General features: G+C 45.0%; 4 protein-coding genes across 12 annotated transcripts in view; 1 reads left to right on the forward strand and 3 right to left on the reverse strand.

Moving 5' to 3' along the window:
* Nucleotides 1-556: 556 nt before the first annotated feature.
* GPR173 (G protein-coupled receptor 173) lies at nt 557-30619 on the reverse strand. Of its 2 annotated transcripts, none has more exons than XM_080987335.1 (2): nt 29860-30619; nt 557-4425 (listed from the first exon to the last, which is right to left on the reverse strand). In XM_080987335.1, exon 2 carries the CDS (start codon nt 4334-4336, stop codon nt 3224-3226), a length of 1113 nt encoding a protein of 370 aa, XP_080843461.1. In that variant the 5' UTR covers nt 4337-4425; nt 29860-30619; the 3' UTR covers nt 557-3223. The 2 variants fall into 2 exon arrangements, with proteins under 2 accessions (XP_080843461.1, XP_080843462.1); XM_080987336.1 differs by lacking the exon at nt 29860-30619 and adding an exon at nt 7465-8658.
* A 9073-nt stretch (nt 30620-39692) lies between these two features.
* On the reverse strand, nt 39693-94389 carry PPP1R3F (protein phosphatase 1 regulatory subunit 3F). Its single transcript, XM_080987310.1, has 4 exons — nt 93284-94389; nt 72577-72632; nt 59248-59324; nt 39693-44821 (listed from the first exon to the last, which is right to left on the reverse strand). The coding sequence occupies exons 1-4, from the start codon at nt 94372-94374 to the stop codon at nt 43718-43720; spliced, it is 2328 nt and encodes a 775-aa protein (XP_080843436.1). The 5' UTR covers nt 94375-94389; the 3' UTR covers nt 39693-43717.
* Nucleotides 94390-107703: 13314 nt separating this feature from the next.
* On the forward strand, nt 107704-131136 carry FOXP3 (forkhead box P3). 5 transcript variants are annotated; one of them, XM_080987338.1, is made up of 11 exons: nt 107705-108015; nt 108727-108801; nt 112231-112402; nt 123009-123144; nt 124439-124547; nt 124632-124758; nt 125517-125583; nt 126353-126527; nt 127419-127495; nt 128919-129017; nt 130716-131136. In XM_080987338.1, the coding sequence occupies exons 4-11, from the start codon at nt 123025-123027 to the stop codon at nt 130971-130973; spliced, it is 1032 nt and encodes a 343-aa protein (XP_080843464.1). In that variant the 5' UTR covers nt 107705-108015; nt 108727-108801; nt 112231-112402; nt 123009-123024; the 3' UTR covers nt 130974-131136. The 5 variants fall into 5 exon arrangements, with proteins under 5 accessions (XP_080843465.1, XP_080843466.1, XP_080843464.1 ...); XM_080987339.1 differs by lacking the exon at nt 112231-112402 and having other exon boundaries at nt 107704-108015; XM_080987340.1 differs by lacking the exons at nt 108727-108801; nt 112231-112402 and having other exon boundaries at nt 107704-108015.
* Nucleotides 131137-131267: 131 nt separating this feature from the next.
* Nucleotides 131268-144179, reverse strand: part of CCDC22 (CCC complex scaffolding subunit CCDC22) — a 178266-nt gene continuing 165354 nt past the window's right edge. For all 4 annotated transcript variants that reach the window (XM_080987316.1, XM_080987313.1, XM_080987315.1 and 1 more), the window contains exons 12-18: nt 140576-140692; nt 140383-140484; nt 139621-139728; nt 133095-133190; nt 132922-132981; nt 132748-132822; nt 131268-131726 (exon numbers count right to left, since the gene is read on the reverse strand). In XM_080987316.1, coding sequence (XP_080843442.1) covers nt 131613-131726; nt 132748-132822; nt 132922-132981; nt 133095-133190; nt 139621-139728; nt 140383-140484; nt 140576-140692 — 672 coding nt within the window. In that variant the 3' untranslated portion in view covers nt 131268-131612. The remainder of the gene's footprint in view (nt 131727-132747; nt 132823-132921; nt 132982-133094; nt 133191-139620; nt 139729-140382; nt 140485-140575; nt 140693-144179) is intronic.

The following is a 144179-nucleotide window of genomic DNA, read 5'->3' on the forward strand; positions in this document are numbered from 1 at the left end:
ACTGTGCACAAAAGAAGACTTTCACTTTGCAGTCTTGAACTTTCACTGTTGGAAAAGGCATTCTGCTCTTTCAAAAGCACCATCTGAACACAGTAAAGGTGGCAACTATAATCCTCGTGCTCTTTAACTTTCCATTGGTCAAAATTGAAGTTTCCAAGAACTGTGATAATTTCCAGGTTCAACTCACATGACATAATTGGGGCCACAGCACAGGGAGAGAGGAATTAAGCATTTTTCCTGTGCATGTCCCCTGAGGGAAATTACACCCACCCACCACCCACCAGTTGTTAGAAGCAGGGGAAGGGAGGGCAAGTACCCACAACATACCTGTCTTTTCTCCCTCCATACCTAATAGTACCTGGGGGGGGGGGGCAATTTCTATCAAAGAAGTAGTGCAATGCAGGGGAAAGTATAACACATGCAGGGCTGCTTTAAGCCTAAAAACACTGCTGGGAATTCTGATCGTGGATCTTCCATGTCATGTTAGCCCTCAGCGGAATGTTGGTATTCACTTTTTTTTTTTTTTGCTTCTGACTCAAAAAGAATCACCCAGGAATTTTGCATTTCATTCCATGTTTTTTATATATTTATATAAAAAAACAAAGGAAAGGAAAAGAAAATGAGAAAATCCCCAGAAAAAGGAGGGAATGGAAACAAATTTGACACAAAAAGGGGGTGGTGGGGCAGGATAGAACAGAGTCCCCACCCCAAAAATCAATTTCCACCCCTCAATCCAGTCATTCCCTACCCACCCCCCCAAGCTGCCCCCATCTGAAAGAAGTTCAGAAGCGTATGTTGCAGGGGACACACATCCATCCATCTGTCCTGTGCCCCCCACCCAACCCTCCCTCTCCCACTAAAGTTGCAATTTCTTTATTCAATTTCCTTTTTAAAAACAAAAACATCTCAACTTCTTTCAAGTCTCTCTCCAGAAAAAGCATCCTGGAAATAATCTGTGTTCATCTCCCATATTTTTTCAAATACAGTTTTCTGCAGAGTGGCCATAATGCTGGCCAGTGATTTAAGGCCATTCAGTGGGTGCAGGACTGGAGGATAAGACGAACAGTCTTGTCTTCAGAGGCAAAAGTCAGCATCTGGGTCCTTTGAAGGGGAACAAGTGGGAGACAGCCCCAATCCCTGCATCCTCACCTGGTTTGCGATGTCCCCACCCTCCCATCCCTACTCCCACCTCCCAAACTGTGCTCTGCTCCTAATACTTTCCCTGACTTATCCCTCCACTCATCCTCCTCCATTTTTCTCTGACATTACTCCCAGCAGTGCTTCTTCTAGGCCTCATTTCTCAACCACCTCTTTCCTCCTGAATCCTTTCTCCCCTCCCCTCCCCATCCCACGAGGAGCACCTCAGCATTAACAATAGTCCCATTGAATTAGGATGTCCCATGTCTCCCCACCTTCACGCCTCAAGCAATATGTCTGGTAATTCATTTTCTTGGATTTTGGGAGTACCTGCCTGAGGGGTAAAGCCAAAATGGGACCGATGGGTATCACAACTAAGGGTGAACCCAGCAAGCTCAGGACTCCCAGATTCTCTAAACTTCAGGCCCCATTCATCTGTTCAGATGAAAAAAGACCCAGGAGTTCCAACCCCCACATTTCCCTTTCTCTTTAATAAATAGATAAATAAACAAGCCAACCACTGCAACCCAGAACTGGAGTCCTCTCTCCCACTCACTCTACCCAGTGTACCCCTCTTCTCTCAGAGACGGCAACACTTCCTCCCACACCCCCTTTTTCGAGGCTTGACTCCCTTCTTAGAGACACTAGAACAACCAGGCCTTTTTCTGAGCCATAGGGCTATTTGTCCTCTTTCTGTCAATGACCCAAAGCACAGACAACTTGTCCACTGGAATAAACCCAGAGGTACGAGACAGCAACTCTGGGAAGGGTGAGCTTTCCATACATGATCTGGTATTGTCTCACAAGAACAGTGCAAACAGTTCTATGATGTGAGATGGCAAGGAGGAAGCAATGTGCAGTGTGATCTGAATGTGTGAGAATAAACGGGTGGCGGGAGCATAGTGGCACATATGCCTTGCAACAGTAGTGTTTTTGCTTTCCATTTTAGCAGGGCATGTGCCATATTGACATCATTGAACATGATTCTCCTGTGGTTACCCTACACTTTCTGCAGCCTTGGATGCTCTCCACTGTCTGCCTTGCATGTTGATGTCTCTGCCTTCTCCTACTCTTCAGGGAATGCGTTAGGATTTCTTGGTGGCTTCCTCCTCCCCCACACCCCACCCACATCTTCCTGCTTGCATTGTTCCAGGGTGACATGGTCTGCAGGGCCTTGGATTGGTTGCTGCCATGGCAACTGAGGTGGGGTTTCCAAGGCTCCCTGGTTACAGCTTCTGACTGACAAGGAGCCAAGTCAAGGCTAGCTCCATGGCATTCCCTTAAACAGCTGTGTCTACTGGCTCCTTTCCTCCCCGCCCCTCTAGCCTTCCTGTCCCTGTGGGGCCCCCCTCAACTTAGCCTCAGACTCTGAGACTGTGTGGAATTGATTTAATTGATGGAATGAATAACTGAATGGGAGAGTTAATCTTCTACAGAAGCAGATTCCATCATCAGAGCCCTGCTTCCATCAACACCCTCCAGCTGTAAAGCCAAATCAGCCCTGCTGAACATGAAGTGGTTTTGCTCCAGTGAGTGGGATGGCTTTGGCTTCACTCTGGGAGATCCAAATACAAAAATTTGGCCTCTTTTCAGTGATGCCAGACACACCTTTAGAGCTGCTAGATCAAACACTTTGAAATAATGGACACAGAAGTTTCTGGTGTTGGTTCTATGGAGTTTTGCAGTGTCTGACTGAAGCAACTGGATAGAGTTTGTGGGCTATAAAAAGAGGAAAACGCCATGATGCACAGGATATTTTGTACCCTTTCTAAGCACTGGCTGGAATACTACTGGGGACCAGTTACTGTCATCGTATAGCTTTGGATTTACCCCAGGGGAGCTGAGACCAGAATCCAGCTCTGATCTCATTGTAGTTAATGAGTGGCTTTGGATATTTGCCCTGGGATAACTGAAGCGCTCATAGTCTATTGTGACACCAAGTACTCTGGGGAACCATGGCCAAAATTGCAGGGGAAGCAGAACGACCCATCTTTTGGCATCTTGTGTGATATATAAATAAGAAAGAAATGAAACTCAAATTCAGTTTGGCACAGGCAGATGCCTTCTAGCCAACCCTTGGCACTCCTCACATCACACAATAAGGCTCTCTGGGCAGTTCAGGCTCTGTCCTCCAGCAGGGAATGTGGGTGATCAAGCCCTTCTTGAGGTCCTTGTTGAGTACAAAGCAAACTATGGGGTTGACAGCAGCTTGGGCAAAGCTCATCCAAACAGCTGTGGAGAGGTAGCGGTGGGGGATGCTACAGGCTTTGACAAATACCCTCCAGTAGCAGGCCACAATGTAGGGTGACCAGAGAACCAAAAAGAGCAAAGTGATGACGTAGAACATCCTGCCTAGCCTCTTCTCAGCCTTGAATTCTTCCATGCCCAGCAAGCGCCGGTTGGCAGCGTGAGCATTCTGCCGGATGCCCAACAAGGTAGGAGGCATGGGGCCACGGCCAAAGCCAGCAATCCAGTTGGCTGCAGCTTGCCCAGTGGCTCCTGGCCCATGGAACGTCCAGTTTTGGCTGATAGCTGGGACCATCTGGACAGGCTTCATCTTGCGATGGCGGTACTCAAAGAGAAGGAGCTTGATGTAAACCACGTGGGTTGCAAAGATCAGCACAGCTAGCATGAGCATGAAGCCCAGGGTGTCATTGGCTTTGAAGTAGCGGTGCTCAAAGATGCACTGGTCCTCCTCACGGATGAACTTGTAGGTCCCAACATCGAAGACGGGTGGGAAGGCCATGGCCACAGACAAAGTCCACACCATGCAGATGACAGCCACGCATGTCCAGAAGGTCATGCGTTTAGCATAGAAGCGGTGATGGGCCACAGCCATGTAGCGTGTGACACTGATGCAGAAGAGGAGGAAGGCAGCATGGAAACAGAAGAGGACAGCCATGAAAGCCACAATCTTGCAGCTCAACACACTGTAAGTCCAAGCAGAGCCGTGGCGGATTGAGACGAGGACAAAGGGGAAGCAGACAGCTGAGCGGATCACATCAGCCAGGCACAGGTCCAGCAGGAAGTAGTAGGGTGCTTTGTGGAGGCCACGCTCTTTCAAGACCAGCAGCGAGAGGGACAGGTTCCCTGCCAGACTCACACAGATGATGAGGCCCAAGAGCAGCAGCTTGGCATAGGTGGAGGCTGCGTGGGGCGCTGAGCCATGGGCTTCTTCAGTCTCGTTGGCACTGGCCATCTTTAGGTGGGGAAAGGAAAGGGGGAACTGGCTCAGCGGCGACGTGCCCGGTGATGGCCCATGACCCCAGTGCTAAAGGGGGGCATTGTCTGTGGGGAAAAGGTTGGAGGAAAGGGGAGTAAGGAAGCATTAGTTCATGGTAGTAACACAAACTTTTTTCCCTTTCCCTTTTTTTCTTTTTAAATACTATGTTCTATATGAGGTCCCAAACCTGTCCCAAATTCTCTGAAATAACTACAGGTGTTTTGAAATTCAAAGGAGAGATTCCCTTGCCCTGCCTCCTGGAAGGAAAGGACAAACATCTATGACTGACACAAGGATTTTTGTCGGGCTAAGTGGAGGGATGTCTACACAAACTAGAGAGCCAGGTGAACTCTAGAACACCCTGTGGTGGATTTGAGGGCTCATGTTGAATTGTTATAGTAAGCAGCTTACTGGTCTGCCTGCTTGGTTATGTATATTATATTCTTGTCCTCCCCTCCTTTTGAGGAGCTTATCATACATGAGCTTCCTCTTTATTGTTACAACACTCCTATGAGGTAGATGAAACAATACTCATTTCTTAACTAGCTAGTTCCTGACAATGTGGCCAAATCAAAATGCCATCACTCAATCTGGAGAAACACATCATCTTAGACAAGAAATAATTAATCCTTTTCCTTTCCCTACTTCACTGAGCCAGCTTTGGACATGTCAGGGATAGCATCCAATTTGATGGTCTTGGGACAAGTCCCTGTCTTCTCAGCCTCCATCTATAAGTTGAGAAGAATTGTGTCTTAACTCACAAGGCTCTTTTGTGAATAATTAAGATAAGAACTATGGCAACTGTTTGCATAGTAATACTGTTATATCAGCTGAAGTTGGTTTGACTGTAGTTAGTGCCCTCTAGGGAAGTGATGGGGAACCTGTGCCCCTCCATCTGTAGCTAGTCCCAACTCCCATCCTCCTTGGCCACTGGAGCTGATGGGAGTTGGAGAGTCTCAAGTCCCATCCACCAGTCTAGAGTGAAATGGCCAACTATTCCAAAGAGCCAAATAGTCCTCAAAACACATAGCTGAGGCTCCCTCAAAAGATGGTAACCTCTCCCTCCTTGTAGGTTTTTAAGAGGTTGGATGGTCATCTGTCATGGATACTTTAGTTGAGATTCCTGCATTGCAGGGGGTTGGACTAGATGACCCCTGGGACCCTTCCAACTCCACAATTCTACAATTCATAAAACACACCCAGTGTCAATCAGTCAGTCAAATATTTTTTAATATTGACCCAAAGTCATGGTCACTTCAATATTCTCTAAGGGCTGGTGGTGATGCAAAATGAAAAGCCTGGGACAAAGGGGGGGGGAGAGAGAGAAATTGCCACCAGTTCTAGCAGGTCCACACACATAGGCCATATCAAGAGGAGACCTGTGTAACTGGGATCCCTAACAGAATTCCCAGGATTCTTTGGAAGAAGCCATGACAGTTAAACTGATATGAAAAAATACACAGATTTGGAAAACATTGCTTAATTTTGACACAGGCCAAGGGAGAGATTGTTTCTACAAAGCTGCTTGGTACATTTTGAGTCACATACAACAGTCAGAGAGTCATAGAAGGAAAGTGCTCTAAGAATGATCTCATGTTTATTGCACTTGCCTGGGAGAGAGTAATCTTTCTAAATTTAGCACTGCAAGTTAAATTTTTATATATATAAATAGTTGATGAGTTTACAATTTGTGGATGAAGACAATTTCAGCTCAAAATGACAAAGCAATTTTGTTAGTCAATAGTAACTACACTCTCAGTGCACCTAAGAATTTTGCTACCTTGTTATCCTACCCAATAAGGTCTTTCACCAGAAGAAGCTCATTTTACAAAGCTAGCAATCCTATGTATACTTAGTGAAATCAGTAAGCAGATTGTGTAGATGCTGAATTTTACACACACACACACACAAATATCACAGAACTGTAGAGTTGGAAGAGACCACGAGGATCATCTAGTCCAACCCCCTGAAGTGCAGCCATGGGCTCGAATCCTTGTTCTTGAGATTAAGAGTCTCATGCTGTAGCCACACACACACTTTCTCCTTAGCCACCCTTCCCCTCCACAGCAGGCATCAAGTAAAAACAGGTGGCTGTGTATTAAGTAGTAACTTACCAGAGTGTGCCTTTAACAGCTTGGTAAACCAGGCATGCACTATTTTCCTGCCAAGGGGCCAATATAAATTTAGCATTCCGCTCCTTCCCCAGTGCTTAAAGCGCTTGACCCCAGTCCTCTGGGGTTGCCCAGATGAGTACAGATGTGTAAAGATGCTCTGAGGACTTCCCCTCCACCAACCCAGCTTTTCAGTGGGAAATTTTTTTTGGGGGGGACGGACACTGGGGGGGAAACTCTTTTAGTTACAGGATGTTTCTGCAACTAGCACAGTTATTTAAACTTAGTGATACAATGAGACTTAGAGATTGTAGAAGAAGAATCTCAGATTTGTGAAAGGGTTAAACCCCTTTACAGTACTGACTATTAGAAAATGGAAGTACAAAGTAAAGATGTAGCTTTCTTATTTCTTAATTTACTTATCCTTAACTTTATTTGTATAAATAAAGAAATTATACATGATTTTTAATGTGAAATATCTGTATGTTCAGCGTTCTCTTGATATTGTGCTAAATATATTGTGATATTTATATTATTATTTTTGAAAAATATGATAAACACTATTACCTGCCACTTGCTACAGCTCAGCTGCTACCTCAGCAACTGAGCAGGTGGAAATCCAACTCTCTCACACACTCATGCAAAAATACCAGGATACAGTCAGCAATCATACTAAGGTACAAATAAGCTATCTCTACACAGCAGACGTAGACTGGTTTGACTGTTGTTTCCTCTCCTTAGTGAACCATGGAAAGTGTGGTTCTGTGGGAGAACGTTCAAGCACTTTTACTAAACTGCAACAAAGCTCTGATACTTAAAACTATTCCAAGGTGCAAAGCCCAGGAGAGCACCTGTGTCTTGAAGGATCCCAGGGAAAGGAGAATGTGATTTCCCTTATCCCTGTCATGCCGTGACAGGTGATACAAATCAGGGTACAGAAGCCCTGTCAGTGAAATGACCTAGCAAAACTTTAGATGCATGTGTACAACTCACCTGTCACCTTGCCCCAAATCTACTCCCTATATGACATCCCTCCACATGTGCTTGGGCGGATGAGGGGTCTGGGCCTGCTCCAATTGCCATGGCCATCAGAAATTGGATTTAGTGGTGATGAGCCCCTGCACAGAGAGGTTTGTCAGTCCCCATACCTGCTTATTTTTAGACACCTGCTTTAGACAACTACATTCTTAAATGGGCTTGAATAGCATGCTTGCACTTTTCTGAAATTATGACACTTCCATGTTTCATTCATATTCCTATGCTTTCATAGAAATTGAAGGCGACCTTTAGTTTTGTTTTCCTTTATTTTGATCCTACAAATTGTCTAGAGAAAATTCCATTTTTAGAATTGCTCCTGCTTTAAGGGTGTGTACACACAGCAGTATCTCCAAATCTGGGCGAGTTTTGTACAGCTATTAATCAAATGAAAAACAACAAAGCCAGCGGACCAGAAAGGGGTACCTGCCGAAGTCTTCAAAGTGGGCGAAATTGAACTTACACAACAACTTCACAAGCTCATCGAAAAAATCTGGGAGAGAGAGGAGATCCCAGCAGATTTTAGGGATGCCAAAATTATCAATCTCTTTTAAAAAAAGGTGACAGAACAGATTGTGGAAATTTTCAAGGCATCTCTTTATTAGCTGCGGCCAGCAAAATTCTTGCAAGGATCTTAGCAAACCATCTCCTAACAATATCCAAGACTACCCTTCCTGAATCCCAAAATGCTTTTTGACCTTCTAGAGTGATAGTGGACATGATTTTCACTGCTCAACTTCAATAAAAATGCAGAGAGCAAAACCAACCCCCTGTATATGGTGTTTATTGACCTGACTAAGGCCTTTGACACAGTAAATTGTAATGCCCTGTGGACTTTGCTTCTGAAAATTGGCTGCCCAGATAAATTTGTGAATATCATTCGGCTCCTCCATGATAATATTACAGCAACAATCGCAGATAACAATGGCTCTCAAAGTGAAACATTCACAGTGGTATCAGGTGTTAAACAAGGTTGTGTTATCACCCCAACTCTATTTATTATTTTCACTGCCATGATCCTACATTTTGTCGAAGTGAAACTCCCCACCAGAGTAGAAATCATATACAGTTGTACCTTGGATTTCGAACAGAATGTGTTCCGGAAGTCCGTTCAACTTCCGAAACGTCCGGAAATCAAGGCGCAGCTTCCAATTGGCTGCAGGAGTGTCCTGCAGCGAATTGGAAGCCGCGGAAGCCGCGCCGGACATTCAGCTTCCAAGGCAAAGTTTGTAAACCAGAACACCTACTTCTGGGTTTGCGGCTTTCGAGTTCCAAGTTGTTTGTGAACTAAACTGTTCGAAAACCAAGGTACGATTGTATCAAACAGAGGGAAAGCTCTTTAGTCCGAGTAGGCTTAAAGCAAAGAGTAAGGTTACCATAACTTCCATCATAGAGCTTCAGTACGCTGATGATAATGTAGTGTGTGCACTCTGAAGATGACCTCCAAATATCTTTGCAGAAGCTTACGAAAAGCTCAACATCCCAAAAAACCACAGTGCTGCACCAACAGGCAGAAAACAACCCCTCTGTAATGCCACAAATCCAACTCAATGGTGTAACGCTGGAAAGTGTTGATCACTTCTCCTACCTGGGCAGTTATCTTTCCACAAGGGCCTCACCTGAGCTCTGCGAGTGCAGCTTTCTCCTGATTGAATTGCAGGTGTTTAAGGACCGGGACATTCACAGGGAAACAAAAATGCTTGTTTACAAAGCTATTGTACTACCAACCTTACTGTATGCTTGTGAATCATGGACCACTGATAAACTCCTCAAAAGATTCCATCAATGGTATCTCAATTTTATTTTACAAATCACTTGGGAAGACAAGCGAACTAATGACAGTATACTGGAAGAAGCAAAGATCACCAGTGTCGAAGCAATTATTGTTCAACATCAGCTTCATTGGACTGGTCATGTTGTGCGGATGCCTGATTATCATCTTCCAAAGCAACTACTCTATTCTGAATTTAAAAATGGAAAGCATAATGTTGGTGGTCAACAAAAGGGGTTTAATGACTCTCTCAAGGCAAATCTAAAAAAATATAGCGTAAAGACCGACAACTGGGAAACACTGGCCTGTAAGTGCTCCATTTGGAGAACAGCCTTTACCAAAGGTGTCATGGACTTTGAAGACACTCAAACTCGGGATGAAAAGAGAAACATGCTAAGAGGAAGGCACGTTTGGCAAATCCTCACCATGATCAACTCCCACTCGGAAACCTATGTCCCCACTGTGGAAGGATGTGTGGATCCAGAATTGGTCTCCACAGCCACTTACGGACTCACTGCTAAGACCATGTTCATGGAAGACAATCTTACTCAGCTACAAGTGATCGCCAAAGAAGACGACGACACACAGCAGTTTAAAGTGGATTTGATGCATCCCTGATCTGCATAGCAGTCAACACTCAACCCCAACCCCATTTAATTCTGATTTCCCCTATCTGCAGATAATGTGCTAAGGAGAGGAATTCCAACATAAAATTGCATAATTGCATGTTGCCTAAGACTGGATACACTGAAGCGCATTATGGGCTGGGTTTATAGGTTTGGTGATGTTTTGCTGGTGCCATCTATCACCACAGCCCTCATCACCTGAGCGCAAAATAGTCATTTTGTTTTCATCAGCCTAAATGAAAGGATGTGGTGTGCCTAGCTCAACCCATTGTTGACGAAGGCAAACTCACCATAATTTGTTTTTATTTAAAAAACAACTGTTTTGTTGCAGAACTGCCTTTGCACAAAACAGCTGTATTAAAAATAAAATGGCCTTTGCAGGTACAAGAGGAAGAAAAGGAAAGAGGAAAGAAATAGAAAAACACTGTATTTAAATCCTTCTCCCCCAAATCAGTCTTCCCATCCCTACTTGACCATGTGTGGAATGTACTTTCATCATCATCATCACTTTTAATTTGTATACCGTCTTTCTATTTTTCTATACCCAAGGCGGTTTACAAGCTGAAGAAACAAAGAATGTACACCTTATAACAATCTAATCCAATACAAAAATGTGATAATAAAACATAACTTTAAAATAAACAACTTATATAAAATAAAGTAATATTCAACAATCCATTGAAATAGTATAGAATAATTGTCATGGGCTCAGGGGCTGAGCCACAGGGGAAGGAGGAGATGGAGAGCGAAGGGGAACAATCTGAGGGGAGCTCAGGAGGGTATGCCAGTGATCAGAGAGATTCCATGAGTCTCTCCAGCGAATCAGAGGATTCCCAGAAGGGGGCCCCCAGAGGCAGGGCAAGGGGGGCCAGTGGGGAGTCTCCAAGCGGCAGCTGGAAATCAGGGGTAGGTTCCCCACCAGAGCGCAGCGGGGGGGAAGAATCCCAAGGATTAAAACAAGAGCCTCCTGCAGGAGGAGAGAGTGAGGCTGGACTGACCACGCCTCCGTCAGAGAGTGGAGGGGCGGAGGGAAGAGCAGGTCCGGCCAGCCTCCCTGAAGGAGAAAGCAGTGAGGGGAGCAGTGTAGCCGTTAGGAGGAAAGTAGGCGGCTGGGCGCGCGCGCCAAGTTCAAATGTGGAGGCGCGCGGGCCAGCAGAAAACCCGGATTGGGAGCCAGGTCCTAAAGCCCGCCGGAAGGGTGGGGAGGAGTCAGAAGAATCCGCCTCCGAAGAAAGTAGGAAGGAGGTAACCCCAGAGGACAGGAGGACCCGGAGGAGAAAGGAGCAGAAGCAGAAGAGGTGGAGCAAAGCTTGGGTCTTGAACTGGTGTAGGGGAGGGGAGGAGTCAGACGGAGCTTCGCCGGTCTAAGGACTCAGACGTAGCGCTGCGCGCCATGGATGTCAAACCAACAATGAACCACAATAAAGACTTTTGTTTATAAAGAGCAACTGGCGTTGGTCCTCTGTGAGCTAGGACCTGAGGCAGCGCTGACAGTAAGCTCCGTCTCTGCGAAAAGTTAACCCTCGCAGCGCGAGTTGGCGCAGCGAGGGGCAAAACTTGGTGTTTTGCGAGCTCACGAAGAGAGACAAAGATGACTTCAGAAGGGAACAGCTGGAAAAAGCAGTTGAGGCGCTTTACGCAGAACTGGCAGTTTCCAGGAAAGGAGAGGAGGAAGCAGCGAAGTTCTGCGAGGATCTGCAGACCAGGTGGGAAAGATTGGGCAAGGAGGGGCTGCCGGGACCCAGATCAACAGAGGGAATTGGCCTCGGAAAGAGGGGGGGCAGCCTAGTAGCCCACTTTGACGGAGACCTGCAGCAGTATCCTAACTTCAGAGCAGATGTAGTTTTTGCGCTCAGGCTGCTTCGGAAGGACTTTAGAGATGAGGAGGAGAAAGTAGGATTTATCATAACGCACTTGCATGGAGAAGCAAGATCCTGGCTGCGCAATTTATGGCGCGACAATGATCCAGCCCTCCAGAATGCGGACGCCTTTATAAAGGCTATGGACGCTTGTTTCCAATCAACCACTGATGTGGACGTGGCTAGAAAGGAGATGCACGGTTTGCGGCAGGGGAAGGCAACAGTAAGACAATACCACGCCCGGTTTTTTGCGTTGGTAAATACGCTGCGCTGGGAAAAGGACTCTGTGGTTGTAAGAGATCTCTTCTGGGAGGGGCTAAACGCTTCCGTGAAAGATGAGCTGGCCAGGGGCGATAGACCTAGCACCACTGCAGAAGTGGTCCAGAGAGCACTCACAATAGGAGTGAGAATGGAGGAACGCCCATGGAACAGAGATGAGGGTCGCTTAGCACGCACACCGGCCAAAGCACCTCCTTTCATGCCCAGGGAGAGTGGACGCGCCCACTCCACGCCTCCCTTGTGGGAGGGAGTAGAACCAATGGAGTTGGGTGTTGCTAAGGCTCAGACAGCGGCCAGAGCCCTAACGCCAGGAGCAGTCAAGCCGAAAAATCCTAGAGGGAACAGGAAGTGTTTCTTATGCGACAGTGCACAACACATGGTCAAAGAGTGTCCCCAGAGTATCCAGAAGCACACTGCAGCCTCCGCAATTATTAAAGGGGGAATTCAGCAGGAGGGGGAGCAGCAGGGAAACGACCAAGCCTGGTTGGAAGCAGAGGCACTGGGGCCCAGCCAGGCAAGGTTTTGAAGCAGTCCCCAGAGATTCTGAAGCCCAAAGACCCCCTCCCGCCCAAACCAGTGGTGCAGCTCACTGCATCACTTCAACTGCCCAATGGATTCATCTTGGAGGTTCCTATTACCATCGATTCTGGCAGCAATGCAGACTTTGTGGGGGTGGAATTTGTCAAGCAGCACAGCATAGCACTCCTACCTGCCACGATGCCCCTGAACGTCGTCACAGTCGATGGCAGGAAGCTGCTGGGGGGGCAAGTGGTACAGCAGACACCACCTATGGTGATGCAAATTGGGAATCACCACGAAGTCATCAGTTTCAATGTCACCCACCTATCCGAAACGCCCATAGTGTTGGGCATGAGTTGGCTGGATAGGCACAGCCCAGCGCTAGCCTGGTACCAGAGGCAACTGACCTTCTGCTCCTCTTACTGCGCGGAACATTGCATCCAGACCAGTCAGGAAGAGGAGGGAAAGGAGGATGCACAACAGCTACATCTCGGCATGGTGCAGGCGGTACCCAACAAGTACAAGGAGTTTTTGGACGTTTTCTGCGAGAAAGAAGCTGACAAGCTACCTCCTCATCGGCCCTACGACTGCACGATTGACCTCCTACTGGGAGCGAAGCTACCAACGGGGAAGCTGTATTCCATGTTTGAGGACGAAATGCAAGAACTCAAGGAGTTCATAGAGCTCAATTTGAAGCGGGGATTCATCCAAGAATCCAAATCAGTAGGGGGCAGTCCCGTGTTCTTCGTGAAGAAAAAAGACACGCCCCAACGGAGACTTGTGGTGGATTTCAGAATTTTAAACTCGAGGACAAAGCCCACTGCATTCCCCATGCCCAAGATAGACGATCTGCTAACGACGGTGAGGAAGGGGAGAATCTTCACCAAGCTGGATCTGCGAGGCGCATACAATCTGATACGCATGCGAGAGGGCGATGAGTGGAAGACGGCCATGTTTACACCCTTAGGCACCTATGAATACAAAGTCATGCCTTTCGGATTACAAAATGGCTCTCACACTTTCCAAAAATTTATGCACCACGTGTTGGCGGGGCTCCTCTACAAGAAGTGCGTCTGCTTCCTAGACGACATCCTGATCTTCTCGGAATCGCAGGGAGCTCACGAGGAGGACGTCAGGGAGGTCCTGCAGAGACTACGGGAGCACAAGCTCTACGCCAAGCTGGAAAAGTGCCAGTTCGACGTGATGGAAGTGGATTTCCTGGGATACAAGCTGTCGGACAAGGGACTCGCCATGGACAGCGCCAAAGTCCGCTCGGTGCTGGACTGGAAGAGCCCACGCAACAGGAAGGAAGTCCAGAAGTTCGTCGGCTTCGCCAATTTCTACCGCAAATTCATCAAGGGGTTTGCGAAGGAGACGGCGGCTATCACGGACACCCTCAGCTCCAAGAAGAAGAAGTTCATCTGGACGGAACAGGCGGAGCAGTCTTTTCAGAGGCTCAAGCGTCTTTTCGCGTCCGAGGAACAGCTGCTGCACGTCAACCCCGGCAACCCGCTGAGGATTGAGACTGACGCATCAGACAGAGCGGTGGGGGCGGTCCTGTTGCAGCAAGATCCGCAAGGGAACTGGAGGCCCTGCGCATTTTACTCCAGGAAGCTCAGCAAGTCGGAGCAGAACTACACAATCTGGGACAGGGAGTTGCTGGCCATTCATGCAGCCTTCAAAGCGTGGCGGCATTTCCTCGTAGGAGCCCGACACACCGTGCAAGTTCGCACAGACCATAAAAACCTGGAGTACTGGCGCACGACGAGGTTCCTGAACCAGAGACACATCCGCTGGGCGGAGTTGTTTGCAGATTTCGACTTCAGGATAGAGTACATCCCGGGAGACAACAACGTCATGGCGGATGCACTTTCCAGGAAACCGCAGTATCTGGAGGAAGCGGCGCCGGCGGCAGCTAAACACATTTTCACACCGGCAGTGTGGACGTGCTCTGCAGCCACCGTCGACCTGGACGCGGTACGTCGAGCGCTACAGACGGATCCATTCGCGCAATCCAAGATGGAGGAGGTGCGACGGGGCACAGCGAAGGACGGCGAGTTCCAGATACGTGACGGACTGCTCACCCGCAAAGGGGCGCTCTACGTGCCGGGAGATGACCTTCGCGCGAAAGTCCTGCAGCAGTTGCACGACGCGCCCAGTGCTGGACACTTTGGCAAGGACAAGACGGCGGAATTGGTGGCCAGAGACTTTTGGTGGCCCCAGATGCGAGGGGAGGTCGCAGATTACGTCGCCAGGTGTGACACGTGCCAAAGAGCCAAACCAGTGCACAGGAAACCGGCGGGACTGCTGGAACCGCTACAGACGCCGTTCGAACCATGGGAGCAGGTGGCCCTGGACTTTGTCACGGATCTGCCCAGCTCGCGAGGCAAGACAGCGGTTCTAGTGGTCGTAGACCTGTTCACCAAGATGGCGCACTTCATCCCATGCGCGAAGGTAGCCACGGCGGAACAAACTGCCAAGCTGTTCATAGACCACGTGTTCAGGGTTCACGGCTTGCCACGGTCCATCCTGTCTGACAGGGGGCGCCAGTTCATCTCGAGTTTCTGGCAGAAGCTCCTGGGCATCCTGAACGTCAAGATCAACTTAGCGTCGGCGCGACACCCGCAGACCAACGGGCAGGCGGAGAGGGTCAACGCCATCATGCAGCAGTATCTACGATGCTACGCCAATCAACAGCCCTCGACCTGGGTGGACTACCTGCCGCTGGCCGAATTTGCCTACAGCAACACGAAGCACGGGTCCACAGGGGTGACACCGTTCTTCGCCAACAATGGGCGGCATCCCAGAACCTTCCCGGGGTTTGAGAAGAAGGGGGAGGGGGAGTCACGAGGGGGAGCTGAGCACTTGGCAGCAGAGTTACTGGAGGTCCAGGAGCAGCTCAGGAGGCACTTGGAACTAGCCAAACACGCCTACAAAGTGCAGGCAGACAAGCACAGGAGGGTAGGGGAAGACATCCAGGTGGGGGACTGGGTATGGCTAGCGGCCCAGGCAGTGCTGGCCAAATCATTAGCCAAGCAGAAGCTAGGACACAAGCAGTTGGGGCCTTACCAAGTGGAGACACAAATCAATCCAGTAGCCTTCAGGTTGGCGCTTCCGGAGGGTTCCAGGATGCACCCGGTCTTTCATAGGTCGGTGCTCACACCCTACAAGGCACCACACAGGTTTCAGGCACAAGGGTCAGCACCAGCCCCAAGCAGAAAATCACCTGCAGGGGGGGAGTCACAGAGGGTGACACCAATCAACGAGGTCACGGAGATTTTGGACTCGAGATGGGGGGAAGAGGGAGTAGAATATTTCCTCGCCAGGGAGGGTACCCCGGCTAGCGCCAACAGATGGGTACCGGACTATGCCCTGGAAGAGCGCTATCTCAAGGACGAGTTTCATGCACTCTTCCCCCAAAAACCCATGCCAGCAGATTTTTTCGACGACTGGCTTTTCACACCCACACTTTCGGCCAGCACGTTCCAGGGGTTCTCATCAGACGAGGAGGCGGAGCCGGGATGGAGCACACCAAGGGGATCTTGTTCGGGGGTCGACACAGACCGCTCCTATTGGTGGGACGATCAACCGGAGGAGCAATGGAGGCGGAAATGGTTGAGGGGACCTTGGCACGCAGAGTCACCCGAGGTATCGGAGGGTGGGACAAACATGGACGAGTGGGGTGAGGAACAGGGGTTTGAGCATGAATGCAAAGAGATGGAAGCGGAGGAGATAGACGTCGATGAACACAGTACGGACTGGCTGGAGCCAGCGGGAGGGCTGCACGACAGGGGCACCAAACAGTATCCAGCTCTTGCCCCCGAAGCACTGGAGCGCCCGGAACCCACGCCCGGAGAGGGGGAGGGGGGAAGGGGGGGCTTCGAGGGGGGGATGGATGTCATGGGCTCAGGGGCTGAGCCACAGGGGAAGGAGGAGATGGAGAGCGAAGGGGAACAATCTGAGGGGAGCTCAGGAGGGTATGCCAGTGATCAGAGAGATTCCATGAGTCTCTCCAGCGAATCAGAGGATTCCCAGAAGGGGGCCCCCAGAGGCAGGGCAAGGGGGGCCAGTGGGGAGTCTCCAAGCGGCAGCTGGAAATCAGGGGTAGGTTCCCCACCAGAGCGTAGCGGGGGGGAAGAATCCCAAGGATTAAAACAAGAGCCTCCCGCAGGAGGAGAGAGTGAGGCTGGACTGACCACGCCTCCGTCAGAGAGTGGAGGGGCGGAGGGAAGAGCAGGTCCGGCCAGCCTCCCTGAAGGAGAAAGCAGTGAGGGGAGCAGTGTAGCCGTTAGGAGGAAAGTAGGCGGCTGGGCGCGCGCGCCAAGTTCAAATGTGGAGGCGCGCGGGCCAGCAGAAAACCCGGATTGGGAGCCAGGTCCTAAAGCCCGCCGGAAGGGTGGGGAGGAGTCAGAAGAATCCGCCTCCGAAGAAAGTAGGAAGGAGGTAACCCCAGAGGACAGGAGGACCCGGAGGAGAAAGGAGCAGAAGCAGGAGAGGAAGAGGTGGAGCAAAGCTCGGGTCTTGAACTGGTGTAGGGGAGGGGAGGAGTCAGACGGAGCTTCGCCGGTCTAAGGACTCAGACGTAGCGCTGCACGCCATGGATGTCAAACCAACAATGAACCACAATAAAGACTTTTGTTTATAAAGAGCAACTGGCGTTGGTCCTCTGTGAGCTAGGACCTGAGGCAGCGCTGACAATAATATTAAATATCAGCATATAAAAATTAAACAGAAATCCACTCTTCACAATTATAATAAATAATTTCTAAACTATAATCAATAAAACAATGGAAAGTCACAGTACATAAAATAATACAATACAAATTGAGAAGCAGAGACTGGAGGGTGGGACAAGGCAGGCTTTTCTCTGAGCTGCCCCACAACTTTTTGTGTTTGGAGATCAGAGGCACCTGTGCCTCCCACCTGCCTGGCCATTGTTTGCCCTACAGAGGCATTCCTTAGAAGGCTGTTGACTCTGGTAAAAAAAATTATTAAAAAAAAAAACTATTTCAAAAGCAGTTGTTTAAAATAGGCTATTTTGCCCACTGTGGAAAATGCTTAAAACTTTGGTGGACATTTGTTATTGTGCTAATCCATGGACAAAACTATTTTTTTTAAAAGGAAATACCTGGGCATGTGCCTATGATGGACCTCAGGTTTCTGGAACTTCTGGAGGTCAGGGAAGTAGTAATTGGGGAGATGGGTCAACAATGCATAGAATGAATGCATCCCCCTAGTGCAGGCGGGAAATATCAAGACCGATTTAAACTGGAAGTGGTCATGTGTGGATGAAAGTGCCCAAAAGCTCACATGGAAAAATCATTTCTGTGCAACCCATGTACACTACTAACACCCAAGTGTGTACACAACCTACAAAACCCCAGTGCCATACAATGGCATGCACCCCGTTATATCCTTGAATTACTAACACAACAGTCAGATCCATACGTGGATGTAAAGCCAATTTTACTCAGTAAACCTATAAAGGATCAAGCTGCAGCACAGATTAGAATAGAGCCAGGAGACCTCTTCCTCACCTGGGGGAAAGATGGAGGATTTCCTGTTTAGAAAAGAGAAGACTGTCAGGCAGACTGGCACACTGGCATACCCATCTGCTCATATCTAGTACTTTGACTGACAAAACTGACTTAGGATCCTAACTAGGCATCCATAAATGGAAGAGTTCTGCCTAGGGACTGGTGAGATTCAGTGGAGGAACCTGACAGCAGAAGGAGAGTGTGCTTCATCTCATACTGCTTCACAAGATCCCTCAATCCCACCCAGAGCAGATTTTTGAAGGGCTCAAGAGGGGAATCTGTGGAAGTCACTTTCCTCTCACTATCCCTGGTGGGAACAGAACTGCTCTAGCGTCTTGTGAAAACCGAGTTAGGCCCCAAGGCCGTGTGTTTTCCAAATGCCATAAATGTGGCTTTGGGGCAATAATACAAACAAACTACCAGCCCAGTAAAGAGAAAAAGAGAAAAAAGTTTCTACTCACGGAAGTGGGAAATCTATGATAGGGCTGTGCCACTTCAGACTATAAGTGGGGACTGGCATGACGGAATGTTCTTCCATACAACATGGATGCTTTAGTTGAGATTCCTGGATTGCAGGGTTGGACTAGAAGACTCTCAGGGTCCCTTCCAACTAGGGCTGAGAAATGCCTGGTTTTTATCCCCAGTTAAGCATCGCGATAAACTGATACAGTCAAACATCGGTTCCTGAATGGCTCCGTTTTCAAACGTTTTGGCTCCCAAACGTCGAAAACCCAGAAGTAAATGCTCCAGGTTTTCAATGTTTTTTGGAAGCTGAATGTCTGATGCAGCTTCCGTTTTGAGGGCAGGAAGCTCTTGAAACCAGTCGGAAGCTGTGCCTTGGTTGTCAAACGTTTCAGAAGCTGAACAGGCTTCCGGAACGGATTACATCCAACAACCGAGGTTTGACTGTATATCATAACTATATACAGTGGTACCTCGAGTTACATACGCTTCAGGTTACACACGCTTCAGGTTACAGACTCCACTAACCCAGAAATAGTACCTTGGGTTAATAATTTTGCTTCAGGATGAGAACAGAAATCGCGTGGCAGCAGCAGGAGGCCCCATTAGCTAAAGTGGTGCTTCAGGTTAAGATCAGTTTCAGGTTAAGAACAGACCTACGGAACGAATTAAGTACTTAACCCAAGGTACCACTGTAGAGGCAAATGGGGGTAATGTCTTGGCAACTGCTGCTACTTAGCAGTCTAAAACTGATACATTTTTACTTACCTTTAATATATTGTTGCAACTGTTATTTTCCAGTACAGAGGAACAGGGGCGGCAGGAATTATGAGAGAAGCGACAACAGGCTTCACGGTTTTAACCACATCACAATTTTTTACATAGCACACATACACATCATGATTTGGAATATATCACCATGTCAAATATTATGAAACCATTACCATGATGTAGACTTGGAGCTGATTTTGTACAATGTCTTGATACGTCGCCCAGCCCTACTTCCAACTCTACAATTCTAGGATTCTATTAAAAGAGGGAAAATGTTGACATAGGAAATGGCTCTTGCCTCTTCCCTGACATGCTGGGGAATTGTTTTTCTGTGGAAGAACATGACATCACATGTTCCCCACCTATAGTCAGAAGTTGCATAATCCGGATACAGGCTTACCATCACCATGAGAACTAGATCAGAACCGGTCCCTTCGCTACAGACAGGTGTGGTGGAGTGAAATTGCCCTCCTCCCACCAGCCTTGCTCCAACTGGGCTCAGTGGGTGCACAGCATTGGCTCCCTTGGTGCCTCTGTTGCACCCCAAGCTCAGCGATGGGGGCACAGGAAGGGCAGCTCCAATCCCCTATCAGGTACAGGACCCATTTAAGTGAAATCATGTATATTGGAAACATCACTGAAAAAGCCTGCAAATACTCCATTCCGCCCCTGCCCCACCTTGCCCCTTTTTTGTAATGTTTTGGGGTCACGTCTGGGTTCGGTGTAATGCACGTGAGCATGGTTACACACATATGAGATGCCCCTAAAACAGTCACTGCCTGTACTGCCTTTAACCGGTCCCCTTCATATATGCCCTAGGGGCCAAACCACATGTGACACCTTTTAAAAAAAGCAAATACTATCAACTGGAAGGAATGGTTAATGGGATCAGATGGGAAAATATAATGCTCCCCACAAACATGTGTTCCTGAGAAAAGTCCCTCTTCCAAAGCTGGTATTTGCTTTGTTGGGAATCCCTTGCCACCACCCTAAGTACATATTAACTTTAAAAGATGAATTCTGTTTGAGACCAGCAAAGGAAGAGAAGGGTTTAAATTTCCCCCTTCTCTGGCCCATTAATTATCAGCCCCTCCCAGTTGGTTCTATCTGCATATTTTTAAATTTAAAAATCCAGGGACATTAGATGCAAAGGACATATTTCATGTCAAATGTAGTTTGTGTACCAGGATTGGTTCCTGCACAAAATGCCAGAGCACAGACTTCCCTTCCAAAACTGCCTGCCCAGATAGTAAATGTTGCTATGCATTTTGAGTCACAGCTATTATATAAGTAAAATATGAGATATTAAACATTAGCAAACTGTTAATAGATGATTTACTAATATATAACCCTCCAGCTCAGGAAAAACCATAGAGCAGCTTTCAGGGATATGTAAAAGTGGGAAGGGGGAGAGGTTCAGGCAGTGATTTTTCCTTGGTGAGAATAGGGGTGTTACAAGCATGTCCTTATTTCCACTTGAAGTCTGCTTTGCCCAAGGAGGTGAGTACCATATTTTTCGCCCTATAGGACGCACCGTCCCATAAGGCGCACCTAGTTTTTTGGGGGGGAAATAAAGGGAAAAAATTTTATTTCCCCCCCAGCCCGAGCTTCCACCGACCCCCGACCCCAGCCACCAGAACAGGCAACTCTCCGCAAGTCATGGGAGCCCAGAGCCGGGCTCCTGCGCTTTTCAGAGAGCTGCGTGAAGCCTGGAGAGCGAGAGGGGTCGGTGCGCACCGACCCCTCTCGCTCTCCAGGCTTCAGTGAAAGCCTGCATTCGCCCCATAGGACGCACACACATTTCTCCTTCATTTTTGGAGGGGAAAAAGTGCGTCCTATAGGGCGAAAAATACGGTAAATACCAGCAGCTTGATCTGGAAGGCTGAGTAGCAGGTGCTGCTGCCGCCAGCTTCATGGCCAGAGTTGGACCACTGGAGAGGGAGTCAAGGTTTGTTGGGGGAAGGAAGAGCAATGGCCTTCCGGTGGTTGTTTTCTGGTAGGGCTCCTGACAGCTGCCTGACATGCAGAAATATACTGGTGAAACTTTTCCTGGCTCACAAAGGGGGAAAGCTTCAGCTGCTACATTTCTGCAGATTTAAGGGCACAAGAGTTCTGCCACGAAAAGAAGTAGTAATCTTAAAAGAAGCAGGGATGCTCTGGGGACACCTGGTGCTGCAGTCTTGCTGAAGATGGGCAGCCACGGTCCTTTATCAGAAATCTGGTGGGAGACTAGAGGAAGTACAATATACATGGAGGATAGGCATGGAGTAAGTCTTGTTTTAAAAACAAAAGCAAAAATTAGAAACAAGCATTTTCTAAGGTTAACAATAAAATATGGTGAGGCACCCACACGGGACTTGGGGCAGATCTAGTGTGCTTCTGCCTTATCTTCAGTGAAGAGAGAAAAGCAGGTCACACACACACAGAGCCAATATGTCCAAACCAAGCCAGTGAAAGGAGCAGCAGCAGCAGCACTTTGGCTATTTCCTCCATTGTCCGTCTAATGCCTGTTTTTTTATCAGGGTCACAAAATTGGCCTGTCCGTGGTTGAAATGATAAGACGGAGCAGAGAGAGCCTGTGAGAGAAGGGGGGCTTCCTGCTTCCTCTTCTAAGCTCACCTGCCGAGTGCCTGAGGGGCCTGGTCCTGCCTCTCTCCCCCTGGCCCAGGGCGGGGCCTGGCGGGCCTCATCAGGGCTGCTGCCCAGCAAGGACTGGGGTATTTTGGGAGAAGTTTTGTTGGAAGTTTTTGCTGTTGTCACTGATATTAACTGATACTACTGATATTAACTTTTTGTATCTTTATTTTTATGTGGAAATTCTTCAGTTTGGTTATGTAGTTTTTAATGTGTTTTATTTATTTTTATGACTAGGTAAAGGTAAAGGGACCCCTGACCATTAGGTCCAGTCGCGGACAACTCTGGGGTTGTGGCGCTCATCTCGCTTTATTGGCCGAGAGAGCCGGCATACGGCTTCCAGTTCGTGTGGCCAGCATGACTTTTATGACTACTTTGCTTTTTTATGACTGCTTTATTTGCAATTATGTAAATCTTTTCATATTGTAAGCCACCTTGAGCATTGCTTTAACTGTGGAAAGGTGGCATAGAAATAAAATGATGATGATGATAAGCTGAGGGTCTGGTGTAGAATCATAGCATTGTGGGGCTGGAAGGGACCACCAGGGTCATCCAGTCCAACCCCTTGCAATGCAGGAATCATTTGCCCATCATGGGGCTTGAACCCACAGCCCCAAATCTCATGCTCTACCAACTGAGCTGGCCCAGAGAATCCACCAGCATCATGCCCAACAGCCACTTGTCCTGGCAGTCAGTCTGCCTCCGGTGGTAGTGGGGGCTGGGAAGAGGAGTGAGAAAGTGCTAGAGGGCAGAGAAGCTGTCAGGAAAGGGGGTTGGAGTAGTGTGGGCTGCATTTGCCTGCTTCTGTAAAGTTGTTGTGAGTGTCCTTATCACTTAGGAACATTGGCTTCCCCCTGACACACAAAAATGCCACATCTGCATACCCTGGAGCATTCAGCCCCATAGTCAGATACGCCTTTGGGGGAATAGCCATAGCTCAGTTGTAGAGCACATGCATGATGCTTGGCATCTCCCGGCTGGGCTGAGAGAGGCTCTTGCCTGAAACCCTGGAGAGCTGCTGCCAGTCAGTGTAGACAATAATGGACTAGATGAGTCACGGATTTGACTTGGTATCAGGCGGCTGCCCTGTTCCTACTCTGATGAAGTCTTCTTAAATTGTAAGACGCTTGTAAAGTGTCTGCCTTTCCAGTGAGAAGAACACACACACCATAACATTTAATTGGTCCCCTGAGTGTTTGTGGGGCACATTTTGAACTCCCACCAGAAAAAGTGAATTGGATCCATTCTTGTTGTTGGCATCAGTCTGTATTGAGACACAATGGAGTGTGCCTCTAGGGGTGAAGTCAAGGCACTGTATTGGCAGCACCAAAGTGACCTGTCCAGGGTGCAAGCCTGGGCAGTGTGTAGGGAGGTCCTGGGCGGCCAAGGCAAGACCTCCTTCTCAGCCTTGCTGATGTGGTCCAAAGGAAAGGAAAGGAAAGCATTTGGCACCAGCCTGGCTGCAGAAGTTGTTGGAAGGAGGCAGAGGTGCCAAGTTGTGCCTAGCATGGGGGGGGGGGGGCTCATCTCGCATGTCACACACGCGATGACAACCTCACACATGTGACTCTTGCACTGGGGGGAGGCGTGGCACACTGCTTGGCTCTTGGCTCCTTGGCCTCACTGCAGCTGGCCCTGCAGAGGAAGTGAGCTCGGCGAACAAGGTGGAGGCAGGATGGGACTCATAGTCCCCACTCACCCTGCTCCTGAGGCTGGATCAGGAGGTGCAGCAGAGGTGGGGACCCATTGGGAGACCCGTTGCTGGGAAGGGGAGTCGTCCTTTTGCCGCCACTCCAGGAGGCTTTGTGGGCCTCCCATTGCCCTGGTGAAAAGCCCCTGGGATGCTCCAGACCATCCTGGCCACTCCATCATGAGAATGGCACTGGGCAAGCAGCAGAGGCACTGATGTGGGTCTTCCCTACAGGGGAAAGCAGCAGCATTGGTTGGGGACGGGCATCGCTTAGGGAATAAGGTGGTGCAGCCGGACCAGAGGCTGCCTGTTGTATCAGGAGGAGGCCAAGCATGGAGCACACCTCTGCGCTCAGCCTCCTCTGACCCCTTAAGATTGGGTGGGCTCAGCCCCATCCCAACAGACAAGGGGGGGGGCTGAAGACACCTCAACCCTATAGAGTTGGCACCTATGGAAGGAGATGTACAAGGCACCATCCAAGCATCTTATCAACTCCATATTTGTGTAGGGTTCACTCCTTAGCCTTTTCTTCTCCCAAAGCTATCTCACAAGGCAGCATGGGTTTAGGACCAGAGTTTTTCTACTCCTAGATGGGCTCCTTTCCCGGGTGGACAAGCCCCATCTGTCTCCCCTTCCCCCTACAGAATGTGCAGAATCACTCATTTGCATGATCCACCAGAGCTTGTCTTCTCATGCAGGGGGACGTTCCTGACTCACTGAGGGTTTGAGACCATTGGCTACCCTCACCTGGTTTAACCGGAACCAAAGAATTTCTGGGGTGTGGCTGCTGCCACATGCTGACAGCTTCAAGGAGCCATAGGCGAGAGCTGAGTGCAGGGTGGAGACCAATGGTGTATAAACTACCCCAGAAGGAGCATGATGTGGCCCCCACCAGAGGTACTACCCCTCCCCTAACACCCCTGGCTCCATTCACTTCTAAAGAAAAAAATAGATTGTGTTGGGAAAGATAGTGAGGTGACTCAGCTGTTGCTATCCTGGGCAGTGGGGAAACCTTTTCCCACCTGTCTACAGTGATGCTACTCTGCCTCAACTACAGGCAATATTCAGGAAGTGGTACTGCTTTTGAAGGGGAGAGGGAGGTGGCGAAACTCCAGCTCAGTCTGGGAGAAGTCTTTTCTTACTTCCCCAGGAGATGTGGCTGGTGCCTTCATTATATATCATTAGGTGCCAGGCAAAAATGTTCCTCTTTAACCAGGCCTTTGGCTGATTGACATCCAACACACTTTTAAAATGGGGGGGGGTTCTTGGGGTTATTTTTATTTTTTCTTTTGTATTTTGTGTTTTTATATTGTGTTTTTATGTTGTAACCACCCTGAGACCTGCAGGTATAGGGCGGTATACAAATGTAATAATAATAACAATAACAATAATAAGAAAATTCCCTCCCTCAGCAACAGCCCTCAGGTCAAGTTACCCCTGCTACTAAGCAAGATAGCTTGGCAAAGGCTTTCTAGATCTTAACAGTAGGTCTGGGTAACCCATTGCTCCAGCCGTCTGCACAGCACCCAACCCAGCCAGTCTGCGTTAAGCCTGTCCATTTTTGTTCATGCTGAAAGGTTTTTCTTCCATGTAATGAAAGATACACACACACATTCCAGCTCTCAATATAATACATTGCAATGAGCAATAATACTGTGTGTGCCCCCACCACAGGAATAAGCACAACAGGTGAAGCAAACCTCCGGCTCTCCAATACAATTGTGGTTCTCTACAAATCCCATGCCATTTGCCATGCTTGCTGGTGCTGATGGGAGATGTAGTTAAGCAACATCTGAAGGGATAAAAGTTCCCCACACCTGACGTACAATGTATTTATGCAATTTTACATACATAAATTTATGAAAATTGTCACTCTGTCAATTCAAAAATTTACGCACATGTTGCACCACAATGAAGTACAGTATGTCGACAAACTGGAATGTGTGCAGAGGACAGCAAGTAAGATAATCAAGAGCCTGGAAACCAAGTTGTATGAGAAACGGTTGAGATTGCTGGATACGTTTAGCCTGGACAAGAGGAGTCTTGGATATGATAGCCATCTTCCAATAGCTCAAGGGCTGCCACATGGAAGATGGAACAAGCTCTGGAGGGGAGGATTTGAACCAATGGCTTCAAGTTACACGAAAGGAGATTCCAACTAAAATCAGGAAGGGAAAGAGTGGATCTGCAGTGGAACTGACTCCCTTGGAAGGTGAGGTACCATCCTTAATTGGAGGTTTTCAAGCAGAGGTTAGAGGGCCGCCTGTTATGGATCATAGAATTGCAGAATTGAAAGGGACCCCAAGTTTCATCTTGTCTATGCATCTGTGACAGATGGCCATCCCACCTCTGCTTAAAACCCTCCAAGGAAGGAGAGTCCACCACCTCCCGAGGGAGTCCAGTAGAGATTCCTGTCCTGCAGGGGGTTGGACTAGATGACCCTTGGGGTCCCTTCCAACTCTACAATTCCAGATTCTATGATTCAGCAGAACATATACAAATTCACACACATGCACTTTCTAAACAAATATACACACAGAAACACACAATGTGTATGTAATGTATACTTGGAAACAAAGCATGTGGGTTATCTTGTGCGCATCCACTGTGGGCTTACACACTCCTGCTTGTAATAGTTGTGAGCACACACAATTTCCACATATGCACGCACAAATACATACACGTGTCAATGATGCTTCTCTCTCCCTCCCCCTCACCTGGCCTACAAACTCTAGCAGTGAATTGCAGAATTGAAAGGGACCCCAATTTATATGAATAAATTGATTTTACATGCTTTGTATCCAACTTGTGGCCCAGAGGGATCAAAAAGATATTCTCCACATGTGACAAATGACTCTTTCTCTGTCTCCACTTGGGTCATTCCAACTAAATTCAAGCTGTTGGGTGGTGGGGACCAACTCCATTTCATATGAACACTTTGTTAAAAAGCAGACCACTGGCCCCTCTTGCCAAGTGCCGCCTGCTCTGACTGGCACTCTTTTTCAGACCTGCTGCCTTAGATCCTTTTAACGGAAATGTCAAGGATCTCACAATCTTTGATATGAATTACATGGGGTTTATGTCAGAGGGGAGATAGATAGTTCTGGCTTGTGGTAAAGGCTTCATTAAACTGCTGCTCAGCAACTCACTTTACATGAGGGCTTTTGAGGGCTATGAAGTGGGCCAGGGACCCTCTTCCTGTAGCCACAGCAACCACTGTCTTCACACCTCTCCTGCCCGTAGGCTGGCTCTGGGGAGCCGAGCAGTTGAAGGGCCTGGATTTTAGGCCAGTTGCTGATCCTTAGGCTATATGCCTCCCCTTTAGCTTCCTGATTTTATATGCCAGAATTCCAGCAGTATATCTGAGGACTCCCTCTACACAGATGACGCCATCAGCCTGAGGCCTGTCAAAGAAGGTGGGGCCAGTGTCAAGCCAAGCAACGGCTGCTCCAGGACTGACACCTGCTGCTTATAATGGGAATTGTGAAGGGAGTTCCTCTCCGCCACTGGTAAGTAGCACATCCTGACACACTCATAATACAATCAATACAATACATGCGCAGCAGATATGCTTGGGGACATACACACTGTCATGAACACACACACATTTTGATAACACGCATGATAGCTCACTGAGTCATACACACAACCACAGGGAACCTGACAAGCCCACAACTGCACGCCTGTAAAAACTTACAGATAAGAATAAGGGAAGGGTCTCATGGCCATCTGTTTCTTAGCACAATGCACTTATATCTTGCCAGACACACAAATTATTTCAATGATGTTCATTATCTGATTTACCTGTGCATACCACTGTCCAATTTAATTGGAAGATATATCACTTTATTGAGAAAACACAAAGTCACATTTACAGTCATGGGATGGTGGCGGGGGGGGGGGGCAAGCAGGAAACAAAGAGTCTTGTGTCATCTAAAGACTAACGTAGTTAGCCCATAGGGTTTATGAGTAAACAAAGAGAAAATAATGGGAAATTAATTATGAATAAGTATACTTATAGACCTAAGCACACACTATCCACGGAATCACATCCATTCACAAAAATATCAAGATCCTGCTATGGTCATGCACATCTGTGTGATTTGAAACACACTTTGACACAGATACCTGTATTCAGTCAGGCCCAGACAAAGCACAAACACATCCTCAGACTCAGATGCTGGCAGGCAAGCATGCACAGAGACTGAACTCCTAAACCTATTTAGTAGAGGGCAAGTCCCATTGCAGTCAGTGGTATTTCTGAATAAACAGTCTTAATAAAGACTGCACAATACAGCCATTCAACACCACAGATAATTATCGCCAAGCCTGCCTCTGTTATATTAGAACTCTCACACACACATTCATTCACACACACAGTGACAAACTAGCACTTCCAATGAAACACACTTGCTACACACAATCCAATGAATACTCATTCAGGTAATATATCACATTAAAACACATATGGATGTTCTGTCACCAATTTTCCACACACATATGTACTGACTCATTATTATTAAAATTAAGTCAACAGTGGGATTAGACACCTTTTAGTTTCAGAAATTTAAGCTGATTCACTCTAGGAAATCACACCAATTGACTCCAGTGAGTTACTATAGCCTTACAATTGATTTACTAAGATTTTACACAAAAGTGTAAAACAAAAATCCTATCATTATTTCAGTTGCTAAACTTTTGATACATACCTGACTCACTGCTTACTTTCAAAAGGAAGAGTGGCAGGGATAGTAAGCAACCTTGACGTCAGTGAAATAACATTTCATTTATATCACCTTCAGCCAGGGTAACTTTATTGTCTCAAGTAATGTCCTCCTAATTTACTAGTAACAATATCTACCTTGCAAACACACCCATTAAAGTTACTAGATCATTTTATTTTATTTTTAGTCTTTGAGGCCTAAATAAGTAACTTGTATAAAGGTTTGCTGTCTGATTTTGCTGTCAAGGTGTCTGTTTATGCATTCACACAAGCACAATTACAGGGATTAGTAAATTGGCTCCAACAGAAATTCAAACCATTCACAACATATTTTCACCTGACCAGCACTAGCACAAAGTTGAATGCAAACAAACCAGACCCATAACCTCAAATGCCATCACCTCTGATTTTATATCTGGCTTCTACTTGGGTGAGAGGAAATATGGTTCTTTTTGTCTAATAGTCAATTCTATTTTACATTAAGTGACAGGGATTTAGAAACAAATGGTTCCAACTGAAATACTTCTGATTTACAATTAGTTTACTACTAATTTACACCAAGGTATCTGCTGTAGGGGGAGGAGAAAAGGAAGTGAGCCCCACATCAAAGTTTTTCTCCAGATTTGGGAATGATGTACTTTTTATTTACAGAACAATCCACCGAAATGAACTAAGAGTTGCCCCTTCACTGCTTGTCAAACTGAGAGAAGGCCTGGTGAGTTGGAACAAAGAGACCCATAATCTCTGCCCATAATCTGCTCCATATTTTTGTATCTCATTGGATACAAACTCGATGCAAATTTCTGTGGTGAAAATTAGTATTAAAAAGCTGATGCTGCGTTGGAGGCTGGGTTGTTACAAAAGTGGTCTCCGTTGACAGAAAGGGTCAACCCTCTCATATATGAATGCTCCCTGAATAACAAATGGGGGGGGGTGCTTGAGCATTACGTCTGCTAAAGATTTTTCTCCACCTCTTCGCCTATCTTCAAAGAGCTCCATATAAGCGGGGGGGGGGGGGAGCTACCGTGGAACGGAGGGGGGGGTTCAGGAGCAACAGGGCGGAGCAGACAAAAGGAACAAACAGGCAAGGAGAAGGTGGGGTGCCTGGAGCTCTTGCAAAATGGAAATAAGACTCCCACACCCAGCTTGGTCATGAGCACATGGGGTGTTAAAGCACCCTCCCTCCACCTCCACACACACAGAGGCAGAAATGAAACAGGTGGCGGCTCCATCTGAAAAGCAAGAGTCAAATTCAGAAGCGGCAGAGGTGGGGTGAGAGGGAGGGTAGGGGCTTGCCATGGTGACTAACAGGCAGCCAGATGAATGAGATAAGCAGGGGATATGTGCTTGTATCTGGAGGGATGGAGAGTTAAGCAGACAAAGCAATGCCAGGAAAGAGGGACTGGACTGGGGGGGGGGCACAGATCCCAGCCCTGCGTCACCAGGGGGAAGCATGCGGGTGCTGGTGGCGGGCCTGCTCACCTCGCTCCTCTGGTCTGAGAAATCAGCGGCGGAGACGAGACCTCGGGCAGCTGGCTGGGGACGCGTCCCACTCCGCCTCCCCGTCCGGGCTGCTCAGGGCTCACGCCCTATCCGGAGAGGCAGGCTGGGATGCCGGAGCTGTTGCCTTGGAGACAGGGCCAGTCCTGCTTCCTCCTGCCAGGCAGGGATGGGGATGGGGAGGCTGTCATCGCGAAGGGATGGCCCCCTCCCGCTCGCTCTCTTCCGGCAGGCCCGGATCCTGGCCCCGCTATTGTCCTCTGTGGTCAGCCGGGGTAGGGATGCCTCTGGAAGAGAGATCGGAGCCTCGGCCGCTCCTCGCCATGGGGATGAAGGCTTAGGAGCAGGGCAGCAGCAGCGGCAGCAGCCCTCGCTGGGGAGGCGGCTTGGGGGAGACGGGGAGCAGCGCCCGCCGCCCGGCGGAAGGAGGCATCCGGCTGGATGGATCCCGATTTGCCATGTCTGGACCAAGGTTACTTCATCTCCCCCGCCGCCCCCCGGAAATCCCAGCCGGTCTCCTTTGCTCTCCAGTCAATCAGGCAGCAGCACAATCCAGGCTGCCGGCTTTCCCTCCCCCCGGACCCCCCCGGATCAGTCCATTTCCACCCCGAAAGGCAGCAAGCAGCTGGAACGCCGCTCAGAAGAAGAAGAAGAAGAAAGAAGAAGAAGAAGAATTATCCGGACGGATCCATTCCGAGCGCAGGAATCAGAGCCTGGCCAGACCTTCTCCCGGAGCGCGGCATCGGGGCAAGCCAAGGCGCCGGATCGCACCACCTCCCGGCCGGCTCTGCCCCGCCAGTCCCGGCGGGTCCGGGTTTCTCCAGCGAGCAGCCCGGCTCCTCCTCCGAGCGCTCCGCGGCAGCCGCGCCACTCAAGCCATCCCGCGCCCATCCGCCGGAAGATGGCTGGGCCTGGGGTCTCCCGGCTCCCCGGGGAGGCAGGGCGGGCGGCGGGCGGGCGGGCGGGCGGCGGAAGCGACGCGGGAGGACAATGGGCAGCGGCGGGAAGCGCGCGCGCGCCCGGGCGCCGAGAGGCGGGCGGGCGGGAGGAGGAGGGAGCGGGCTCGGGGATTTCCGGACGGCTTCGGCCCCGGCCGCGGAGGGAGGGGTTTGGCGGGCGGGCGGGCGGGGGGCTCTTCCCCCCTCACTACATCAGGACCAGCTGACGGGAGAGACCAAGCGCGCCAAGGGCGGGCGGGGGGGGGGAAAGGCAGCGGGCAGCCCCAGCCGGGATCGCCCACTTCTCTTTCCAGGCGGGAGATCATGGGGGGGGCGGCGTGGGAGCGGAGCTGCGCGCGCGCACGAGCCCCCTTCTCCACGGCCACCCCGTGACCCGCGACACGTGGACTGCGCGCCTTCGTGGAAACTTCTGCAATTAAGATCTTCAAACGACACCGCGCCACGCCGAGCGCGCACGAGCGACACGGGGGCTGTGCAGCGGGGGGGGGGGGGTGGTAGGAAGGCCGGCGGGGGCTGGAGAAGCGCGTGGACGAAGGAGAAAGATGGGACTGAGCCGAGCCGCCCCCTCTCGAGCCCGGCCCTCGCCAGCCTCATGCCCTCCAGGACTCGGGGCCAAGCCCCCCTTGAGGCAGAGTCAGGCGACTGGGTGTCGGGAAAGTGCAGCCCATGGTTAAGTGATTTAATTTGTTAATAAATAATAGGGGATGCGGTGAAAGAGGATGGGTGCTTCACATGTGGTGGGAGTGCCCTACAGCTGAAAAATGTTCAAACGTGGTTGGTTTTTTTAATTTGGCGAAATTACCAACCAAACCCTCTGTTTAGATCTTATTCTAGCACTCCATTGAAAGTGGTAATAATAATGGAATTCAATACACACAGGTACCAAGATCCAAACGCTCCTAGTCACTTATCCAAACACAAGAATTAGTACACCAGATAGAAATATCCAAACAGCCAGACTTGTGTGTAGTACAGTAAACAAACAAGCAGCCTTAACTAAGCCTTTATTTTTGTGTTTTGCTGGTCCGCAGCAGCTGTTTCACCAGAAACCATGTTGGTAGAGAGGGGGATCTACCTGACAAATAAGAAAGCATTCCTTCCTTCCTTTTTGCCTTTTGCAAGGTTTCAACAGGATTTCCTAGATGGTTGGTTGGTTGGTTGGTTGGTTGGAGTGGGATTTTGCCATTTTGGGGTCAGAATTCTGTGTTTGGGAATGCATTTGAAATTTCCCCATAGGAACCACTAGAAATCATTGCCCCGTTATGCGAATGCTCACCTAACAAACAATTTCCTGAGAATTCAGAGTTTGGATAGCAGGACCTGAGTATATAGAGAATTATTAGTGATGTTACTGGCTACAGCTAGACATTGGAAGGAGGGGTTTTGTGTCCACAAAGGAGGGATAGTACAAAACATTTGGGACATAGTGTAATTTGAACCCTTGTCCCAACATACACAAGTTATTGAGGGTAAAGCAAAATGGGATAATTTTGATGTTACATGGTTTCCATTCATTAATTATATTACTAAATCTCTTAGTCCCCCTAGGCCACCAGCATCCCAAGCAGCAATGTGGTTACTTCCAATAATGAGAATTAACAACAGTAGATCTCTTTCCATTTATTGACAATTTGTTTTATACAGCCAACATGTTCTTTTCATATTTGTTATGGTTTTATATGTACATTTGTACATGTACCTCTCTAAAAAAAATCAAAGATGTGCTGAAATAATTCAGCTGGCCTTGGGTATTATGCACTTTAGCCATGGGTGTGTAATGGTGGGGAGCCCTTTGCTGACCTGCCTCAGGCAGTGCGATGTCTTTGGCTGGTCCTGCTAGGAATTTTTTTATTTAATAAATGTATATACCACTGTTCAATATAAAATATTCTCTAGGTTACTAACAAGAATAAGTCAGTTAAGGTAAAATGCATTACTACTGTAACATTATGAATAAAATGGGAAGCATCGAATAAAATCTCTCTCAGATTTTAGTAAGATTAATAGAAATGGACTTTCGGGTTAGCGCCTCCGGCAATGGAGGAATTCCTCTGATCGGGAGGAATCCGCTCCGTGGAAATCAGGGTCTGGCCGCCACTGCAAAGGCGGAGACCCACTAAAAACCACAGGCGGGAGAAGCTTGTGGATGTGGGATTCGGCTGGCACCTTTTGCGCCTCCCCTACTCGTGGGGAAACCCGGTTTCGGGGATCCGGAGCGACGTGGGGTGAGTGGCGCGGTGCTTCGAATCGACTGCTTCTTTCACGGAGTGAAGCCGCATTGCTGTTGCAGGAGAGCGCTGACTTTTTCTTGTAGACAATTTGATCTGAAAACAACTACCCGTGAGTAGAACGGAAAATTGGATTTTTAAACGTCTTAATTTGGCACCGAAACGGGGAGGTTTCAAACAGGAAGTCCGCCTCCCCTTTTTGTAAATAGATTGAAGCAAAGAGGCTGCAAGCTAAAGCCTTGGAAAGTCTCACATAAAGGATTAAACTTCCATCGGTTAAACCATCAAACCCCCCTTGGAAGCAGGAGAAGAGGGGGGAAATTTAAGATCGTGTAAGCCTGCAGGAGAGAGTGAAGAAAGTCAAATTACCACCGCTCTGAACCTGGAAACGGGCTGCTAGTAAAGATTGAAGTTTCGGATATGCTCATTGACTGTGAATAGATCGTCTGCTGACAGTAAGTTAAAGAAGAGAAATACATTGTTTCCATTGTCTCCTTCTGCGTTTAAAAAGGAGTAAAAGTAACTGAAAATTGAAACTAACTTTATTGTTTGAACTGTGCTTAAAAGGATTGATACAAATAGAAATTGTTTCCCCCTAGAGGAAGCCTTTGAAATTGTTACAAGAGCTGAGCTGGGGGAATTTTCCACCTGCAAGATAAAGCTGTGAGAATCTGGGATTGACCTTGAATTGTTAAGAATGTTGACAGAAGAAGCCTTAGTGGTTGCGTTTTGTAAGATTAATGATTCACTGGAACAGCTTTATAAGAAGACAGATGCGAGGACTATAAAAATTGATAACTTGGAACAAAAAGTGACTAATTTGGCACAAAAAGTCAACATTAATACAGAAATTATTCAGGAATCGATACAGGGATCTATTTTGACATGGCAAATTGAGGAGAAGGCGGGGGAGAAAGTTTTTGCTGTGGAACCTAAAGCGGCCTAAGTGGTGACGGAGAGAGCTCCAGCCTTACAGTTGCAATTTGATGATTATAAGTTGATGCCTTCCAAGACTGAATTTAGAGAAAGTCAGTTTTTTAGGATTGGAGCCCCGCTTGGACTGGAGATTGACCTTTGGGACCTGGACTTGGGTCAGAAGGAGACTGGAGTTGTGGGGACTGCCAGACTTGGAGGAACTTTGAAACACGACTGGAAATATCTTTTGAATTTCAGTTCTAACTATGGAGATTTGGCTGATTTGTCAAGAAGGAATAAAAACATTGCTAGATGGGAATTTCCCGAAGATCTACTTTTCAGCATCAAAGGAAGGAAAATAAGAACAAGATCAGGAGAAGACAAAGTAAAGTACATGTATAAACATGAAGAAGACTTGCAGAAGGGACTTGGAAAAGAGTTAAGAGCCTCGGACAGAAGATCACCAGGTTGATGGGCTATTTGGAATTGACGGAAATGACTGGCAGAACCCGAGACCAGGGAGAAGAGACGGTGGAAGAATATTGGAAAAAGTTTAAAATCTATATATGGAAATAATGTAAAATTAATGAGTGTTAGAAAAATGTTGGAAGGGAATTATACGGCTTTAGTAGAAATATTTTAAGGAATTAAGTATAAATAAGTATTATAGTATTAATGGAAAATAAGGTTAAAATATGTTAAGATAATTACATGACAGAAAATAGAGAAAGATGGAAAGGATTTGCTGAAACAATTAATAGAAATGGAATACAAAAAGGGAGGTGAGAGGAGGTCGATGAAACAAGGGAATGAAAGAGAGGATATTGAGATGGTATGATATGTGTTTTTTTGAATTGTTCTTGCTTTTGTTTTGTTTAATGTGTTAATGTTAATGTTGCGTTTTATATTGTTTATATATTGTATTGTTTTCTCTTTTGCTTTTTTTTCTTCTTTTCTTTTTTTCTTTTCTTTTTTCTTTTTGTAAGGTATAAAAGCAATAAATATATATATATTTTTAAAAAAAGATTAACAGAAATGATCTTTACCTGGTGTGCAAAGGACAACAAAGCCTCCATAACATCAGGAATAGCAGAGTTAATAAGAGGATCCAGATACTACCATGTTGAATTGTCAGAAAGAATAATTAGTGTCCAATTTCTGGGGAACAACAGTGAAAGACAGCTATTGTGTTTATAGTGTGGGTTTTCCAGAAGCCTTTAGCTGACTACTGTGGGAAAGCGGAAGCTGGAGAGGCCTATGTTCTGACCCAGAAGGGCTTGCTCTGTCTAGATAAGCCAGAGATACTGCACTTCAGTTGACTGGCCCAGATTTAGTTCATTACCAGAACCAGACACGAGTTCAGCACTTAGACTGTGCCATTGGGAATTTTGGGGGGAAGCAGTGGCATCAGTCAGGGAGCAGGATTTGGTCTAAAGAGCTGCTGTTTGCTAATGGCCTATTGCAAAGTAAGAAAATATGCTGGGCTGCAAAGAACCAGGAGACCAGAACAGGTGTCTTCTGTACAATAAAATTGAAGGACCTCCACTCTGATTATACAGCTGTATATTCCCTCGCCCTAAAATTCTCCTATACTTGTAGCTTTTTCTTGAAAACAGATCAAGCAAAAAATCTCACTAAAATGCTAGTTTTAAGATTTCTTCTTTAGTCTCAGTTGGAGTGGATGAAGCCTCTTTCAGAGTGAAATGACAGGTGCCAAAACATGCTATTTGAAAGCCACAGGGACTGACTTGGAAGTTCAAGTTCTACATCATATAAAACTGATAAAAGCACCCTACACATGCTCAAAGGCACTCTTGTCCACATTGTTTCACTTATTCTGTAACTGACTCCTGGTGCTCAAAATAACTTCCAAAGTGCTGAACTTTTATACCACAAGATGTAGCAGTGATGGCTGCCAACATGGGTGGCTTTAAAGCAGGATTATACCATGGAGGATAAAGCTATTGGTGGCTATGCACTACCACCAGTATGAGGCAGAACACTTATGAATGTCACTTGCTGGTGAACACAAGTTGCCCTGATGTCCTGCTTGTGGGTTTCTGCCCACTGTGGGAAACAGGTTTCTAAGCTAATGTATATAGGCAGCTTTTGGTCTGACCCAGCAGGGATCTTCTTATGTTCTTACGGATGTGCATGGAAATCTCTCAGGCAATAGATTGCCATGGCTTTTTGATATCAGTGAGGTTCCCTCCCCCTGTTGATAGAATGGCTTTGTCCTCCCAATTTTGGTGACAATAAGAGGTACAATTCAAAACAGCATCGTGGTACTTTCAGGCACAGATGACTGGGCTGACAGAACATCATTGACTTCAGGAGACATGTTCCTTTATGTCTATGCTAGACTCTCAAACCTTGACTGGGCAGTCTTCCCCAGTGAACTCTAGCCCTGTGAGGGAGGCTGGGAATCTTTAGCAACAAAAAAAGTCTCATGAGAGACTCGTGTTGGTTAAACTGGCATAAATTCAATGCAAATCTATTATCATTCTTGAAGATAATACTTTCTCTCCAACTTGCTAATTGGGTCACTGATGCAAGGAAACAGGGCAGTGAGGGAAACAGGGCAGTGAGGGAAACAGGGCAGTGAGGGAGGCAGCAGCTACAAGTCTGGAGCATTTCTCCTCTACCTGAAGAAGAATGTATGCCTTTCAGTTGACACTGAAGCTTGCATAAGGTCACAGTACGGATGGCAGTTCAGCAAACACCCATACCAACCCAAAAAATTGCCAGGGACACATGCTGTGGTCAGGATGTTTTTATTAGTGCTTTCAATTCAGGCACAGCTCAGTTGATGTACATACAGTACACACACTCTCTCTCTCACACACACACCCCTGAAAAAACATGGTCCATGCTTTCCTTTGCTCCATAGCTAGTGACAAAGGGCAACAGGTACTCAACAGAAAAAACGACGCCCAACCATCCTCCATGTTCTTGGTCTCTACAGAGATCTGCTCCCACAGCAGAAGTTTGTGGTTGAGAAAATACTTGAAAGAAATAAGGCTCTGGGATGGAAAGTTGAGGGAAGAATGCTGGGGTTTTATCAATTAATGTGTGTCACTATGCAGCACTGTTTCGAGGCAATACCATTGCCACTTCTCTTGAGTCTTCTGATAGCTCAAGGACCCATGCACAAGAGTTCATTTCTAAGTCTTAATTCAAACAGTGCAACCATTTTCTCACTGCATGGATTGAATCTGATCACAGCAAATCAGTCCTGTAAGTACCTATTGCTAGCTTTCACACATTGAGTGCAACTCTTCACAATACATTTTACATATGCAACGGGCAATTTACAATAATGGCAGACTGATGTGCAGGACTCATTGCTCCACCATGGGAAGAAGTCAGCACAGACTGACAAACCAGCCACAAGGTGACCAGGAAAGTACCCCCTTACCCTATTAGATCAGACTCTTGGCAGAAAGGTATAACCTAACAACAATTTTAAAACAACCCAGAAGCCAAATGAACACTATCTAACGTGGTAATATTAGTGCCAGTCTTGCTTTGCAATAAAATTTGAGAACCAATAATTACAATTTTATTTATACCTCATCTTAATGTAGTATTTATATAATCATTCAGATGGATGTTTAAAGTAATCCCTTACATATTCTCAGCAATTCTTACAACAACCTTGCAGGGTCAAATTATTATCCCCATATACCAGATAGAGGGCTAAGATTGAGAGGTTATGACTTGCCTAAGGCCATCTAGCAAATTTACAGCTAAAATGAGATTTGGACTAGTCTTCCCAGCATACGCAATTGCTCTAGCTCTTAATACTTAGACCATGATTAAATTCACTAGTTACTTGCAAGCCCCATGGAAATAAATGGGTCAAGTTAGTTGTGGTTCAATTTCAATAAGGGCAACTAGTTTTAAATAGATTGGGACCATAGTTTTAAAATACTGCTTTTTCTGCATGCTCAAAGAACTTCATGTATATAATCTCAGTAATGTGTTTGTGTGTCTGTGTTTTGTTTTATTGTGTTTTTTGTGTTTTTATCTTATATTTTTATATTGTGAACCACCCTGAGATCGATGGATGAAGGGTGGTATATGAATAGTCCACCAGACTAGCAGCTCTCACCGTGCGTAGTGTGAGCCCCATCTCAAAATAAGCACAGCATCCAGGCCCTGACACACTTCCCTGCAATCCTACTGACAGGGGACAACAAATATTATCAGGTCTTCCTAGCTCATCCGATATGGATTGATTATCTTCTTACATTTATACTCCACCTTTCTTCCACCATGGAAGCCAAAAGGGCATAGATGTAATTCCCAGGTGGTCACTCATCCAGCCACTGACCAGACCTAAGATCCGCTTAGCTTCAAGAAGGTGGTAGCTTCATGTGCCTTCAGAAACATGTTGTATGTGTGTACCTTTGTCCATCTCTATGTCACCACATTATTCTCCCTAGTTGGATGAGAAAACATTCTTCTAGCAAAGGGAGCCAAAGCAACAGTAATACTGTTGTCATCCTGAAAAAAAGTGACAAGTGGGGTGCCATAGCGTTCTGTCCTGAGCTGGTTGTTGTTCAATGTCCTTATAAATGACTTGGATAAGGAACTGAAATCTGCAAATTCAAATTTGCAGATAACACCAAACTGGGAGGGGTAGCTAGTGCTGCAGAAGGCAGAATCAGAATTCAAAATGACCTTAACAGACTGGAGAACTGGGTGCAAGCTAACAAAATGAATTTCATTAGGGACAAATGTAAGGTTCTGCACTTAGGCAGGAAGAACCAGATGCACAAATATAGGATGGACTTACTAGCAGTGCATGCAAAAAGGATCTAGAGGTCTTACTGCACCACAAGCTTAACATGAGGCAACAGTGTGATGCAGCAGCAAAAAAAGCTAATGCTATTCTAGGCTGCATCAACAGAAGTATAGTGTCCAAATCAAGGGAAGTAATAGTACCACTCTATTCTGCCTTGGTCAGACCACACCTGGAATACTGTGTCCGATTCTGGGCACCATAATTTAAGAACGATGTTGACAAACTGGAACGTGCAGTCTGGAAACAAAGCCTTATGAGGAATGGTTGAGGGAGTTGGGTATGTTTAGACTGGGCAAGAGGAAACTGAGAGGAGATATGATAGCCATTTCCCAATATCTTAAGGGCTGTCACATGGAAGAGAGTGCATGCTTGATTTCTCGTGCTTTTGTGGGTAGGACTTGAGGCAATGGCTTCAAGTTACAAGAAAGGAGATTGTGACTAACATTTGGAAAAAACTTTATGACAGCAAGAGCTGTTTGGCAGTGGAACAGACTCCCACAAGAGGTGGTGGACTCTCCTTCCTTGGAGGGTTTTAAGCAGAGGTTGGATGGCCATCTGTCATGGATGCTTCAGCTGAGATTCCTGCGTTGCAGGGGGTTGGGGTAGATGACCCTTGGGGTCGTTTCCAAATCTTAAGAATCTATGATTGTTGGATTTCCACTTGAGAAGTCCAAATTAACCCCTACTCACTGGATGGCCTTGGGCGAGTACTGGCCTCTACCCTCAGAGGGTTGTTCTGAGGATGAAATGATCCCTTGAACACACACACAGAAGGAACTGCCTCCCTCAATAATTTGAGGCTTGCTTTTCTGTGCTTGTTGTTTCTAACCTGTACATTTCAGGATCCAGAAGAGGTCAATGCCAGTTACAGCCAGTTCACACATTACAGACAAGGCACAAGGGTGCCAATTAATAACAAGTTAACCTGTTTTAATATGCAAACTTTCCAGGACATTCTTGATATGCATGGTAAAGGTTATCTGAAGCTTTATACAGTTCCTGCTGGGTTGATTATTATTAATGCTGTTCAGAGAGCAGAAACCACTGACTACTTAGTTGGTGAGGGGTTATAGACAGCACATGGGAACTGGCAGGAGCGAAGTGAGGCAGCAGTTCCATGTATGAATGCTGATTCCACGCTTTTTTGCTGTTGTTAACACACTCAGACCCAGGTTCTTACTGAGGTAGTAAACCAGCGCCTAAGCTGCACCTACATCAGGCTGCAAGTGAGAACATTTATAACCAAGCATTTCTTCAAACAAAATTTTAAAAAATCTCTGCACAAGGAAACTGGCATGTAAGGAAAAATGTTATTATGTGCTAGTTTTCTATGTGCAGTTTTAGACAGAGGGGAATTCAATCATGTAAGTCCTACATGTAACTGAAGTCTAAAATGGAACAGCCCAGATGCAGTTCTGAGTAAGAACCTGGCCTAAAAATGGTTTTAAAAAAACGAGGCAGCCCAGCAGGCTTTGCACTGTAACATGAGAACTAGCCTTAGTTTTCACCTAGACAGTTGCAAGACGTTTTGGTGTCTAATACAGAAAAATTCAAAGGTGGTACCTCCCTCACTATAAATTAACATGGGACACATTCCACAGGGAAGTTCTCCTGAAGTGATACCCTTGTGTGGAGTTCTACCTGTTGGATTATACACTATAAGCTCAAATCTGTCTGCCTCCCACTGTACAACCCTCAACGCTGCCCAAAAATCTGCCACCTGAAGCAGCCACCTCACCTTGCCTCATTGCAAGAATGCCTCTGGCTTTACCTAATGCTTCTGCAGATGTGTGGAATGGAAGTGACACATGCATTACAGCCAGGTGGGTGGCTCAAAAGACTTCAAATACTGTTGTGAGGTGGAACTGGAGTCTTCAGACATATTGTAGGTCTCCATTAGGGGAAGCAGACAGATTGGCTAAGGCAGAAGAGAAACCAGTGTTGGAAGGACTAGCGGTGGAGCATATGCCCGCGCTGCCCAGGGTGGGTGTGCTCCTGAGGGGGGCGTGGCGCAGAGGGTGCCCTCCCAGGCGCAGGATAGCCGCTTGGGTGCCCAGAGTGGCGCGTGTGCCCTGCAGCCGGGGACGGAGCAAACCGCTTGTGGGGGCAGAGCGAGCTGCCCATAGCGGACATTTGGCCCGCCGCCCGCCCGCAACTCCCAAGCCTCCCCCAAGCTGTCAAAATGAAGGGGGAAGGGGGGAATGCTGCTGGCAAAGCGGCGCAGCTCCCCGCCTCACCCCAACAGCTTGGGGTAGGCTTGGGACTCGTGGGCAGGCGGGTGGCGCGCCAAGTGTCACCCCCCTCAGTGAGAGCACCTGGGGCGGACCGTCCCCCACCGCCTCCCCTTCCTACACCCCTGGGAAGGACAAAGACCATAACCATGGGACAACTGAACAAAGATATATATGCGCGCGTGCACACACACACACACACACACACACACACACAGAGTGCTGTAGCTGTTAGTTACATTCTGAACTTAGCTTCTGTTTGGTGAATACAGATTTTTCCACTGATGACTGTAAAATCAGGACTGGACTCCAATCTCCATTCACGAAGCACAAGCAACATTCCACCTTCCACCTTCCAAAAATACCTACATTCCCTACATGAGAATATTTGCCATTGGATGAGAAAGCATGGCCAAGTTTGGATCAGCAGAGGGAAGTGGCCTCAGAACCCCCACAAACACCTCCCTCTTCCTCCACAAGGCCTCACAAACTATATCACAGCAGCTGTTGAGAGTACAACATTCAAGAGGAAGTAATGAAGCATGTTTAGCAGCATGAAAGTGGCTTGTCTTTTCATGGCAGGTTCAATGCCAGTTTAGCCTATTGCACATGAAGACAGTGTTTTCAATCTACTGTTTTGCTGCAGAAACATACACTGATATAGAATAATAAATTATTTTCATCTTCAACCCCCAGCACTCTGGACTTGCACTGCTAGCGGTTAATAAATAAACTCTCTATCTTAGGGTTAGTTCTATGGTAGAAAAGGTCAGGATTTCCCACCAGGTACAAAAATAAATAGGGGGCCATTTGTTTAGGGCAGCTTTCCTGTAGTCCTCTATACGGGACCCTGCTGGTGGCAGAGAAGCAAGGGTAGATCCATGAGCAGAAAGGAGTCCTTAAAGCAGAGTCTGGAGGATCTCATTAAGAAACGGGTGTGGCTCAGGCTTGTGGCATGAAGGAAATGTGTCTGACCACCTTTTAGACAAGCCATCTGGAATGGCAGCGGCTGAATTCTGCAGGGGTTTGGTGGACAGAACACTGAAAAGGTTACCATCTTGTTTGAAATGGAAAGCATCTTGATGTTTGCCTTTTTGAAAAAAGGAATGCCAGTTTATGGGAACTGAGGGCTCAGTCCAGGTTCACCTGCAGAAACTTCAGTGAAATGAAAAAGAAGAATACAAAAGCTTTTTTAGATTTCACTGGCATTTGCACATGAGAATGTCCTGCTGGACTATGCTAAGGTATTTTGAAAAATAATATTTACAATTTTCCTCGCTCCCAAGAATACAAATATTCTAGGGTTTTTTTGAGGGCAAGTTTGGACATTTTCTTGTTATTTTTAAACTGAAGTAATAACATTGCTATACTGGGTGCCATAATCTGTCAAAAGTCCAAGCATATATACTTTCTGGAAGAGCTATAAAAACTTCCTCTATGGTTCAGGATTAAGCAGGAGTGGAGTAACTTCAACTCAAATATTTTCTTCATATATTGTATGTTTGTTTTATTTTTAGCCCTTGAAAAAAGCATTCTAGAAACTGAGGCAGCTAGCTTATTTCTGCTCCATTCACCATTTTCTTTTCTCACATATGGGTGGCCAAGGGCAAGTTTAAAGGGACAATATTATTATTATTATTATTATTATTATTAATCTTTTCTACTAAAAGGACTCTGAATGGTACTTAACCAACGATTCCTCCAAGATTTAGCTTGCCCAGAAATCTAGTTGCCATACTCTGCAGTATTATGCTCAGAGGAAGCATACACTGAATTCATTTTAAAAATGATTTAAATAAGAAAAGGCCCTTCAAAAAAATCTGACATGGGTAAATTTAAATTAGACTTTAAAAATGTGAATGCTTGTTCCTTTTTCCAAAGAGTCTAGTTTTATTTCAATAAGTTCCCCCCCCCCAAACAAAACAAGGAACAAGTTGAAACCTGTTCATAGTGCATCTCTTAAGTATAAAAGTGCAATTGTATACTTTCTCCTGTTAAATAATGGGACTTACTCCTGCCAGGTATGTATGCTTAGTATTTCAATCTTTGAAAGCCAAACACCATAAAGGAGAAGGCTTAAAAATTCAGATTAAAGTCTGCCAACCCCAACAAGGAAATTTATTTCCAGGGAAGAAAAATGCAATGCTTTCCTCCTGCAAATAGATGCCTCCTGCAAATTCATATCTGACAAAAATTAGAAACATTACCACACAGAAATGGATCTAGCATTTGACAGGCCTTTGGGCAAGGCAGCCTTAGTTGGTCCCTTTATCTTTCAAGTGGCAGGGGTGGGCAACCCAAGAATTTTCTCACATTACTTTTGCCCTTCTTGGGAGTTTCATGCCAAGGGAAAACAATATGTTGTGGAGATGGGAGGCTCTTTGCTACTCATGGGGTGTCCAGCCATGCTATCTTTTAGAGCTAGCCCTCGGAATTTTCTCATGGGTGGTTGTAAATAATGCATTTAAAAATCATCCTCAAATGATTTCACAAAACAAAAAGAAAGAAAAGTGCACTAAACTTTGGAAAATTATAAGCAGCCGCAACTAAGACATGCCATGATTTCTCAGGAGGACTTGACTTGCCCTCTCTTTCTCTCAATCAAACCATGGTTGTTCAGAAGAAAACAGGAATGGAGCCAAGCTGCAGACAGTCCTCTTATGGGCCTTCCAACACCTCACAGAGAGAGATGCCAAACTATGAGAACCAGTCCAGGAGGAGGTAAAGCATAATGGCTACGAGGGGCATGCAGCTGCTGAAGACCACAGGCAGGAAGACAAAGAGGCTGAGAAACCGCAGGGACCGTGTCAAGATCTTTTCAAGTTCACTATGAGAACCAGGACTGGCTTCAGGAGGCTTGTGGACATTAAGCCCCTCACCCAACCAAAGGCTACCTTGCCCTATCAAGAAGCCCTGACTCTTTTTCTGTCCATGGGCACCAAGAGGGCTGGACAGCAGATCTGTGGACCGCTGTGGAAGGGGCACTAGTGTCCGGGCTGGGACTACCAGAGGCATCACCATGGCCTCCTGACTGGCAGGTCGTGAGGTGTTGGGTGACACCACTCTCAAGCTGACAGGAGAGTCAGAGTCCTTAGATAAGCCACGTTGGACATTTCCCTCTTCCAGGTGGTTTAGAAAGCAGCCTTCTAGTAGGACAGGTGGACTATCACGACCTGGTCCTACCAACTCAGATGGTGCCATTGTTGCATACCCTGGCGTGCATCCTTCCTCCTCACTGTCCCTGGAGTCATCACCACGCTGCTTGGCATAGTGCAGCATGATCTCCTCTGCCAGGGAGCTGTTCAGTGCTCTCTCGGGGCCTGTCCAGTTGACTATCAGGTCACGGTCAGTCAAGACACTCTGCCGCAAGGCAATGAGAGACGGTGCAGGGCTGCTAGGATTGCCTGAACCTTCCTCAGCCCACTCCTCTCTTCCTCCAAGCTCCTCTGCTCGGAGCCGGCTCAAGTGGGACAGATAAAGCTGCTCCAGCTCCCGGTCTATGGCATCTTCCTCCAAGCGGTAGGGCAACTCTTGGTACCTTCTCAATTGCTCCTCCATGCATTCCTCCATGAAAGAGCCCTCTGTAGTGAGGTCACACTTGCTGAACTCAGGCACATCCCACTGCCCTAAGGGAAGGGTTTCGGTTCCCAGTACCAAGCCCCAGGGCACTTTCAGCTCCTCATGAGATGAGGGATGGACCTTGAAAGCAAGTGCCTGTGGGGAATCGGTGAAATCCACAAGATTGTCTTTAGAAGGTTCCTTCTTTTCTGGGGAGTTGGTGGTGATAGTGAGTTCTGGAATCTAGGCAAAGTGAGGAAGAAGAAAAGATACATAGAGAAAATGGCAGAATGTGATTTTATATTCAAAGCAATAAACACAACCATTTGTGGAGCTGCTGGGAAACCTTGCTAACATCAAGGGCCATCATTATGATTGCAAGGGACTTCTCTTTTTTGCTCATACTAAATGTTAAGAAATGCCACCAGTGTATTACACTTTGCAGCGTAGAACACTTTATGCAAGCAGTTGCAGACCAGAAAATGAAAAATAGCCACCTTGTCTACCCTCCATTTTCAACTCCAGACCAATTGTTCCAACAGATACTGTATTAATCAAATCTCAAACAGTTCCAGGGCTAGGGACTCCACGAGTACATTTGCTTGGCAAAATGTTTCATGAACATAGATTGGGAAAAATCTTCATGGCATTTTAGTCTAATGATGCAGTTTACACCTAAAAGAAAGTAAGGGCAAAATGTCTGCCAGGAGCCCTGTGGGTCAGGCGCTACTTCTGCCACCACAGCTGCTCCCTCAGAGGGACACTTGCACCAGACCAGAATCCTCCTGGTCCTGGGCTCAGGTGAGTTGCAGAGTCACCTCATGCCACTCCCCACATTCTCTCACATGTGCAGCTCATCACTGAGGCAAGCTACCAGGCCTTCCGTGGCCGACTTGCTGCTCCCTCTGTTCTGGGTTCCTTGCTGCTTCTCCAACTGGGAGCCTGGACTTTACCAGCACTTGGGACTTGGCCACATTTTCCTTCCAGTTTGTATCTAATGCAAATGGGCAAGTTGTTTTTTAAGGAGGCTATTTTTCTAATTAATTAATTTGTTACTAAATTATCATTTATGTATTATCAATTTCATAAAATTTATACACTGCTTGATTGTAAAAAAGCCCCCTTTGAGTTATTACTGCATTTATTTATTTATTTATTTATTAAATTTACATCCTAACCTCCTTCCAGAAGGAACATGGAGTGGCAGTAATTATGTTGTTGTTGTGGCTGTTGTTGTTTTTAAAATTTGTATACTGCCATTCATCCAAAGATCACAGCGTGGTTCACAACATAAAAATACAAAATTGGAAAGCAAAATACAACAAAAGCATAAACAAACCAATAAACCCTCTCTCACAATCAAATTTAAAAGACCATAGAATGTTTAATCAGCCAAAAGCCTGATTATAGAAAAATGTTTTTGCCTGGCCCCTAAAGATATGTAGTGAAAGCACTAGATGAGCCTTCCTGGAGAAAGCATTCTGCAAACAAGGAGCCACCACAGAAAAGGCCCATTCTTGTGTTGCCACCCTCCAGACCTCACATGGAGGGGGCACACAAAGAAGGGCCTCCGTTGATGGGGAGAGGCAGTCCTTGAGGTACAGTGGTACCTTGGGTTACATACGCTTCAGGTTACAGACTCCGCTAGCCCAGAAATAGTACCTTGGGTTAAGAACTTTGCTTCAGGATGAGAACAGAAATTGGGCAGCGGCGGCGCGGCACCAGCAGGAGGCCCCATTAGCTAAAGTGCTGCTTCAGGTTAAGTACAGTTTGAGGTTAAGAACAGACCTCCAGAACGAATTAAGTTCTTAACCCGAGGTACCACTGTACTGTGATCCAGAGCTGCTGGAAAACCAGCACTTTGAATTGGGCTCAGAAACTATAACATGTTGTAGGAATCCAAACTACTGGAGCATAGCCAACAGTAGTTAGGCTGTCCCTGTCCAGAAAGGGGCACAGCAGGGCCACGATTTGAAGCGGATGGAAAGCACTCCGTTCCACTGAGGCCACCTGGGCCTCAAGCAACAGCAATGGATCCAGAAGTATTTTATTTATTTATTTGATTTATATACAGCCCTTCACCGAACGATCTCAGGGCAGTTCACAAGATAAAAATACAAGTTAAAAACACAAATAAATAGTTAAAACGAAAACAACAAACCAATAGCTCCCCCCCCTCAAAAAAAACCCAACACATTTAAAAGGCTGCAGAATATTAATCAGTCAAAGGCTTGGTTGAAGAGGAACATTTTAGCCTGGTACCTAAAGATATACAATCTTCAGAGGCAGCCCTACCTATAATGCATTGCAGTAATCTAACCTAGAGGTTAACAAAGCAGGCAACAGAGTCATCCCTGTCCAGATAGGGGCATAGCTAGGCCACCAGCTGAAGCTGATGGAAGGCACTCTGCACCACTGAGACTACCTGAGCCTCAAGTGACAGCAAAGGATCCAGCAGAACCCCCAAGCTATGTACCCGCTCTTTCAGAGGGAGTGTAACCCCGTCCAGAGCAGGGGATCTCCCATCCATCCAGTCTAGAGAACCTCTTACTCACAGTGCCTTTGTCTTATCTGGATTGAGTTTCAGTTTATTGGCTCTCAGATAAATATACTAGAAGTGTGTAGTGGATGGAGCATATCCATTGAACTAGCCAAGTTGTGGGCCTCCAGATGTTGCTGAACTAGAACTCCAATGATCCAGTCAGCATGGGCCAGGGATGGTTTCCCAGACGTGGAGCCAGCCACTCAAGTGAAGGACTGTTCGGAGGTATAGAGTGAGACATGTCCAGGTGCATACCACCCTGAGCACTTTGAGTGCTAGTACAAGTGTTATTAAACAATATTTGCCACACAAAAAAGAAAAGTGGAGGAGAATGTGGGGAAGGCAAGAGCAGAAATCCTAGGAGGATGAGAAGTCACTGGCCTTACCAACCGGACTGTTCCAGAGAAAGTGTGGGACAGGCTGGGTTTCCCATTCAAAGCAGGAAGACTGTTGCCTTGCAGAGCAGATTTGTGATTTGCTGCAGTTAAGTCCCTTGCTTCCCCTAGTCCAGCGGTTCTCAACCTGTGGATCCCCAGATGTTGTTGGACTACAACTCCCATCATCCCTGAGCTCTGGCCTTGCTAGCTAGGGGTGATGGGAGTTGTAGTTCAACAACATCTGGGAACCCACAGGTTGAGTAACGCTGCCCTAGTCCATTGTATTTTATTTACCAAATCAATATTTCTAAAATTTAGGAAGAATATTATTTTTCTTTTTGAGGAATTTTGGTTCTAAAATTGTCAGAAAAAGTTCTAAAGAGTGACGTATAAATTGTTTGAATGAATTGTACATGGTGGTATGTTTAAAACCATAGTACTTTAATAATAAATATGACATTTAAGTTTATCTCCTTTTATCAATATCTCCAAATGCAGCATTTATTGAATTCTCAAAAAAGAAGATACAACATTTATAGAAACGTCATTCCCTGAAAAAATTTCAAGGCTGAGGCAAAAATGTGTTCAAAAATCATCTTGCATGGCTTTGAGAGGGTGTTGGGAGAAAGAGTTCATGTATAGAAATGAGAAACATATATGCAATGTAAAATTGAAAGAGGACGTTTGGAATTTTTTATTAATACAGGGATCCCAATTGGTGGATGGTTTGAATTAAGAGAGTGCTACAAAAATAGATATTCAGAGCTATATAACATACTGGACAGTTATAAATCTCTGTAAAACAGGCGTAAGAAAATCTTCTGGTCGCTACAAGAACAACATTTGCAAGCTGCTGGAAAGAAAACTGAACCAACCATGTTGAGAAAATGGCTATGAACGGGTTTCTGAGCAAACTTGTGATAATGTATAAAAAATAATCAAAACTATGTTGGAAATGCCAAAAGATACAGGGGACCTTCATGCATATGTGGTGGTCATGTAAACAAGCTAAAGAATATTGGGAAATGATTTATGTAGAATTTAAAAAGATGTTAAGGCTGACATTTCCCCCCAGAATAGAGATTTTCCTACTGGGTATAACAGATGGTGAAATTCCTAAGAGGGAACTTTGTTTTTTTCTCTACGCAGCTACCGCAGCTAGAATAATCTATGCACAAAAGTGGAAGGACAAAGGAATCCCTACAAAAGAGGACTGGCAAAATAAGTTAATCGAATGTGTGGAGTGAGCAATTATGACAGGGAAGATAAGAAATCAAGATGAGTCACATATAAGTGAGGAGTGGAAACACTTTGGAGAATATTTAAAGAAATATAATAGTCAAATAAACTTCCATGTAGGGCTAGACCTATAAGCAGCAGTTAAAAACAATTAGAATATTGTATAGAATTAAATTGGGTGGTATTAAAGAATATGCAGCTCAACAAGAAACAAATAGGAAGCCATGGAGGGATGGGTGGGGAAGTCAGGGGATATGGGATAATTAAAGATAACTGTAAGTTGTATGTATTGAAATTTTGAAAATGCATAAATAAAATTTTGAAAAAGAGAGAAAATGGCTATGAAATTTAAGCAAAAGCTTCCAAACACCCCCTTGTGGCTGCAATGGTGGAAGAGAGAGAGGAAGGCATGTGGGAGCACAAGGTGCACCAAGGTTTATTCCCAGAATGTTAAACCATGGCTTAGCATGTTGCCCACAGGCGGCCAGTGTGTGTCCATGCACAGCTTTGGTGATGACATCATGGCTTCTTTAAATCAGTTTCCTACTGCATCTAATCATTGTGAACCAAACAATGGAGTCTAGTTATTAAGTATACTGCAGTTAAGAAAAGATAGTTTATGGGATGGATATGCTGTAGCTGTCAAACTTTAAATCGGGGGGGGGGGGTGTTTCTCCCAGCCTAAATGGGTGCTGGATGGCCATAACCTTGAACAGGTAAAATACTTCAGTTACCTAGGGCTCACATTCCATCATACAGGATCTTGGAAGCACCATTGGCAAACCTCCCTTCAAAAGGCGGAGATTACAAAGCTAGCCATATATAGATTCTTCTTCACAAAGGGTGGCAAATATGTTCCAGCGGCCTTAAGGGTTTTCAACGCAAAGCCCGTTTCCCAACTCCTGTATGCAGCAAATGTCTGGCATAATGGGGACCTGCCAAAGCTACATGGCTTTCAGGCAAAATTTATACGATCTCTGCTGCAGGTACCTAACTGCGTCCCCAACTCCGTACTTCTGTTGGAAGCTGGTGAATGCCCAATTTCAGCTAGAGTGTGGTGGGCTGCCCTAAAACATTGGCTCAGGATTTCAGTGTTTAATCTAGGGAAGGGTCTGTACCAACATTTGACCAATGAGGAATTTGTCAGCAAATGGCAGAAAACCATGACTAAAAAAGCCACCTCTATTGGTCTCTCCCCCCCCCCCAACTGTATTACCTGGGTTATGAAGGCGCCCAAAAGGTTTTAAAGCAAAGATTATGGGACAATGCACACAGTGACTTGCGATCTCGATCACACGCAGTCTGTAGTCCGCTGGCAGCAGGAGTTCAATATGGGTATGTCTTTGAGTTAACATCTTACATCAAAAACCTGACAGTACCTAAGTATCGAAGGCTTTTCACCAAAGCCAGACTAAATGTCTTCCCCTCTGCAGTGCTGGATGGTAGGTTGAGAGGAGTTCCCTACCAGGACAGACTTTGCTCGTGTGCTCAAGACATCAATTCCATAAATCATATTTTGTTGCATTGTGCGAAGTATGAGCAGGCCAGGGTTGAACTGATACTACCCTTGCTGGTGACTTTCCCGGGAAAATCAGAGGCTCACTATGTCAGGTTCCTACTGGAAGACCGGACAAAAGCTAGAACGTTGGCAGTGGCAAAGTTTTTATCGGTGGTTGAAAGAACAAATGAGCCCTATATTCTAAACAAAATGTTTGATTAACCTGGAGGTAGGCTGTATGAGCTGTGTATTGATTTGTAATGTTTTGTTGGGTCTCTGGACCGTAATAAAGATTGTTGTTGTTAAATCAGGGGTGGCTAATCTTTTCTCCTCCTCCTCCTCATGGACTGCATGCAAGCCATGGGTGTGGCCACCCCACACCCCAGGCATATCAGGAAATATACAGAGGCCCCTCTCTGCTCAAAGCACTGATCTGATTACTCAAGAGAAGACAATTTGTATTCCCATCAGGGGCTGGACTGGGCAGTTTAATAATCCTGGGCCTCCCCAATGCTGTGATTTATTTCTTTTTGCCACCACTACCAAAAATGGTAGAATCTTGGGGACAAGACATGTCCTTGTGAGTGGCTCATCAGGCCCCCATACTGGGGTTATCCACCCCTGCTGTCAGTTATTGTTTTAAGTATCCCTGTGATCTTCTTCATTTATGTTTCAGGGGAGTGTGTGTTCATACAGGTATGTGCCTTCTGTATTTAATAAAAATGATTAAACCTATTAAAAATAGTGATCTCGATAATGAGAGAACCCTTTCTCTTTAAAAAAATAATTCTATTAAATAAAGGGGAACACAGAGGTCACATTAAAGTAGGATTGCCACCTGTCCCTTATAATTACAGGAGAGTCCCATTTTGGGGACACAGAGTCCCCTGTCCTCTTTGGCCCCCAATTTGTCCCGTTTTTGAAGTCATAAAAATATAAATTCTCCCTGTCCCCATAAAGCTGGGTGACTGTTAAGGCAGAGGGGGGTTGCCTGAAGGGAGAAGTAGAGAAGAAGGGGGGAGGGATGTTGGGGGTAGAAGGAAAGAGAAACACAGAAAACACTCCACACTTTCAGGGTTATTTTTAAATCCCTCCTTATAGAGCACACACACCATCAAGCTACTTAGCTATTTTCTTGCATTTCTCAAGCCTTCCCTGTACAGTGGTGCCTCGCAAGACGAAAAGAATCCGTTCTGGGAGTCTCTTCGTCTAGCGGTTTTTTCGTCTTGCGAAGCAAGCCCATTGACGGGATTAGCGGATTAGCGCTATTAGCGCTATTAGCGCTATTAGCGGCTTTTAGCGGCTTTTAGCAGCTTATCAGCTTATCGGATAAGCAGATAAGCGGCTTAGCGACTTAGAAAAAGAGGGGGGAAAGGGGGGAAAAAACCCAGGAACTCGCAAGACATTTTCGTCTTGCGAAGCAAGCCCATAGCAGATTCGTTTTGCGAGGCACCTCCAAAACGGAAAACTCTTTCGTCTAGCGAGTTTTCCGTCTTGCGAGGCATTCGTCTTGCGGGGCACCACTGTAAAGCTAAGGAACTGTTGGTTACTGAAGCTGGAAGGGTTTTTGGTTTTGGATGGGGGAAGAGATTTTAAGAAGATAAAAAATATGTATGCTTTATTTTATGCTGGTTTGTGACCAAAATAAAGTTTGATACTAAGAAGATAGACAGTCATGCAAAAGTGTTTCCCCACTTTTTTGCTACTGTTTTATTTTGGGAAGATAATGGGCTGGAAGTTAAAGCTGCCAGCTCCCCTGAATGTTCCTCAGAAAGAAAGAGAGGGAGACAATGCAGGAAGAAGGTATGGGTTGCAAGTTAATGAAAGGATGCCCTCCTGGAGATCCCCTGAATGTTCCTCAAGTCACCCCAGGGTGCCATGGCTCACTGGCTGAAAACCATTAATTTAAAAGCATTTTTCTCTCACCCTTCTCTGCAAAATACCAAGGCACCTAATAAAATCAAAACACCTAGATTTTTTTTTAGGTTCTCTATAATACTAAAACACAAGAGAGCAGTGTAACCACCTAAAACAGAAGCAGACAACAGGCAGTTTAACCTGCCATATTATTAAAGGGCTTCTGAAATACAGGCGTCCTTACCATCTGCAAGGGAGGAATGCAGGTGGATCTCTCAGGCAAGAGTATCTAAGCCTGTTGGCAGCCACTGAAAAGGTCCTCTCCCCTCAGAGGCCCTGATGACAATTTGACAGGTCATGAGGCAGTCCTTCAAGTGTCCAGAGCTAAGCACACACTACCAATTTTTTTAAAATAAAACTTACAATGCAGTCTTATGCATGTTTACTCAGACATAAGTCCTGATGAATTCAGTGGTATTTATCCTTAGGTAAGTGTGTGCAGAACTGTAACCTTAGACTTGTTTTATTGAACAGAATAGAGCTAAACCTGAAGAAAATGTCCTGCAACAAGTTTAATATTTCAAATACGGTACTAAATATATTTTAGATATATGGCAAAATACTGAAAAATTGATTATTCTGGATATAAAAATATCATATGTCCTTTTTATGTAATTAATACAAATGTAATTTTTTTTTAAGTCCTAGATGCCCACATCCCATTTCTTGTAGCATAGAAATATACAACAGTATTCCCACAACTGGTTTAGGGACTTTATTTTGGTTTGCTGTTGTGCCTACACATTTTGCCTTGGCAGCAGCCACTGGGACCTTTTGGGGAGCTGTAATTTATTTATATTGTTTTCAGAAACATTAACAACTTACTGTACAAACTCCAACTTATTCAGAATGGGCTAGTTAGCACTGGAATGAGCTAGTTAGGGGCAACTAACCCTTTTCAGCCCAAGGGCTGAAGATGCCCCCCCCCCAAGGCTGCATGCCAAGGTGGTTGGTGGGCAGACACCCAGCCGGGCCAGTTTCCCCCCACTGCTGCGTTGCCTGTGTGATTCCAAGGGAAAAGGGCTCTCCTTCGCCTTGATTTTCCTCTTCTCCTCATACCCCAGCACTGCTGTGCGGATGACAAGCAACATGAGGTAGAAAAACAAGCAGAGGAAAGCTCCAATCTTAGATCTCCTTGCTTTTTCCTGTTGTAATGGCACTGCACCAGAGGGAGAAGAGGACTTCCCCCACAATGGTTTTGGCAGAGGGCCAGCAGATCACTAAAAATAGCTTTATGGGCCACATCTGGCTCAAGAGCTCACCACCCCTAGTTTAGCAAGACTTGCATGAGATGGAATAGGCCAGAGAGCCTTCTCCCATGTCTTCCCTCTTCCGTCCTTCTGTCATACATGTGATTAATCTGTGCCAATTTGTAGGAAAAGTTGGCCTGGAACTCCAGAAACAAGGCTAAGGCCACTATGGGCTCCATCAGCAGCCACAGATAAAAAAGGCTGCTAGGTAATTTTTGTATAATTTTAATGTGTTATAAGCTGTTTTGTAGGTCATTTGATTGAAAGGTAGGATATGAAACTTTCAAACAAACAAAATATAAGATAAGATAAAATGTGAGGTAAAAATAGGTATATAAATAAAATATTACATTATGGAAAAGGAAGGTGTGGATTCCAATGAGGACATCAAAAATTCTTAGCTAGATATGTTAGCACTCTCAAAATACAAAGATAACATCAACATGGCATGAGTGGAACAGTAACTGTTACAAGGCAGGTGGTAGTGCTCTTTAAGAACTAAGCACTGTATCTGGAGAAGCAGGTTCTTAGGAACATCTTAAGAGCTAGCCAACCCGCACTTCTGCTACAAACCTGCTACAAACCAGCCCGTTTCCACCAGGACAGGACCACTGAGGACTCTTCCAAATTGGACTTTTATTTGCCTTCAGCCTCAACTGCAGATCACCACATTGGTTATACAGAAGCATATACAGTGGTACCTCGGGTTAAGTACTTAATTCGTTCCAGAGTCCGTTCTTAACCTGAAACTGTTCTCAACCTAAAGCACCACTTTAGCTAATGGGGCCTCCCACTGCCGCCGCGCCGCCGGAGCACAATTTCTGTTCTCATCCTGAAGCAAAGTTCTTAACCCGAGGTACTATTTCTGGGTTAGCGGAGTCTGTAACCTGAAGCATATGTAACCTCAAGCGTATGTAACCCAAGGTACCACTGTATTGAATTTAGTATTTAAGTACAGTGGTACCTCAGTTTTTTAACATCTCCGTTGACAAACATTTTGGAACTCGAACGCCGTAAACCTAGAAGTAAATGGTTCGGTTTTTGAACGCGCCTCGGAAGTTGAACCGGAAATGTGGCCTTCGTACTGAGTTTTCCGTATTGAGATTTCCGTTTTGAGGCTTCCATTTTGAGTTTTTGGTTTTCGAATGTTTTGAAAACTTGAACGGTCTTCCAGAACAGATTACATTTGGAAAAACCAAGGTACCACTGTATTACTGCATTTACTGGTTTCAACTCACAACACTGTTGCAGTGATGAACAAGTCATGGAGCTTGTTTCTTATCTTGGCAGATAAGTTGGGACAGAGCAAACGGTAAATGAATCTGAATAACTGGACACAAGCTTTAATCATAGAATCATAGAATCATAGAGTTGGAAGAGACCACAAGGGCCATCGAGTCCAACCCCCTGCCAAGCAGGAAACACCATCAGAGCACTCCTGACATATGGTTGTCAAGCCTCTGCTTAAAGACCTCCAAAGAAGGAGACTCCACCACACTCCTTGGCAGCAAATTCCACTGTCAAACAGCTCTTACTGTCAGGAAGTTCTTCCTAATGTTTAGGTGGAATCTTCTTTCTTGTAGTTTGGATCCATTGCTCCGTGTCCGCTTCTCTGGAGCAGCAGAAAACAACCTTTCTCCCTCCTCTATGTGACATCCTTTGATATATTTGAACATGGCTATCATATCACCCCTTAACCTCCTCTTCTCCAGGCTAAACATGCCCAGCTCCCTTAGCCGTTCCTCATAAGGCATCATTTCCAGGCCTTTGACCATTTTGGTTGCCCTCCTCTGGACACGTTCCAGTTTGTCAGTGTCCTTCTTGAACTGTGGTGCCCAGAACTGGACACAGTACTCCAGGTGAGGTCTGACCAGAGCAGAATACAGTGGCACTATTACTTCCCTTGATCTAGATGCTATACTCCTATTGATGCAGCCCAGAATTGCATTGGCTTTTTTAGCTGCTGCGTCGCACTGTTGGCTCATGTCAAGTTTGTGGTCAACCAAGACTCCTAGATCCTTTTCACATGTACTGCTCTCAAGCCAGGTGTCACCCATCTTGTATTTGTGCCTCTCATTTTTTTTGCCCAAGTGCAATACTTTACATTTCTCCCTGTTAAAATTCATCTTGTTTGTTTTGGCCCAGTTCTCTAATCTGTCAAGGTCGTTTTGAAGTGTGATCCTGTCCTCTGGGGTGTTAGCCACCCCTCCCAGTTTGGTGTCATCTGCAAATTTGATCAGGATGCCCTTGAGTCCATCATCCAAGTTGTTGATAAAGATGTTGAATAAGAGCGGGCCCAAGACAGAACCCTGTGGCACCCCACTAGTCACTCTTCTCCAGGATGAAGAGGAACCATTGATGAGCACCCTTTGGGTTCGGTCAGTCAGCCAGTTACAAATCCACTGAGTGGTAGCATAGTCAAGACCACATTTTACCAGCTTCTTTACAAGAATATCATGGGGCACCTTGTCAAATGCCTTGCTGAAATCAAGGTAGGCTACATCCACTGCGTTCCCTTCATCTACCAGGCTTGTAATTCTGTCAAAAAACGAGATCAGGTTAGTCTGACATGACTTATTTTTCAGAAATCCATGCTGACTATTGGTGATCACAGCATTCCTTTCTAGGTGCTCACAGACTGTTTGCTTAATGATCTGCTCCAGAATCTTCCCTGGTATTGATGTCAGACTGACTGGGCGGTAATTATTTGGGTCCTCTCTTTTCCCCTTTTTGAAAATAGGGACAACATTTGCCCTCCTCCAGTCTGCCGGGACTTCGCCTGTTCTCCAGGAATTCTCAAAGATGACTGCCAGTGGTTCTGAGATCACATCTGCCAGTTCTTTTAATACTCTTGGATGCAGTTCATCTGGCCCTGGAGACTTGAATACATCTAAACTAGCCAAGTATTCTTGTACTATCTCCTTAGTTATTCTGGGCTGTGTTTCCTTTGCTGAATCATTTGCTCCAAATTCTTCAGGTCGGGCATTGTTTTCTTTATCGGAGAAGACTGAGGCAAAGAAGGCATTGAGGAGTTCAGCCCTTTCTGTGTCCCCTGTTTGCATTTCACCATCTTCTCCTCTGAGTGACCCCACTGCTTCTTTGTTCTTCCTTTTGCTACGGACATACCCATAAAAGCCTTTTTTGTTGCTTTTAACCTCTCTAGCAAGCCTGAGTTCATTCTGTGCTTTAGCTTTTCTGACTTTGTGTCTACACGTGCTGGCTATTTGTTTGAATTCCTCTTTGGTGGTTTCCCCCCTTTTCCATTTTTTGTACACATCCTTTTTTAATCTTAACTCAGTTAAAAGTTCTTTAGATAGCCACCCTGGCTTCTTTAGGCACCTTTCATGTTTCCGTCTCATTGGTATTGCCTGACGTTGTGCTTTTACTATCTCCCTCTTAACAAACTCCCAGCCATCATGAACTCCCTTTCCTTTTAGTATTACTGTCCATGGGATCTCACCCAGCACTTCCCTAAGTTTTATGAAGTCGGCTTTCTTAAAGTCAAGAAATTGAGTCCTAGTATGCTTGGCTGCTCCTTTCCGCTGTATAGTAAACTTCAGAAGAGCATGATCACTCGAGCCTAATGATCCTTCCACTTCTACCCCACTAACCAGGTCATCAACATTGGTTAGGACCAGATCTACAATGGCTGTTCCTCTTGTTGCTTCTCCCACTTTCTGGACAATGAAGTTGTCTGCAAGGCCAGTGAGGAATCTGTTTGACCTTATGCTCTTGGCTGAGTTTGACATCCAACAAATATCCGGGTAACTGAAGTCCCCCATTACTACTATCTCCCTTCCTTTTGCATGCTTGGCCATCTGTTCCAGGAAGGCATCATCTATGTCCTCCGTTTGGCTTGGGGATCTATAGTAAACTCCCACAATGAGGTCACTGTTATTCTTCTCTCCCTTCATTTTGACCCAAATGCTCTCACTTTGGCTTTGAGGTTCTAAATCTTGGATCTCTTCACAGGTATACACATCCCTGACATATAACGCCATTCCTCCTCCTTTCTTGTCTGGTCTGTTTCTCTGAAATAGATTGTATCCCCCCATTTTTACATTCCAATCGTGGGACTTATCCCACCAGGTTTCAGTGATGCCTATTATGTCATATTTAGTTTGCTGTACCAAGAGCTCACGCTCATCTTGTTTATTTCCCATGCTTTGCGCATTAGTGTACAGACATTGAAGTCCATTAATCATTCCCCTGTGTCTCTTATTTAAGGATTTTTTCCTCCCACCACTAGGTCTGCGTGCTGTTTGCTCCATTTGGTCTATGACATTTGGATGATCATCTTCATCAATTGATAGACTCCTACCTTCAGGAGCACTGTCTCCCTCCCCCACATTAGTCAGTTTAAAGCCCTCCTGATGAGGTTTCTGAGATTTTTGGCAAAAACATTCCTCCCAACCGTTGTGAGGTGCAGCCCATCGTTTGCCAGAAGTCCATCTTCAAGAAACTGCAGTCCGTGATCTAAGAAACCAAACCGTTCCTGTTTACACCATTTGCGAAGCCAGCTGTTCACTTCCACTATTTTTCCCTCTCTCCCTGGGCCACGTCGTTGAACTGGGAGGACAGATGAGATGACAATTTGTGCATTTAATTGCTTCAATTTCCTGCCCAGAGCCTCGTAGTCTCTTTTGATCTTCTGGAGGCTATTGCTTGCAGTGTCATTGGTTCCCACATGAACCAAGAGGAAGGGGTATTTGTCAGTGGGTTTTATGATTCCTTGCAGTCGTTCAGTTACATCTTGGATCTTAGCCCCGGGGAGACAGCACACTTCCCGAGACATCTTGTCAGGCCCACAGATCACTGCTTCTGTTCCCCTCAGTAGGGAATTCCCTATCACCACTACACGCCTCCTCTTTGGTCGGGGTTCTTCCGTGAGCTGTCCGTTCCAAGGTCGCCTGTACATTCCCTGAGGACTGACTTTGCTGCTCGTCTTCATATACCTGATCGACTGTAATGAGGGAGAGATCCTCAAATGGAGTCTGCTCTTCGTCTTCCATGCTAGGGGAGAGGACCTCAAAGCGACTGTGTATTTCTAAACAATCAGAGCGAACCCTGGGCCTCCTACTTCTTTGAGTCACGTTTCTCCATATATCTGGCTCCTGTGTTGGTGTACTAGCCTCCTTCTCAGGGGAGTCCCCTGTCTCCTCCTTGGTGGAGACGTTGTGCTCTGTTGCTTCCAAGAAAAGCTCCAGCTCCCTAATTCTTTGGAGTGTAGCTACACGTTCCTCCAGTTGCTGGACTTTGTCTTTTAAGAGGGCAATCAACATGCAATTGCTGCAGGTAAAGCTGCCTGCAACCTTTGGCAAGATGGCAAACATTGCGCAGGAACCGCAGGCGACTGCAGCTGTTCCCTCCCCCTCCATCTTGAGAACGTGTCGTTGGGGGTGGCTACAGCGGTCCTCCATCATAAAAAGCGTGAAGACAGGACAAATAACTCCCCACACAAAAAAATCTAGGTCTCCCCCAACAAACGTTTGAGACTAGCTCCCCTAAATCTAAAAGTTGGATCAAACTGCGCGCGCCGCTGCCCTGCAAGCTCTGATAAGCTCCTCCCACAGCTAATCACCTCCTCCCACAGCTAATCAAGAGGAGGGAGCAGAAAGGAAGCTCCCCAGGAAGCTCCTCAAATGCTCAGCCCAGTGCTAGAACAGGGAGGGGGAACCTGCAGCCATCCACATGTAGCCTGACCACAAATTCCACAATCCCTGTCCTTTAGCCATGCTGGCTGGGACCAATGGGAACTGAAGTCCAGCAACAACATCTGGAGGGTCACAGGTTCCCCACCCCTGCACTTGAGCACTGGCTCTCCAGAGTGATTTGTGACTCCTTACCTGTGTCATTGAGAGTGGGGGCTGCAGAACAGGAAGGTTTAGGGATTCACTGGCCAAGCCTCTATCAGTTTTCTTTTCTGCAGAGGAGAGGAGAGGAGAGGAGAGGAGAGGAGAGGAGAGGAGAGGAGAGGAGAGGAGAGGCAACATTTTTCAGTAATATGTGCAACTCCCAGCCTCAGAACTGCTGGGCACAATCTGGGTACTTCTACACTTCTGAGAGCATAGAATTTGCTCCTGGGCACAGAGTTCAGTTTCTTGACAATTTCATCTTTTATATTTATATATTTTTAAAACCCATAGGTTTCTGGCCCTTTTGGTTGCAAAGACATACTTAAAGTATAACAATTTACAGAGGCGTAGCTATGTTAGGGCTCATCCACACAGGAGTTTAATATGGATTTGAAGCTACTTGTGTGTATATTATGCATGTAATATCTTCCTCATCCAACTGGCAGCCCCCAGTTTTTCCTCATTAAATTTAGACTATCAGGCTAATCAGATAAGGGAAGTAAATCCAATATAAAACTGCATGTTACCCAGCTAAAGCGCATTGTGCAACCAGGTGGTGGCTTTTTATGTGTATGTAGTGATGTTTCATAAGGTACCATATACTGCTACACCTCTTACTCTGATTTTGTTTCCATCAGTCAAAATGAAAGAAGGAAGGGTGGATTTTTAATTTTTTAACTGCTCTTTTTCTTAGAACTTCTCTAGGGCAGAACAGCTCTATTAAAATGAAAACTGAAAACAAGCAAGAGCAACAGCAGCTTGGAGGGCAGGGGATGAGCCATCACCCTGGCAATGATTATACAGCTTACAATGTTATGATCTATTTTCAATTATTCAGTCTACAAGCTCCTGAGAGAATGCAGGGTCTGCCCTTTGCAGGTCCCAATATTTGGTGTTTCTTCTCACAGAATTTGCCTTTCCCAAGAGCAGAGCCTTTGGTATAAACCGCCAAGTGCTGCTGCTGTATAACCTCACATCATTCTATGTCATCCTGCTCATACCCCATAGGTCATCAAGTGAGGCCCTCTTATGGGTGCAACACACCCCAAAATTTGTTTAGATCTGAGGCAGATCTTTTGCTGTGGTAACTTTGGACTAAGCTCCCCCTGGAAACGAGGGCAGTGCCAGCCACTCGTTCTTTTAAGTACCTCCTTAAGTCATTTTTATTCACCCTGGCTTTTTTAGGGCAGCATTGTTGGAAATTACTCATGCTGGTTTGAATGTATCCTTATTGTCTGAACTTTGTATTTAATGATTTATTGTACACTGCCATGATATTTTTAAATAATGAGTGGCTTATAAATTCTTCAAATAGATTAATTGGTTCAATGGGCCTTGCACAGATGCAATTAATGGGCTGGGCAATAACTTGATTAACAGACTGCACTAGAATCTCATTTCTATTTATTTCATGGTGTAGATTTTTAAAATCTGTACCGTACCAGAAGGTCTTTGAACACAAATGCATATAGGGACTTCCGGGTTGGCGCCATCGGCAATGGCGGAATTCCTCTGACTGGGAGGAATTTGCCCCGTGAGAAATTGGGTCTGGCCGCCACGGCGAAGGCGGAGACCCGCAAAAAATCACAGGCAGGAGAAGCCTGTGAACGTGGGATTCGGCGGGCACCTTCTGCGCCTCCCCTACTCACGGGGAACCCCGATTTCGGGGCTCCGGAGCGACGTGGGGTGAGTGGCGCGGTGCTTCGAATTGTCTGCTTCTTCCACGGACCGAAGCTGCACAGCCGTTGCCGGAGAGCGCTGACTTTTTCCTGTGCACAATTTGACTCTAAAGTAGAGTAGAGCTGTGAGTAGAGCTGAAACGGGAGAATTGGATTTCTAAACGTATAATTTGGTATCGAAGCGGGGAGCTTCAATACAGGAAGTCCGCCTTCCCCTTTTGTAAATAGACTGACGCAATGAAGCTGCAAGCTGAAGCCTTGGAAAGCCTTTGGTAAAAGACTAAACTTTCAACGGTAAAGAACATTTAACCCCCCCTCGGGGGCAGGAGAAGAGGGGGGGAAGTTCTGGACTGAGTATGCCTGCAGGAGAGAGTGAAGAGAGCTAGAATACCACCGCTCTGACCCTGGAAACGGGCTGCTAGTAGGACTGACGTCTTTTGGAATGTCCATTGACAGCGTTTAGAACGTTCACTGACAGCTAGCTAATTAAGAGAATACATTGTTTTTACAGTCTCTGGCTGTTTCTAAAAAGGAGTAAAAAAGTAACAGAAAATTGAAACTAACTTTGGATTGTCTGAACTGTGTTTAAAAGAGGACATTATTGACTAATACAAAATAACATAAATAGAAAATGTTTCCCCCTAGTGGAAGCTTTTGAAACTGGTTGTTTTACAAGAGTTTTACAAGAGTTGGGCTGGGGGAATTTCCAGCTGCAAGATAAAAAAACTGTGAGACTCTGGGATTGACCTTGAATCTTTTAAGTGTTATGGCAAATGGAAAGGAAAAAACAGATCTGTCAACTGCTGAAAAAACATTAAGGTCTGGGAAGATTAGGCAGCAACCTAGGAGAAGTTCAATACCAGATCCTACTCCTCCGGCTGCTGCTGTGTCTATATCAGCACAACCAAAATCAAGAGGAATGTTGCCAGAAGAGGTACTAGCGGTTGCATTAGGTAAGATAAATGATTCATTGGAACAGCTTAATAAGAAAGTGGATGCTGCAACTACTAAAATTGACTTAAATACGGAAAGCATAAACAATCTGGGACTAAAGGTGAATAATAATACAGAAACTATTCAGAAATTGATACAGGAATCCACTCTGATACGGCAGACTGCGGAGGAAGCTAGGGAGAAAGCTGCTGCTGCTGAATGCAAAGTAACACAACTGGAGAGAGAGAGAGTCCCAGCCCTACAGAGGCAACTTGACGAACATAAGTTGACACTTGCTATGATTGAATTTAAAGAAAAACAGACGAATCTAAGGATCAGAGGCCTACCTGAATAGGAGAAGGAAAGTTTGATAGACTTTCTTACACAGGAATTTGCTGACTTTTGGGATTTGGACTTGGGACAAGAAGAGTTTAAAATTGTGAGGGCCTTTAGACTTGGAAGAGGAGGGAAAAAAAGAGAAGAATACACTAAGAGACTGTTTGATTACCCTTCGAACTAAAGAAGAGAGAGATAGAATCTTGGGTTGGCACTACCAGAAGAACCTAGAAGTACAACAGTTAAAAGTGGTAATTTTTAAAGACGTCCCGAAATATCTTTTGGATCTTAGGCCTGACTACGGAGATATTGTTGCCCTGCTGAGAAAGAAAAAAATTATTTTTAGGTGGGAGTTTCCCCAAGGTTTATCTTTCAGGTTCAAAGGTAGGAAAATAAAAATAAGATCAGTAGAGGATAAAGTGAATTTTCTGAACAAATACGAAGAAGATCTGCAGAAGGGACTAGGAAAAGAGCCAAGAGTATCGGACAGAAGATCACCAGATAGAGGACCAGAGCAGAGAGCATCGGACAGGAGATCACCAAACAGGGGAATATTGGATATATCAACATTGTCTTTTGGATTGGACTCCCCAGTGAACGTGCTACCATTACCACCAACAGAAGAAGAGCAAATATTGGGTGCAGTTGGAGGAACATCAGCGTAATTACATGATGGCGTTGCAGGCCTTGAGCTGGAATGTAAATGGACTGAACTCCCCAGAAAAAAAGCGGAGAGTCTTTCATTTATTGAAAAAAGAACATTTGGACTTAATTTGTTTACAAGAAACACGTGATAAGGCTACACAGGAAGATATTGAGTAATAAAAGATTGGGCCAATAATTTATTTCATCAGACAAAGTTAAAAAAAGAGGAGTGGTCCTTTATGCAAAGGAGAGCCTATCACCGAAATTCTTATTTAAAGATGATAAAGGAAGATTCGTAGCAATTGAAATTCAATCACAAGGAGAGAAATTCTTGATTCTAGGTATTTATGCACCAAATGAAGGAAAATCGGAATTCTTTAAGAAGTTACATGAGACTCTGATGGATTATATGGACTATAATATGATTTTGATGGGAGATATGAATGGAGTGGTGTCTACAAATATGGATAAGGCACAGAGACAGGTAGTCACCAAAGATGGTAGACTACCAAAAACTTTTTTTGACATGACTGAAAATATGGACTTAGTTGATATTTGGAGAATGAAGAACCCTCTGGGAAGAGAGGGAACTTTCTTCTCTGAGGCTAAAATGACATGGACAAGAATTGACCAAATCTGGGTAACCAGGGGACTGGCTCTGAAGATCAGCAAAGTGGAGATTCGCCCCAAAACTTGTTCTGACCATAATGCGGTGAAGATGGAAATGAAACTGACGCCAATTGGTTCCTTTAGATGGAGGATGAATGACACTTTGTTTAGGAATGAAGAGGTGACCAAGAAGGCCCAAAAAACTCTAAGAGATTACTTTGAGATAAACATGAATACTACCGTGGAAAAAAGAGTAATTTGGGATGCGAGCAAAGCGGTGATGAGAGGATTCCTAATATAACAGAACGCAATTAAGAAGAGAACTCAGAATGAAAAAAAGGATAAAATCTTGGGAAAGATAGAGGAAGGAGAGAAGAAACTGAGAGCAAAACCAAAGTCACAGGAGATTTTGAAAGAGATAAAGTAATACCAAGTACAATATGTGAAGCTGATGAATCAGGAAAGAGAATGGAAGATTAAACAGATGAGGCAAAAGACATTTGAATCGGCAAATAAATGTGGGAAATTGTTGGCCTGGCAAATAAGAAAAGACAAAAACTCAATACTATTACGAATTTGGAAGTGGAAGGAAAAAATATACAGAACCCAGTGGAGATTAGGAAGTGTTTCCAGAGGTATTTTAAACAACTCTATACACAGGAGAAGCAGAAAGAAATGGACATTGATCGATTTCTGAAAATAAATGGACTACACAAAATCTCTCAGGAGAAACAATTAATGTTGAATTATAAAATAACGGACCAGGAGGTGGAAGGGGCTATCCAGAACATGCAATTAGGTAAATCTCCAGGACCAGATGGTTTAACTTCAAGATATTACAGATCTTTGAAAGAATGGTTAATACAACCATTGAAGGAAGTCTGCAATGAAATATTGGAAGGGAGAAAGGCACCAGAGTCGTGGAAGGAAGCTTACATTACACTTATACCGAAAACAGAGACTGAAAAGACACAGCTCAAGAACTACCGCCCCATATCGCTGCTAAATGTGGATTATAAAATTTTTGCAGATATTTTGGCTAAAAGATTAAAAAAGGTGTTAGTAGAAGAAATTCATAAAGACCAAGTGGGCTTTCTCCTGGGTAGACATTTGTCTGATAATATGAGGAATATAATTAATATTCTAGAAAAACTTCAAGTGAATATCAATACTAAGGCTGTTTTGATATTTGTGGACGCGGAGAAAGCCTTTGACAACATTTCCTGGAGCTTTATGAAGAAGAATCTACAGGGGATGGGGGTAGGTCAAGGTTTTGAAAATGGTATAGGTGCAATTTATTCAGAACAAAAGGCAAAATTAATTGTGAACAATGTAGTGACAGAAGAGTTTAAGATTGAGAAAGGGACACGACAAGGCTGCCCAATTTCTCCACTGCTCTTTATATCGGTCCTTGAGGTTCTGTTAAACATGATAAGAAAGGACCAAGAGGTTAAAGGTATACAAGTGGGAGTTAAACAGTATAAACTAAAAGCATTTGCTGATGATTTAGTATTGACCTTACAGGAGCCAGAATCCAGTACAAAAAGAGTATTGGAACTGATTCAAGAATTTGGACAAGTAGCAGGTTTTAAGCTGAATAAGACGAAAACTAAGGTTTTAGAGAAAAATTTAACTGTGAATGAAAGAGAGAAGTTTCAGGAAGAGACTGGACTAACATTGGTTAAGAAAGTGAAATATTTAGGGGTTAACATGACTGCCAAAAATGTGAATCTATTTAAGGATAATTATGAAAAATGTTGGATAGAAGTGAAAAAGGATTTAGAAATATGGTCAAATTTGAAGTTATCACTGTTAGGCCAAATTGCTGTGATAAAAATGAATGTGCTGCCAAGGATGTTGTTTTTGTTTCAAACATTACAAATTTTGGACAAGATGGATTGTTTCAAGAAGTGGCAGAAAGATATTTCCAGATTTGTTTGGCAGGGCAAGAAGCCTCGAATAAAATTTAAGATATTAACTGATGCTAAAGAAAGAGGTGGATTTGCCCTGCCAGACCTCAAACTTTATTATGAATCAGCAGCTTTTTGCTGGCTGAGAGAATGGCTGCTTCTTGAAAACACTGACGTGTTGGATTTAGAAGGTTTCAATAATGTATTTGGTTGGCATGCATATTTGTGGTATGATAAGGTAAAAGCACATAAAGCGTTCAAAAATCATATTGTTAGAAAAGCACTGTTTAATGTTTGGATAAGATATAAAGATTTGTTAGAAAAGAAAACCCCAAGATGGTTGTCTCCAATGGAAGCGAAGGCACAGAAAAAACTCAATATGGAGGCCAAATGGCCGAAATATTGGGAAATTCTGGATCAAGATGGAGACAGGATAAAATTGCAGAGCTTTGAAAAACTGAAAACTAAAGTGCGAGACTGGCTCCATTGTTATCAAATAATGGAGGCATACAATTTGGACAAAAAAGTTGGTTTCCAGGTGGAAAAATCAAAATTGGAAACAGAATTGTTAGATTCCAAAATTAAGAATTTGTCAAAAATGTATAACTTGCTGTTGAAATGGAATACTCAGGATGAAACGGTGAAATCAACAATGATTAAATGGGCACAAGATGTTGGACATAACATAATGATGGCTGACTGCGAACAGTTATGGACCACAGGTATGAAATTTACGGCATGTAATGCCCTAAGAGAAAACTTAATGAAAATGATTTATAGGTCGTACATGACACCAGTCAAGCTTGCAAAAATCTACCATCTGCCCGATAATAAATGTTGGAAATGTAACGAGACTGAAGGTACATTCTTGCATCTTTGGTGGACATGCCCAAGGATTAAGACATTCTGGGAGATGATATATAACGAAATGAAAAAGGTATTCAAATATACCTTCCTGAAGAAACCAGAGGCCTTTCTCCTGGGCATGGTTGGCCAATTGGTGTTAAAGAAGGATAGAACTTTCTTTATGTATGCAACAACAGCAGCAAGGATACTCATCGCAAAATATTGGAAGACACAAGATTTACCCACCCGGGAAGAATGGCAGATGAAGTTGATGGACTATATGGAATTGGCGGAAATGACTGGCAGAATCCGAGACCAGGGAGAAGAGTTGGTGGAAGAAGACTGGAAAAAATTTAAAGACTATCTACAGAAATACTGTAAAACCAATGAATGTTAGAAAAATGTTGGAATGAAGTTACATGGCTTTAGTAGAAATGTTATAAGGAATTAAGTATAAATAGATTAATAGAGTATTAAAGGAAAAAATAAGGTTAGAATGAGTTAAGATAATTATAGGATAGAAAACAGAGGAAGATGAAAAGGAATTGCTGAAATAATTAATAGAAGTGGAAAACAAAAAGGGAGGTGTGAGGTCGTGGAAATAAGTGAATGAAAGATGGGATAATGAAACTGTTTGATTTATTTTATTTTTCTTTTGTTTTGTTAAGTTGAATGTATTGTATTGTATTGGTTTTTTTTCTTTTAGTGTTTACATTTTTTGGAAAAGTAATAAATATTATTTAAAAAAAACACAAATGCATATAAAAAAATGAAATAAAACATTTAAGTAAAATATTTAAATCAGGGACTGCTGTCCTTTTTGGACCAATGGGCACATTCTGAATGTTGAGAAAATGCAATGGGCACTGCTCACAAAATGGCTGCCACAGGGGTGTGGCTGCCATGAAGGGCATGGCATAACACAAAATCCCTCTACATGTGAGCCTAGAAATAGGAAACCTTAAGTGTTTCCCAGAGGTTCTCCAGTCAGATACTATATCATAGCTACTAGCCTCCAGGCACTCACTTTGGAGGAGTCCCATCAGTGTCCACAGGGCTAGTCTAGTAATAAGATGTTTGAGGGCCACAGCCAACAGTGAATGAAGGATTAAAAATTGCTCTTTAATGAGACAGAATACACAAACCAGAAATTTAAAGGATCACTTGGAGTTCAGAGAAAAAGCTGCTAATGTCATATATGTCTGTTTGGATATACAATAAATATCTCTCATGTATATTAAGCATTTGATTCCTTGGGAATTAGCATAGAATTACCACAAAGATCCCAAATTCAACTCTGAGCTTTTTAAGTAGGCTCAAACTGCTAACTATCTTAGTCTCAGAACAGGAGACTCTAGACATCTCCAGCAGTACCTCTGCATGAATTTCTCTACATGAATTAAGAGCTGTTCAGCAGTGGAACAGATTCACTCAGGAGGTTGTGGACTCTCCTTCCTTGGAGGTTTTTAAGCAGAGATTGGATGGCCATCTGTTACAGATGTTTTAGCTGAGATTCCTGCATAGCAGAGGATTGGACGTGATGACCCTCAAAGTCCCTTCAAACTCCACAATTCTACGATATTATGAATTCTTGTGATAACATCATGTGTTTTCTCACCCCTACTGGGGCAGCCAATGAATTGAAATGATGATGTCAAGACACTACACAATGATCCTGTCAGGGAACTGCCATCGGAAGGAAGGGAAGTGAAAGGGCTCACACAGGTTGGGAGAGACTCAGCAGCTGAAGAGGGAACCAGTAGGGGGAGAGGAGCTGAGCTGAGGGAAAGGGAGCTGGAGGGATGGCTCAGAGACACTTCCAGCGAAAACAGTGGGGAGGTTTCAGGACCTCCTGTAGGGACACCCACTCCTCGCCGGAAACTGTCACGCAGAGAGTCCAGAAGACGTGTTTCCGTTAAGGAGCTTTTATGTTGGAAGCGATTCCGAAAGCAACCACTGTCGGAATCTGCCAGCGACTGACGGAGCCATGTTTAAGGGGCTCCGTTACAGACAGAGGTTTGCAAACTTGACCAAACTCTGAGGGACTTGGATTTTACACACAAGCAGCTCATCGTCCCATCACAGCATTCCGACAGTCTTCGTGAGCAGCTTGTGCAGGAGAAGGCATCATGAGCAACCCAGCCGGAACCGGAGAAGCAGGAGCTGGAGCGGGTCCAAGCCTGGAAGAAAGGTACCGGGTGTTGGAGGTCCAGCTAGCGCTGCAGACGGCGAGGCTTGAGGAGAGGAGGGCTCAGGATGCAGACAAAAAGGGGAAAGACACCCAGCTCGTCAGAAAGGTACCAGGATTGGTGCAGAAGTTTGGGGGGGAGCCCAAAGACTATCATGGCTTTCGGACAGAGATGCAATATGCCCTCAATCTGCAGTTTGATGAATTCCCTGACGAGGAATCACGAGTGGCTTTCGTGATTGGGCATCTTGAAAAGGGGGCGAGAGACTGGGTTAGACCCCTGATGGCAGCGAATAGTGACGTCCTAAAGGACACGATGAAGTTCTTTCGCGCCATGGATCTGATGTTTTCCAGCGATATTGAACAGGGAGTGGTCCGCAGACAGTTAATGGCTTGCAAACAGGGGAGCCGATCTGTCCGTGAGTACTGGACTGAGTTCACCATGTTGATCCATAAATTGGGGTGGGATCTATCGGCGGAACCCATTGAAATGCTCTTTGAAGAAGGGCTTTCTTCGGCTGTGAAAGACGAACTTTCCCGGGCGCCCAGGGCGGAGTCTATGGACCAGCTGACCAAATCAGCGCTGACCATAGGAGCGCGCCAGGAGGCGAGAGCATTGGAGAGGCGGGAAGGGAAGGGGGAACGTTGGAAGGAGTTCCGCATTCCAGACATTCCAGAGCCAACTTTCCCGCCGGCAGAGCCGATGGAAATCGGAACAGCGCGCGCGCGCGCAGTTTCAAAGCCCAGTGAGGGGGGAAAGAAGGAGGGAAAAGGCGCCCGGAAATGCTATCTCTGCCAACAGCCAGGTCACTTTGCCAGAGTCTGCCCCCAGAGGAAGGAATGGCAAGGGATGGTAGGAGCTGTGGAGGGAAGAGAGGAAGAAATACCGAAGCAAGTAAAAGCCAACGCCTGGCTGCCACCGTCGGGGCACAGCAGCCAGGCCAAAGAGCAGTGAAAGTGCCCACGCCAGAACCTCCTAAACCCGCCCTAGTGATAGAAGTGGCGCTAGAGCTGCCAAACGGACACCCTCTAAAGATAAAGGCGCTGTTGGACTCAGGCAGCTCCTGCAATTTCATGAGCAAAGAGTTTGCAGCTGAACACCAGATACAGACGATCCCTTTAAGCAACCCCCTGCAGGTGACCACGATCGATGGCAGGGAGCTGTTGGGAGGAGAAGTCAGCTTGCAGACCGTCCCAATGATAATGAAGGTGGCAAGGCACACCGAACTGATAGCGTTTAATGTGGCCACCTTGGGAGGAGCTCCCATTATATTGGGGATGAGCTGGCTAGCGTTACATGATCCGCTGGTGGGCTGGCATCAGAGAGTGGTTTCTTTTGGTTCAGCACATTGCTTAGAACACTGCAAAGAGGGAAAGGGTTTGGCAGGGGCCCAAGCCACCCTAGCAGGGACTGAAGTAACGGAGAACGTGAAGGTACCACGACAATACGCAGATCTCCGCGACGTCTTCAGCGAAAGGGAAGCTGACCAACTACCCCCGCATAGACCCTTTGACTGTCAAATCAATTTACTCCCTGGGGCACAGCTCCCTGTAGGCAAGCTGTACGCCATGTCAGACAGAGAGATGCAGGAGCTAAGAGAGTTCATTGACAAGAACCTGAAGAGAGGGTTCATCAGAGAGTCCAGGGCGGTGGGGGGCAGCCCAGTGTTTTTTGTGGATAAGAAAAACACGAACAAGCCGAGGCTTGTGTGTGACTTCAGGGCCTTAAATACAGGTCAACCCAGTGGCTTTCAGGCTCCGGTTACCCAACCACATGAAACTGCACCCAGTATTTCACAGGTCGTTACTGTCACCGTATGAGGGGGGACGAGAAGGGATGGCCACTCGGGGACCGGTCATAGAAGAAAGGGAATGCAGCAGCCATGTGGCAGAAATCCTCGACGCCAGATGGAAGGGGGATCAGGTGGAGTATTTGGTAGCGTGGGAAGGAGAACCGGAGTCAGAAAACACTTGGGTAATGGCAGAAGATATCAATGACGAGGTATTGATAGAAACGTTCCATCAAAGGTTCCCAAGGAAACCTCAGCCTGTGGAGAGGTTCCGGAGGGAATACTTTGGGACCACCGATGAGGAGGAGGAGTTGGAAGGATTCTCGGAATCGGAAGGGGAAGGGGAGATGGACTCTGAGGAGGAGGAGTACTTCGAGACCAGGAACCGCAACAGGTGGAGAGAAGTGTTCGGGACATCGGAAGATGAAGGAAGTTCATTCCGGGGTTTTGCCTCCTCACCGCCCGTAGAGGAGGGGGCGAGAGGGGATGAAGGGGGCCCTGGAGGGGAGGTGGATGTCAGGGAACTGCCATCGGAAGGAAGGGAAGTGAAAGGGCTCACACAGGTTGGGAGAGACTCAGCAGCTGAAGAGGGAACCAGTAGGGGGAGAGGAGCTGAGCTGAGGGAAAGGGAGCTGGAGGGATGGCTCAGAGACACTTCCAGCGAAAACAGTGGGGAGGTTTCAGGACCTCCTGTAGGGACACCCACTCCTCGCCGGAAACTGTCACGCAGAGAGTCCAGAAGACGTGTTTCCGTTAAGGAGCTTTTATGTTGGAAGCGATTCCGAAAGCAACCACTGTCGGAATCTGCCAGCGACTGACGGAGCCATGTTTAAGGGGCTCCGTTACAGACAGAGGTTTGCAAACTTGACCAAACTCTGAGGGACTTGGATTTTACACACAAGCAGCTCATCGTCCCATCACAGATCCTATGCTTCATGGAGAACATTGACACAGGGTTGCCATTTTTGGCAGCAGCCCCATGTCAAGTATAAAATACAGTTCAGCTCTATGGAACCATAATACTGGCATACCTTGTGGGATTTTTGTTCCAAGACAGCATATGTGAAGTGTTCTATTTTATTTTATTTTATTTTATTTTAATATCCAATATCAGCAACTCGGACAGTGCAAAGTGCTTTAAATATCCAGAAAGTGGATTGATAAATGCATAACCCCACCACAGAGAAGTCAGGTTGGAGTGAGTAAAGGAGGGCGGGGAACCACACACTAACACTGAAGTAACTGAGGAGAACTGAATGTGTTTGCAAGGAAAGGAAATATTTTCATATGACAGGAAATTAAGTAATTAACCTGCAGGACTGACCACTTCAGAATATTTATACAAACTGAAGAGAAACCAGAGCAATATTGGGTGGTATTAAACTCAGAGTAGAACCACTGAAATTAATGAGCATGAGTAAGTGAGGTCTACTCAGAGTTAAACTTAGTTGAATTATACTGATTATCCGCAGCATTAAAAATAATTACAAGCAGGACAGGCTCACTGGTGGCTACAGGTAATGATGGCCAAAAGAGTAACCTCCATCAAGCCCTGCTTGGGAATGCCCCTGTGGTATCTGGCTGGCCAATGTCTACAGACAGGATGATGAATGAGAGGGATACCTGGGTCTGACCTGGGCTTCTTCTGTTCATGGCCTGCATGCCACCTGTGGCTTCAAGAGAATACAATATTAACTGGAGAAGCAGCAAGATAATGGTGCTTCACCTGATCACATCCATCTCCTTCTCTTATGGGCAGGGGCCTTAGCTCAGAGTAAGAACACATGCCTTCACTGCAGAAGATCCCAGGTCTGGCATCTCTAGTTAAAAAGATAATAGATAGAAGAAAAAGAAAGGACCTGCTTCCAATCAGAGTAGACAGCACTGGGTTAGATGAACCAATACTGTGACTCAGAACAAGGCAATTTTATATATCCTATGGTCTAAACCACTGAGCCTCTTGGGCTTGCTGATCAGCAGTTTGAATCCGCAAGACAGCTCCTGTTGCTCTGTCCCAGCTCCTGCCAACCTAGCAGTTCGAAAGCACACCAGGGGAAGTAGATAAAGAGGTACAGCTGAAGCAGGAAGGTAAACAGCGTTTCTGTGCACTCTGGTTTCTGTCACAGTGTCCCGTTGCACCAGAAGCAGTTTAGTCATACTGGCCACATGACCTGGAAAATTGCCTGTCGACAAACGCCGGCTCCCTCGGCCTGAAGCGAGATGAGCGCTGCACCCCATGGTCACCTTTGACTGGACTTAATCGTCCAGAGGTCCTTTACTTTTTACCTTTACCTTTTATCCTATGGAGTTGCACACCCCATTCCCAGCACCATTTTCTGACCAGCTTTAGATTGCCAGACCAGAAACATCCAAGGAAGACCTACCTTCAGTGCAGACTGTCTGAGCTATGTCCTCTATTCGCAGCTCGTTTTCACTTGACCTGTAACGAGAAAGAAGACAGACAAGTGAGTGCAGTTCTAAGTTACATCCATTGCTAAGTTGGCCCCAAGAACCAGTGGGAACCAACATGACACAAATAACTGCTTTTACTAGAGCAACGTTGGTGCTGCAACCTGAGTTCACTGTAGCTTTAAAAGTTTTCTTGTGAACATACTTTATTAATATACTGGTGGGTAACTTCTGGAACTACCTGGGAATTTTTAGAAACCCAAAATATATTGTGATTTTTAAATGGATTGTGTACAGTGGTACCTCGCAAGACGAATGCCTCGCAAGACGAATGCCTCGCAAGACAAAAGAGTTTTTCGTTTTTTGAGTTGCTTCGCAAGACGAATTTCCCTATGGGCTTGCTTCGCAAGACGAAAAACGAAAAAAACGAAAACGTCTTGCAAGTTTGTTTCCTTTTTCTTAAAACCGTTAATACCCAGGGTGACTTCGAGGAGCAACTCATAGCATGCGGTGTGGCAGCCTTTTTTGAGGTTTTTGAAGACTTTGGTGATTTTGAAGACTTTGGGAAACCGTGCTTCGCAAGACGAAAAATTCGCAAGACAAAAAATTCGCAAGACGAAAAAACTCGCAGAACGAATTAATTTCGTCTTGAGAGGCACCACTGTAATTTATGAGTCACGCCAAAATTCAGGTAAAGTCATGTGTTAGTCTGCCATCTTAATCAAAATGGTACACCATCCAAATAACAATAAAACTCACTGACCTCACATCAGGAACCTTTATGCTGAGTTTGGCATGATATTGTGGGAGACAGATGAACTTATATCCCCCAAATGGGTGAAGTCATTCCAAAATGACATTTCTGTCTGCCATCTTGGTACCCAGTGTCCCAACACTGACAAAGACTGTCCCCCCCCCACCCCAATCTCTGGAACTCTCATGCCAAGTCTAGCAATGATCTCTCAAGAGGTGTCTGAATGCATAGAGAACAAACAGACAAATGGATAAACCATTTCCTTTTTTCCTGTTTAAGGTATTTTATTAAGATTTTCCCATAATACAGTAAAATTACTACAGAAGATACAAATCAAATAAGTATAAAGAGAAGAAAGGAAGGAAAGGAGAATAAAAATAAAGAAAGGAAAAGGAGAATAAAATTTAAAAGAAGAGGGGGGAAAGACACAAAAGAAGAACTTCTGATTTTCCATCTGCCGGTTATTAGAAAAATAAAACTGATTACTTAAAAACCTTCGGTCCATATAAACATCCATCTTCTCCATTTTCTATTTAACAATTATCTTTTAGGCTAAGGATTCTCAGAAAGATTGATTTATTTTTCCTATGAAAAGTCCAAGATAGGTTTCCTATTTATAAATTTTAACCATATTTTTTCTTTTAACTTTACCTCCATTAATTCCTACCACCATTACTTCATATTAAGTAATACTACATTCTTTTGTCCATGTCTATTTTAGAGTCTCTCCTCTGTGATCACACAGTGGGCCAGTATTTGCCTACCCCCATTATATATTCACTAGTTCATGTCCAGTTCTGTATATTCAGTTCCATCTCCTGCTGTATTCCATTTCCTGTAATGTCTAGGATAGTATCCCAATCTCCTCCTCTAGGATCTTCCATTTTATTTCCCCCACAATCTTCTTCCAGAGGAAGTATCATAACCATCATACCATCATAGCATCAGGGATGAGAGGGATTGGGGGAGTCCATGGTATGGATGGTTTGTTGAGATTTGTTCGCATTTGTGAAGTGGGGGGGGGGGAGGGTTTGTTGGGTCAAATTAGCGAAATTGATTTCTATGCTTTCGGTGGATTCTTGTTGTCGTCTTGTTGGGCTGTGTATGAGATAAAGGGAAGCCATACTGGGGTGAAAGAGTCCTTTTCTATTTGTTCCCGTGTCAGTTTCAGTCTGTTGGTTAGCTTTTCTAGTAAGGCTGTTTCCCATTTGGTACCAGTGGTCCATGTTTACTCCAGACAGGACTCTCCAGGGTCTGGCTACTGAGGCTTCAGGCTGCTGAGAGTAGATGGGTTATAAGCTCTGTATAATGTGAGTGGTCATTATGATCTTGGAAAATATTCAGTAGGGCCAGTTCTGGGGTGAATTCTGTTTAGTTATTTTGCATATCTCTTTTAGGTCTGATGCCTAGAAGGGTTAGATTTGGGGGCATTTCCACCACATGTGGAGATATGGGCCTGTGGAGGTGCAGCCTCTTCAACATTTTGGTGCGGTTCCGGGGCATATTAGCGCCAGTTTCTGTGGTGTTAGGTTCCATCTGTAGGTGAGTTTCAGAGTTCCCTTCTTTTGGCTGAGATGGATTTAAAGGGAGGTTTAGACCACATTCCAGTTCATTGGGTGGGGTTGATTTCATAGCCTATGTCATGCTCCCATTGTTCTTTGATTGTGTCAAGGAAGTTTGTGGGATTTTGGAGCAGTATTTTTGATATTGTAGACGCCATTCTTTTGCCGTGTCCCTCTGCTGTCAGGAGGTTTTTGAAGGTGGTCAAGGGCCTAGTGGCTGCTGCTTTTACTGCTGGATTGTTTAAGAAGGTGTGTAGTTGGTGGTGTGTTAGCCAGGGTATTTGGGTGTCCCCTACTTTGTCTTGTATTTCTTGTGTTGGTATGGGTTTGTTGTTTTTGTAGAAGTCTTTTAGACAGTGTAGGCCTTTGGTTTGCCAGGTTTTTATCTGGAGGTTTTGTGCTGTGTGTTGGAATAGTGGGTGATGAGCCAGGGGGGGTTAGTGGGGCTGGGGAGAGTTTGCTGTGTGAACCTGTTTAATGTTTTTTGGATTTTCTTTAGTTTGTTTTGGAGAAATGGGTATGTTGTTGTGGGGGTGTTTTTGACGATGTCGCTCTCCAAGTGGACCCATTGTTTTGTTTCGTCTTGTCTTCTAAAATACATTGGATTATGTGGCATACTTGGTTGGCAATGTAATATGCTGGGGATTCCCCATCCTCCTTCTGGGAAGGTGCAGGTATTTGGGGTTTATTCTTGGCTTTTTGTGTGAGAAAATAAACTAGTGTAGTTTCTTCTGCACTTCCAGAGTTGGGTTGGGGGAACGCAGATTGGGAGGGTTTGGAATAAGTAGGTTAATTTTGGGAGGGAGATCATTTTGATCATGGCTATTTTTTTCTGAAAGTGAAGTTGGTGTTGTTTCATTTCCTCAAGTTTTTGTTGATTTGTCACCACAGGATCTTGTAATTGTGGAGATTTAGTTTGTTGAGGTTTCTGGTTATTTGTACCCCCAGGTACCTGAATTTGGTGTGGCAGAGTTTTATCTTTGTGATGTTGGTGAATTCCTTTTGGATATGCAGGGGGAGGCGGTGCTGAGGTATTCCCCATTTCCATTTTCTACTTCATATTCCTCTGGTTCATTTTCTTCACCTTGATCAAACATTGATCTGATCATTTTTAATTGTTCAGCCATCAACTGTTTAACAATACCAATGGTCACTGGTTGATCCAAAAGTACCTTTGTCATACAGGATGCTTTTAAATGTTCTATTAGCCACTCAATCCACTTTAATGTTTTCCCCTTAAAATCACAGCTGCAGATGCATTATCTCAAAACAAAAAGATTCCTTTTTCACAGCTAATGATGGCCGCCTAACTTTCAATTTCACCAACTGGAAGTAAGGTAAAGGTAAAGGTACCCCTGCCCGTACGGGCCAGTCGTGTCCGACTCTAGGGTTGTGCGCCCATTTCACTTAAGAGGCCGGGGGCCAGCGCTGTCCGGAGACACTTCCGGGTCACGTGGCCAACTGGAAGTAGAGAAGAGTAAAGAATTCCTATTGTTCCTTTAAATCTTCCTTATCCAGCATAAATCAAGCCTTCCACTTTGCTTTAGACACATTAACAATTTGATTCCTTTCTATTTTCTCAACAACAGAAGGTAGTACTCACAGATTTTCAAATTGTAGATTTTCCTCAGTGGGTGGGTTTCTTTGTCCCAAGGATGTTTTAAAGAGAGAGCCTGTAGGGGGATTATGTGATGTTTGGGCATGATGGCATTACTCCATCAGGAAGTTTTTAATGCTTGATAGTTTTATTACGTTTTTATGTGTTGGAAGTCGCCCAGAGTGGCTGGGGCAATCCAGCCAGATGTGTGTGGTATTAACAACCACAACCACAACCACTACTACTACTACTCAGCTTGCCATTTTGTCCTAACTCCTGTCCAAGACACTAACCCCTCATCTCCAGAGTGGTTTAATAGCCAGACTATGTGTCTGACTATTATCAATCACCATGCAATTATCTTCTGTCTACTGCAGCTAACAGAGAGACAACCGAATCACCATTCGTCTCTCCCAGAAGTCCCATGGGTAAACCATTTCCCACAATATGTAGATTTCCATAAGGCAGCAGCATAAAACCATGTTGAGTTGTAATTGCCAATCCCAATCCTGAGCAAAGAGGACACTAGGAACACGTGATGACCTAATTAATCATGCAGCAGCTCTAAATGTAAAACCAGTACATGGGGACACATACACACTCATCATCTACATCGAACTGGGCCCTTCCTTTCTATCCTTGGGACACTCCAAACTCTAGAAAAACATAATAGCATCAGACCAAAAGCATGCAAATCACCTGTCTGGATGAGGCCTTGTTCAAAGGCCAATAGAAAAGGGAACCTACCCTCAGCCCTGTGGATATGATCTACGCAGCACTCAAAACAGCATGGCATAAAATGTCCACAATGGCAATATATTTAAAGTGGGGAGACAAGTTCTCCCCTCACTCTCTGCTCTTTCTTTCGCTGCATTTTTATAAACTGTTTTAACTGTCATATCAACTGCAAATGAAACTCTGAAAACCCAGCTGCAGAAACCAAACCAAGTTCTTAGAAAAGTGAAAGCAGAGCCTTAATTCCAACTGGCAGATTTTAATGTCTTCTCCCATATGGTACTCTCTAGTTTCATGCAGGGGCTTGTGGTACAACATGGGGGGAGTGATCTGAGCAAACAATCGGATGAAAAGTTGTGTCTTTAGAAACCAGTTAAGACCTTCAGTTTTTGTCTACCTGCAAGGTGTGGGAGGGGAAGGATTTAAGGGCTCAGTTAAACAGCTGTGGCAGTTTCTGCTCATTAGATCACAAGAGTGGAAATGTGTAAGCAGTCTATGGTTTCATCTGTCTGGGGAAGCAGCAGACCAGGGCCCCAGTTCCTAGAATGTCTGCACAGACAAAAGCAGAAAATTGGAGCATCTCAGGGAACAACTGCAGTGGCAACATCCTTTCCTAGGGGCACAAAGGTAGAAGACCCAACTCAGTACAGCAGCAGCCTTAGGCGAAAGAGGAGGAGGAGGAGGAGGGATATGATTTATATCCCCCCTATCCTCCAAGGAGCTCAAGGTGGCAATACATAGTTCTCCTCTTCCCCATTTTCTCCTTACAACAACCCTGTGAGGCAGGCCAGACTGAGAGGCAGTGACTGGCCGAAGGTCAATTAGTGAACTTCATGGCAAAGTGGGGATTTGAACCCTGGACTTCCAAAACTTAGTCCAACACTCTAATGGCTACACCACACTGGCTTTCTGTCACCAAATCCCTAGAATATTTAATATCCCTGTAAAGTTTTCCAAACCCATTTTTGTAAAAACTGTTCTTCATCCTCACCTTGCAGACACCTCCACTCCACCTTACAGTGGGCTCTGCCTGCTGAAGCAGTAACTATTCAGGTTTCCAGTCTTCTGGTACCATCTTGTCTGTTGAACCAACAGTGATTGTGGTGTAGTTGTTTTTAATCAGATTATTAAAATAATCTCTTGAGCATGATCTCACTAATTGCAAGAGAAGTTCAGTGAGCAATAACCTGCAGCAATGTCCTTAAAACCCACCCCCACCCCTATCTGTGGAATGTACCAAAAAGGTACAGTTGTTGTTGATAGTCGTCTGTCTTGAGAGACAATGGAGTGTGCCTCCGGGGGTGAAGTCAAACCACTGCGTCAGCAGCAACAAAGTGACGTCCCTGAGGCACAAGCCTGGGCAGTGTGTATAGAGGCCCAGGGCTGCCCAGACAACAAGACCGTGCTGGTGTGGTTCAAAAGAAAGCAGAGCAATACATTTGGCACCAGCTTAGCTGCAGGAGTTGCCGGGAGGAGGCGTACAAGGCATCATCCAAGCATCTTAGGGACTCCACTCCAGATTTGTGGAGGCTTTGTTCCTTAGCCGTTTCTTCTTCCAAACATGTCCTGCAAGGCAGCAGAGGTTTAGGATCAGAGTTTTCCTTCTCCTAGATGGACTACCTTCTCAGGTTGATGAGCCCCATCTGCCCCTCACTTCCCTCTATAGCACGTGCAGAAACCGCCTTCTTGACCACTGGACCCACTATTGCTCTTGTTCACTCAATCTGCCAGAGCTTGTCCTCACATGCAGGAGAAGTCCTTAACTCATGAGAATTTGAGACCCATTGGTTACCCTCACCTGGTATAGCCGGCCAGTCGAAGCCATTCTTGGGGTGTAGCCGCTGATGTGTGCTGGCAGCTTCAACGAGCCACAGGTGAGTGCAGGGTGAGGACAAAAGTGGGCAAACTTCCCCAGGAGCACCACATGTCCCCCGCCAGAAGTACTACCCCTCTCCTAACACCCAATACACAGTACGTCCATGGAAATCCTACTTCATTGGGGGGGGGAGTGGAATTGAATTCATATTCGCTGGACCGACTGGCCTGCTTTCAGGAAAATAGGTCTGGTTGAGTTTTGGTGTGCCAGAACCAGCAGATACCTATAATACCTGCTGCATCCACAAATTCTTACAAAAAAACTGTTTTTCTGGGGTTTGCTAGGGGGGGTTTGCATCACAGGATTCCGTGCACATTCCAATATGCCTTCCTTTGAAGAACAGTCTCTTTCTCTCTCTCCTGTGCTTATTTTACAGTTGTACCTTGGTTTTCGAACAGCTTAGTTCTCAAACATTTTGGCTCCCAAACACTGCAAACCCGGAAGTAACTGTTCCGGTTTGTGAACTATTTTTGGAAGCTGAATGTCCAGCAGGGCTTCCGCAGCTTCTGATTGGCTGCAGGAGCTTCCTGCAGCCAATCAGAAGCTGCGCTTTATTTTCCGAACATTTTAGAAGTCAAATGGACCTCTGGAATGGATTCCATTCAACTTTCAAGGTACGACTGTATTTACTTGCCCTGTTTTTATACAGCTTTCACTGCAAGTTCAAAGTGGTATAAAAATGCTTTGTTTTCCTGCAGTAAGGTCAGGAGCTGCCTACTAGTTTCAGAAGGGATCCAAATAGAACAGCTTGAGGCAAAGAAAAGAAACATGCCATACTTTGAAGGCAATTGTGTGGTACAAGTTCTACCCACTTACCAGTCCATTTTTAATTGTTAATAATGGAGTTTGATAAATGCCTTAAGAACTCATGGACTTTGGCTATTGCAGAAAAAAACACACATAAACTGAATGTTTCCAGGGAGATGGAGGACCCATAATGCTTTTATGTCATCTGGTGGGATTTTATTTTATGCTTCGGACTTAGATGCTCAGCATTCACCATCCACAGCAGCTTGGGAAATATGGATGCCTTGTTTAGACTGGGTTGTCACCATTTCTTTCTCTTATTATTTATTGTTGGTTTGCTTTGTATATAGTATGGTGTAATACCCTGCTACTGCACTTTTGGGTTGTTAGTAATGTTAATAAATGTACACAAGCAGAAATGCATCGGGAGTCAGAATCATCACATGGTGAGATGGGTGGGAGAGTACTGTGAAATGAGATAAGCTGGGGCACATTTTGTTTGTTTGTTTGTCTAGCGTTGAGCTAGGTCTAGTCTAGGGAAGCCCTGCCCTTGTGAGATGTCACCAGGACAATAAACAATTCATCTTGTGAGTTTTAATCAATGAAATCTGCACATAGATAAAACAGTTCTAAAAAAATGGGAAAATATCATAGCAAGCACCATCCCATGTGTGTGAGAGAAGTGATGCTGCAGATGTCTCTTCTAAGATGGTTTCTGCCACCCGAGGTTTTTTAAAATTATTTGCATTAAAAACAATTAACATTATTTCAGAAGTCAGCTGCAGTTAATCAGGGGCATGTTTTAACACATAGTGGGCAGTACCACGACCTGTAGGGCAGTTGGATTACCTGGGGGGGGGGGGCACCAAGAGGCAAGGCGTCAGCAAGGGGGGAAAGAGGTGTAAATGACTATCAGACTTTGAAAAGTTGGTATCAACGGAGTTCATCAATTTTGTTGAATTAACTAAACTAAGTTGTTTTAATTGGATTTTGAATAAGTGTGCAATTAACTGTCATTATCTTCCTATTCTGAATAATGTTTTTTTATAGGGTAGGGGTCACTGGAGAGGAGTTTATGGAACCAAAGGAGCAGTGGCCTGAGAAAGTTTTAACCGATGGAAAAGTCTTTGGTCAATTAATCACATCAGATGATTAAAACAGATGAAGTTCTTGTTATTATTTTATAATTTACTACATTTCTACCTCATTCTTCAACCCTTCAATGCCTCAAAAATAATATAAAATCAAAAAAATCAAAAATAGCAATTGTGACGGACAGCAGAGCCAGACCAGAGTCTGGTGATGCAGTCCCCTTGAAATTCCACCAGAGGGCTGGAGCCTCTCTCTGATTGGCTACAAAGGCGGGGAGGAAAGCATTTTGGGAGGGAGAATAAAAGGGGCAGTTTCTGAGGGAGACGGATAGGGCTGGATTTGAGATGAGAGTTAGGCAGCAAGATGGGAGGAGGACAGGTTTGGACTGAGGGAGAACTGGCTCAGATTTGGGTTAACATTCCCCCTGAGGACAGAGCCTCGCAGCTTAGATAGGGAGACCATCTTGAGGGTCTGGGAAAGACATACAGCCCGGAGTGCCTGGGAGGGCTGAGTGAGCCAGGAGAGGAAGAAGCTGGTCTCAGTCTAGCCGGGGGGGAGAGTTCTCCAAGGCACAGAAGACTCCCAAGCCAGTAACAAGGGGGGCGGGAATCCCCTGGCTCTCTTGGAATACCTCAGGAGTGGGATTGTTGGGATTTTGGAATACCTCAGGAGTGGGATTGTTAAGTGAGTGGGTACCTGAGGAAAAGTGCCTCTTGCTCATGAAGCAGGGTATTAATCTGTGAAGGAAACTGTGTCATAATAAAAATATTTCATGGAGCCACCTGTCATAGCTAAGCAACAGAAACTGATTTAAGCATCTTACCACATATTTTAGAACATCTACCTGATTTTTAGCAACTGAAGTTTAAGAAGAGCTGTGCCTATAGTATTATGTTTAAGCCTGTGATATCTTTTTACCTCATTTTAGTAATAAGTTAACTTCTACTTGAAAGAACGCATTTCCTGACCCATTTTGTTTCACAAACTTCTCTTTGTTTAATAAACTTTTCCTGTTTGTTTGATCAACTCCTGCCTGAGACTCTAAATCATTAAGTTTCCCCTCACACAAGTCCCTCATATGATAGTTGTGGTAAATTGAAAAACTTCGTATAACTGGCGTACAGTGAGGTGGGTGCACTCTCTTTAAATTGGGGGTGGTTAGATGGATCCGCTACAGTAATAATTAAAACGATTGATAGAAAAAAAATTGAAACTCAGTAACACAAGATCACTTTAGCAACAGGCATAAAGCAGTTTTTCCTGGCAGCCCAAATTTCTTCTGAAGAGGACTATCCCCCTAAGTGCAGAAAAGACTGAGTCAAGCAACCTTCTCTAGGAAGTGAAGACTATGTGGATGGACAACTAAGGCTCTTCTTCTTGCAGATAACAGTCCATCCTTGGATAGAGGAATCTAGAGAAAAGACTTTGTACAGGGTCTTAGGGAAGGAGGAGTTTCATACGAACGAACAAAGAGCTTCACTCACACCGGTGTAGACAAATAACTGTGGCAAATCACCACTTGGGGAATCAAAACCTTTCTGAAGATGACAGAGGAGAAAGGTTGAGGTCAGGAACACAGACAAGGTAAAGAACAAATGTGTCACCTGCCTGTCTGTGAGGATTTCTAGACAGTGAGAGCAGACATGTGTGAGTGGCAGTGATAAGTTAGTAACTTGCGTCTTATCACCCAATGGAAAAAGTAAGTTTGACACAGATTAAATGTTTACATCCCCTTCTCTTCTCAGTCTTCTTCAAATTGGGGGACAAGATTCACAGATTTTGCAAAATACATTTCAACAAACAGATCAAATACAACCCACCAACCAAGTATGGCAGATTTCCAGGGGTTCATTGGAATTCCTGGTTTTGCAGATCACTTGGAACAGCCGGGGGGCAGGGCAGACCGGGCAAGTGACCACCAATGGCTGATAAACTTGGTAGGTCACAACTTGTGTAGAACTCTCTCTTGTTTTGGAACAGAACTCAGGAATTCAGATGCCCAAACACTGCTTGCTTTAAGCTAGAGACCATACTTTCCTCTAGGGGCTGTTATAAAGCCTGAGATAATTCTGGGTGTTGGCCTGTACAGATATTATTTCAGGCTGCTTTTTTCCCATTCAAGAAAGAAGTATCTTCAACATAAACAATGTAATATGTATACCTGCAACTTTTAGATATTTGCTGCAGCAACTTAGGCCATCTTGAAGGTACATCAGATTTGGAGTTCATGGAAATTGTCAAAGCAGATCCATGGATTTATGACTTACACATTACATTCCTCGTACATGAAGGTGACACTCACAAGTAGCTCTTCTTAAGATTTAAGTTTATTCCATGGAGTTTATACTATGTTGGTTACACAGAAAGTGAGATGCTAGGTTCCAAGGCAGGTTGCAAAATTAAAACACAATGTTAAAAACAGTATAAAACAACTTATAATCACAGAAGGGTGGGCCCTAAAAATATGCTACTCAAATGCCAAAAGTCAGGGTAAAGAAGAGCATATTAGGCATTCATCCCTTGTGTAATTAAGATGCCAAACACATTTCTGTGGGGAGGGAGGACCAGAATCTAGGGGCTGCCACAGAGAATGTCGTCTCCCGAATCAGCACCACCCCCAAACTTCTGAGGGCACAGGAACTACCAAGAGGAGCCCCTCTGCTGATCTTTACACCTGAGAGGGTCTGTAGGGAAGGAGGCAGTCTCTCAGCTATTTGGTGTCTGAGTTGTTTAGGACTTTAAAACAGTCACAGGCCCACCTTGAATTGGGCCCAGAAACGAAATGGCAACCAGTGTAACTGTTATATGAGATCTATATGGAACCCCAGCCTGTAACCTGGCTTATGCATGTTAGACCAAGTGAGGTTTCCATAACACTAATACAACCAGTTAGTTGAATCCAGCCTTCTATATTAAAAAAACATTGCAAGTTTTTGAATTTGCAGGTTTCTAATTAATTTATGGGAAGCGGGTGGCGCTGTGGTCTAAACCACTAAGCCTAGGGCTTGCCGATCAGAAGGTTGGTGGTTCAAATCCCCGCGATGGGGTGAACTCCTGTTGCTCGGTCCCAGCTCCTGCCAACCTAGCAGTTTGAAAGGACATCAAAGTGCAAGTAGGTAAATAGGTACCGCTCCAGCTGGAAGGTAAACAGCGTTTCCATGCACTGCTCTGGTTTCACCAGAAGTGGCTTAGACATGCTGGCCACATGACCCGGAAAAACTGTCTGTGGACAAACGTCAGCTCCCTCGGCCAGTAAAGCAAGATGAGCGCCGCAACCCCAGAGTCGTTCGCAACTGGACTTAACTGCCAGGGGTCCTTTATCTTTACCTTTACCTTCAATTAATTTACAGAGTAGAAATAAATTAGATTTTATATGCCCAGACTAAGAACTCCATCAAAGTGTATCCATAATGGCCCATGATGGAAAAATGCAAAGGAGAACGAAAGTTCTACAGGTTGCCTGCCCCTTCCAATACTACCCCTCCACCCTTACTTGGATGTAGCTGTAGAAAAAAACAGGGCAAGTGGGCAGCCTTTTGCCTAAAGACAGAGGCACTGTAGGTGGAAAGAGGAAGGTGACAACCTCATTCTCTTAGCATGGTAGCCTAGTTTGACCCAACCTTGGGCAGGTAAACAAATTCTTCTTGTTACTCAAGGAAGAGAAGCAAGCAATGTTTTCACTGCATTCTGTAGAACCGACAAGATAGCTGGGCTTCTCTTTCTCACTTGGTATGTGGTAGCTGCAGCCTGCTCTGTGCATAGAACAGATTGTGCCACTTCAGCCTCATTTACCACATTGTACACAACTGTCTAAAACTGTGCATGCATTTTTGGACAAAGTCTCCCTATCTTGGACAGCCTCTGCAATCCATGAACTCTCCTACCTGTCAAATGCCAATTTCATTAGCTCTTCTGAGGAAAAGGGGGGATGATGTGATTCTTTCTGTTTTCACCATCTAACAATTAATTGAGGTTGCACCCCATAATGAGAATGACTAAAATAATTTAAATTTTTTAGGGGTACTCATGGAAACACCTTGCATCTCAACTGAACCACAGACAGATAACACATTGCGAATATATTTTGAAATGATATTTAAAGAAGATTTTGTCAATTTCCCTTATCCACTCCAGACACAGTCTTCTGAGTCAAGGCTCCTTTGCCATCCCAGACATCCTGCAATAAAACCTGAGGATCCTAATCCATGCCCAGAAAACATTTAAGAGGGTTCTTAATTTGAGCTAGATCCCACTACAATTCTACCCCAGAATGTGCTTTCAACACTAGAACTCAGGTTCAGAGCAGGTAAAGAAGTAATAAAGGTAGCTGGAGTACATCTGAACATGTGCACAGTGTCTGAAATTCCCCAGGCACCAGGTGCGTCTTGCTACTGGCACTGGTCAAATTGTGACTATGTGGAGATCTCTGAATGAAAGGTTGGTGACTAACATCTCCATCGGATTGGCCTCTCCAGCTTTCTTAAGCAGGTAAGCAGAAGACCTTAGTTATTGCATTTATATACTGCATCACCTTTTTTTCTCCAAGGAGTACATGGTTCACCGCACTCTTAAATTAATCCTTATGACAACAACAACAACAACAATAAACAGCATTACAACAAAAATGGCACCTAGACATTCCATTGTGGCAACTGTAACCTAGGTTTAAGGCAGAGGTTTTCAACCTTTTTGAGTCCACGGCTCCCTTAAGCAACTACATTCTTCCTGTGACACTCCTGAGGGGCTCAGGAACCCAGTTATGTCACCCCTTGCCTGCAGAGCTAGCAGGCTCTCACCCTTTTTTGAACAGCTTCCCCTTTGGAGTGTTCCCTCAGCCTCCTCTCCTTGAGAGTCCTCTGGGCAGCTGCTGCTTCCATCCCTGGTCTCTGAGCCAACCCTCCCCACACCCCAAACAGAGGTGCCTTCCAGAGGCAACAAAGCCAGGGCTGCTGCAATAAACAGCTGTGCAAGCCTCTGGGAGGCAGAGACATGAGAGGATATCAGAGGAGGGAGGGGAAGAGGGACAGAGGTCAATGTTGCCCGCAGAACCCCTGACCATCATTAAGGCACCCCAGGGTGCCATGGCACCCTGGTTGAAAACCACTGGTTTCAGGTGTCATTTGGTGATTAGCTTATATAGCTGAGTTTCTAACACCGCATGTGCAGCATATATTTCAGTCACAACTCTAAATGTCTAGGAAGGGGGATGGGTAGACAGGGTTTAGTGATCAGAAAAAATATGGCTTCCAGGCATGCTTGAGCCTCAGTAACAATCTCTTAGAAACTAACTGCCACACTCAGGTTAATGTGGGTCTTTGAAACCTTGAATGCTTTACTGGAGAAACTACCAGTCTCTTGTCATTTAAATCTTTCTGAAGCATTAAGACCAACTTAGTTAGCAGTAGTTTCACGCATCACCAAGGGAAAGCAAGATTTAAGGGGATACTGAACTACTTCTGCCTTCCTCAACAGGTGCAGCTATCTAGAGTGCATCATCAAACACAACTTCCATATGTCCTATAGCCATGTCTGAACTATGGGTATAGCACAGAAAGGCAGGAAAAGCTCAGAATTCAGCAACTTCCAAACCTCTGCTTTATTTTTTAAAATCAAGTTTCTAACCCTTACGGCTGCAAATAGAAACCTGAAGCTGTGCTGCCAATGTCTGATGAAAGCTCAAAAGGCATAGGGAGAAATAATATTTACCGTATTTTTCGCCCTATAGGGTGCACCGGCCCATAGGGCGCACCTAGTTTTTTTGGGGGGGGGGAATAAAGAAAAAAAAATTATTTCCCCCCCAGGCGCAGGGCTGGGGTAGGGGAAGCCCGAGCTTCCCCCGATCCCAGCCCCCAGAACAGGCTGCTATCCGCAAGCCTTGGGAGCCCGGCGGGAACTCCCGCCAGGCTCCCCAGGCTTGCGGATATCTGCCCGAAGCCCGGGGCGCGCTGCTCAGCTCGCCCCAGGCTTCGGGATGCAGGCTGCTATCCGCAAGCCTAGGAAGCACACCGACCCCTCTCGCTCTCCAGGCTTCAGCGAAAGCCTGCATTCGCCCCATAGGACACACACACATTTCCCCTTCATTTTTGGAGGGGAAAAAGTGTGTCCTATAGGGCGAAAAATACGGTACTTGTCAGGGAAAAGGACAGTATCCTGCCAAATTCTTCTTCCTTCCATGTAGCGGAAGCAGAATACTTTTTGCCAAATAAGCAAATATATGGGAATTCTGTAGAATTTATACGTGTCTCAGTATTCAGCTTTGTTTGCTGTAGAACTGGGGTTACCCTGCTGCAGAGTTTTGCTCTTTACTTGTTAGTGCAAAGCCCATACAATCATAACGACAAATTCCCAAGCTCTGGGTTTGGGTGCTATGTAACTTAATTGAACATACAGTAATTCCAAGAAAAGGCCCAGAACACCCAACAAAGCAAGTGGGGACTGATAAACTGATCCTTATCTTATCAACAAAATGGGAGGATGTGGAAGAGATTCAGATGCTTACAGAGCTTGGCAGAATTCATGGATGTGCGTGCACTTCTCTCTCTGCCTGCCCTTCTGCGCTGCTATTGTTATGTCCCTGCCCTTTGCTTGAAATTTTAAGACATAATCCAACAGAAGCTTTTTCAATCCAAGCCCCCTTGAAATGAATGGGAGCTGATCAAAAGCAGTCCCTGCTCATTTCAATGAGGCATGCACAGGAGCATTTATCATTGGTTTGTCCCCTTCAAAGATAACTGGTACAGCAGTACCTCGGTTCTCGAACATAATCTGTTCTGGAAGACCATTCGAGTTCCAAAACATTCAAAAACCAAGGTGCAAAAGGCTGTCTGCAAATTCAATTGAGAAAATTGAAAAACACACAGCGGAAGCCGTTCGACTTCTGAGGCGCGTTCAAAAACAGAAGCCTCAAAACACAAGTATATTTTTCCATCCTGAGACAAACTTAAAAATGGTTCTGCAAGTTTTCATTATACTTTAGTTTGCAATGGGGGAAAATTATTAACAAGTGTCCATGACCTCACCAATAAACCTCTCCTCTCCGTCTACAGAGCAAATCTGAAACGTTGTTAGATTATTTGGGAGGTGGGGAGAGGAATAGAATCATAGAATTGTAGAGTTAGAAGGGACCCCAAGGGTCATCTAGTCCAATCCTCTGCAATGCAGGAATCTTAGCTAAAGCATCCATGGCTGATGCCCCTCCAACCACTGCTTAAAAACCTCCAAGAAAGGAGAGTCCATGTGAAAGATGAACATAAAAACATGAAAAGTAGATAGCTGTCTGAAGAAAGGAGGGGAAGGGAGAATAATCCAGCATTCAACTTAATGGTATATGTGCACTTAAGGTAAGTTACACCCCACTAGTGAAGAGGTTGCTGTGATCATTGTTAAAATGTTGTCTGTCTTCACCCAGATTCAGTCTACAACATGAGACACAGAACAGAGCATGGTTCTGTGATCGTTTCCACCCTAGTTAAGAAATATCACCTGAGAAAGCAAGTTACAAATATAATACAATCCTGCAGGTGAAGGGTGGTGGGGATTTCCACTGATACCATCTGCTCACTTTATATACTATCATCAGTAGAGTCAAGAGACCACAAAGATTACATGCTTCCATCTGAGGCTGCAAATAAAACAAGTTTCAAGCATTTTGTCTTTACTTCTTCCCTCTGCACATGCATATTTTAATATTCATTTTAAATATTTTGATAAAAATATTTATAATTTTGTTTTTTACTTTATTAGAAGAAAAATACTTTTGTAATAATAAAAAGAAAACATTATGAACCCTTGCCCTTCATCCATCCTACTCCCAATAATCTCAACACTCTTTCCCTCCAAGCCAACTACATAAATACCAATGGGATATGCAAAACATCAATCAAGTTGCCAATGCTTTAAAATGTTTAATAATAGAAGTTAGTCTTTCACATAGTGCTTTTAAAGTAGTCAAAGTGCTTGCTACAAATTCTTGCAACAACAAAACTCTCCCTTCCTGTCCCATATGCTTGGACCTGCATCCCAGAACACCTGTATGAGGCCTTTTATGTCTCCTAAATTCATTCTCAAACTCTATCTTTTCCATGAAGCATTTGGCACAATTCCTTAGTTCTGTAACTAAGTCAAAGCATGTACAACTGAAACAATGGCATGTTATTTGTTTACCCCATGCTTCCACTTCCCTCCCCTTGTTGTTTCCCCTATACTGAATTTCAGATTGAAAACTCCTCAGTGCAGGGACCCTTATGCTTTGTGAAATGTCACATATAATGCTAGCACTGAATAAAATGCAAAAATTAATCCATTTCTTCTTCTTCTTCTTCTTCTTCTTCTTCTTCTTCTTCTTCTTCTTCCTCCCATGCTTTATGTGGTCACCAAAATCCTGTATTTCTAGATACCACTGTCCTTGGACAAATAATCACTTCTTCTATCCTAAGGCTCAAGATGGATACCACATGTTCATCCTTCTCCATACTTTTAGAAATAAGTATTATTTAATTACAGCGGTACCTCGGGTTAAGAACTTAATTCGTTCCGGAGGTCCATTCTTAACCTGAAACTGTTCTTAACCTGAAGCACCACTTTAGCTAATGGGGCCTCCAGCTGCCACCGCCGCATGATTTCTGTTCTCATCCTGAAGCAAAGTTCTTAACCCGAGGTACTATTTCTGGGTTAGCGGAGTCTGTAACCTGAAGCCTATGTAACCTGAAGTGTATGTGACCCGAGATACCATGGTATTACCATCACTTTTTAGAAGACATAGCTCAAGGGAACACAAACATTTTGAACCTATCCCAAGGCAAGAAAAACAACTGCTTGTGCTTTCCCAGATATAACTAGGACAAAAAAAAATAGGCAAGTCCCTTGTCATTATCCGGGGAACATACAACAGATCAAAATGGTTAGACCTCACACATCACAATAACCCTGAAGATTTCCAAGAAGCCTCTGCATTTCTGTACTGTTCCCAAAGTGCTAATAGGACAATGCGAGGGAGCAAGGAGATGGTTGAAGCCTCTTTGGCCCGAGCCAGCAGGAAAGGGGTTCCACCTCTCTCTAGTTGCAGAATTTCTTCCTCGGTCTCCCCTTCTTCTCCATGGGCATAGCCAGGGGGGAAGCTGCCCCCCCATCAATAAAAATCAATAAAAATACTTAACCAACTGAGGTTCTGTCCCGCCCTAACAAAAGCCTGCAAAAAAATCTGGCTACTCCCATGTTCTTCTCCCCAGCCAGTCACACCCAGTCCCTGCTACCTTGACTTGCTTGTGAGACTTGCTATCATGAGCAGATAGTTACTCACAGAGAAACCTTGCTTCAAGTCAAGGGAATTGTTTTTGGCCCCTGTAGTGGGAGCGTTTTTCTCCCTCTCCAGGCCCACAACTGAGGGAACAGGCTGGCTGTCACTTCAGTTCTAGAGTTGTTGCTTCCCCCACCCCTTGTGGTTTCCCTATCTGCTTAACCAGCCATCTTCTTCCTCCTCCTGTTATAGCAGAGCCAAATGAAAAAAATAGGATAGGAATTCTACACTTTCACACTCCTGTGATTTCAGCGGGTATAGCTTGTCATTCAAGGAACATCTGCTGAAATCTCCTCTTCTGTACAACTATTAAAGGTACAAGAGCACTATCTTCTTCCAGCTTGCTACTCTATCCTGCGTCTGAAGGCTTTGGCAAAGTGGAAGTGCCTTCTGAAACACCACAGACCAAATCAATGTTACATAGTAGTAGGAAGGTTTTATTTTTTTATTTTTTGAGAATCAGAGTGTGTGAGGGGTTGCTTCCAGATTGGAGCCCTTTGGTCCAATTAAAATTTTGATTATTAGCTTAAAAACGGAATTAAGACAAAGGCTACACATCACATTTAATGCAGTGTTTTAATATCCTGCAATGGCCTTTCCCATGGACAGTATTCTTGCACCACATTTGCTCACAAATCTGTCCCAGTCAGCAAAGGTTCTGTCTAATGTTAATAAAGTATCCCATTTGCAAGTCCTGCTTTATTGCTTTCTGTTGATCAACGGGAAGTAATGAAATACAGGAAACATGTAATTAAATGGACAGTAGCCCTGAAATGCCTCAGTAGTTTTTGCCTGTCTACCACAAACAAAAACCTGAAGTTCTCTGGGTTCTTCATGAAAACTAAGTCAACAAAGGAAGGAAATGGAGGGGGAACACAGAACTGTTTATCATTCTGTTTGTATACTTAGCAGTGGTGGTGATCACAATGTCTGTCACAGTCTACTTTGTTACAGTACTTAACAAAGTGGGGTAGTGCTGGCTCTGGGTTCTTCAGGTACAGTGGTGCCTCGCAAGACGAAATTAATTCGTTCTGCGAGTTTTTTCGTCTTGCGGATTTTTCGTCTTGCGAAGCACGGTTTCCCAAAGTCTTCAAAATCACCAAAGTCTTCAAAAACCTCAAAAAAGGCTACCATACCGCGTGCTCCTCGAAGTCACCCTGGGTATTAACGGTTTTAAGAAAAAGGAAACAAACTTGCAAGACATTTTCATTTTTTTCGTTTTTCGTCTTGCGAAGCAAGCCCATAGGGAAATTTGTCTTGTGAAGCAACTCAAAAAACGAAACACTCTTTCGTCTTGCGAGTTTTTCGTCTTGCGAGGCATTCGTCTTGCGAGGTACCACTGTAAGTTGGTTTTCACACAAGCCACTAAAGGCTAAACTTGAAGTTACAGGCATCTCCCCACTTACACACATTCTACTCATGCGCAACTGTGTATACACACGGTGCCAGGAAATAAATAAAATATATAAATAAATAAATAGAATCACACCAGAAAATGGTAGGAGAGAGCTGGAAAGTCCTTGTGGCTTGCAAGGAAACTCTTCCCAGAGCCCAAAGAGGATGTCAGAGAGGGCAGAGGAAGCCCCAAAGAGACCGAAGCAGCAGCAGGGCTTTGTTTACGCTGCTCAGCCTCCTCACCTAACAGCTGACGTGAGGGGTAGCGCAACAGCAACAGCCACTTTCTCATGCATCCTCCAGCCCCTAAATATTTTGGTCTGGATTGGAGAGATTGGGAGAGAGAGCTGGAGAGGAGGAAATCGGCATTTAGAGGCTGCTTCCCACTTTACATGATTTCACTTATTGGGGGGGGGGGACCAGGAATGTAACCCCCACGTAAGTGGGGCGACACCTGTGCATGCACACACCATCATTTCCTACAGGAAAATCCAAGCAATGCCCTTCTGGTATAGTGGTAAAAATATAACTCAAAAGTCACTATCCCTTAATGATACCACAAAATCTGTTATGTGAAGCAATTGGCTTCAGCCTACCAAATGGCTGATCACCTTAGGTAGCAGATTTTGGGTTATCAGCAAACAATGACATGTGTACAGGGAAGAACAGTTGGGTGGTGATGGTTCATATGAGCCTCCATCTTCAGTCTGAAGTGGTATAAGTCACACATAGATTTAACATCAAAGCAAGAACAAGGCCTAAAAAACATGGACCAACCAAGATTGACAAATTAATGTGTACAGATTAAACATCTGTACAGATGACTTTAAACATCTGTATGTTATCTACAAGTGACAAACACCAGTGTGTGCAGTGATCATGCCTGCCACATCTAAGTGCTGAACTGCCTTGAAAAGACTTTGCTTTTCTGTAATCAGTATGCAAAACCAACAGTAACTAGTATACATGTTTGCCTTAAAATGGTTCTCTTCCACATTCTACACATTAACATTAAAATATGAACTCAATGGTGTTTTTAGGGCCATGTGTGAAAATACCCTAAGGCATTATTTGGGAGGGGCCAAAACCAAGCTGACACCTTCTCTGACAACTATTTGCACCTCCCCTAGGGATGCCCTTATTTCACTAAAGAATCATTGGTACAAGTGAGAGACAAAGAGGAAAAAGGGACCCATTAAAAGCAGTTCAGAGATAGGAGGAGAGCCTTTGAGACAAGCCTACTTAGTGCTTAAATTAATACACCATATATTTTATGTTTCCTTTTAGCAAAAACAAAAACAAAAAACTGTAGCTAGTCCCTCTCTTCAAAAGGAAATTTGTGACCTAAAAGAGCATCTCCAATTCGCAAATATTAGAGGTTACTGCACATAGGGTCCAAGCAAACTGGGAAACAATACTGCTGGGCAAGACCTTCTATCCTGAAAGGGGCTGAGCGATTTCTCGCAGGGCTAAGGAAGCAAGAAACTTTGGTTCCAAGCCCCTCTTTTGAGCAGAGTAGTATCTGGTGGATTCATGAGGGATGTGAGAGCAGAAAGCCCCAGGCCATGGATTGGGTACAGGTGTCAACAGCTTTTGGAAATGGGCACATAGAACACTGAGGGGCATTACCTGATTTTGATTGGCCTCATACAGCTCTTGAGTCTTCGTGATTCGCCCTCTTTGCCAGACCTCTTTGGCACACCCTGGGAAGGTGCAGCCCCCTTCAGTACCACACTGTAGTTCCTGCCATCATTGTTGGCCCAGTAGACGCCCTCCTCGGTCTGGTACCGCACCACAAAGTCAAGCCGGGGCCCTCCTTCCTCTTCCTCTTCCTCATCCTCATCGCCAAATTCCAGGCGGAAAGCAAAGCGGTCCGTCAGGCCCCCGTCTGGTGAACCCCCTGGAATATAGAGGGCAGGGTAGTCCCGGTGACTCTGCCAGCGGTCTCGGCTGGCCCGCACGTGCACAGCCTTGTGGTAAGAAACATTGAGCACCCGCACGGTGCCACGCAACACCCGGGGCTCCCCTGGCTCTGGGGGCAGCAACTCTTCCAGCTCCACCTTGGCCTGGCGCAGGCGCCCAAGCTTCTCCTCCTCACCTTGCCCCGCCGGCTGCAACACAAAAGATGGCAGAAAGTAGGGGGTGGGAGGGGAGGGTGGCTGAGAAGAGGCCAAGGGGGGCACCACCTCAGGGGGGGATTCCGGAGATGGCGGGGGCCAGGGCTGGTAGCGCCGCCAGCGGGCCAAGGGCAGGCCCAGGGCATCAGCGAACAGCACGTGCCGGCCTGCAGCATGCTGGGAGGGCTCCTCCGTGGCAGCGGCGGCGGCGGCGGGGGGGACAGGCTGCGGGGGCTGCTGCCCTTGGCCGTGCGGGGAGAGCGGGCCAGCCGGGCCCGGGGGCTGCGGGCAGAGCGGCCCTGGCAAGCGAGGGGGCTGGCGCTGCTCGGGCTGCTGCTGCCCCGGCTGCCGCGGCTGCTCCTCGTCCTCGTCGCCCGAGGAGGAGCTGCTTCCCCCGCCGGCGGCGGCGGCGGCGGGGGCGGCGGGGTGCTGGGGCCTGGGCACCGGGGAGGAGCGGGGCAGCAGGGTCCGGGACGGGGGGTCTTCCTCCTCCTCCTCCTCCTCGTCGTCCTCCTCCGCCGCCGCCGCCGCCTCCCGAGCCAGGGGCGAGGCGGGCAGCGGGGGCGGCGGCGCGGGGGAGGAGGCGGCCCCCGCGCGGGCCATGGCGAGCGGCGGAGGGAGGCCGGCCGGCGGCGCAGACAGACGCGGCTGCTCTCGCCCAGGCGGCGGCGGCGGCGGCGGCGGGACGGGGGCGGGGCGGGCGGGCGGGCAGAGCGGCGCCGGCGCCAATGGAGCGGCGAGGCAGGCCTTGCTCTCCTTCCCTCCCTCAGAAGCGACGAGGCGGAGGCCGCGGAGGCTCCTCTCGCCGAGCGATATCGGGGCGCCTGAAGAGAGGAGGCCGGCGGCGCGGCGACCGGAGGGCAGGCGGCGGGCCTCTTCTTCGCGCCGCGGCTCCGCTTCCTCCTGGGCGGCCGCTGCCCAGCCTGGCGCCCGCCGGCCCCGAGGAAGGGAAGCCCCGGCGCGCGCGGCGTCCGCCCGCGGGTCGCCCTTGCCCGCCGGCCGTGAGCGGGTCCTGGGCGCCGCTGTCCCTGCGCTCCGCCGCGCGCGCCGTGCGCCTTGACGCGGCTGGCGAGCAAATGGCCGCGGAAAGAAGCGGGGACGGAGAGCAAGGGGCCGGCGGGGCAGGGCGCGGGTTTCCCGGGCCTCCTTCAGCCCCGGCACGTAAGCCGCGGAGATGGAGATGGTGCCTGGCAGCTGGCCCGACCCGAAAGTGTCCTCCAACATTAAGCTCCGAAACCGAGGCTCAGCTGCATCCAGGGGGGCACCCCGTAAGCGAACGTGACCCCCTCTCCTCTCCAGGGGCGCCCCAACCCTCCGAAGCAGAATTGGAGGGGGAGGAAATACAACCCAGTGCCCACGAATTATCACATTTTTAAACTCGAGATGCCCTCCATACATGCATATATTTCTATTGTCGCACTATGCAGCGCAGCCAAAATACTGAATTTTCAGAATTTCGAAAATCTGTACATGGTAGCAAAGGTGTCAGATCCAGTTCTCCAGTAAGGCTGACCTGAAGTCTTCCATCCCAACTGTTCATGTGGCAGGTACATTCTAGGATTCGGCACACATTTCTAAAATGACAGCAACCTTGCTGATAGGAATTAAGTACTATGCAACAAATGTATTTTCAAGATGAACAGTTGAAAATGCATTTGTAGTTATTTATAATAATAATAACAACAACAACAGCAATTTATTTATACCCCTCCCATCTGGCTGGGTTTCCCCAGCCACTCCGGGCAGCTCCCAACAGAATATTAAAAAATGATAAAACACCAAACATTAAAAAACTTTCCTAAACAGGGCTGCCTTCACATGTCTTCTAAAAGTCAGATAGTTGCTCATTTCCTTGACATCTGATGGGAGGGTGTTCCAAGGGTGGGAGCCGCTACCAAGAAGGCCCTCTGCCCGGTTCCCTGTAAACTCACTTCTCGCAGGGAGGGAACTGCCAGAAGGCCCTCGGAGCTGGACCTCAGTGTGCGGGCTGAACAATGGGGGTGGAGATGCTCCTTCGGGTATACTGGGCCGAGGCTATTTAGGGCCGTTTATTTGGATTAAGATGGAGAAAAGTAACTTAATTTCAATTCAGTTTTATAATCTTTGTTATTGAAGAGGAAGTAAAAACCCAGTAGCCAAAATATTTAATTTATAGGGATTAGCATATGAAATCTTTGGAAATCTTTCTCCTAGCAATAACTAATTAGAGACCAATTCAAAAGTTTGTGTGTAGAAGTATCTTGCAGCCCATATTTTCAACACTATCCTGGGATGGATCTATCTTCTGGGACTAGTACGTCCTAAAAGTATGTAATACTTACAAAAATAAGTGGAGGTGGGGAGAGCAAAATCCTTGGAATAACAGGTGGAACATTTTAGGGTTGTGGCTTCCGGCTTCATCTTCAGTGGTGAAGCAAGACCCCAAAATACTAGGACATACACATACCTAGAGATATTTGGGAGCTACTGGATGTTGATAGCTTTACTTAGGAGTGTATTTAAAATAGTTACAAGCACAGACAGAATATAAATTAAAGAATTGGGGAAGTAGAGGGCATGGAAAGAGGACTAGTAACAATTGATTCACCCATCCAAATCACCAAAACAATAACCTGTGATCCTGAATGGAGCAGTTTGGAGCCTGGGGGTGGTTAATGTCTTGTGGACTATACAAATTAAATAGGAGTACAAATGGCTGCAAACACATAGTAAACCAGTGTGGATGGGGCAACAACAGAAAGAAATAAAGTTTGTGGGGAATAAATAAATTTAACCAGGGATGAATGTGAACAAATGACATCACATGCTCCCACGTAGGCTTAGTTTTATTGGAGGAGAGTTGATTCTAAATACAAGTATCACGAAAACAAGAATTGAAATAAGAGAGGTGTATGCACTCAAGAAGGGAGTTCTAGGTATAAAATATGTAGCAGCAAGGGAGAATGGATAAGGATCTTTTAAGAGAGCAGGAAACATTGCTAAGCTGCAGAAGCAAAGGTCAGAGTATCCTGGGAAATGGCAGAAATATAAGGCATAGCTTATAATCTACTTGTACAATACTTCTTGTATCAACAAGAGGAGCAGAATGTGGAGGGCATCTGGGTAGTGGGAAAATTTAGTGGCAGATGCTGATACAAGTTCTAGATGCAGAAACAAGGAAAGGTGCAATACTGAGATTCTAAATGTATTAGACATATCAGCTATGCCACTGTCTTTAAACCTGATAGTAATCTCAGCAGTAGATCTCACTGATTATTCCTCTAAGCAAATTGAGAATCAATCTGGTATTTTCTTATTTGTGAGAGTTATTTATTCATTTATTAAGTTTATTCATTGCTTTTTACACGAAAATGACTCAAACAACTTACAAAGTAGGGTACAGGAAAATTATAAACAGCTCAGAGGGATTTTCTTTTTTACAATCAAATGGGATATAAAGTTGGTCCCTTACTTTTCCCGCCCTGATCTGGCCACAGTGATCCATGCGACGGTCACCTCCAGACTTGACTACTGTAATTCGCTCTATGCAGGGCTGCCCTTGAAACTGTCACATAAACTCCAGCGGGTGCAGAATGCTGCAGTGAGGCTCCTCACGGGGTCTCTGCCATGGGAGCATATTCACCCAGTGCTTTTCCAGTTGCACTGGCTCCCGGTGGAGTATAGGGTCAGGTTCAAGGTGCCGGTCTTGACCTTTAAAGCCCTTTGTGGCTTATGGCCCTCATATTTATGGGGCCGCCTCTCCTGGTATGCCCCACAGAGGTCCATGAATAACCATAGTTTAGAGGTCCCAGGCCCTAAGGAAGTCGGACTATCCTCCACCAGGGCCAGGGCCTTTTCAGTGATGGCTCCGACCTGGTGGAATGCTATGCCCCGTGAGACTAGGGCCCTACAGGATTTAACCTCCTTTCACTGGGCCTGTAAGACAGAGCTATTTTGCCTGGCCTTTAATCTGAATTCAGCCTGATCTTTTATTTCCCTTCTCTTCCCTCCCCCTCTTATGAAGATTACCTGCTCTGGGACCCCACAGCTAATTCTCCCCTGGCCTCCTTGCTGGCTCAAGTAGGACTAATTCAGCCAGCTAGCCCTGGTGACTATCTAATATTTATTGGATGGATTTCCCCCAAATTGATTTTTGAACTTTGAATTTTATTGTTATTCATGCTTTTATATTGTATTTTATGCTGCTTCTATGTTGTATTACAATTCCGTGTTTTAAATTTGTTGTTAGCCGCCCTGAGCCCATTTTTTTTGAACCAGGAAGGGCGGGGTATAAATAAATAAAAAATATATTATATTTATTATAGAACAATATGTGGATGAGACATTATTAAATCTGCCACTAATGCACTATTATAGCACCAATGACAGGAACTTCAAGACAACCTGTTTCTTGAGCATTCATCCTGTTTTATTTGCATGGAGATTGCTCTGGATCCAGCCAGTCATAATCAGACAACACTGGTTATTCAAAGAGCATTCATGCATTCTATAAATTATGTAAATAATTAAAAAGGGCATTTAAACTCCCACCCGGAAACCTATGTCCCCACTGTGGAAGGATGTGTGGATCCAGAATTGGCCTCCACAGTCACTTACGGACTCACTATTAAAACCATGTTTGTGGAAGACAATCTTACTTGGCTACGAGTGATCGTCAAAGAAGAAGAAGAGAAGATAAAACCAAACAGAACATTTTTGGCAAAACCTAGGCACTCTCTTCTTTATGAGACACAGCCGTGTTCTTGTGTGTTCTTCCTCCACCCTTCAAACACCAGACCATGCTAGTGTGTTATTGCAGTGGAAAACAGTTTAAAAGAACAAGCCCAGAATAGCCAAGCAGAATTGTTTTATCAAAATATATTTAACAGAAAAGCAGGTTGCTGCAGACATCTAGTATGTTTAGTGATCATAAGCAAAAAATACACAAGCTAGCTAGCTGTTGGTTGCTACACCCAGCACAGGAAGCCTGATTAGGTGTGTTATAAATAGCATCATATATACAAAATCAGAAAGTGAAGCTTATTAATCAAAAGCCCAAGATGAGAACATTCCCTAAACACTGTACAGTGGAACCTTGGTTTTCAAATGTCTTGGCTGCTGAACGTTTTGGAAGCCAAATACCGAAAACCCAGAAGTGAATGCTTCCATTTTCAAACACACTTTGGGAGTCAAACAGCTTCCGCGGCACATTTTTCCATTCTCACCATTCACTTTGCCGACAACACTTTGATTTTCAGTTTTTGTACATTTTGGAAATCGAACAGACTTCCTGATCAGATTACGTTCGAAAACCGAGGTTCCACTCTACAGTGGTACCTCGGGTTACATACGCTTCAGGTTACATACGCTTCAGGTTACAGACGCCGCTAACCCAGAAATAGTACCTTGGGTTAAGAACTTTGCTTCAGGATGAGAACAGAAATTGCGTGGTGGCGGCACGGCAGCAGCAGGGGGCCCCATCAGCTAAAGTGGTGCTTCAGGTTAATAACAGTTTCAGGTTAAGAACGGACCTCCAGAACGAATTACGGTAAGTACTTAACCCGAGGTACCACTGTATATCCTTCCTCCCAGATTGATAGAACCAGTACTCACCATGAAGCTGCTGCAGTAAGTGCCACACTTAGTGGGGGAGGGAAAGGTGCTGGCACTACACTCCCTTGAGTGCCATGAGAAAAAAAGCCCTGGATGGAACACATTCAAAATCACTCTGTGTGGATCACACCCTGATGCAATGCGTGTTTACTTGGGAATAGGTTCCACTGACTTCAGTGAAATTTGCTCCCAGAAAACTGTGCATAGGATTGCTGCTGGGGTTGCCAACGTCTTAACACCTTTTAGACATTCTGTTGTACTCACAATCAGGGTGATTATAGAGTCCTTCAATTCTTCCCCATCCCTACCCTTTCAGTGCATGCTTATGGATGAAGCAGGGATTCTGTTCTATGTCAATTATGTGGAATCCATAGGTTGAAATTATTTTAGATAATAGATAACACAGTTTACATTACAGTTAACAGTTATGTCTTCATGGAATCATGGTAGGGACCTCAAGGATCATCTAGTCCAACCCCCTGCAATGCAGGAATCTCAACTAAAGTGTCGATGACAGGTGACCATCCACCAGCTCTTGTTGGAGTCTCTTCCAATGTCAAACAGCTCTTACTGTCATAAAGTTCTTCCTGATGTTTAGTCGGAATCTCCTTTCTTGTAACTTGAATCCATTAATTCAAATCCTACCCTTCAGAGCAGGAGAAAACAAGCTTGCTCCATCCTCCATGTGAGAGTCCCTTCAATAATGAAAGATGGCAATCATGTCTTCTCTCGGTTTCCTCTTTTCCAGGCAAAACATACCCAGCTCCCTCATTCTCAAGCCAGATCTTACATTTGTGCAGTTGGTTCTTCCTGTCTAAGTGCAGAACCTTACATTTGTCCTTACTGAAATTAGTTTTGGCCTAGTTCTCCAATCTGTTAAGATCATCTTGAATCCCAAGTCTTCAGCGGCATTAGCTACCTCTCTGTCAGGAGCTGAAGTTAAGGGCAGCAATAAAACACCTGGTGTCAGTGAAGTTAAAACACTTTCTTAAAAGAACCCAAAACAGTGCAGGCCTAGTGATCACAGCAACTCTTCCCAGTAGGTCTTGCCCCAATGAGGCAGTTGTGAGGACGAAAGGTCCCTGCCTCCCCACCATTCACCAAAGCTCCTGTCGCAGTTCCTTCCCCAGCAGCCTAAGGCTCTGATGTCTTGTCTCTATTTGCTCCACCCCCTTCATACCTCTATGGGTTCTGGGAGACCAGGGGGGAGGGGAGCTGGTTGCAGCAGGAGGGGGCAGCAGCCTGCCTCATCTCTGTCTCCTGGTCCCCCTCCTCTCCTGCCTCTGAGTCTGGACTGCTCTCTGCCATAGCCTCTTCCTGCTCATTAAGTGCTCTTCAGCTTCCGAACCTCCTCCCAGTCTTCTCCCTCTTCTCTCTCTGACCACTCATTGTTGTCCCACCACTAATCCCCTGGCTCTGAGCCTTCTTCCCTTGGGGATTCCTCTGCTGGTGCCTCCCACTACTCCTCTGGATCCAGCCAGTCCATGACACTCAGTTTGGTGTAACCTGCAAATTTGATGTGTATTCTCTCAATTCTTTAATCCAAGTAATTTATAAAGATGTTGGACAGCAATGGGCTCAGGACAGAACCTCAGCAGGAGGCCCCATTAGCTAAAGTGGTGCTTCAGGTTAAGAACAGTTTCAGGTTAAGAACGGACCTCCGGAACGAACTGAGTACTTAACCCGAGGTACCACTGTAGTTTCCTTACTAAAATGCTGAGAAGATTAACAGGGCCTGCCAACCCAGCTGCCACACCAGTTTCTCATATACTCTCTTGCGGTGCAAATAGCAGGACGATGTCACTTTCTCAGGCGGGACTGTTAGTAGGAGAAAAAAAGAAAACAAGCCCTGGTGAAAGTATGTCACAGCAAGGGCTGCTTACCTCAGGTGTTTATATTTGTTTGTCTTCAGTGTCACGAGAGTATATGAGAACTTGACCCATAAAAAAATAAAAGCTGAAGAATCAAAGCTTTTCACTCCCCCCACAAAAAAGGATCCCCACCTTTTTCTTAGAGGGGCTGCACCATACAGCTAGGGAGGGACTTGAAGAATGACGTAAGAGGCCACACCAATAAAACGAGGTGGGCTCAGGTGTGGTAGCTCAGAATGCTTCTTCTGTCTGCAAATACCTTCCAAGTAAGCACACTACCTCCAGGACGTGTCAAGAGGATGAGACCACCAAAATACCCTAAGGTGAGGTGTTGAAAAGACTGGAGTGTTTCACACTCAACCATTAATTCAGTGTTGAGGAATGGTGGTAGTGGGGAAGCTATTATTTGCTTATTTCTTGGCTGTCCCAGGTGTGATTATGTTGCAAGGGTTGCTCATCCTAGGACTGGACCTAAAAAGCAACACACACACACACACATTTTGTTGAGACATGATCATACACGCTAAGATTTTTTTTAAATTTTTTTACCTCCAGTCATCTAGGCAACACTTAATCAGTGCTCTTGAGCATGTTCTCTGTATTTACATACTGGACCTGTAGCCATGTAGAAGAAGTGTGAAGCCCCCAGGTGTTTCAGAGCAGCGGTTGATGGTGCTCTCTCTCTCACATATGCACACACAGTTTGTTAATGCATTGCACACATCCAGCTGTGCATTGTTGTGTAAATTTAATAACTCCTGGAGAAAGCCACATAGGTAATTGCAGGCAGTGTTTGTGTTTGCCACAATAAATTTCTATGACTTATATACCAGGCACATATTTAATCCTAGTACTGTAGACAAATATCTGCATTTATAATTTGTCCCTGTTTGCACTGTCCTCACAGACCTAGATCAGTAAAAAGTTACTTGCAAATAGAAAAAGGGGAGAAATAGTGAATACTGTATTTTTTTAAATTGTCTCCCTTGTACCTTACCACATAACTTCAGTCACAGATTAGAAAAATATTGCCCTGTACAGTATTTCAGATGTAGGTCAGGGAGTCAAGGGTGGTGCCGTAGATGTAGAATCGTTAGCAGTGTTGTCTGTGTGAAAACAACACAAAGATTTGCGGTACCTTAAATACTAGGTTGTTGGCTCCAGATGGGTGTTTACGGTGGGACTGATGCTCTTCATGCATGCAACATTTTTGGAATGTGCTTAAGACATTATCAAAATGCCAGCCTGTATTTCTTCACATTTTAATCTAGATTTACGCTTTCTGAGGGAAATCTGATTAAGTTCCTTTTAAAGAAAACCCGCTGCCAATAACTATTTTGTGATATCTCAGTGACCCTTTTACAGTATTAAACCCCTGACTGGAAACACCCTTACAAAATATTAATTATGGCATAACCTCTAGCGGACCAGTCTACTACATCAGATGCATGAAGGACAATCCAGAATTGACAAGCACATATCCATGGGATGGGGGCAGCAGGAGGAATCTAGTTTCCAGTTCTGTTAAGTCAACAGCTTGCTCACAAATGTTAGTGGAAAGAAAACTTATGAATTGAGTGACCACTTTAGAAAATGGATAATTGAGTCCATTGTTAAGGCAGAAGTGAAATGGGTTATTAAACTGGCACCCATGCAAACTAGTATGGGATTGCATGTCTTCCAGAATCCGCAATAGAAATGGGGCAACCTTTACTCCAACAGTTACCTAGTTTGTTTGTTTTAATGAAAATCAGCATTAGGAAGCTTCTGTTTTGACCAGAGGAATACAATAAATGGAGAGGGTAATTAACCATGTCCTACTGTGGATTTTTTATTGCTCAAAGCATTTACATCCCCTCTGCTTCCCTTGCTGCAGCGCTCCAGATGTATAACTACCATACTCTTTTACAAACTCATTTGGAACTCCATTGTGAGGAGGAGAACAGCTGTGTTGATCAGGAAAAAACAGCCAGACAAGAAAGAGTTAAGCACCTTTCTCTGTCTGCCATGTATTACTTTGTTGAAAAATGCAGCCTTCCAGGGCTGATTTTCATTTTTTAAAAAATTGGTTGGGGTTGCTTGTAATGCAAAGCTTTCAAAGAGTGAATTGGAATTATACTGATTCCATAAAATGGTCTGGTTCTCAGTGTGTGAATGTGGTTGGTGAGGAGGAGGGATAGGAAACTATTGCAAAAATGTATAGTCAAAATGCATGTAAAACTGTGTTTATTAGGAGAAATCCACACTAAAATGCTAATGAAATTTAATGAGGATCTTTTTAAAAAAATGTAAAATGAATGTGGAGAACTGAATTTAACATGGGGGGGGGGGGATATAAATGGAGAGAACCAAAACTGACAGATTATTCGATCCCTAATGAGGAGAATGTTAAAACACAAGTCCGAGTTCAGGCAACACACCAAGCCAAATCTTGGCTTAATTTAGTGCAACACTGTTGTGCAAAAAGGACCAGGGAGGTGCAAAGTGGCAGTGAGCTCCTCTCCAGGTGCCTGCATGATCACTTTGGCTTAGCAAAATGTGCCACTTTCCTGTTTAAATGCAAGCTTGCATATGGATGCTAGATTCCTGCGTGTACATGGAGTAAAAACACACACAAACCTTTATGGTTATATAGATTTATGCAGTGCTTTTTTCTTAAAAAAATGTTTAGGGGTACTCTCATTTTCCTACTCATGTTGAAATACTGCCCCTCAGTGAGGCTAAACATAGATTCACAAAATGCATAGCTGTAAACTTTTCCCTTTTCTTGCAAGGAATCCTATTCGGAATAAGGGAATTTCCCTTAAAAAACGGGAAACGTTGACAGGTATTAAAATGTTTAGGGGTATGATTACCCCTGCGTCCCCCCTAGAAAAAAGCACTGGATTTATGTATATAATGGTATGGAACTAACGGTTCTGCTAGTGCAAGCAGTTTTAGTCACACCGTGGAAATCCCCCTCCCTCTACTTGCTTTGCACACCCCATGCAGGGGGAAGAAGGTGGGGAAGTTCCATTGCGCAGCTAAAACTCCTTTCGCTAGCAGAACTGTTTAGTTGGATAATGCCCAGTATGTTTTTCTATCTGCAATACTGGCATACAGTTTTTGTCATACAGTTATTATATGGCTTTGTTTCCTTTCTGCTGTCATAGGACTGTAGTCTGCACTGAGTTCAGCTTTCTCCCTTCTAGTTACATATATTTTGTGTGGTCAACATCAGACCCTCCAGGTGTCTCGATTTTCCAGGGACACTCCTGGAATTACAGGAGCTGTCCCAGTTTCTGATTTGATCCCGGAATGTCCTGGTTTCCGTTCGCTGGATAAATCTTGGAGGGGATTGAATAGGACATCCCTATTTTCATTAGATTACTGTTGGAGGGGATGGAATAGGGTGTCCCTATTTTCCCTGGAAAAATGTTAGAGGGGCTGGAATAGTGCATGTGACTGTACACTAATGTTTTGAAAAGGCATTCCCAACATCTGCCTAAAAAGCAGCCAGAGACAGCTACCAGGAAACAGGGGTCATTCCCAAGAAACAAGGATAAATGGAGCATATGCACTAATGCTAAAGCATGGCCATTTCACATTACATGTACTAGTGGATCTAGTTTCTGCACCGTAGAAACTATCTGTCCAGATAGAAAAAGAAAGGGCTGTGCACATTGGAATAATGATGCAAAATATTGGGTAGCAGCTGCATCATACATTTGTAGCACTCTCAGTGGTGTAGCATCAGTTGCCAGTGCCCAGGGCAAGGTGCAAAAGGGGTGGGGTGCTGCAGCTCACCTGTAGCGCGCCCCCAGGAAGCTCCACTGGTCGGGCCCAGGAGCTGGCATGCCACTCCCCAAGGCTCACACTGATGCCTCTGTATCTGTGCCGAGCGCTCCAGTAGCACTCCACTGTGTCTGCAGCTTGGCTGATGGCTCTGCAGTGGCCCCAGGGAAGGAGGGAACTGAGGGGGCTGCCCGGTGCAGCAGTGACTGGGCGTGCATGGCAGTGGCAGCCATGGTGCGAGAAGCATGTGGCACACCACCCCAAGGCACTGATGGTGTGGGCAGTGAGAGGGGGCTCTGCCCCAGTAGGGGGTCCTGGCTGGCTGCCCACTCACAGCTCATCTGGCCACCCAGGAGACATGTGCACTGGACACACCATGCATTACCAGGCCAGAAAAGGGAGCCACCTCCCTCCCAGTCTCGTAGCACCTTCGGACCCACTGTGGCCCAGTTGCACCCTTCTGAATGTGTGCTCGGGGGCAGGGCGATGGCCGCTGCTCCCCCCCCCCCCCCCCGCTACACATCTGAGCACTCTTATTCCACTTTAAGAGTAAATGACTTCCGGCAAAGAATATTGAAAGGTGTAGTTTGTTAAGTGTCTCCTAACAACTCTTAGTTCCCCTATACTACATTTCCTGGGATTATTTGAGGGAAGCTGTGACTGTTATACGGTGTGGATGTGGCCTCACCCACATGAAAGCAGCTCATCTAAACTTAGTGCACAAACCCCACATCCTTTCTGAAAGCTATTGTGTAACACAGATCATCCTCTCCAGTAAGAACTAAGAGATGGCTGACAAATACACATTGCTTCTCTTGAGTTACCTCATGGCCTACTTTGTGTATAGGGTTGTCACCTAGGGGAGGGGGCAGGAAAGAACAGTGTGGCCTGTTCTTGAGGTCCTAACAGCTTAATTATAGGTGAACTGCTTCACAGCATATAGATGTTCTGCTAAAATCTGAATACCAAACTGGTTTTAAAAGCCTAAAATCAGAGGCCACTTCAAAATATGGCAATTCCGTTAGTGTACCTTAGCTAGCAACTGCTAATTAGGGGAGGTTATAGCTCTTTCTTCTTTAAAATGAAGGGTCAAATTGCACTGGGCACTAAATGTACACTTACAAACCACATATGTTTTTGTTTTAAATAACAGGCATGGGACCCAGATTTTCATCAGCTCAGTACACCCTTTCCTTTCCTGTTGTGGTCTCCAGAATAATCCCCCTAGGCTATTAGCTTGTGGGGACAACCCCAATTGTAAATGTTGTTCCCTAGTAGGACATTGGGGGTGCATTTTCATTAGCAACACTGAAGGGGGGAAAGGTTTAAACCTAATCTCCTCATATACCCTCCCCATGGCATGTGTGCCATGCATTTTAAAAACACACACATACAGACATAAACTGCACACATATACGTACATTTAAAACACATTCTAAGTACATTACAGTATTTCCCTCAAAGAATCCAGGGTACTGTAGTTCACCCCTCAGTTACAATTCCCAGCAACCCTTAGCAAACTACAAGGCCCAGAATTCTTTGAGGGAGGAAATGTGCTTCAAATGTGCTCTGGAGGTATACTGTATATACAAGAGTTTGTAATGAAGCATTGCACATCACATCTAGTTTGGCCCTTGAAATTGGAAGCAACTATGGAAGGGGACTTTTGAGCAGCAACCATTATTTCTCAGATTTTGAGTACCAGGTGTGTTTCAGATGAGTTTTCTGTCTTCCAGCAACAGCCAAAAACCAGCTTCTTTTGAAGAATCAAATACTGTTTGTGTTTGGACATGTCTCTAACTACAGTAACTTGTCCATTCAACCATCTTAACTCCACTAGGAGGCAAATGGCTCTGCTGCCACATAGTCAACTCACCCAAAGTAACAGTTGGGCAAATTCATTACCACACCTGGTGAGGAATGCAAAGTAGCACTACTAAATTTCAGAACAAAAATATTTATCTATGGAGCGTGAGCTACACTCTAGACCATGGGTAGGCAAACTAAGGCCCGGGGGCCGGATGCGGCCTGCGGATGGCCCAGGAATCAGCATATTTTTACATGAGTAGAATGTGTGCTTTTATTTAAAATGCATCTCTGGGTTATTTGTGGGGCACAGGAATTCGTTCATCCCCCCCCCACAAAAAAATATAGTCCGGCCCCGCACAAGGTCCGAGGGACAGTGGACCGGGCCCCTACTGGAAAAGTTTGCTGACCCCTGCTCTAGACCTGGATGAGTCCAGAGTCCAGTTTTTGACTGTTTCAGGCCCTCCTGGAGCCGCGAGGAGGCAGCTGCCCACGGACGGGCCTCGAAGCCGCTGCCGGGACGCCCTGCGCCCGCCCGGGGCTGCCCAAGAGGGAAGGAGGGGAGCGCCCGCCGCTCCTTTCGGCCTCCCGCCCCCCCCCGCCATGCCACTCGCCCTCCCGTTAGCTGGATGCTCGAGGGCGGGGATGAAGAGGCTCCCGCAATGCCTGCTGGGGGGTGTAGTTTCAGTGGAAGGAGAACCAGTGTTTTTTCCCTTTTGCGAGAGGGGGCAGTTTAATTCCCCCTCGTTCCTTGAAGAAAGCGACGCTTCGGGTTGGTGTGGTTTTGGCATCCATGGTCACGCCAGGGCCGCTCTACATGCCTTGGAGGACTCTACTCTATGACCACCAAAGCGCGGGAAACTGGTCGAGGCTCTTCGCCGCTCGCCTCCGGCTCGGCAGGGCGGAATGAGAGGGGCAACGGGGGAGCTCTTCCTCTGTGGCATTTCTGCCCGCCGTGAGGCTGTTGGCGGCGTTTTGGGAGAGCCTGAGCTTCAGGCCCCGCGAGACGGGGAGGGAAGCTTCGCCTGCCTTCGGGGTTCTCCCTCGCTCGGCCCCCCCTGCGCCCCCCAAGCCGAGGGCCGCGGAGTTTCCCCCCTGGAAGTGAAGATGCGCCGCCGGGCTGCAATCCCTTTATTTTAAAACAAGCGGGGCTGCAATCTCTTCCCTGTTTACCTGGGAGTAAGCCCGAAAACGAACCGAGGTGGTTTTTTTTGGGGGGGGGGGGAGTCATGATTGTAGCTAAACCTGATTTGAAGGGTAGTGGCTGAGGGCTATTTCTTTTTGTGCTATATTTTGTTGTGCAAGTTTTTAGAGATTTCTCCCCCCCCCCAAAAAAACCCCATAGACACACCACACAGATTATCCCAGATCTTTCATCAGGAGCTGAAAGCTACTATCTCCTCATTGGTAAATTGGGATTCTTACAGGAAATTAAAGGAAACAAACAGTAACACATGCTTTGTATAACTTTCCAGAACTGGAGCTTTCGAGTGGAGCTCTTTGGGATTGTCCTGACTTTGGAACATGTGACTGGCTTCAAATCCCAATACAGTGGTACCTCGGGTTAAGTACTTAATTCGTTCCGGAGGTCCGTTCTTAACCTGAAACTGTTCTTAACCTGAAGCACCACTTTAGCTAATGGGGCCTCCTGCTGCTGCTGCCGCGCCGCCGGAGCACGATTTCTGTTCTCATCCTGAAGCAAAGGAGTACCTCTTAACCCGAGGTACTATTTCTGGGTTAGTGGAGTCTGTAACCTGAAGTGTATGTAACCGAGGTACCACTGTATAGCATTTCAGAAACCATAACCTTCCTTCCAGCAGTGTGTGTAGGTTCCCGTGTGAATTGGGACTTCCTAGTAATTTTAATATTATTATTATTGATTACATTTTTATGCCACGTTTTCTCCAAATAGGTTCAAGGTGGTGCACATGGTTCTCCCCATTTTATCCTCACAACAAGCCTGTGAAGTAGGTTAGGCTGAGAGATGGTGAGTGGTACAAGGTCACCCAGTGAGCTTCATGGCCGGGGGGGGGGGAGTGTCCAAAACTCTAGCCCAGGGGCCAGCAAACTTTTTCAGCAGGAAGCCGGTCTATTGTCCCTCAGACCTTGGGGGGGGGGGCAGACTAAATTTTGAAAAGAAAAATGAACGAATTCCTATGCCCCACAAATAACCCAGAGATGCATTTTAAATAAAAGCACACTTTCTACTCATGTAAAAACACGCTGATTCCCTGACCATCCATGGGCTGGATTTAGAAGGCGATTGGGCTGGATCCGGCCCCGGGCCTTAGTTTGCCTACCCATGCTCTAGCCACTATACCACTCTGGCTCTCAGTATAGTGAAATAAAATTGCCAGCACATTTGTAAAGCTAAGCAGGGTCTGGTATGGTTTCAAAGTGGATGGGGGACTGCATGTTGAGAATTCCAGCATAGCAGGGGGTGGACTAGATGACCCTATGGGTCTCTTCCAATTCCACAATTCTATGATTCTAAGTTTTGTGGGGTCTTTAAAAGACTGGCCAATGCATAAAGTATATTGGGCTAGTGTTGTTAATAAGTGTGTTAAGCTTTTTAATTAACCCTTTCTGAGGCTGCAAATAATTTTTTGTGTTAGGCAACTGTTCCGTTCAACCTCCACACGGGCTGCCCAGTCCACTGGGGGGGGGGCAGTGTACAAACTTGCCCTCCCCCGGGCACCAGCAACCCCAGCTATGCCACTGTCAACATAGACATTGAGTCCCTGTCAGGATAAAAAGACAGAATACTACTACTACTACTACTACTAATTTAGAAGGCTTCTAGTTTCGGCCTAACAAGGTTGTGGGGAATTAAACAAGGATGTACACTAGCTTGAGCTCCTTGGAGGAAAGGTGGGGTATAAATGCAATTAATAAATAACAAACAAATAATGAAAAAATAGAGAGAGTACACATACAAGTCTGCAAAGGCAGCACTGCGTTCCTCCTCCAAGGACCAATCCTAAAATATTCCAAAGGCACCTTAACACCTTAACTTAGCTACAAGGCACACTGGGAATTGTAGTTCTTTCTCCTTGATGAATTTCCTGCAGGGCTGATGATAGTCACCAAGGCAAATGTCCTTTACTCCCGGCCCCCCCCTTCATACTGTGGCTGTCAACAGGTGGCAGTTTTGTGCTGCGCGCCAAACATATGCAGGACTCAGCTCTATCACTGCCAGCATTGCCATGGTGCCTGACACCGGTGAGAGGGGGAAAACAAAGAAAAGTGCCAAAGCTTCCCTCACAAGTGTGAATTTGAGTCTTTGTGCTCTTGCTGGGAGTTAGCCCCTGGGGCTCAGACTGGCCAATACTTTCCTTAGACAAGCAGTTTTCCTTTGCCCATATGGTGGCCGTTGGTTGCCACCCTGGCACAAACCAATTGAGAAACAGGGTTTCCTCCATGGCACCACTGCCACATAGCCAGTGTTATCCTTTTCACTTAGATTTGGAGTAGGAACATAGAGATAAAATGGAAGAGAATGGCAGTTGCCGCTAGCGACACTTCGTTGGTACTTAGTAAGGGCCACCTAAAAAGGCCTTGAGGGCTGCATGTGGGAGGTGTTGGACCATCCTGTTTTACTCTGTAGTTGCCAAATCTGTCAACTAGGGCAGGCTCAAGACATTTTGCTGCCTGAGGCAGAGCAGCACATGGTGCCTCTCTCCCCAAAGTCAAGGTGCATATTAGTACCCACAACTGGTCAAATTATTTGGCACCCAAAACAGAACATCCCACAACAACCTCTCCTTGGGAGTAAATATAAAAGAATAATACATTACAAAACAACCATCTGCTGACCTTTCTTGACACACCCAGAATTATATGCCAGAGGCAACCACCTCACTTTGCCTTTGTAGAGCTGGCTCTGCAATCAACAATGCCTGAGATATTTTGGGATTGCATGTGAAGGGACTTTTGATGGATTTAATGTTCAAGACAATCCAGCATAAGGGGAGAAAGGAGTAGGGTGGCTACGTGTCTTCCTTAAAAGACAACAGTCCTGTTTGAAGAGGTCCTCTATCAAAAGAGCTGTCTGGTCAAGGAGCAATTTTAAGATAAATAACTATGGAAAGGGAAGTCGAGGCCTATCAGCAATTAGCACCTGGACAGCTACAGTGGGGTATATTATATTTCTGATTAAGAATTAAATTACCGTATATCAATTATTTCTAAATTGGAATCTTTCTCCTTTTGATAGGGATACCTTCCTTCTTCTTTGGTTAAGTACCATGTATATGGTCACCTTGCAGACAAACTATTTAAATAAGTACATTAGTAATTGGATTTTATTTTCCCCTGCCTTGGTGGTTTGATGCTGTTGTCAGTGGTGCTGTCAGAACAGGAGTTGCAGTGCCCTGCCCCCGCCCCTCAGGGTCATGAGGTTCAGGGTGGCTTTCAAACCTAAGGTGCTGGCTATGCACAAGTTGAAATACCAGTTAGAGTCCTCACTCATAAAACCATTAAGTCCTGAATCTAAAATTGCTTAACTGTACCACTCATGGAACTTTGTCCTATTTACCAGAGACAGATGCTTCCAGAAAATATAGTAAATCACTATTCCTATTTTGCTTATCAGTGAATACTTTTTAACAAATTATGTGTGCTGCCAAAATAATTAAAATATCAGGTTTCAGCCACTTTCCCCAAGTCTCTAGAAATTAAATATCTGGGATAGTATTTAAGTATGTTTTACTTAGAGTCATTAAAATTAATGAACATGCCTAAGTTAGGTCCATTAATTTCAGTGGCTCTTCTCTGAGTAAAACTTAGTTGAATACCATTCCTGGGAGTGAGGAGGTGGGGGGGGGGTTGCATCACTTCACTAGTGCACAAACCTGCTCATGCACACATGTGCACACTAAAGTATCATGCAGTTCACAGTTTGGCAGGTCAAGAGGCAGGCAGCTGAGGTGAATTTTGAAGCGTTGATACCACATTATAAGTAATACATGATTAAAAATATTCTACCATATACTGAATTGAAAGCAAATGCTCCCTTGGATTTCAAATCAGGGTAAATAAGCACAGAGGAGAAGCTTCACCAGTGCATGATGGTGGTTGAAGGATGTTCTGGCAGTGAGAAATGTGGAACTCATTCGTAAAAGTTCTGTGGGTCAGTGTTATTAGAAATGTTACACAATCAATTGTCCTTTTTATAGTTATATTTCCTCTAAATGGTCTAGTGTGATTTCTCCTGTGTATTTGTATAATTTTGTGTGACACACAAACTCGCATAACCCATATACCTACATTTCTGTGTCTGTGTGGTTAAGCTAAAGTCAGAGACAGTTCTGTTGTATTTGATTTCTCAAATGAGGAAAGAAAAAAATGTTGTTCTTGAGCAAAAGGGTAGGTTGACACAGACAAAAAGATCGAATTTTTCATAATTTCCATATAGTCAGAGGAGAAAAAGTACCTCAACCCTTGGTGATAAGCAGAGTACATAGAGAAATTGGGCTGTGACAAGGCCTGCCTGTGGCTTCCTCGTGATATAAATACTGGTTTGTTTTTGAGGATTCTTCACAATTTATCCATCTGCTGACCTCATCTGATCGGAAAAGCCCCAGGCGGTAAGTTGATTTGCTTTTCAGAATATTTGAGCTTGAAGGATTTGATAAAACCATTCTTTGCATTAGGAAGGGGGAGATACCATAAAATGGGATGAATAAAATCGTTGATTATAGTTCAATTTGGGTCAGTCTAGAATTATTAGACTATAAGCCGGTGAGATAGAGTCCGACCTCTGATTTGCAGCAGTCACTCTCTGGCTTGAAAATGAGCAAGGCCAGATTCTGTTATTTGTCCTTCTAGCAACGGAGTGGCTGAACGGACTATATTTTGTTAGACCTGAAGTTCACCTGTCACAGAACTTGAAGTGATGACATTGTTTTCTATTGAGGTGCATCACTTGGCTCAAGTTACTTTTAATATAAACCACTGGACTTGAGAATAGTAACTTCGCTTCTCCAGGGTATAGAATTTACACACCTTTTTTTTTTTCAGTGGCACCCCATCCAAATGAACCTGTTTATGTTCTCATTTATCTTGTGTACCTGCTAACACTGGTGCATAGGCTTGCAATGTCTATTGGGGTGGGAGAAATGTAACTCACTCAGCTTTGTTAGTTTTGAAATACTAACGAATATGGTATTTTGGAGCTAGGAGTTCATGGTGAATAGCAGGAGAAACAATAGACAAAAGGAAGTACTTCTTCACATCACACATAGTTAAGTTAGAGAATTTCCTACTACAATGTGTGGTGATGGTCCCCAACTTGGATTACTTTAAAGGGGGATTAGACAAATTCATGGATGATAAGGTTATCAGTGGCTACAAGCCATGTTGATGATGACCGTATCATCCAGCATGTATCATGCTGGGGACAAACAAAAGAAAAAGCTTTATAGAGGCATTCAATTGCTCAGCGCTGAAAACAATAATGATAAATGAAATCAACTAGCAAGACTGTTATTGTGTACTTTTAAACAAGCTTCTCCACAGATAGCAGTGATGGGCATTTCCATATGTACAAAAGGAGGTGTGCATAGAACATCCCTCTCTACTGAAGCCACTTGGAAATATTTTGCATGGTGAAAACTCAAACATAGAGCTTACTAAAGCCAATTCACATTTGCTTGATTGGGGCATTTTACTTTGGCTTAATCATTTATTGAGTTATACAACCTTTTTAGGAGTCTAAAGCGGGGGTAGGCAAACTAAGCCCCGTGGGCCGGATGCGGCCCAATCACCTTCTCAGTTTAGCCCACGGACGATCCGGGAATCAGCGTGTTTTTACATGAGCAGAATGTCTCCTTTTATTTAAAATGCATCTCTAGGTTATTTGTGGGGCCTGCCTGGTTTTTTATATGAGTAGAATGTGTGCTTTTATTTAAAATGCATCTCTGGGTTATTTGTGGGGCATAGGAATTCGTTCATTTCCCCCCTAAAAAAATATAGTCCGGCCCCCACATGGTCTGAGGGATGGTGGACTGGTCCACGGGTGAAAAAGGTTGCTAACCCCTGGTCTAAAGGGTATCTCTCTACCTTTAGGTATTTCTAAATGTATTTATTCCTCCACTAAATTTGAGTTAAAATGCTTGACAAAATGTTGTGACATACAACATCCCATATGGAATATTAATTATGGTTTCCTAAAATGGTATTATTAATTTGATTTTAGTCTCTCCGTCACCTTTTTCAATTTGTTGAGACTTTTAATTGTCTTGCCTCATTGCAACTTGAAAGGCAGATCAAAGGTAGGATGATATATACATTTTTAATTTACTATTGGATTTAGACATGAAGGAAGAGAAGGCAAGAAAAAAAGGAGGGAATTCACTTTCTGATATTGCAGCTCTGGGTGATTTAATATAAATTAGCTACAATTTGAGATGTGATGTAACAGTTCCTGCTGAAAATCTTGGAATATCTCAGTAATTTCTCTTGGTTCTTTGCAGTAACATATTGCACTCAGTAGTTTAATTGATCCACGTATTATATGCATCATATTTATTATATATCACAAATTGCCCTAGAGCATTGCTCCCCTACTTGACACCCTTCAGATATTTTGGATTATAGCTTCTATTAGTCTTAACCAGGAAGGCTGTTGGACCAGTTCAAGGTCTATTTAGACATGTACTTGTACATGTACTTGTATTGTCCCCACCTCCAGCTGGAAAGTCCATATGGGATAGCTAGAGCATTCAAGCAGAGGGGGCAAGGATCCTGAATACCTCAGTTCTACTCTCATACCAAGAGGCATGAGGGTAGAACTACACTATACGGTACATGCAACAATGTCCAATAAAAATGAATGGCCACTTCTATTAGAGCAAACTCTGTTGGAGTGGAGAAGATTGTGCTTAATTCTTGCCCAACCCTCTACTTTTCCCCACAATTCATTTCCACCAAACACTTACCTTAAAAGAGTTCCAGGTGCTTCCTTGCTTGTGGATGTGGATGGGTGGGTGGTGAGTTCCAACAGAAAAGTGACAGGTGTGGGGGCAGAGGGTGAAGCACTCCCTTCCCATTGCTGTTTCTCCTCCACAAATCTCCTACTGAAATGACTTTGCCGAAAATATAAGCTTTCAGTGAAGTTTTGTTATACAGTGTATAATATACACAGTTTTATATATAACATTGGTTAAGTTCTGACCTCAAGAAGGAAAATAATACGTATGAGGCAGCAATGGGCAATTAATAGATCATGGCCCATCTCTTCCAGACAAGAATTCCCAGCAAAAGTCAAGAGAACAATTGGATGGTTTTAATTGTAGACTAGAGGGGTTATTGCGTGCCAGGGGGGTGGGGTGGATACTGTTTCCATCGCATATAGAGAGAGATCCTACATCTCTCCCATTATATCTTCTGTCTCTGAATTGAGGGTGACTGCATAGCATCTCACAGCAAACTCTTTAGGAGTCTTCTAGATCAACCATCCCATATGATATAATAATAGTAAATTCAGATGGTGACTGCCAACATGACTGTAACCGAAATGGGGCCAATGAGGAAATATAGGAAGGTATCTGCACTCAGCAGGTTTGGTGGGAAACCAAGGTTTATAGAACTATAACAACCTTTTTTAAAAAAAGAGCTGGTTTGGAGTGTTGATTAGAGATAGACTATGACCTGTGAGACCAGGGTTCAGATTCCCACTGTGCCAGGAAGCCCATTGGATGACTTTGGGCCAGTCACTGACTCTCAGCCTAACCTACCCAACATGGTTGTCTGGGTAAAATGGAGAGAAGTATGTGTGCCACCTTGAGCAGTGGGATATAACTGCAAAAATAAAGAACAAACAAGGGAGACAACCACCCCCCAAAGACAACACAATAAGAACTGAGCATACTCAGCGCACACTGATTGTTGACTAATTTGGAAAACCCAAATGGAAATCTGGCGTGGGGTGGAATAGCCCACTGGGGAAGGGCATGACAGGTGCCTGGCTGACATGGGGGGGGGGTGAACTAGCATTTTTTTGAAGGTCCCTGTTATACTTCAGCATCTGTTTTTGGCCTTCATTAAATGTAATTTCTTGCCACTAATATAGAAGTTCAGAATGGCTGATAATTTAGATAAATTTGGTTTGCAGTTTCGATAACTGAATTAACCATCACACATTAGAAGCCAGTTGGTTTACTGTGCTTATCTCCTTGCTGATATCCCACATAAACAAAAATGCATCCATAAGGAGACACAAGGAGGCATGTTTGAGACTCAGAAACAACTTACATTGGAATAAAATCTCAATGGACATGGAATAACTGGCATTCGTTGATTATAGTCATAGCCATTAATGTGTGCCTATTTCCCTCACGTACCTATGATTCCCTGACAAGAGGGCTTGATTGCTATTCTGGGAATTGTAGTTCTGCGAGGGTACTAGGGGTCTCCTAACAATGCTTAGCATCCTTAACAAGCTCATTCCCAGGATTTTGGGGGGAAGCCATGACTGTTTAAAGTGGCATAATATGGCAGATGGGACCTATGTTTTTGGAAAGTGAGGAAGACCTACCCTTTTACTATTCTGTAACTTAAGAATTCTTAAAACAGATGGTTAAAGAAGGTTCAAATGCTTTAACTCTGTGTTAGTTGGGCCTGAGTGCACATTGTATGCTCGAGCTGGATATTTTTTTTAGTGGGCCATTGTATTTCCAACCCTCAGTCCACTAAAGCTACCATGTGAAGGGAATTTTTAACCTCACGGAAGCGGTTAGATGCTCAGTTTGACGTATAGGAAAGAACTCAGCATTCGGCACCAATACCATATGACGCACATACGCTGGGAACAGGTGTCAGCAATTTGAAACCCATTGTGGGGTGGCATTTTCTCCCCCTTTCTAGGAAATGAACATAGGCAAAGCTTACTGATAACAAGTAAGATGACATCAAAACAGGTTGAGGGAAGGGTGTGGCGTCTAGCGGTTAGAGGAAGGCTGAAGCGGGGGGGGGGGGAATCTTGATTGGGGGGGCGCTTTTTACACCGGCATACCAGCTAGAGGACTCTGTTGATGAGCACTATAAATGTTGTAGTAAATAATAATAATAATAATAATAATAATAATAATAATAATATATTCCACTGATAACTCATGGATATACTAGTGTTGTGTGCGCCGCAATCTCTGAGCAGCAGTGAAAGACTTTAGGGGTTCCAGTGCCCACCTGAGGTTCGGTTTTCTTTGAATGAAGCTCAACAGAAACTACACATACTGTATCTACAATCTGAGCACAGGGTGGAAGGCTCGAGGCATTGACACTCCAACAGATCTTGTTTTCCTATTAGGTTTCCATTTCCAGAGATCCTACAGCTTCATCCAAACTCTCTCATACATTGGCCCTGGCTATTGTTCTCCTTCGTACAAGATGATGTTGTGGCTGGTCAGGTGACAGGGTGAGGAAAATGCCTACTCCCCTCCTGGAGAACATCATGAACCTAGTTGTCTCTCTGGTAGCCTGGCAACCCTTTTAGTTGTGCAGTTAGGAGTGCTTACCTGAGTCAGCTACACCATTAACCTAACAAAGAAACTGGGTAGACCAGTTCAGTTATTTCTTGAACAGGCCTTCATTTTGTAGCTACAAAACCACTGGCTTGGTTGGGGGGCCATGGGCATCATCCAAACCAATCCCTGAGTCCTATAATACTATTTTTATTGTGTAGTCCTTAGGAAGCATGATATGTAAATGCCGCCTGTCAATAGCACTTCCGGATTGGAGCTGGACTAACCAATGCCTCATCCAAATTCCTCATCCAGTTCATCTCTACAGTGCCTAAATGTAGTAGGCTGGTTTTGTACCCTTCTGTCCGCCATGCGTGCAACCCAAGCGACTCCAGTAGCCCCATGAAGGGATACAGAGATCTCACACTACGACTTCACAGCACTTCCACAGACCTGTAGCTCCTAGGATTCTTGGAGAGGCAAGCCATGTCTGCTAAACCAGTCTCAAACTTAAAATGCCCTTAGTCTAATAGGGTTAAATTTATGGTACAGTCAAATCTTGTCCATAGCTGTTGCTGAAAAATCAACTCCAAAATTAAGGTACAGTAGAGGACAATCAAAAAAAGATTTGTTTTCAGCTATATGGCAGACAATTCTGTCATTTAAACAGTGGCAACAATGTTCAAACGCCTCCAGTGAAACGGATTTCTTAGTAACTCTTCAGCTTCAAGTGAGAATATCATTAAGACCCCAAGGACAACACTCTGATACTTACAAGTAAAACAAATATTTTAAAAGAGCATGATACTACCTTCCAATATCAATGTTATTTTTCCAAGGGATTGTGATGCAATTACCCAGATTTGTATATTTGTGTGTGTATGCATGTTTAATTTTAACTAAATTGCATTCCTCCTTTATTTCCTTATTGCTTATATGTTATTGAATTATATCCATTTGATTAAATAAATAAAAATATATACTAAAATATATAGCTAAAGTAATTAACTGTGCTGGCAAAAATTTAAAGTGCTGCTGGCAGGCATTTAATTTCATATTCTGTGTTGGAAAATTTTAACTGCCAATGATTTTTTGAATTGTGCTCTATAGTATTGTTGTGTTTTGATGTTTTATATGTTTTGTTTTCTTTAAAAAATGGAGCCCCATGTTATGGCCAAGAAAGGCATTAAACATTTCCCATAATCATCTCTTCAGAGAAAACCCACTGAGCTAAATGGACTAACATTAGTTATGTCTATTGATTTCAGTGGGTCTCCCTTCTGTAAGACCAGCATTGGACAAAACACCTTTTCAAAAGGATGCACTTTTCCTCAGCATCTTCAGAAACCTATTCTATTATACTTAGGTGTTTGTTTACTTGACAGGTGCTCCTTTCCCCTCAAATCATTTCATTTTACATAAAATATCAATTCATAGCATCCCCCGCCAGTGCTTGGGGTGGACCAAAGTTGTTGAGCTTTTCTTAGGGCAGCCAATTTCAGCCAGCGCCCAATATACCCGGCTACCATCACGCTGCCCTCAAGCTCCCCTGCTGCCTGGAATCCCACCCCCAGATGCACAGCAGCCACCATGCCACCCTACAGACCCCCCTGCCACTCTAAGCCCACCCACCTACCCCTGGCTAACTACGCTACTGCTTGACGTCTCCCAGGCTTCTGTTGCCTTTTGGCAGAACAAAGGTGTTAGTCCTTTTGCAAGCAAACTATGGCCCAGTGGGAAGATGTTATGTCAGCTAGTGATACAGAACAGTTTCTTATGCCCACTACTCCCTTTAGTCAGCACTGTTTGTTGCCAATGCACCAAATGTGGAAGATATAGAAGCACAATATGCATACATAAAGACATTTAAGCAACTGTGTGTGCGTGTGGGAATCTGGGAAATCTAGTGTGCTGCTCCCTAGTGGCCACCCGGCCGTAGTAACCACCAAGCAGCAGGTTCTTTGGATCTCAGCAAATGGAGGGCAACATACGTACACTTAGGCAGCAGAAGCCACCTTTATTAACAATTATAATAATAACCATAGAAACAGAAACAGGTGCTAATATACAAAACAAAGATAATTAAAGGACATTAGCAGAGAGGCAGATTAACAATATAGAATAAAGTAATAACTAACAAAAACTATAAAGCCAATAATAACTAATATAAAATATAGGCAATAAGCAAAGATTTTTGGTGAGAGAAATAATAACAGATATAGTCACAAAATAGTTTCAGCTTCACATCTTCCCCAGCCCTTGGAAATCTCTGGGGCTTCAGGCAGGCAGGCAGTTCTAACTTAGGCTCAAGAGCCTTGTCTTCACCCTCTGGAATGGTTCATATCAAGAGCTCATTGAATTGATGGAGTTGGGGCCTTATATAGTGTCCTGGAGCAGCTTCCCAGTGTTTCTGCGGCAGGTGTTCATGTTGGAATCCCTTTCCCATCCTTTGAAGTCAAAGTATGAGCTGGCTCAGAGCAAAGCCACTCCTTTCTTTCCCATGCCTGTAGCTGCGTTCCTTATCTCAGTGACTATATATGGAAATAGAAGCTAAATTGAAAAACAGGAGCACCATCTACTGGCTGTTTCCCTGGCAATACACCTAGCTGGAGAAGTCTTCTCAGGTGCATGTGCAGGGGTGTTTAAAAGCATGTGCATATGCCTATTTTACTTACTATGTGTTTCCTGAGTAGTTCTTGCAGCACTGACAATCTGCAGCACTGATCTTTTCATTTCCCTGCCATGCTCACTGTCTGTTACTTATTTGGGGGGTTAGATGGCATGGGCATAAAATAGATTGAGATCTACAGGTAAATTTCTGGGTGACTCTGTAGTTCGACACACATCTCTGACTCTCAGTGGAGTAATCAGGAGTGGATTTCCATGTGGAAGCGAAGAACCCTGAGGAATCAGGCCAATGGCTCACCTAGTGCTCCATCCAAGTCTTACAGTGACCAATGGGAGGCCTATGGGAAACCTGCAAGCTGAACCTGAGTTCAACAGCACTTTCCCTTCTTGCAGTTTACAGCAACCAGTATTGAGAATGATGATGATGATGCCTCCAAGAGTAGAGGTGAAGCAAAACCATGGCTAGTAGCCACTGATAGCCTTACCCTCCCTGAATTTGTCTAATCCTCTTTTAAAGTCATCTAGTTGGTGGCCATCACTGTGGGAATGAGTTCCAGACTATGGAAGATGGACCTCTTTCATCTGTCCTGAATCCTCCAACATTCAACTTTGGATGAATTCTAGTGTTATGAGAGAGGGAGAAAAACTTCTCCATTCCATGCATAATTTTATACACTGAAAATAATCTCCTTGGCTCAGAATTTTTAAGTGTGTGCTTTTTGCACTGGCTGTTTGGTACTCTCATAAAAAAGCCTGCCTGAAGTCTGTCGTCCCTTGCTCTAAGAGACGACTGGTGTCTCCTTTCTCTATTGTGGCACAGCAGACTCTGGACATTGGCTGCGGGCTGCTGTATGAACCAGGGACTAAGTCATATAGCATATGGGCAAAAGTTGTCCTCTTGCGCCACAGACACTATATTATCATATAAACCTCCTGATGCAGCAGGAGACAAGACAGCTGCAATTCCTCATGACCATTCCCTTTGCAGTACTGTTGTCCCCCTTCCCTCACCTGCAAAAATCCAGGTGTGCCACGCTGCAGATATAATGGAGAGAGATGGCAAAACTAGGTTCCTGCATTGGCTCTTGGTTTAACGGATTTAAAGGCTCATGTCTTCCATCAGTCTTAGCTAAAAGGCAACCATAAGACATAATATCACTTATTGCACCAGGCTGGGTAGCAAGCTATACCCATGCACCTGTGCAAAAGCATATGTGGGCAATCTTATCTGTCCTGAGAACAAAAGCTACTATTTGAAATCTATGTCTGAGAAGTAAGTCCTATTGAACTCAGAAGAGACTCAACTCTTGGCAAATATGTTTACCTGCCAAACTGCTTCTACAAATGATGTTTAAATATGCTGGGACATTTCCTTTGGTTTTGCTGCAATTTGAATTTAAAATTTGCCTTGCCCAGAATACTAAACATAGCTGCAATCCTAGGAGTAAACCCCACTGAACTCAGGGAGACTTACATCTGAGATGACGTTTATAGGAGTCTCTAGAGCTGTAGTTCTGTCTCCCATTTTCTATCCTGCTTTAACAACATTCACACAAGTGTTGCCTTCCATATTAGAATGGACTCTTCTTAAGTCAATTATGTAATAAACACAACCATATTTATGTCCTTGGTGAACATATAAAATCTCTCCCATTCTTTGGACCCTTTCCTCATTCCTGGTTGAAAAACATAGCCTATTACTTTCCCTTGGATTTATCCTGTGTGTGTCCCAAGTCTCAACCACTCCTCCCCAGTTGTTACCCTGTATATTTCTCTTGAATGGGGAGGCACCACCGAGATTTCAGTTATGATCTAGGCCAGGAGACAGCAAACTTTTTCAGCGCGGGCGGGGGGGGGGGCGGTCCACTGTCCCTCGGGCCTTGTGGGGGGCCAGACTATATTTTGGGGGGGAAAGTGGGGGAGAAAGAATTCCTATGCCCCACAAATAACCCAGAGATGCATTTTAAATAAAAGCACATATTCTACTCATGTAAAAACACCAGGTAGACCCCACAAATAACCCAGAGATCTAGGCAGATCTTTCTGTTTATGCATTGTTAGTTACAACAATAATATTTTTTCCCCCAGCAGTTCCTTTGCATTTAGCAGAATTTGGAATATTTATTATAATTTTAGCAAATTAGGGAAGAAGGGGTGGAATATATTGAAACACAAAGGGCGACGGGGAGCTGGTTGTCATACAGAGCACTTTGTGTTCTGTGTGAATAAACTTTACCCACTGAGTACTACACTATTCTGTTTATAAGCTCTCTGTAATCACAGTTTGTAATTTATTTATTTCATTCATATTTATATGCTACTGTATCATAAAAATATATCACAGTGGTTTACAACAATACAAAACCATAAAACCATACAGTAATGTTAGAAGAATTTTAAGGTCTTGTTATAAGAAAATACTGCTCCTTTTCCCTTATGGGGTATCCAAGAGCCCGTATAGAGTCCTTAAGTAGGTCCCCTATTGGAAGGAGAAAATAACAGGCCACCCAGAGAATATTGAGAAAAAGGGCAGCTAGTAAGCCTGATCTTTATTAACTGTTGCAACAGGGTGCTCACTATCACACGCAGGAGGCAGGAGGACCCAGAACAATGGTGTGCAAGCCCTATATAGACTTTTCACACTGCCCACCCTGTCTACGATGCAGGGGTTCAAAACATTACACTCCAAGAGGATCCTGTTTCTCCCATTGCTGCTGGATGCAAAAAGAAATCAAGAATGCTCAGCTTGCTGTGTTTAAGACTGCACTCCTATTTCCTCCTTACCCACATCATCCCCAGCTGTAATCATTAAAACAACTGCTCTCCTTCCAACTCTAAAACTCCACTTGAAAAGCTTTTGTCCTTCTAACTAATTATGAGTGGAGAGAGAGGCCTCTCCCATTTGCCCTCTGGCACAGCGCCACCCACTTTGTCCCACTATTAACTCATATTTAGTGGGCTATTACCAGGCTGGCTCCTGGCTTGTATTTTAACATGCTAAATCCAGTGTGTGACACCCAGGAATTTGAAGGGAGTCCAGGAACTCCACAAACTCAACAATACCTTTAATGAGAAATTTAAATTTCATGAAATGTTATTGCAGGCATTCCTCATTCCTGATGCCTGGCTCCAAGCCATCCTCCAGTCCACCTCCCCGTACTCTACCACAGCCCAGTCCAAGAAGAGGTGCTCAGATGCGGCCAACAGTGTTGACTTGTGCTGCACCACGCAAGCAAGAAGTAAGTTGGTGGGGAGTCAACCCCACTCATAGCAAGTGCCAGAGGTTGTCCTGATCAGACAGTTGCCAAGGTGTACCTGTTGGGATTTTGGTAAATATACTGCTATAGGCCACTTCAGTCTCTGCCAAGCAGCAGCAAGAGATTCCAGGGGTTTGGCACTTAACCAGGGTTTGTACTTCCTTGGAAAGAGGAGGCACAGCAGAAACAAGTGCCTTTAAGAAATCTGGTATATTCACACACACTGCTTTTTTTCTAACAAAGTGTTTAGGGGTACTGTCATTTTTCTACTCATATTGAAATATTGCCCCTCAATGAGACCAAACAGATTCACAAAATGTTTAGAGGTATGCATACCCCTGCGTCTCCCCAGAAAAAAATCACTGTTCACACATATTTACTGTATTTTTCACTCTATAAGACACACTTTTTCACCTCCAAAAATTAAGGGGAAATGTGTGTGCGTCTTATGGAGCAAATGCAGGCTCCGTGGCTTCAGCGATAGCGACACGAAGCCTCCGAAGCACAGAGGGAGCACTCCCACCACACTCCGGAGGCTTCTCACTCTCTAGGCTTCAGGTTCCTTTCAATGAAGCCAGGAAGACTCTCCTGGTTTCAGCGAAAGGAACCCGAAGCCTCCAGAGTGCAGCGGGAACTCCCGTTGTGCTCCGGAGGCTTCGCGTTGCTTTTGCTGTTTGTTTTAATTCTAATAATAATAATAAATTTTATTTATACCCCGGCCGAGACTGGGCTCAGGGCGGCAAACACCAAATATATAATACATTAAAAACACAAAATCAAGCAATTAGATTTAAAATACAATTCAAAATCACATTTAAAATCAAAATAAAATTAAGTGGGAACCCACAAATCATAACTGTAGGTGTAAGGAATTAAATGTTCACCAGGCCCGGCCACCCGTGCTGGTCCCATATGGGCCAATAGAAAGAACCAAGGAGGCCACTTACACACGGGGTCCCATAGAAAGAAAGAAGGGGGTCAGACAGGGCCCAGACCAAAGGCCCAGTAGAACAGCTCTGCCTTGCAGGCCCTGCAGAAAGATTCTGTGGTAAAGAGCATGTTTTCTAGAAGAAAGCTGCTGGACAAATGCAAAACTGCTTGGATCTGTGCCTAGAAATCACAGGACAAGTGGAAAAACTATTCCAACCTAGGACAAGCAGAAATGTGGATGAGCACTAAGATTCATGGAAGTCTTGGGTTATCCCTATCTTAAAGACTCCAGGAGGATTCACAACTGAGATTCCTGGATTTCATTTGACTCTCTTGTTTTCCTCAGGTCACTCACACAGATGGCAGTGAACTGCCCCTTGTCGTCCTGCCCCCTTCTGGGTTGTTACTACCCCAGGGAGCCCATTCAGCAAGTTCAGGCCCTGCCCCACCCCACAGTAAGTAGAGGCAGGGGAAAGGATGGCATTTGTGAGTGGGAATATAGCAGCTTCCCTACCTATTCTTGTCTCCCTTTGTTTCAGGGAACAACACTGAGAAATGGGACTGGGTTCAGTTCCCAGCCCCCCCTGCACTCCATCCCAGAGAGAGGTCCCCTGCGAAAGGAACACCTATGGACAACACCCCTTGCTTTCACAGCCATGAGGAAAGGTGAGCTGTCCGACTGCCCTGAATACCTCTTTCGAAACCACAAGTTTCTGGTACCAAAAGCACCCCTACTAGATGCCTTAATTTTTTAAGAAGGTAAACAGGTCTATACCTCCCATTGCAGTTTGCTTTATTAAATATATTATTCAAATGTATACAAAAAATCATACCCATTACAAAATATATTTTTATAATACGCTGAAATAAAACAGGATAGCTCAGTTGGTAGAGCATGAGACTCCTAATCTCAGGGTCGTGGGCAAAAGTGGATGCCCCTGCCACACCTCCTGTGGCGTTACTAGAGCCACTAAGTGATGGAAGTAAGAGAACCCCCTCTGCCCACAGCAGCTGCCAAATCAGAGTCCCGTCAGCAAAATACAGAGACCACACTGCAAACAGGCACCTCTAGCTTGGTTAAAATATTTTGTTTGCTAAGGGGAGAGGGGTCTTGGGTAGGCCAAGGGGCGTTATGCTTCGATGTAGTACTTTTTGGACCTGTTGAACTCCTGTAGTTTGCATTCTGCAAAGCTCCAGTTAGTTTCATTTTGCATTCTTGTTACATAGCAATAAAGGACAGTTATGTTTGAGAGGTCTGCTTCCTTCTGATATGCTTTCCTGTTACCCCAACACAACAAAACACAAAACCAGGATTTTTGTAGGATGGGCCTGAGATTGCAAGCAGCTCCTCGGCATTGTCCCTGGGAGAAATCAAGACAGCTGAACCTAGTGGCTGAATGTCTCGGACTTGTTTTCTCTTGCAGAGTCATGTGCAGAATGCGCAGAGAGTGGCTGGTGCAAGAAGAATTGGTGAACAAATTAGCTCTGCAGGTATGGACAAAGTTGGCAGGTGGTGGGATGAGGGAGGGGGGTGGACACTGACACAGTCACTGTGAAGGAAGCCTGCAGAACAGAGAGCTTGCTAGGCGTATGGTCCTCCAAGTATAGCATCTTATGTAGCCAAAATGGCAACACTCACACACAAGAGGGAGCAAGATTTGGGAAGTACGTACAGTAAATCTTAACATCTTGTGGGGGAACCTCTCAAATGACCCAGTTTGGGCTGAGCACATGCTCAGTAGGTATGGTGGGGTGAAGAGGGAGGGGAGTGGAATAGAATGGAATGGCTGGGAACCTGAACAGCAGCATCCCACTATTTTGTTGTGGGTCCCACTAGTTAGCATTATTTTCCCAAAGCCATGAGTTTTTCCAGAGCTGGTGTGTGGAGATTGCATTTAGGTGAAAAAGGAGCAAGAGGAAAGCAAGATTCTTTTTTAAAAAAAGAAATGGCAAGTGAATAGTAGACAACCGCAGGTTGGGGAGAGAACAATGAAGTCTTCTGAGGAAGCAAAAGCTCAGTTTGCTGAATCAGAGAGTTTTCAGCAGGCATGGCCACTGCTGCTTTCTGAAACAACAACAAAGGCAAAACTTGCTCTTTAAAAAACAATGAAAAGATTTTCCAGACCCTTTGCACTCTGTCCCTTGTTCAGCGGAACTTACATCCGATTGATAACCTAGGCTATGACTAAGCAGGAGGAGACATGCGTGGTGCATCTAGAAACTGATTGTGCTTTCTTCTCCACCTTCCCCCATGATCTAGCTGGCACAAGAGAAGCAGAAACTGTTAGTAATGCGCGCAGAGTTGGCACCTGCCTTCCTTTCGCAGCATCCAGATGCACCAGTGCCAATCATTTCATGCCAGTCTGAAGGGCCAAGGAATGAGTTTGAGGGTTTGGAATGCCACTCTAACAGCCATGGAGCCCACCTCTGTTCAGGTGAGAAGTGTTGGTGGAGAATGGAGGCCAGGTTCCATCCCCTTCACTAAGCTCTAGAAATGGATGGCACATTCCAGCCATTAGATTTCAGGAGTGGGCATGAAATATAAAATTCTGTTGTCTGTTTAGGGTGTGGGGAGGGTTGTCGGAGCCACAACAGGGTTGCAGTGATTGAAAACAATGCCAGTTTCTGAGAAAGGAAATGGGAACAGTTCAGGAGTAATTCTAGCCACACACAGTGGAAACATCAGAGTCCATGCACTGAATTTCACACCATGTTTTACTCTTAGCCATTCAGGTGAGTCAGTTAGCATACCATCTCACCTCTGCTTGGGGTTCTTGGAGCGCTCTGTGGACTAGTAATGTGTATTCCTATTAAAGGGCATGCCCATATTATCAGTCCCTGGTAACATCATATAGAGACCTTGACAATGCTAAGCTCGATTCATGGATGTCCTGGACAGTCAGAATGGAATCATCTGTGTTCTACGGTCCTCCTTGAACAAGAGGACAAGAGCAACAAAGGGGTAATATGGCACCCATTCCATTTTGAAGCTGATTTGAGGCTGGCTTGTTGTCATGCTGCCTCAGTTTGACAGTTAGAAGTGAGTAAGCATCCTAAAATCTGAGCCTCCTGCCATTTAGATGCTGCATCTGAAGGCTTGATACAAAGAAATGTCCCTGAGCATGAGCAGAGTGCCCTTTCCCACAAGTCGCCACAGTCAGTCTTGACTGCTGTAGAGTTAAGGGATCTCACACAGGTTTGAAGTCTGCCATTTAGGAAAGAGTGTCTTGGCTGACTGGGCTCTCAAGCAGAAGATGATTTGGAACCAGAAATCTCCAGCAAAGAATTGCTCCTACTAACACCTCCAGCCTCATTTCTGTCTACAGAGAGAAGCCCCAGCATAGAATATTACCGTCACACTCTCAACCGCCCACCTTTCACGTACGCTGCCCTTATTCGTTGGGTAAGTTATTTAGCAAAAGGTAAATACGAAATCCCATACATATAGGATACAACTATATTTTTTAAATGCTATGCAGCTTTTTACCAGATCAAAACCCCAAAATATGAATGTTGTTTTCCTGATTGAATGTCCTTGCACTAGGCACCATTCTTGTTGCCCCTATATGCTCTTGCCTCCCTTCTCTACTTCCTGGCTTCAGCAGCACTATCCTTTCCCCACAAACCTCTTCCTTCTCTGTACTCAGTTGCCTTCCACTTGTGTCTGTTTCCTGTAGCCAACAACTTTCTGAAAAGTTCACTGTGTGGTTGCAACACACCCCTAAAGAATGGGATGGGGAATCTGGCCCTCCAGATCATCCCATGTGAAAAGAACCTATGGGTCTTGGTGGGCACAAGCCTGACATGAGTCACAAGCTTAATTCCCATCATTCCTGCCTACTGGCTATGCTGTCTGAGGTTGGTGAGAGTTGGAGTCCATCAACCCCTGGAGGACTTCAGGTCACCTCTATCTGCATTGACAGAAAAAGTTCTACCTGGATCACTAAGCCAGTGAGGACTGAAGGGCATCTAAAGGGTCTTTCGGTTTGGGTTTTTAAAAAGCCCATTCATCTGATCACATACTTCACATGGAAGTGTAATTAGTGGCAAGTGGGGGATTGTGCAGGGCTAGACCTAGCTGTTAGCAACTCAAGCAGCTATTTTAGGCATCAGTACTTTAAGAGGTACAATGACAGGCATATGTCACACATAGAATGCTTGGCCACAGCTCTCCAACAACATACAAGTGTTGAGTTGAGCCTAGTACCCACTGGGGCCCACTTCCAGCGATGTGCATGGCAGCTGTCAGAGAAAACAAAACATTTCAGCCTACCCTTTGATTCAGGCTCCATAACTTACTGTACAATGCTCGCATGGGCTCTCAAAAAGCAGGGGTTGCCATCTTTCTTGGGCTAGTGAGCATCTTTAGAATTCTGAGCATGCATCACATGGCTGCAATGCACACCTGGCATAACCCAAAGTGGCTGCCACATCTCAAAGAGCAGAAAAGGGTGTGGGCATCTGCATCAGTCACCATCATACTTGCTCAGAGAGTGAGGGGTGCTCTTTTCACCTCTCCTTTGTTCAGAAGACAGTGCAGCCAGGAACTGAGCAGGAAGAACAAACAGTCCTTTCTGCATTGTGGATTCTTGAGGTGTTATTTACTGAGGCCTTTTACAGCCACCATAGGGCATAGTTGTGGGTACATAGGTGAGCCCTGTGCCAGGCACACTGAACCTCCCTCCCTCCCATCACCTTCCACATGCATCCAATTTAGCACAACAATACTGGGAGCACAGAAGGCCCTTTTGTTGCTTTTCAAGAAGACGCTGAGATACCTTTGCCTCAAAACCAGGCTGTTAACCATACCTGCCTATTACTTGCAGGCCATCTTACAATCTCCTAAGAAGCAGCTCAGCCTGAGTGAGATTTATCGCTGGTTTAACAACTTTGGCTACTTCAGGCACAATGTAACCACCTGGAAGGTAAGGGGATCCCATTCTTAAACTGAGAGTCAAGGGGCAGCCTCATCTGAAAGAGCAGAAGAGGCAGATAACAGGCGGGGGGATATGGACAGAGCAGGATGAAATGTCCCTCTTTTTAGATTGAAATCTCAACTACTGAGCAAGTGAGATCGGAACCCCCAAGTTTAAAAATTAATTTTTAAAAATCAAAAGGACTTTGATGTGTACACTTTGCAGAATTGGAAACACAAATGAATGGACAGAAATGAATGGTGAAAAATGTGGGACAGCACTTTATAAGTATTATAATAATAATGAACAGACTGAGAGAGGTGAGTTTTAGAACCTTGCCTCAGAAGCACACCCCACCCTGTAACTCTCAAGAGATAATAAAGGTATTTGATTCTCTATTGCCCAAGAAACCATGGGGAAGGCTGATGGCTTAGTCCTAAGTACCCTCAGTAGAAAATCTTCAAGTAGACTGATCTTGGTTAGCTGGAACTATGACTCAGTAGCCTGGTTTGCACATAATGCTAAGCCAAGCGATGGCTTTTGTGTTAATGAGCAAGCTTGCTGGTACACAGTAATAAAATGGCAGCCTCTTCACTCCTCTCTTGCTCCTGCAACACTACCTGGAGCCAAGCCTTAGTTTAACTTAGCATTATACGCAAACCCAGGCTCATTGTTTGTCTCTCTTCAAACAAATCATGTGCTTTAAACAAGGTTTGTTCTTGGCTTACTGCTCATGGTTGGTTTGGCACAAGACAAGCCACAAGACTGAAGTCACACAGAATGTTATGTCAAACTAAGGCTTGGCAGTGCAGGAGGACAAAAGTGGCTACAGTCTTCTTACTGTGCATCAGCACACTTGCATGTTGACACTAAGCCAGGGGTTCCCAAAGTGTGGCCCATGGACTGAGTTTCATTCAAGTAGCCCACGACATGTCTGCAGATTTGCTGTTAAAGACAGGAAATGGCTCCCCTATCCATCAAATAGTCATAATGATTTTTAATTGTATTCCATTGGTTCTCTTATTTCTTAGACTGTTTGAATTTGAATTCCATAGAATTTAAATTGCAATACATAGAATCATACAATCATAAAATTTTAGAGTTGGAAGGGACCCCAAGGGCCATATACGCCAACCTGCTGCAATCTTAAAATGTGGTCCCCCATTCAATTATTCAATTCAAACAATACTGGACCTTGCTTAGCTTTGCAAATGTGCTAGCAGTTTTATTGCTGCACCACTACAATAAATACCATATAAAAATGTTCTTAATAAAAGAAGCAATAAAAACACAATGCCTTACCATTGTTAAAACAGAAAATAAATAATTAAGACCCTAAGCAAAGCTCAAGCCCTCTATGGGAGGAAAAAGTTTGGGAAGCACCCACTAAGCCACAGCATACATAGCTTAGCATTTGGGGCAAACTGAGGCAGTATAAGATGGCTTGTTTATTTTACTGTATATTCCTGGGATCACAGTGTTTATTGCAGATGAATACATTTCTATTCATTTCTATAGCAAGTACTTTATAAAATATTAGTTCTAGAACGCCATAGAGCAGGGTTAAGGGGCTGAAGATCCTGCTAAGAGGGTTGAGGGGCACCTGAGGGAGGGAGACTTTGGCAGAGGGACAAGAGTTAAGTCGGGGTAAAGGAGAAGGCGGGTCTAATGGCCAGGGCACCCTACCCATCTTTTCTCAACCAACAGAATGCCATTCGACACAACCTGAGCTTGCACAAGTGCTTTGTGCGTGTGGAGAATGTGAAAGGAGCCGTGTGGACGCTGGACGAGTTTGAGTACCAGAAGAAAAGGAACCAGCGTTACTCCACTTATTCACACCCATATCTGGACAGCCAAGAAGCAGCAGCAGGGTCTTCTGCAACCCAAGAGAGACTGGGCCAGCCAAGAACAGAAAGGCGCACCCACCACAGGCTGGAGTCCTCTCCGCACTTTTTGTTTCCTTAGGGACCATGTGCTGAAGGATCACAGTGCAGACTTCCCCCTGCAGGCGGCCTGGCAGCGAGTGTGTGTGTGTGTGTGTGTGTGTGTGCACATGCCCCCCCCCCCCGAATCAAGCTGGCTTCTTATAGCCACCAGCTTTCCTCAGCATGCACACACCAACCCACAACTGAGCCTGCTTCCAGACAAGAAAGCAATATTGCAAAAAGATCAAATCCAGAAGAGGGGGAAAATGGCAGCCTATGCAAGCCTCCCCTGTAAACCCCCCCCCCATGTTACTGCACACGCAGCCAGCACAAGTACGCTGCAAAAAGAAGAGAGAGATTTTATTGGTTTTTGAGAAGAGATGATAGGAGGTTTGCTTGGAAATAATAAATGGAGGAAACAATTACTCCCCACATCTACTTCTCCAATATACAATCTATGTCAGAAAAATGGCACTAGGGACCAATCCCACCCTCCACCTCAAAATGTGCCACACGTTGGCTTGGTTTTAGGCAACTTACAATGCAGACAGAGCCTGGAAGGAGGAGCCCTGCTCATACTCCCCGTGCCCCGTCCCTTGATAGAGGCACAGCAGTCTTGACTTAAAAAGAGGTCAGGTACCCCACCAGCCCCCTGTAGCTGTGCACTGGGAAGGGGGCTTCACGTCTCTCGGGTACGGCTAAGCAGTGCTGCGTTTTCCTGCTTCATGGCCCGGTAGTCACTGAGAATCCTCTCCAAATTGCTCAGGGTTTTCTTGCTGGTTTCACTCTCAATCTGGGAAAAGAGACATTTTATTTTATGAATGGGTAGCAGTGTTCAGCAGGGAGAACTATTGTTTTATGATGGTATCCCAGTTGTGCTATGTAAGCAGCCATGTAGAGTTGCATTCAGAATGGAAGCCTATAAATATTTTAAAATAAATAAAGCAAGTGTTAAGGGGATCTTTAAAAACCCAAACCACTTATTTCTGCTTGAGTGCTGAACCAAGTTTGCCTGCTAAATCTGGTAATGCTTAAAACAACCCCCCACCTACCACACCTCATGCATATCATGTGAATAAGACTGCAGCATTAATCTAGGAAGGAACATCGTGCGAGTGGCAGGTGTGATTGGCAAGATGCAGGAAGGCTCAGGTTCAACTCCTGGGATCGTAATTCTATTCCTACTCATCATGGGGAAGGGGGAGAAAGACACAGATTTGGAGGCCACTGAGGTCCCACATCCTGTCCACAGGAAGTATGTTCAGGCACCCACACTTCCTGCTTGCAACCTCAACAACAAGAGTCATGCTTTTTTTGTTAATCTGGAAGTAAAAAAAATATCTGAGGTGCATGGTGAGTCTACAGAATCACAACGGACAGAGTCCATAATGAGGGCTGAGAATCAAGGGGCAGCCTCATCCAAAAGAGCAGAAGCGGCAGATAACAGGCGGGAGGATATGGACAGAGCAGGCATGGAATGTCCCTCTTTCTAGACTGAAATCTCAACTTCTGAGCGAGTGAGATCAGAACCCCCAAGTTTAAAAATTAATTTTAAAAAATCAAAAGGACTTTGATGTGTACAGATGGCAGAATGGGGTGGTGGTAAGGAAGCAGGAGAGAAAGCATGACTGGAAGCTAGAACAGAGGGACAGGGGTCCATGCTTGGCAGCTGCATTTTTATTTCTAAAGAGGGAGTTGTTAAAAAGATATTTCCTGGTATCCTAATTTCTGAAACAATTTCCTCCACACAGAAGTTCAGATTACTGCAAGAGAGTAATGTTTAATGTTTCCACCCACTTTCTGGCAGGCCTCACCTGCTCCTCTAAGTCCCGGATCTCCCTCAGGATGGTGCCTGTGTCCTCAATAGTCTGAATCAGTTGACTGCAGTTCTAAGGAAGAGGAAGAGTCAGAGTCAGCTGGAAAGGGATGTAGCTCTAACTGCAGCTCTATATCTATATATGAATTAATATATTACTGCTGAGGCTTACCTCGTGCAGTGCTGCCAAATATTTATATGCCTTCCTCACAGCCTCGTCGCGTTTGGCATCCTGCAGAAAGAAAGAATGCAGAAGGGAGGGATGGAAAAGTTAGCAACTGGAAGGTCAGTCAAAGCGCTGCTCTCCATCTCCCCACCCCCCAGAATCTGATCCCTTGCCTTCACCTTAAAAACCAGCTCATCAGTGACAGCAAAGGTCCGGTCTACCTTCCCAGTGAGGCCATTGATCTCCTTCTGGAGCTCCTTGGTATCTGACAAGATCTTGAGAAGCACAAATAGCAGGCATTAGAAAATGGAGACTGTTAATAGGTTGAAAACTCAAACTCGGGAACAGAGACAGATAACAACAGTGGTAACAACAACAACACAACAACAACAACAACAACAACAGGCTGTAAACTAACAGCTGGTTCTGTCCTGGGGTGAGGGATAGTACTTGTGGTCAGCATAGCTGGGCTCCTGCTGGTTGCCTGCATGACAGGATCATCCCTGGCACAGGGAAATGCTGCTGAGGGGCACCATCTTTGCATGATCAGACACACGCATGTCGGCTATGAGAGTTTGCAGGCCCCATGGGATTGCAAGGGTCCCTTGTCTTAGTATGAATTAAAGGCAGTAGTGGCATACTTTTTAAATCTTTAAGGCAGCTTCAATTTATTCAGCAATCTCAGGGGGACTCTGCTTACTTTCTTGTTAAGCCCCCATACCTGGCAACCCACCCACCCACTTTTATTTTATTTTAATTACTTTTAATTCATTTCATTTCGTGTACTGCCCTACATCAAAGGAGCACAGGGCAGTTTACAATTGGGTTTAAATCAGCCTGAGAATGAAGAATAGTAGTGTGAAAGAGGGGGAATGTCCAGCCTGGTTCTTAGCAAGTGTGCATTTCTTATCTCTATTATCTGCATGGGAGAGAATGTTTGGGTGTAGATTTTTGTATGTCTGTAAGTTCCTTTCGTACGTACAAAAGAGTATGAAGTGTGTATATCCATCCATCCAACTTACATTACCACCCCTTATACAAAACCCCCAGAATGCTTTACAAATATCTTTAATAAGAAAACACACACTCAACAGATAAAATTAAAACTTACAGTATATTCAATATAGGACTCTCATTCAAAAGTTCTGGACAGAAATGAAAAATGTTAACAGATGGATGGAGGCAGAACAGACATACTTTCTCACATCTGAAGTGCCGGGGGCCTGGTTTTCTTGGGTCTGTCTGTTGTAGGTGGAGGTGTATTGCAGGGGGGGGGGGGTTATGTGCATGTTAAAGTTGCAGATCCATGCATCTGAAACTTGGAGCTGCTGCAAGTATGTATCAAACCAGGAGCTGGTAGCCCAGTTTTAGCTGCCAAAGGCACAGCCATGTGAGGACTGCAAACACCCAGCCCATCTGCTCAGCTTTTCCTTCCCTATAGCTCTGCTCAAGTGTTTTCCCTCCCAGCCATTTTTGAAATTGGAGCCTAGCTGTGGAGAAAAGCGCCAGGATAGGAAGAAGCTGAGAGGAGACTACCCAAGGGGGTGGGAGGATTCACCCCCCTCACCTGCATGGCCTTTTTGCTGTTCAAACCCCACCCCCACCCCTTGCATGCCTGGTAAATTGTGGCAGTCCTTCATTTCAACAGATGAATCTGCCGTCATGTAGCTTAACCCTAGGGGTGACCAACAGTACACCCTATGTATTTTTAAAAGTCAATTCAAAGAAAAAACAGGCTGAAGATTTATAAAAGCTACTAGAATCATAGAGTTCGAAGAGACCACAAGGGCCATCGAGTCCAACCCCCTGCCAAGCAGGAAACACCATCAGAGCACTCCTGACATATGGTTGTCAAGCCTCTGCTTAAAGACCTCCAAAGAAGGAGACTCCACCACACTCCTTGGCAGCAAATGCCACTGTCGAACAGCTCTTACTGTCAGGAAGTTCTTCCTAATGTTTAGGTGGAATCTTAAGAGAGAATATTATGAAAATGATATACAGGTGGTACATAACCCCAGTCAAGCTTGCGAAAATCTATCACTTGCCCGATAACAAATGTTGGAAATGTAAAGAAATTGAAGGTACATTTTTTCACCTTTGGTGGACGTGCCCAAAGATTAAGGCTTTCTGGGAAATGATATATAATGAATTAAAAAAGGTATTTAAGTATACCTTCCCCAAGAAACCAGAGGCCTTTCTCCTGGGCATAGTAGGCCAAATGGTGTTAAAAAAGGATAGAACTTTCTTTATGTATGCAACAACAGCAGCAAGAATACTCATCGCAAAGTATTGGAAGACACAAGAACTTCCCACGCTGGAGGAATGGCAGATGAAACTTATGGACTATATGGAATTGGCGGAAATGACTGGTAGAATCCGTGACCAGGGAGAAGAGTCGATGGAGGAAGACTGGAAGAAATTCAAAGACTATCTTCAGAAACACTGCAAAACTAAGGAATGTTAGAGTGATGTTGGACTGAAAACAAGTGGTTTCCAGCTGTACAGGTTAAAGTTAAGGATAGATTAAGATTAAAGATCAAGATTAAAGATGTTTAAAGAAATGGAAATTTGATAATAAAAGGGAAAAATTTAAAGCTATATGACATTAGATCAAGGATTAGGTTTAAAAAAGTTGAAGTTATATATTTTAACGTTTTATTAAATTAAAGATTGAGATTAAAAAAGTGGAAAAGAAACTGCTGGACAAATAATGTGGATTGGAATACAAAAGAGGGAGGTATGAGGAAGTCCAGAAAATAAGTAATTTAAAATTGGAAATGGAAAAGAGAGTTTGTTTTTAATTGTTATGTTTTGTGTTTTTATTGTTAAGTTTTGTATTGTTTTTTGTGTGTGTTGTTTTTCTTTTTTGTTTGTTTAAAACCTTAATAAAAAATTATTAAAAAAAAAAATGTTTAGGTGGAATCTTCTTTCTTGTAGTTTGGATCCATTGCTCCGTGTCCGCTTCTCTGGAGCAGCAGAAAACAACCTTTCTCCCTCCTCTATGTGACATCCTTTTATATATTTGAACATGGCTATCATATCACCCCTTAACCTCCTCTTCTCCAGGCTAAACATGCCCAGCTCCCTTAGCCGTTCCTCATAAGGCATCGTTTCCAGGCCTTTGACCATTTTGGTTGCCCTCCTCTGGACACGTTCCAGTTTGTCAGTGTCTTTCTTGAACTGTGGTGCCCAGAACTGGACACAGTACTCCAGGTGAGGTCTGACCAGAGCAGAATACAGTGGCACTATTACTTCCCTTGATCTAGATGCTATACTCCTATTGATGCAGCCCAGAATTGCATTGGCTTTTTTAGCTGCCGCGTCACACTGTTGGCTCATGTCAAGTTTGTGGTCAACCAAGACTCCTAGATCCTTTTCACATGTACTGCTCTCAAGCCAGGTGTCACCCATCTTGTATTTGTGCCTCTCATTTTTTTTGCCCAAGTGCAATACTTTACATTTCTCCCTGTTAAAATTCATCTTGTTTGTTTTGGCCCAGTTCTCTAATCTGTCAAGGTCGTTTTGAAGTGTGATCCTGTCCTCTGGGGTGTTAGCCACCCCTCCCAGTTTGGTGTCATCTGCAAATTTGATCAGGATGCCCTTGAGTCCATCATCCAAGTCGTTGATAAAGATGTTGAATAAGACCGGGCCCAAGACAGAACCCTGTGGCACCCCACTAGTCACTCTTCTCCAGGATGAAGAGGAACCATTGATGAGCACCCTTTGGGTTCGGTCAGTCAGCCAGTTACAAATCCACTGAGTGGTAGCATAGTCAAGGCCGCATTTTACCAGCTTCTTTACAAGAATATCATGGGGCACCTTGTCAAATGCCTTGCTGAAATCAAGGTAGGCTACATCCACTGCGTTCCCTTCATCTACCAGGCTTGTAATTCTGTCAAAAAACGAGATCAGGTTAGTCTGACATGACTTATTTTTCAGAAATCCATGCTGACTATTGGTGATGACAGCATTCCTTTCTAGGTGCTCACAGACTGTTTGCTTAATGATCTGCTCCAGAATCTTCCCTGGTATTGATGTCAGACTGACTGGGCGGTAATTATTTGGGTCCTCTCTTTTCCCCTTTTTGAAAATAGGGACAACATTTGCCCTCCTCCAGTCTGCCGGGACTTCGCCTGTTCTCCAGGAATTCTCAAAGATGACTGCCAGTGGTTCTGAGATCACATCTGCCAGTTCTTTTAATACTCTTGGATGCAGTTCATCTGGCCCTGGAGACTTGAATACATCTAAACTAGCCAAGTATTCTTGTACTATCTCCTTAGTTATTCTGGGCTGTGTTTCCTTTGCTGAATCATTTGCTCCAAATTCTTCAGGTCGGGCATTGTTTTCTTTATCGGAGAAGACTGAGGCAAAGAAGGCATTGAGGAGTTCAGCCCTTTCTGTGTCCCCTGTTTCCATTTCACCATCTTCTCCGCTGAATGACCCCACTGTTTCTTTGTTCTTCCTTTTGCTACGAACATACCCATAAAAGCCTTTTTTGTTGCTTTTAACCTCTCTAGCAAGCCTGAGTTCATTCTGTGCTTTAGCTTTTCTGACTTTGTGTCTACACGTGCTGGCTATTTGTTTGAATTCCTCTTTGGTGGTTTCCCCCCTTTTCCATTTTGTGTACACATCCTTTTTTAATCTTAACTCAGTTAAAAGTTCTTTAGATAGCCACCCTGGCTTCTTTAGGCACCTTCCATGTTTCCGTCTCATTGGTATTACCTGACGTTGTGCTTTTACTATCTCCCTCTTAATAAACTCCCAGCCATCATGAACTCCCTTTCCTTTTAGTATTACTGTCCATGGGATCTCACCCAGCACTTCCCTAAGTTTTATGAAGTCGGCTTTCTTAAAGTCAAGAAATTGAGTCCTAGTATGCTTTGCTGCTCCTTTCCGCTGTATAGTAAACTTCAGAAGAGCATGATCACTCGCGCCTAATGATCCTTCCACTTCTACCCCACTAACCAGGTCATCAACCTTGGTTAGGACCAGATCTAAAATGGCTGTTCCTCTTGTTGCTTCTTCCACTTTCTGGACAATGAAGTTGTCTGCAAGGCCAGTGAGGAATCTGTTTGACCTTATGCTCTTGGCTGAGTTTGACATCCAACAAATATCCGGGTAATTGAAGTCCCCCATTACTACTATCTCCCTTCCTTTTGCATGCTTGGCCACCTGTTCCAGGAAGGCATCATCTATGTCCTCCGTTTGGCTTGGGGATCTATAGTAAACTCCCACAATGAGGTCACTGTTATTCTTCTCTCCCTTCATTTTGACCCAAATGCTCTCACTTTGGATTCAGAACAGCAAACGCTCTGCCCTTTGATACTTCTATGGTGAAAGTGCTCTAGGCTTTGCATTGGAAGTTATAAACACAAAATCGGTTCAAAATCATAAGTGCTAATAAGGGCTACAACAGTGTGTAACTTTAGAGCATGGGTAGGCAAACCAAGGCCCGTGGGCCAGATCAGGCCCAATTGCCTTCTGGATCTGGCCCGCAGACGGTCTGGGAATCGCTGCAAGGATCGCCAGCGTGCACACATGCTTTCCCTCTCCCTCACATGGTGGTGGTGCCGGGGCCGCCTCCCTCCCTCCTCCTGGCTTCTCCTCGCCCTGCCTAGAGGAGGAAGGGGGCTGGGCTTTGTTGGTGCCAGCAGCAGCAGTGGCATTTGAGCGGCCCCCATTTTAAGCAGCCCCTCTCCGGAGCCCTTCGCGTGCTGCTCATCATCCCTCTGCCACCACCGCCAGTCCCTGCTGCTCGCAAGACAGGTAAGCAGCCACTGGGGCTCATGGTGCTCTTGCAGCATTTGCCCCCCAAAATATAGTCCAGCCCTCCACAAGTTCTGAGGGACATTGGACTGGCCCCCTGCTGAAAAAGTTTGCTGACCCCTGCTCTAGAGAGCCTCATCCCACCTCTGAGGTAGGAACTGGGCAGGAGGAAATGTTTTTGTCATTTCCTGTGGCTCGCAGTTACAACTAGAATATAACATTTTCCCTCCTAGTGGCAAAGACAGAAGCTTTATTTTGGAGGCTATTTTTTAAAAAAATGGCTATATTTTATATGCATCACATAGAATCAGCAAATTGTAGAGTTGATGGTCATCTAGTCCAACCCTCTGCCATGCAGGACGCTTTTGCCCAATGTGGGGCTTGAACCCACAACCCTGAGATTAAGAGTCTCAAGTTCTCCTGCAGAGCTTTCCAAACTGTGTGTTGTGACATTACTGTGTCAGCTGCAGTGTGAGGTGTGTTGTGCAAACAATCTTATGAGGGGTTAGTTTAACCTCCTGCTTGCTAGTAAAACTGATACTGTGTTGTGAAACGATGCATGTCTAAAAAGTGTGTCACCAACATGAAAAAGTTTGGAAGGCTCTGCTCTACCAACTGAGCTATCTCAGCTTGTTGACTCTGAGCTTAAAAGTGTGAGGATCCATCATGGAAGAGTACTGCATATGAGGCAAAACGTGAAAGCTCACTACTCATCACTATTTGCACATTCAAACCAGGTTAGGACAACTTTTTCCTTGACATTAAATTTTATGTACGTGCAAATAATGTCATCGCTGCTTTTAATATGTAAGGACCCCTGACATGTTCAGTCTTCCCCACCAGCTTTCTGCCATGGGATCATCACACGGGGCTCTCACCTGTGTACAGTGACGCAAGACAAGGCTTGAGAAAGAACTTCACAGGTGCCCATTGTTTTACCTTTGTGATCTCCTCCTTCTGCTTACGAATATTGCCAACAATTTCTAGGATGCGCTGGGTATAGGCAGAGCGAGAGACATCCTTGGGAAGGGATTCTAGCTCCATAAGCTGGAGACAGAGTGGAAAGCAGGAATGGGACTGGGTTATAACAAGCAGACGAATGTGCAAATGGTACAGGGGCTCCTGGAAGAGATTAAGGAGTTTCTACCCCTGAGCCCCATCCCACTGTGCAGAGACCCAGTACTCACTTGAGGTGGCAAACGTGTCTGGACTACACCATGACCAAATGCTCCTCCATTCGCACAACAAATCCCTGCACAAAGAAAGCTAACATGCAAGGGGGAATGCCAGCCTAGTTCCCTCAGGCATGCTAGTCTTCAATGGGCAGGATTCTGTTTTGTTTTTTTCATGAGGGAGCGTTCCATAATGTGATGTAGCCTGGACACAGGTTCACCTGTTCAATGAGGCCAGGTGGAATTGTAACTAGTATAAGTTAACAAACTGACTTATGAAACAGGCCAGTCCTCTCAGCAGTACTGGTGGTTGTAAGCATTTTTCTGAGATACTGTCACCCATTTAAAGTTAGCAACTATATCCCAATTACAGAGAAACAGTAAAATGTAGGGTGGGGAAAGGATTCTCATTATTCATTCTCTGTGGAATAACCGCACAAGAAGCAATGGACCATAAATCACCTTGTGCATACCGAGCTTTGCCAGGAGCCCTGCACCCCACACCACCACCCTAAGACACGTCACTAACCAGCTGTTTGTAGAGATCATCCTTGCGCTTCGCTTCATCCGCGGCTGATCGGATCCGCTCATGCAGCTCCCTGATCTCTGACAGGCGCTGTGATGATTCCAGCTGCAAAGAGGAACAGACAAGAGAGTGTCACAGCTGCCCAGGCTCCCTCCCAACCCTTGAAGGACTCCTCACACCCTTTCGCTTGTGTCACCTCCTTGGAGTCATGGAGGGCCTTGAGCTCCCGGAACTCCTGGATCAGAGGCACCCGGTGCTTCTCCCACTGGGCGGCCAGCTGGATGACCCGCTGTGCGCTGCTCTCCACCACCACCTGCAGGAGACCAAAAGTGAAGCTGAGATTCTAAGCCTCCTGGGCTCTCTCATCTGCTATGTGGTGTTCTGTGCCATTTTTGGAGATAGCAGGCGAGACCCTGTACACCCACATGCACCAAACCCCTTCCTCCTTCCCCTACTGCTCCAATCCCACTGAGGACATCTGATAAGACGGGTGCACAAGTGGGTGGTGGACAACGGTGCTTAATAAAAGCTCCCTCCAAAGGCGGATTCAGGGTGTTCCTCTTCCCTGCTTCCACTTACAACTACAGCCTCCTCCACCCATGTCCACATCCATCTGTTGTCTCCCCTTTACCAAGATTCCTGCCACTGAACCACCTGTAGGTTTCTAAAACCTTTCTCTTTTTTTTATATATTATATATATATTTATTTATACAACAAGAAAAAAAACACACACAAATAAACACAAATACAGTGGTGCCTCGCAAGACAAAATTAATTCGTTCCGCGAGTTTTGTTGTCTTGCGATTTTTTCCGTCTTGCGAAGCACGGTGTCAGGAAAGTTTTGGAAAAGCTTCAAAAATCTCCAATATTGGAGGGGAAAAGGGCACCAGAATCGTGGAAAGAGGCGTATATCACACTTATACCGAAAACAGAGACTGAAAAGACTCAGCTTAAGAACTATCGCCCTATATCGTTACTTAATGTGGATTACAAAATTTTTGCAGACATTTTGGCCAAGAGATTGAAAAAAATATTGATGAAAGAGATTCATAAAGACCAAGCGGGCTTTCTCCCGGGAAGACACCTGTCTGATAATTTGAGGAATATAATTGATATTTTGGAAAAATTAGAAGTGAATATAAACACCAAAGCAGTATTGATATTTGTTGACGCGGAGAAAGCTTTTGATAATATCTCTTGGAGTTTTATGAAGAAGAATCTGCATGGGATGGGGGTAGGCCAAGGTTTTGAAAATGGTATAGGTGCAATATACTCTGAACAAAAGGCTAAATTAATTGTAAATAATGTGGTTACGGAAGAATTTAAGATAGAAAAAGGGACACGACAGGGGCGCCCAATTTCCCCACTGCTTTTTATATCGGTCCTGGAGGTTTTGCTAAATATGATTAGAAAGGACCGGTTGGTTTAGGGCATACAGGTTGGAGCTAAACAGTACAAATTGAGAGCATTTGCAGATGACCTAGTATTGACGTTACAGGAGCCAGAATCTAGTACTAAAAGAGTTTTAGAATTAATTCAGGAATTTGGTCAGGTGGCAGGTTTTAAATTGAACAAGTTAAAAACTAAGGTTTTAGAGAAAAACTTAACACCGATTGAAAGAGAGAGGTTTCAGAATGAGACAGGATTGAATGTGGTAAAGAAAGTGAAATACTTGGGGATTAATATGACAGCCAAAAATGGGAACTTATTTAAAGATAATTACGAAAAATGTTGGACGGAAGTGAAAAAAGATTTAGAAATTTGGTCAAATTTGAAACTCTCGTTGCTGGGCCGTATTGCTGTGATAAAGATGAATGTATTGCCTAGAATGTTGTTTTTGTTTCAGACATTACAAATTGTAGATAAGATGGACTGTTTCAAGAAGTGGCAGAGAGATATTTCTAGATTTGTCTGGCAGGGCAAGAAGCCCAGAATAAAATTTAAGATATTAACTGACGCCAAGGAAAGAGGTGGATTTGCCCTGCCAGACCTTAAACTTTATTATGAATCAGCAGCTTTTTGCTGGCTGAAAGAATGGCTACTTCTTGAAAACACAGACATTTTGGATTTAGAAGGTTTTAACAATGTATTTGGATGGCATGCATATTTATGGTATGATAAGGTCAAAGCACACAAAGCATTTAAAAATCATATTGTTAGGAAAGCATTGTTTAATGTCTGGATAAGATACAAAGACTTATTGGAAAATAAAACCCCAAGGTGGCTGTCACCAATGGAAGCAAAAGCTCTGAAAAGGCTCAATATGGAGGCCAAATGGCCGACATATTGGGAAATTTTGGAGCAAGAAGGAGATAAATTGAGACTGCAGAGTTTTGAAAAATTAAAAAATTAAGTGAGAGATTGGCTCCACTACTATCAGATAATGGAGGCATATAATTTGGATAAGAAAATAGGCTTCCAAGTGGAAAAGTCAAAATTAGAAACAGAATTGTTAGAACCCAAAACTAAAAATTTGTCAAGAATGTATAACTTGCTGTTGAAATGGAATACTCAGGATGAAACGGTGAAATCTGCTATGATTAAATGGGCACAAGATGTTGGACATAATATTATGTTCGCTGACTGGGAACAGTTATGGACCACAGGTATGAAGTTTACGGCATGTAATGCCTTAAGAGAGAATATTATGAAAATGATATACAGGTGGTACATGACCCCAGTCAAGCTTGCAAAAATTTATCATTTGCCCGATAATAAATGTTGGAAATGTAAAGAAACTGAATGTACATTCTTTCACCTTTGGTGGACGTGCCCAAAGATTAAGGCTTTCTGGGAAATGATATATAATGAACTGAAAAAGGTATTTAAATATACCTTTCTGAAGAAACCAGAGGCCTTTCTCTTGGGCATTGTCGGCCAACTGGTGCCAAAGAAGGACAGAACCTTTTTCATGTATGCTACAACAGCAGCAAGAATACTTATCGCAAAGTATTGGAAGACACAAGATCTACCCACTTTGGAAGAATGGCAGATGAAGGTGATTGACTACATGGAATTGGCGGAAATGACTGGCAGAATCCGAGACCAGGGAGAAGAGTCGGTGAAAGAAGACTGGAAAAAATTTAAGGACTATTTACAGAAATATTGTAAAATTAAGGAACTTTAGAAGGATGTTGGATAGAAATTAAGAGGTTTTTAGCTGTAATGCTTTAAGAGACATGGAAAAAAAAAGGTTAACAACTGGGTAAAAGATTAATGGTAAGGATTTGCTGAACCAACAAACTGAATTGGAATACAAAGAAGGGAGGTATGAGGAGGTCTGGGGAAATAAGAGTAAGGAAGATAGGTTATGGAACATTATTGTGTTTTTAACTGTTTTATTTTGTATGTTTTTTCTTATTTTTTACTTTTTTGCTGTAATTTATACTTTTTTGTTTGTTTGTTTTCTGTATTTTTGTGAAACTTTAATAAATATCATTAAAAAAAAAAGGAAAAGCTTCAAAAATCACCAAAGTCTTAAAAAACCTCAAAAAAGGCTACCACACCGCGTTCTATGAGTTGCTCCTCGAAGTCAAGTCGCAACTGTATCAACGGTGTTAGGAAAAAGGAAACAAACTTGCAAGACGTTTCCGTCTTGCGAAGCAAGCCCATAGGGAAAATCGTCTTGCGAAGCAGCTCAAAAAACAAAAAACGCTTTCGTCTAGCGAGTTTTTTGTCTTGCGAGGCATTCGTCTTGCGAGGTACCACTGTACCAAATTACACTCAAATTACAAAAATAACCATAGACACATAATTTTCTTGGCAAACAATAAAACATCTATTTGTCTTAACACTAAAG

Source organism: Podarcis pityusensis (assembly GCF_964106645.2).
Source record: "Podarcis pityusensis genome assembly, chromosome: 17".
Taxonomy (NCBI): Eukaryota; Metazoa; Chordata; class Lepidosauria; order Squamata; family Lacertidae; genus Podarcis; species Podarcis pityusensis.

What these genes read in the sequence shown, in the direction of transcription:
- PPP1R3F (XM_080987310.1), bottom strand. Translation starts at nt 94,374, where the DNA reads ATGGCCCGCGCGGGGGCCGCCTCCTCCCCCGCGCCGCCGCCCCCGCTG. An exon ending in ATGAGGCCAATCAAAATCAG is followed by an intron (nt 72,633 to 93,283) that starts GTAATGCCCCTC and finishes TTCTCGTTACAG; the next exon opens with GTCAAGTGAAAACGAGCTGC. An exon ending in TCAGACAGTCTGCACTGAAG is followed by an intron (nt 59,325 to 72,576) that starts GTAGGTCTTCCT and finishes TCTCCTCTGCAG; the next exon opens with AAAAGAAAACTGATAGAGGC.
- GPR173 (XM_080987335.1), bottom strand. Translation starts at nt 4,336, where the DNA reads ATGGCCAGTGCCAACGAGACTGAAGAAGCCCATGGCTCAGCGCCCCAC.
- FOXP3 (XM_080987337.1), top strand. Translation starts at nt 122,974, where the DNA reads ATGAGAAATTTAAATTTCATGAAATGTTATTGCAGGCATTCCTCATTC. An exon ending in TGAACAAATTAGCTCTGCAG is followed by an intron (nt 125,584 to 126,352) that starts GTATGGACAAAG and finishes CCCATGATCTAG; the next exon opens with CTGGCACAAGAGAAGCAGAA. An exon ending in ACGCTGCCCTTATTCGTTGG is followed by an intron (nt 127,496 to 128,918) that starts GTAAGTTATTTA and finishes TATTACTTGCAG; the next exon opens with GCCATCTTACAATCTCCTAA.